The 142,048-nt window shown below is 35.0% G+C and overlaps 11 protein-coding genes and 2 pseudogenes across 18 annotated transcripts; 3 read left to right on the top strand and 10 right to left on the bottom strand.

The window, feature by feature from the left end:
- The first annotated feature begins 8,293 nt into the window (after window positions 1–8,293).
- On the top strand, window positions 8,294–10,678 carry LOC147403499 (thaumatin-like protein 1). The gene is made up of 3 exons (XM_086439093.1): window positions 8,294–8,657; window positions 8,799–9,471; window positions 10,179–10,678. The coding sequence occupies exons 1-3, from the start codon at window positions 8,591–8,593 to the stop codon at window positions 10,381–10,383; spliced, it is 945 nt and encodes a 314-aa protein (XP_086295219.1). The 5' UTR covers window positions 8,294–8,590; the 3' UTR covers window positions 10,384–10,678.
- Window positions 10,679–13,026: 2,348 nt separating this feature from the next.
- LOC147403498 (oligopeptide transporter 7-like) lies at window positions 13,027–24,625 on the bottom strand. Its single transcript, XM_086439092.1, has 7 exons — window positions 24,436–24,625; window positions 23,836–24,326; window positions 23,662–23,759; window positions 16,648–17,217; window positions 14,618–14,870; window positions 13,804–13,986; window positions 13,027–13,686 (listed from the first exon to the last, which is right to left on the bottom strand). Exons 1-7 carry the CDS (start codon window positions 24,473–24,475, stop codon window positions 13,072–13,074), a joined length of 2,250 nt encoding a protein of 749 aa, XP_086295218.1. The 5' UTR covers window positions 24,476–24,625; the 3' UTR covers window positions 13,027–13,071.
- Window positions 24,626–34,568: 9,943 nt separating this feature from the next.
- LOC147403497 (small ribosomal subunit protein uS8 pseudogene) lies at window positions 34,569–35,048 on the bottom strand (annotated as a pseudogene).
- Window positions 35,049–36,245: 1,197 nt separating this feature from the next.
- Window positions 36,246–37,467, bottom strand: LOC147403496 (uncharacterized). Its single transcript, XM_086437661.1, has 2 exons — window positions 36,708–37,467; window positions 36,246–36,590 (listed from the first exon to the last, which is right to left on the bottom strand). Exons 1-2 carry the CDS (start codon window positions 37,361–37,363, stop codon window positions 36,386–36,388), a joined length of 861 nt encoding a protein of 286 aa, XP_086293787.1. The 5' UTR covers window positions 37,364–37,467; the 3' UTR covers window positions 36,246–36,385.
- A 10,403-nt stretch (window positions 37,468–47,870) lies between these two features.
- Window positions 47,871–49,055, bottom strand: LOC147403495 (uncharacterized). Its single transcript, XM_086437660.1, has 2 exons — window positions 48,380–49,055; window positions 47,871–48,268 (listed from the first exon to the last, which is right to left on the bottom strand). Exons 1-2 carry the CDS (start codon window positions 48,991–48,993, stop codon window positions 48,064–48,066), a joined length of 819 nt encoding a protein of 272 aa, XP_086293786.1. The 5' UTR covers window positions 48,994–49,055; the 3' UTR covers window positions 47,871–48,063.
- Window positions 49,056–56,804: 7,749 nt separating this feature from the next.
- Window positions 56,805–74,065, bottom strand: LOC147403494 (uncharacterized). Of its 4 annotated transcripts, none has more exons than XM_086439089.1 (3): window positions 73,858–74,065; window positions 73,255–73,356; window positions 56,805–58,932 (listed from the first exon to the last, which is right to left on the bottom strand). In XM_086439089.1, the coding sequence occupies exon 3, from the start codon at window positions 58,791–58,793 to the stop codon at window positions 56,805–56,807; it is 1,989 nt and encodes a 662-aa protein (XP_086295215.1). In that variant the 5' UTR covers window positions 58,794–58,932; window positions 73,255–73,356; window positions 73,858–74,065. The 4 variants fall into 4 exon arrangements, with proteins under 4 accessions (XP_086295215.1, XP_086295214.1, XP_086295216.1 ...); XM_086439088.1 differs by having other exon boundaries at window positions 73,255–73,320; XM_086439090.1 differs by lacking the exon at window positions 73,858–74,065 and adding an exon at window positions 73,407–73,492 and having other exon boundaries at window positions 73,255–73,320.
- Window positions 74,066–80,015: 5,950 nt separating this feature from the next.
- On the top strand, window positions 80,016–83,764 carry LOC147403493 (proteasome subunit alpha type-7-like; annotated as a pseudogene). Its single transcript, XR_015177516.1, has 3 exons — window positions 80,016–80,194; window positions 80,281–80,696; window positions 83,439–83,764. The product of XR_015177516.1 is annotated as a proteasome subunit alpha type-7-like (transcript).
- A 12,301-nt stretch (window positions 83,765–96,065) lies between these two features.
- On the bottom strand, window positions 96,066–97,266 carry LOC147403492 (myb-related protein 308-like). The gene is made up of 2 exons (XM_086439087.1): window positions 96,928–97,266; window positions 96,066–96,671 (listed from the first exon to the last, which is right to left on the bottom strand). The coding sequence occupies exons 1-2, from the start codon at window positions 97,188–97,190 to the stop codon at window positions 96,215–96,217; spliced, it is 720 nt and encodes a 239-aa protein (XP_086295213.1). The 5' UTR covers window positions 97,191–97,266; the 3' UTR covers window positions 96,066–96,214.
- Window positions 97,267–102,159: 4,893 nt separating this feature from the next.
- LOC147403491 (protein POLLENLESS 3-LIKE 2-like) lies at window positions 102,160–104,499 on the top strand. The gene is made up of 4 exons (XM_086439084.1): window positions 102,160–102,600; window positions 102,748–102,960; window positions 103,054–103,209; window positions 103,305–104,499. The coding sequence occupies exons 1-4, from the start codon at window positions 102,433–102,435 to the stop codon at window positions 104,217–104,219; spliced, it is 1,452 nt and encodes a 483-aa protein (XP_086295210.1). The 5' UTR covers window positions 102,160–102,432; the 3' UTR covers window positions 104,220–104,499.
- Window positions 104,500–104,833: 334 nt separating this feature from the next.
- Window positions 104,834–110,893, bottom strand: LOC147403490 (L-ascorbate peroxidase 3-like). Of its 2 annotated transcripts, none has more exons than XM_086439085.1 (9): window positions 110,606–110,893; window positions 109,341–109,465; window positions 107,880–107,932; window positions 106,793–106,858; window positions 106,668–106,716; window positions 106,370–106,452; window positions 106,199–106,278; window positions 105,983–106,085; window positions 104,834–105,167 (listed from the first exon to the last, which is right to left on the bottom strand). In XM_086439085.1, the coding sequence occupies exons 1-9, from the start codon at window positions 110,716–110,718 to the stop codon at window positions 104,967–104,969; spliced, it is 873 nt and encodes a 290-aa protein (XP_086295211.1). In that variant the 5' UTR covers window positions 110,719–110,893; the 3' UTR covers window positions 104,834–104,966. The 2 variants fall into 2 exon arrangements, with proteins under 2 accessions (XP_086295211.1, XP_086295212.1); XM_086439086.1 differs by having other exon boundaries at window positions 107,880–107,929; window positions 110,606–110,890.
- A 1,446-nt stretch (window positions 110,894–112,339) lies between these two features.
- Window positions 112,340–126,254, bottom strand: ATRAD17 (RADIATION SENSITIVE 17). The gene is made up of 13 exons (XM_086437565.1): window positions 126,063–126,254; window positions 125,586–125,649; window positions 124,806–124,952; window positions 124,642–124,715; window positions 122,951–122,998; window positions 119,802–119,858; window positions 118,890–118,992; window positions 116,719–117,032; window positions 116,270–116,624; window positions 114,866–114,991; window positions 114,190–114,406; window positions 114,040–114,100; window positions 112,340–113,139 (listed from the first exon to the last, which is right to left on the bottom strand). The coding sequence occupies exons 1-13, from the start codon at window positions 126,252–126,254 to the stop codon at window positions 112,891–112,893; spliced, it is 2,007 nt and encodes a 668-aa protein (XP_086293691.1). The 3' UTR covers window positions 112,340–112,890.
- Window positions 126,255–129,510: 3,256 nt separating this feature from the next.
- LOC147403488 (uncharacterized) lies at window positions 129,511–133,080 on the bottom strand. Of its 2 annotated transcripts, XM_086439083.1 has the most exons (5): window positions 132,958–133,080; window positions 132,747–132,855; window positions 131,592–131,697; window positions 129,971–130,119; window positions 129,511–129,878 (listed from the first exon to the last, which is right to left on the bottom strand). In XM_086439083.1, exons 2-5 carry the CDS (start codon window positions 132,843–132,845, stop codon window positions 129,783–129,785), a joined length of 450 nt encoding a protein of 149 aa, XP_086295209.1. In that variant the 5' UTR covers window positions 132,846–132,855; window positions 132,958–133,080; the 3' UTR covers window positions 129,511–129,782. The 2 variants fall into 2 exon arrangements, with proteins under 2 accessions (XP_086295209.1, XP_086295208.1); XM_086439082.1 differs by lacking the exon at window positions 132,958–133,080 and having other exon boundaries at window positions 132,747–132,951.
- Window positions 133,081–134,658: 1,578 nt separating this feature from the next.
- On the bottom strand, window positions 134,659–138,430 carry LOC147403487 (uncharacterized). Of its 2 annotated transcripts, none has more exons than XM_086439080.1 (3): window positions 138,029–138,430; window positions 135,893–136,232; window positions 134,659–135,795 (listed from the first exon to the last, which is right to left on the bottom strand). In XM_086439080.1, the coding sequence occupies exons 1-3, from the start codon at window positions 138,110–138,112 to the stop codon at window positions 135,302–135,304; spliced, it is 918 nt and encodes a 305-aa protein (XP_086295206.1). In that variant the 5' UTR covers window positions 138,113–138,430; the 3' UTR covers window positions 134,659–135,301. The 2 variants fall into 2 exon arrangements, with proteins under 2 accessions (XP_086295206.1, XP_086295207.1); XM_086439081.1 differs by having other exon boundaries at window positions 135,893–136,226.
- Between the last annotated feature and the right edge of the window lie 3,618 nt (window positions 138,431–142,048).

Genomic DNA, 142,048 nt, shown 5'->3' with positions numbered 1-142,048 from the left:
ATTCCAATATCAAATATAAAAGTTAGTCACTCACCGGTGTTTAATAATTGGGTGGTGAGGCTAATAGGTTTATTAAACCTTTGGATGTTCCTTGAGATTCACAGCTTTCTTCTATCTAGTGGCTCATTGATGCATCGATAATCTTCAATCAAATTGTGATTTAAATTGGAGACTAAGGCCCAGTACTATCCAATAAGTTCAAAGTCAACCCAATCGATGTTGAGGAGATGATATTAGTGCTATAAAGTGTAAACAGGTCACATCTTTAGAGATATCGAATTTATCAATAATCAGATCTAATGATGTAACTTATATTGTACATATCCATTAAAAATTGTTATATATATATATATTATATATATATATATATGTTGTCCAAGAATTACGACACATTAGTGCTGTCGGCGGGGTGATTATGCAATTGAAGTTGCCCATCCATTGGAGGCCTCATACACGATCAACAGTACAAAACTATCAAATTTTATCAAGGGAGACGTATGAAATCAGGATTTATTATTCTATTACTGTAATTTCATGATTCTTGAACTTAAGTCATAGACTTCTTGTAGAAATCAAAATTGCAAAATGACCTCTACATTCCCTCATAAACTATAAAATAAAAAATATTACAAATTCTTAAAATTTATAAATGGATCCCAAGCATTCAAGTTAGGCCAATTGATTGGGAATGACACATCAAAGCAAGAATATAGATTTCTCGAGTAAAACCCATGGTCTACATTTATTAAATTGGTTTATTATTAGACATTGGACCACAAATCCATCAAAATAGACACCCCATGATTGATTTATTAAGCCTATCAACGTGGATTGGCCCTATACCTAAATAGTCTAGTAACGGGCCTTACACCTACGGGGGTGTCTATTTAATAAAATGGGATGAATTTGAGCATTAAAGCATTTAACAAACGCCACTAAGTGAATCAAATAATTAGAAACATATTCTCATCATAGATCTATCAATGCCAAAGCCAATGCTGTTAGGGATTTTAGATAATTTCTTTCATAAAATCTAAGCTCACAATCCATCATCTAGGAAAGAACCAAATTTTGGAAGACATTTCCAATCAGAAAAAAAAAAAAAAAACAAAGGTTTTTATGGATTCCCATGTTTTAGAAAAAATTTGCTTAGCTCACAGAAATCTGGGATCCACCAATCACATGTAACCACGTGTATTGCATGGCATTCCTGATTTATACAAATACCCTTATTAATTACAAAACCACCCTTGCATGGTTGACGTGGCAAGCACTGAGGATTCTATGAGCACTGTGAGCGGAAAAAAAAAAAAAAATGACTCCCATGTTTTATGTAGCTACGTATAGTTCTCTAATAGTTAAGCCCAGCCCACATCTTTATTGTGCTGAAAAGGCTTGAGATTAGCCCATTACGATGTCAAGAATGGTTATTACTAGGGTTGGCAATGGGTTGGATAATATCCACTTACCCAACTCATCCTACCCGAGTTATTCGGGTATCGGTATAATTTTTTTATATGATTAAGAATTTGGATAAATTTATTCGTAATTATTTTTATCTGAATATTTTTAAGGTTGGATATGGATATGCGTCCTATCCAATCCGAATATCCATGAACTCCATCCATAGAAATATATCCTTTCTTTAAATACAAGACCATCCGGGCTATAGTCCGTGAACTCCAAAAAATAATTTTGCTTTATATACAGAACATCTTACTTGGGCTATAGTCCATGTATTCTTGGGCATAGAGTTACTCAAGACATGCTCTTTGGGCCCTTATCACTAATTTTTTGACCCACATCTTGGCAAACCTTCAAAATAAAATCAGCTTGATTGATAATTTCTAGCAATTGGAGGCTTGGACCTTTTGGAGTACTTCCCACAAATACACAAAATCTAAATTGTTATAGATTATAATCAAAACAAGATCATCGTGGTCACCAAGGCCTTATCCCAAGGATTTGGTTTTGACTAAACAAATCACATTCCCCAATTGCACTATGTTGAAAGCCACATCTTCTATTATGAAGTGTGTTCACATCTGTCATCATTAATTATCTCAATCTATGTACTTTGGATATTCCTCTTATTGTTTTAGAACCTTCAAATTAAATCTATCTTCTAATTGAGGTAATTGTAATTGTCCTTCACCGCACCTTTAGTTCAAACCATCTTCAACATATTCAAACCATCTCATTTGTAATTTTCTCTTAGTCTATCTCTTATTTGAAGGTGTTCTTTCAATTTGTCCAACATTCAGTTTCATAAAACATAGTTGGTTTTACTGATAAGTTATGAAAGTTTTTTATTTGATATATCGATGAAGTAAAACTCTAGAAGTGCATTCTCACTTATAAAACATTTTTTTGCGATCTCTCCATTGTTTATAATAGACACAATGTAAAGACTTGAACAATGGAAATACAGGGTTCAAGTTGGTAAAACGTCATAGCATGACATGAAGCCATGAACTAAGTAAATTAAGAGTGGATTCATATTACGAGTAGACAAAATTTTTACACCAAATTGCCAACTTGGCGTTATCTTCATATTTCATGGATTAGGTATAAAAACCAGAAGCAACTTAGTATCCCAAAAAAAATTTTGCTCGCAGAGCTCCCAGAAATTTGGGATCCACCAATGTAATCACGTGTATTGAATGACATTCCTAATTTACAAAAATACCCTTGTTAGTTACAAAATTACCTTTGTATGCTTGACATGGCAAGCTCTAAGGAATCTGTGAGCACTGTGAGCAAAAAATGACTCCCATATTAGCATCCACGTCACATATATACTTCATCTTTGACCTCTTTTTCAACTCGTTTCTACTTTCAAATTCTATTTAGCTCGTGAAGTAATAGCGAAGAAGCCTTTATGGGCTTTGATGTAAGGATATAGATACCTTATTTGATCTTTATCACAATTGGTTTTCTTTTTTTTGTATCAAATTTGGTAATTAAGAATGTAAAAAGTGGGAAGAAATTGAAGGAGAAGCAGACCCTTCTTTCTAAATTAGAAGGGTGTGTTAAAATCAAACAGTGGGGGTGATGCAAATCTTTTGATAAAGGGGAGAAGATATATAAAAGGGGATGATGGTTTCTACAAAGCAAAGTGGAAAGATCTTATCCTTATAAAACTTTATACACTACATATAGACGCACACATCATGCATGGTCATCCAAATGTGCGGTTTAAACTTTAAAGGACCATTGATTCTTAAAAGTGGTCAAAAGGAAACCCTATTTATAATTTGATACTTGCAATCGTATCCACGAAGAAATGATAGTATCTTCCCTTGGAAGAACCATAGCAACGTAGTCCCAAGGACGAGATCATTGGATGGTACGGTCCTCAATATTTTGTAGAGTCGTGATGATATAACTCCTCATGTGGCATACTCAAAATACTCTCCTGACGTGGCATGTGTTAGAACTATATTTTTTTTTGCGTTGAGACACACATTTGCACATCCCTATAATTTTGTGCAGTTGTGTATCCCAAGGAAAAAAGATCTATGGTTCTAACACATGCCACATAAGGAGAGTATTTTGAGTATGCCTAGTGAGGGAGGCAGAAAATCATTACTCTATTTCATAAAGTGTGAATATCAAGGATTTCAGAAGTTTCGATCATATTTTCAAAACTTGTCGAGTCAACTCGAAATTCAGTTGGGTTGAGTCAATTGTACTTCGAGGTGACTTGGCTCCAAAATTTTGATGGACCAACTCGAAGCTAGGTCAGAAACTTAGATAGGTTATTAGGCTATGTAGTGTGTATAACATTTTTGTAAGTGCTGATTTTGTAACTCAACTTGATGGGGTAATTCAAAAACTCATTGACATGGCAGGTGCAAGAACTGTATAATTTTCCTTGGGATACACAACTGTAATCACCGTAAAACATGTGCAATTGTGTATCTTGAAGGAAAAAATCTATGATTTTTACAGGGTACACGTCGGTTGAGTTACAAAATCATTACACTATTTTCGTAGAGAACAAATAATAAATATTTTTGCACCATGCGACAAGATTAGTCACCCAAATTGAGTACACCACAAACTGGTGGTTGCATGCCTATCCAAGCAAAGGCCTGTATTAGGTGATCTTGTAGCATAGTCAAATTCTGTGGAAGTGATGTACAACAACCTCAATTTGATGAGAAAAAAGTGATTCGAACAAGACAAGGACCAATATAAATATTAACGCTGTGTTTGGATTGAGAGAAATGGAAAGAAGAGAATAAATGAATTTTTTTCAATTTCTCTTGTTTGGATTGTTAAGTGGGGAGAAGAGAAAATAATTAGAGAGAAAAAAAGATGAGTTTTTTTTCTCTCCAAAAGGGGAGAGAAGAAGAGAGAAACATTTTTAAAATATTTTATAATTTCAATTTTGTCCCTAGATCACTTTTAAGATATTTTAAAATTTTAAAGTTCTTTCTTGTCAATCCAAACACGGTGGAGAGAAATTAAGTTTTTCTTCTCTTCTCTTCTCTTTACTTCTCTCATTCCAAACATAGCTTAAATGATGATCGGTACATAAATGAAGAACTTTAAAGACAAAGGCATGGAATTCACTAGCTAAATTATGTTACTATGTCGAATTTGTTACTAACTTGATCATGAGAACGTTATAAAATGATATTTTGGAGGAGAGGTGAATGTACGTAATTAAGGTGGAGGAAGGAGATGCTGTATTTGGTGGAAGATGGAGAGGGAAAGACGACACCCATATGACTAATGAGCTAAGAATATGCCACATTGCAGAACCATGGAAAAGTTATTTGTGACATATTTCATTGTTAGTTTACAATGGTGGCGTAAGTTAACTAAAGTGTTCGACTGGTGCATTTTAGAGGGACCACGAGATTCCCCCGGCAACTTCGCGAGGTTCAAGATGTGAAAAAGAAGAATGAGGGCATATGTTTTATATCATAAAAAAGTAGGGGCAAAAAGAAGAATCCTATGCTTTGGGCATGTGAGGCCATAATTAGGGTACTAATGAGATCACAGTGCGCCCCCACACTTCTATCCATGTTACACTGCACCCAACTCTCTATCCAACTATGACGTGGACTTTCCACAATGGGTCCGACTTTGTAATCAATGTACACGTCAACATGACCCCATTTGACGTGGATCACCATCAGCATTTTCTGTGGTCAGTGTAATGGATGTTAAAAGCAATTGACTATGGTCCCATCTTTTTTTTTTTTTTTTTGATATAAAGGGTCCATGATGGGTCGGATCCACTTTTTTTCTTTTGAACATTTAAGGCATACGGGTCACATGATATACTATAACATGTGTAGGTCTCCATCATAACTATTGTGGGTATAAAATTTTCATCTTTTCCATTAGAGCAACTCCACTGAAAATAGACATAATTGCTAGACATTCTATTGTAGAGAGCAATTTTAATGTTTTTTAGATTTTCAAAAAATTCAACTTCACTAAAGTGGCCTGCCAATAAGTAGATAGAGAAAGTCACTCTTTCTTTATCTTTCATACTTTCTCTACAAAAATTTGAAGTAACGAGCTAGAGCCAAAGTGTATTGGAGTCCCTCCTTAAAGATCTGACTCTACAAAAAGGCAGTTGAGAGAGGATGCCTCTCGCAAGCCCTTATGTGTAAGAGTTGCTATGTGTCTCTCTCCATTAGTCAATTAAGATTATTTGTGGATCTTTCCTCTTTTTCTTGAAAAGAAGGGGATTTGAAAAAAACTCCAACGATCAAATCAAATAATAGATTAGATGTTTAAATAAGAGAAAATTGCAGTATAGAATGTGTCCGTGAGAACTCTAATATATTATTAGATTTTTGAGAGTTGACACATGATCAAATGTACACAGCTTGACATCTAATTGATTTCATACTAAAATGATGTGATCGATCATCTAACACTCTTTACTATACTCTACATATGGTCATGCCCATGGGTCCTATCTTTTTTCTTAAGTCTTCTCTTGACCAGGGGCGGAGTCAGAATTTAACTCATGTGGGAGCAATGTAAGAGTGAAAGTTTTTTTGTGAGGGCAATGAAGATTGTAATTTTTTTTGTGGGGGCAACATAACAATGGAAACTGTTTTGTGGGGGCAATTAAGAGTGTAAAACAAATTAGGATGTAATAGTTCATTACTCCAAAGAAGGTTTGAAAATTCTTATGGGGGCAAGTGCTCCCACTCTAAATCCGCCCCTGCTCTTGACGTATGATACTTGGTGATGGTGGCATAGTTTTCCTACTCTAATCATCCTTTAAATAATTGGTTCAACGACTTATCAATTGTGTTCACAAGATTTAGGATTGATCAATCACATGAGTCCATGTGTATTGAATAACATTTTCTTTTACAAAATTATCAAAAAAGTTTCCTCAACCGTTATTTAACTTTACAACATTGCATGTGCCGCGCCTTCCATCAAAATTTGACTTTCATCTCCAAAATCAGCTTGATTGGCTAATAGAGTGTAACGTTACCAACTCGTGTAGTGGTAGGATGAACCAATGGCATGATGCCACATGTATTAAAAAAATAAAAGGGATTGATTAATGAAGAGAAAATTTCGGAACAATTTATTTACTTATTATTTTCAATACATGTGACGTCATGCCAGAGTCATTTTTCCTCAGACTCCTTAGTCAATGCTTACCACCTTAATCATAGAAGGGTAGTTTGGTAACTAAAAAGGGCATTGTGGTAAATTAAAAATGCCATTCAATACACGTGGGTAAATTTGATTGGTTGGTATCAAATTTCTGTGAGAAAAAAAAATCTATCATGTTTTGGTTGAATTCATTAATTAATTATTATTGACATAATGGGGAAGAAGAAAATTAAGCGGTAGGGCACATGCTCAATTTCATTAAAAAAGCCAAACGAAATTGGGATATTAATTAACGTAATCTAACACTTTAGTGATGAGACATTCAATTGTATTTCCCCAAGTACCCTAGAGTTTATTTGTGGATCTCAACTCTCAAGTGGGTAATATATATATACATACGATCCCGAGTCTTACATTAAATTTGATCAAATGATTAAAACAATTTGTTGAGCTTGATTAGTAAAATATTGGATAAATCATTTGTATAGTTTGGCCCACAACAAGGGAAATTAATTACATCCTAACATAGATCCCTATGTAACATGTGTAAGGTTAAGAAGTAATGCATATTTTTACTCATATAACTGCTACTTTCAAGTTGGCGAAAGATTTTTGGGACCATGATAATCTCTTGCTACATGTGTTAATCTAATTATTCTTTAGTTTTTTTAACTTTAGTCTTTATATATGATTTTGGCTAAAATTTTATTTGTAAATCTAAGTGACGGTGTATTTTTTGGCAGGCAAGACTTGGATACTATAGAAAAGAAAATTTAGTTAGATTCTATTGGCACATTAATTTTTTACTTACAACACATCAATCCTTTTGGAATTATCCAATAATTATCTACATATGATTTAGTGTGCTATATGTAAAAAATGGTGTGCTAATAAAATCTCTAAAAAACATTAAGGGATTGGTGTTTGATACATAACTTCATGAATTAGAATGTTACAAAAATAAAATATTGATTTACTATAGATGTTCTCTAATTTATTTTGTAGTAATGATTTTTGGCATCCCCTCTCTCAAACACACCCCCATATGCCCTCTGATGTGGCATGTGTTAGAATCGTAGATTCTCTTTCCCAGGAAACACAACTACACATATTTATAAGGATGGTTGTGTATCCCAAGGAAAATTTATAATTCTAGCCCATGTCACGTTACGCATGTCACGTTAGGGGATGTAAAAAAATCACTACTCTTTATTTTGTATAATTATAAGTTAATTTCTAAGTCTACTTCAAACAATCCAGATTAAAGTTTCTATGACGAGTCCTTCGTCCCAAAGAGTTTACTTTGCCCTACTCTTTCAAGACTTATGGAAGATTAGATACTCTGTTTGACTCGACTGTGCTATACTTGTAAGAGTTGCTTCATGTCTGAGGTACCATTGTTTGGGCCAGCAATGTTGAAAGCTACCCAACTCAATCATGAAATCCTTCTGTGTAGGGTCCAAATTCAATCCAACTTCTTCCGAGTACAACAACAACTTAGTTTGTTAAGGGCAATTTAGTACTTTAATGTCATTAACCCATTGTTAAGTAACAAATATATTGCAGATGATAAAAACGTTGGACCTTGGGTAGGTTAGTGATTTGAACATGACCATAGGAGAAAGAGAAAAAGGGACTTTACAGATTGCTTTATAAATAGAGATGCGGAGCAGCTTATATGATTTCTCTCCCACTCAGGCTCTCTCTCTCTCTCTCTCTCTCTCTCTCTCTCGCTGAGGTACCACCTCAACCTCTTCTTCATTCGTCTTCTCTCGCTGTCATCTATCAAGGCAAAAATCCCAATCTTGACTACCTCCCATTCCTACCTTCTCTACCAACCCTCCAATGCAACAACTTTTCTTCACTTAGAAGAACAAGAAGAAATAATCCAAAACAGAACCTACCCATTTCACCAAACCTTCTTGACCTTCTCTCAGAACCCACCAAAAGTAAAAAAAGGAAACAAAGAAAATAAAGCCATATGGATCTGTTCTCCCCTTGGTATTCTTATCTGTTCTTCAGCATTGTTTTATCAGTAACCCTTAAAGGTAAAATCTTATTATTATTTTTTAATCTAAACTTTTATTTTTTTGAATTGTAGGTTTTCGATTCTGAGAGATCTGGGTATCTCTCATATTCTTTCTAAATTTTAATCTGATAAATCTCTGTATTTCTCTTGGGTTTCTCAGGTGCTTCAGGAGCTTCATTTACATTTGTAAACAAATGCGATTACACAGTTTGGCCTGGAATCCTTCCTAATGCTGGAACCCCAAGCCTAGGAAGCACTGGATTCGAGCTCCAGAAGGGCAGTTATACTTCCTTCCAAGCCCCAACAGGCTGGTCGGGTCGGTTCTGGGGCAGAACCGGTTGCAACTTCGACGGATCAGGTCAAGGAAGCTGCAATACAGGCGACTGTGGTTCGGGTCAGGTCGAGTGTAATGGTGCGGGAGCAGCCCCACCCGCAACGCTCGCGGAGTTTACACTCGGATCAGGTAGTCAGGATTTCTACGATGTTAGCCTCGTTGATGGGTACAATCTACCAATGGTAGTTGAAGGAACGGGTGGGTTAGGTACTTGCGTGTCGACTGGGTGCGTAACCGACTTGAATCGGCTTTGTCCGGCTGAGTTGAGGGTTGGGGAGGGCGAGGCGTGTAAGAGTGCGTGTGAGGCATTTGGTAGTCCGGAGTACTGTTGCAGTGGTGCGTATAATACGCCTACCACGTGTAAGCCTTCTGTGTACTCAGCAATGTTTAAATCAGCTTGTCCAAGATCGTATAGCTACGCCTATGATGATGCTACGAGTACGTTTACGTGTACTGGAGCGGATTATACGATCACTTTCTGCCCTTCTTATTCAAATGGGTAAGCGGGTCGGGTTCTTGGGTTGGTTTTCTTTGTCTAATTATCTTAGACATATCCAATCGAGGTTTTGGTAAATATTTGAAGATTTTGTTAACATGAACTGAGGACACGAGTTAAGATGCATTAATACATCTAGGCATTTGAGGGCATTTTAGATAATAAAAATATCTTTGAAGGTGTATTTAATGCATTTTAACATGTGCCCTCAGGGGGACATGTTAACAGCACAGCACCCACATGTTCCCCTACTATATTTTCAAATTGGTGACATGTCCATTTGAGATTTTTTTTTTAAGATTAACTAAAATGATTCAAATGCCCTCATTTTCAATCTTAGGTTTTATTAACAAGATTGTTCACTTCTTTTTTTTCTTATGGTTTGATTAATTATTTGATTTATTGTACTATTTCATTTCTAAAAATAGTACACATAGAATGATTTTGCCAAAACAAGTAGAGGTTTTAAAAAAGAAATCAAGAATTTATGATCGACTTTTTGGCCAAAAGGTAAAATATAGGGGTATTTGGGTCATTTTCATTAATACATAAGGGGTATGTCATCACTTCAAAAACACGGGGGTATCTCAAATAATCACAAAAATCTGGAGTGGAGTGACTAAATTACCCACCACCCTCCATTTATTTATTTATTTTTGTTCCACCAAATAATGTGAAATAATTGTAACTCCTCCTGTATTGATCTACAGTCAGAAATCTTCAAGAGATTCGACACCAAAAACAACAGGGACCGGATCCGGATCCGGATCAGAAGGGGTGATGCTGGCTGATGGGTCATGGTTAGAAGGTCTGGCCACTGGAGACACAACAAGGACTCTTTCTACTTCTGTTCTTCTGTCCTCACTCATTGCTGTTTCAATCACCAATTTCATCCTCTTCAATCTGTACTTGTAGTCTTAGTCTCTTTTGAGTTTTGACTATATTAGTCTAGTCTAGGACAGTTGAAAAAAAAATCTAGATTGTAAAACAACCCATTTCAAGATTCCCCGAATATTTAATGTGGTTTATGTATAAATACAGTATAAAAAGTATTTTATTTGAGGAAATACAATGTGTTGAGTTGAGGAAGTATAAATGTATAATGTGTCCTCTTTTTTTGTTGTTGTAACTTTTAAGGCTCTGTAGCTGAGATGCTAAAGCAAAGAAAATGAATAAAAGAACTCTTTCGGGATTAGAGAAAGTGTTTGCTTTAATGTGGATCTGAGTGAGATGATTGTTGGGTATATAAAGATGATAACTTTGCTGGAATTGCAAGCCTGGTGTGGTTTGTCTAATATGGGGAGGTGATGATGGATTTACAGCAAGGTGAAGGTCCATGCAATCATTTTAGTCTTAATTTTAAAAGAGGGTTACTATTACCACACCAACATTTACTAACGCCACACCAACTGTGTTCAGTTCTTTGGTGATTTATATAGGAATTGGTGTGGCATTAGTAAAAGTTGGTGAGGCAATAGCAGCTCTCTTTAAAATATATATATATATATTAAAAAATTTTTGTTGGAAGTTCAAATGATGTCAAACTATTGAAGTGGTTGGTTGAATTTCAAAAAGCAGGATTTTGTGTTTTTGTTAAAATGACCTATAAGTTAAATTCAAGTATCCATGAAAATGTGAAAATTTACTTTGCAATATGGGAAGTGGGCTGTGATTGGCCCCAATACACGGTCTTGATCGTCTGGTCTGGTCGATCCTTATGTCTATTTGGGATAAATTGCTTTTTAAATGATCCAAGAATGCAATTGGTTGAATGATTATCTTAGTCTGTCTCAGCTCTTTTCAGATATGTCTAAGATGAAATCTATGATATTTTAATCTAAATTCAAATCTTAAAAATCATAAAATCTCATATCATACTAAGTTGTTCAATGTGGGATATTGAGGATGGAAGATATTAATGAATAAAAGCCAACTCTTCAATAGAAGATACGTTTGAATGCTGTATGGGTGTGTTCTGAAGGAAAATTACAGGACACAACAAAGAGGGGAAAGAAAAGCAAAATTTTATTATGGAACTTGCAAGTTGCCTTCAAAAGCATGTAGAAGAGAATCTAGTTTGGCGGATTTCAATCACCCTTTAACTTATAAGATGGCACCAGACAGATTATAAAGGAAAAACAAAATCTCCTTTTCCTTGAAGATAAAAAGAATTTGCAACACAACAGTATTCTACCCTTTAACTTTTAAAATTAAATGACAGAGTTATAACTTTAAATTAACAAAAGAAATAAAATGCAGAGATGGACTCTCTCCATAGGCTCCTATGCTTTATCCAAGACTAAAGTTGTGCTTTGGGATGGCTTGGAATCACTATTTGAAGTACTTGGTCTGATTAGACTCATTTCCACTTATCCCAGTTGAATTGCACTCTGACTGATCCATCCGTTTCAACACATTGTTTTATGCTTTTTGAATTCCCTCTCTCAAACCCTCTTTAAACAACAGTTGTAGAAGCAACAAGAACTAAGGAATGGTTAAAAAAACATCTTCACATAGATTAGACTAAGTTCAAAACATACCCATTTCGTGAAACTTGTTGAGTAGTTAATACGAAGGTGACAAGATGCAAGACACAAAATAGTGATGGGTTTGCTCACTCTGGTCAAGTGTTCGAAACTTGGTGGCCTCTTGACTTACCTTGTTGCATGTTGGGAAATTTTTTTGGGGTTGGGACGTGTGACCAAAGGGACTACTCCCATCCCAAAAGGGTGTGGGGGAAACTCTACAATATCCAAAAAACAAAAATACGAGAAACAAAGGTGCGAACGGAGGGGCATTTTTTTGAGAGTTGTTAGCTAAGGATTTTGCCCATGGCATATTCCTGAGAAGCACTCAACATAAAAAATAAAAAGCAAACTGCACATCTCTCACATCTTTAAAGAAACACTATTTTACTTGATCAATAGAGCATCAAATTGCTTCTTTTTGACATTCCCTACACTATTCACTTGGTGGACGGCTCGACTGGTACACTTTAATTATGTTGATTTCACAAACATATGAAGATAAAGAGATTCCTGCTGTGCGAAAGTTTCAATGCACTCATTACTATTAATAAACAAAAGTCAATCATACTCAAATAAGATTAATCAAAGACAGTATCATCATTACAATCAAAGTCTTTCTAAAAAATTTGGGACCGGCCAAACGAACCTAGGTATATGTGTCGTTCTTGAGAGGCAGGTACCTAAGGTTAAGAATGTGATTCTGACCAGAAATGGTAGCAGTGATCCTTTAAATATGTTATCATTCTCAATTAGGGATAAGGCTTTGATACTGATGACGATGATGATGTATTCTTGGACCTAATTGTGTAATAGTTGGGATCAATGGTCCATCAATTATTTTGTAGAATTCTCAAATAACAGCAACAAAGCATTATATTAAAGATTTGGGATCAACTATACAAATCTTTTTCCTCCTTTCCAATTTATCCAGAGCCAATTCTTATTTTATTAAAAGATCTATTTTCACTATCTCTATTCATTCTGCTTTGTGGAATTCTTAAATAGTAACTTATAATGAAACAAACAAAGAAATTTACAAGTAAGATACAACAACATTTCATTATTCAATGTCGACTCAAAGAACAGAACAACTATCAACAAAAATCCCATTGGTGGTGGGGCAAGAGGCTAAGGGGCACCCATCCAAGTTGCTACCCCACCAATCCAAGCTAATATGTTCCATTCCCAAGCATAAATATAACAATACCCCCATGAATGCAAGACCAGCGTCAAGAGCCCCAGACAACACATAGTTATGGCGCTTCCACCAGTCACGTCGATACCTATAAGTAACGAAGCCAGATATGAATCCAACAATGACCCAACTTGTGTAATTGACAACGGTGGCTGGGGGCATATTTACTATGCCGCCTAGAAGAACAGGCATGGTAATGAGGCGAATCCACTGTTTGTCTGGGAAGGCCTTGTGTGCTAGCCACACTAGAAGTGGAGCAATGACCCCAAATAAAAAGAACCAGTTGATGGCTGAATAGTATCCCAAATCACCAAATATCCGACGGGGACCAATCAAGCCCCAAATGACAGAGGCGTCATAGAACACATGGTCGCTTGGGCAAGTCCATGGGCTGCCGACAGGGAGTAAATCTGTGTCACAAATGTCTAGGATAGTATCCATGAGCCACCATGCCGTTGTTAAGTGAACCAGTGCCGCTACGAGTGTCCCGACCACCTAACATACAAATTACATACCTTAGCTATTAAAATTATTAATATGAAAATTTTAAGATCCCTTTAGCTTGTCAAAATTTATGAGAAGGTCAAAAGCAAACAATGATGTAAAACTAACCTGTGTCATGAACATTGTCCTAGGAGGGATCTTCATGTAGTGACCAAGTTTGAAGTCTTGCAGAAAGGCGAGACCTTGTTTCATACTAATGTACCCATACACCTTGAAGCATATGTTAGCAACAGGGCGCCCTGGGTATATATAGCCGATGATATACTCCGTGATGACATTCAAGGCTGGTGTCTGTTCACCAAGAAGATTAACTACGTTTGCACTTGATAATATATTCAATCAAGCATATACAATAAATACAATTATTACTTCTAAATAACCAAAGTAATTTTAACCAACTTTGGAATATGTAGTTATAGCATCACAACCTATTGTGATAGACATCTTGAATTTAGCTCGTGATTGATCACCAGTGATGTACTGTCATACCATCGATTTATTTCAAATCCAAATGAGTCACAATTTTGATATTTCAAGTTTTTGATATTGCAAGGTTTCAGAATTCCAGAGACCTGAGAGAGGTATAGAGAGAAATTCTGGATTCTAATTTCATTTTTAGAATTGGTGAATTTCCCTCTTCTCATCCGCAAATGTTGGAACACTACTGAAATATGTAAATCTGTGTGCTTTTGTACGTTCTTTTATTTTTATTGCCATTGCAGTTTTATCTGAAGTTTGTTGCTAGTAGTATTGACACCTTCAGAAGTTCACACGCTACACAAATGCGTATCATGTATGCCATTGCGAGCTATGTGCTCCTCAAGTACATTTTTTACTATCCACATTTGGAAAAATATATAAAGGAGTATTTATAAATATATAAAGGAGTGAAAAATAAATTCACAAGTGAGTGAAATGATACCTGATTTGTTGTTGCGGTGATAATTCCGACAGGAAGAGTAAAGAAAATTGCGAGGCCACATGCTAAAAACACAGCCCACCATGGCAATTGGAGTTGGTCACGGTAATACTCACATGCAAAGATGGTGGCACCAATGTTTAGTAGGAGAATGCACAAGAACCACCACTCTGGAACTTGTTTGTATCTGCTCATGAGTCTCGTGTGCACATCCACCTTCTCTTGGAAGGCTGACCTGGTCAGCTCCCATATTTCTCTACATCCATGTAAAAAGTGAGTTTATTATTTCCCACTCTGGAACTTGCCCAATTTGCCATGTTTTCTTTCGAGTAAAGATAAAAGAGTAGTCTTTTTTCTTATTTCCCACTCTTGTTTCAGTTGAATTGAATCACACAAATTTTGTTGTCCCAAACATCGAAAGGTAGTTCGTGAATTGAGTCTCCACCTGTATATGGGGAGTGGGGTTCACGTTGTTTGACAAGGAGAATATTCGAAAAAAGGTTCTATAGGTAATCAATCTTCTTGTATTGGCGGTAGACCCTTAGTTTGCTAGACACTCTCATGTTTTCACAATGTAGATATATAATTCCGACTATCTATAGAATTTGATAAATCATATTACAATTATAAATGAATAGAATAAATCATATTACATGTATCAATGAATAGAAAAAGCATATATAATGATGAATGATTATCTTACCTTAGTTTTCTCCAACATCTCAGTCTTATTTTTAATCTTTCAAAGGATAGTCTTAAATCACAAAATTAGTTATAAATGAGTCATTCTAATTTCTCCTCCAACAACTCTTTAAAAAAAAAATGCTTAACATGATAAAATTAAACGAATTTCATAAAATATTTCTATTAAAATAAAAATGATAGTTTTAAAATTAATAAGTTGAATGATTACCATGACAAGGATACAAAAATCACAAGAACTTTCTACATGTGCAAGTTGGCTGAACAAATCTTACTTTTCAATGCTTGAAATTAAATATGAAAAATAAAGCCAAACAACTATTTTCCTAAAGGAACATGACTATGATATTGAAGTGATGATTGGTTAAACATTAATAACCCAATTGTTGGTAGTAGTTCCATCCTCATATCAAAGGCATTTGGTCACACATTAACTGCTGTGGTACCTTGAAGGCAATGTATGTGTGATCCATGGAGGACCCCCATAGACATGTCATGGTTACACATTAAGGTCCATTAAGGTCAGTTGTGGATTTAGTTATCATTTTTTAGTTGAAACCAATACCTCATGGTTGTAGAACATAAACTATGAACCAAAGGTGCCAACTTAGCTATATTGGTAAAGGCGTGTCGAGTGTTGATCCCATGACCTATAGGTTCAAAACTTGTTGAACCACCTTCACATGGACCACTAACCACCCTTGCTTGCCCCAGAAAAAGAAAATACCATAAACTATGAATCAGTTAAGGAAATCAAGCAACACCATAAATAAGTATACAGATACTTGCATGCATATGTCTGATATTTTATTTTTGTCCAAAACATGTGAATGGTGTTCAAATTCCTGAATCACCACTCAGTTTCTAAAATTAGAATTACTTTATATGCAAAACACCTTTAGTTATAAAAATTTAAAGTCTGCAAAACTTGAATTGGAGAAAAAGGAATGTAGAATTATAAAGGCCATTAGATCACATGAAAATCAAATTCCCTCGAACTAAAAAAAAATTACAAAATATCAAATTCAAAGATAAATAAGCAGTTTGCCCGTTTTAGATTGTAAGAGTGAGCTAGCTCAAGGCAAACTAAAGATCAATTCACCTTGAGGAATTTAATGAAAATAAGTAAAGTGAAGGGTAAAAAATGTAAAAATAAATAAAAATTGTTTGAAGTTTTCAGAGTCTAATAGTATAGATTTGTATGTGCCGACTCATCCCAATCCATGTAAGTTTGGTACATGCTTTTCAAGGTAGTTTTTCTTATCTGATATGACATTCAAATCTTTTTCAAGGCATTACTCACTAGCATTTCTACAAAAAGCAGAATTTACCTTCCATGAAAGAGGGCGACATGGACAATGGTGGAAGTTAGGCAGGCGAAGCCTACACCATAAGACATAGCAAAGAAGATGCTGAGGTAGAGAGGTCCTTCACGCTGGTACGCCTCAACGTCTAGCTGGAAATTGGAGTTTATTATGGTCGAAATGTTGTATTTTTGGCCCATAGAAGTAAAGAGGCCATCGGAAAATATGGGGAAGGTCTTGGCCTGGTAGATATTCAGCCAGTAAGCAATTGGAGTTATGATGTATGTGATGAGAACAAATCCAACAGCAACATTGGCAGTAGCAAACCATGGGCTAGCAAGCGGGCTCCCTAAGTAAGAGGATATAGAGGACCAATCTAGTCCGATGGCTCCAAGTCCAAGACCATGGAGTCCTGAACCTAGTTGTTGAGCTAGAATTGAAGTGGGAAATATCCAACAGACCCAGGAGAGGGAGGTTAGCATTGGTATGAGGTAGCCTGGAAAGACGTAGTAAGAGAAGCTGCACATGAAGGCTATCAAGAAGAACTGGTTTCGCGTCAATGTACCCTTGGGTCTCTTCTCTTTCTCATGCAATGCCCTGTGATTATCATATCATTTGTAACAATGAATATTACATAACAACAATGCTGATTATTTTGCTAAATTTTAACTAGATAAGAGAACTGAGGAGCGTTTAGCGCCAAGAGATGAGAGATATTTCAAAGAATTGGGACTTTGATTCCAAAGGAAATAGGGAAACTAGTCCATGACATTATTAGAAAATGTCTATATTGTAATAATGTGTATTTGATGTACATTTTCATTGCAACGGTACATCTCCTCACATATATTTAAAAACAGAGGTTGCTAATATCCCAACGAAGTCTTGGACATTAACATTCTCTATATATAATCTTTAAGATATGTGATGAAATACACCATTTGAACGAACGATAGAATACACCCAATGTACATTATTACAATGAAGACATGCATAGATGTAACATATGAAGATGCCAGCTTGCTATATGTTGGTTAAAGTGTGAGTGTTGACCCCACAACCTGGGTTCAAAACCAGCCTTCACCATCTAATTATTAACCAATAACTTTGCTTGCCTAGGTAATATATCACCCAAAAATAAATCACTGTTTGTTTGTATAAATGCGCACAAAAAAGAAATAGTCGTCACCCATTCGTAAGCGATCTGTGGATTGGACAAAGGATCTGTCAAGTATAATAAAAATCAACAATTTGATGCCCACATCTATCTCATAATTGATTTTGATAGTATGTCCTAAAAGCCAAAGCTAAGACACCCCCTCCCCCCCTCCCTAATGAATTTATTCGGTACACACTCATGGAAAAAGGTTACATGGACAATGTAGAGCCTTGACGTCCTCATTTGGGTCATGTAGACTGCCACCTAGATTAGGTTTAACATTTTTTTTTTCTTGAACAAAGATTTTGAAATGGACGGTCACCAAACTCAAAAATTTATAACTCAAATTCAATGGTCAAATATGAAAAATGGTTGGATGGACCGAAGGATCATGTAGAGAGTTTGGACCAAGATCCTCATTTGGGCATGTGGAATACAATGTTGGCCTAAATGACACCTCAGTCCCTAGGATTCATGGTTTGGATGAAGTCAAAAACAATTAAATTGTTGTAGCAAATCCTTGAATTTTCCACCCAAAATTCCAATACTTCTAATTCACACCAATATCATTTTCAACTTCCCCAAAAATTCCTGTCTTGTTTTTGAGATTTGAAAGTTGTAAGAGAGAATCTTAGGGCAATTTTTTTCTATATTGACTAGTCATTTTATGTTGGCCTCTTAAAGAAGACTGACGTCAAAAAGGGGTATGTTGGCCTCTTAAAGAAGACTGACGTCAAAAAGGGGTATGTTGTCAGTTTAAAAACATAGGAAGGGGTAGGGGTATCTCAAATATTTACAAAATTCATGGGTAAAAGTTGAAAACAAGGGCATTTAGAAGCTTCAAGACTGAGGGTAATTTTTTTTTACCTTGACTAGTCATTTTATGTTGGCCTCTTAAAGAAGACTGAGTTCAAAAGAGGTATTTAATCAGTTTAAAGAGAAAGGGCAGGGGTATCTCAAATATTTATAGAAGTTATGGATAAAAGTAGGGGTGGCAATCTCAACATGGCCCGTGAACACGACTCGGAAACGACACAAAGTTAGTGGATTTGGGTCAAGCCTAATTGGGTTTGGGTCATAATAGTGTCAACTTATCTAACACGACTATTAAATGGGTCGGGTTTGGATTTTGGTCGTCAACCCACTTAATCTGTTTTGACACGTTTAATTATTCAGTCATTAACGCGCAATTTTAAATATATCAACAATTATTTAAGAATTTTTTAAATTACTCTTTTTTCTAGAATTTTCTAGTACTTTTTCATGATACAATTATTTTTTTCAACTTCTATAAAATATAAAGGGTATTTTAAGATATTTTTGAAGTAATAGATGATTTAAAGTTTGGGAAAGAAAAAAACACTCTGCTTATTAAGTTATTAATTTATATTTATAGTTTTTTACTCTATTTTTTTCATTGAGCTCTAGAGGTTTGTGGTGTTTGATTCCTAATATGGGCAAAATGACCGTCTTACTTAGTATAAGGCCAATATGTCTAATGTGATAATGAAATACACTTTGCTTAGCCAAAATAACATAATAATAATATTGAAAAAGTTTTCTGACTACATCACTTTATGGCATCCAAAAATAGATTTTTGAAAATAAAATTCAAAAGAAAATTATTTTTTACCATTGAACTTAATGTACAGTTGTGTGACATTATTTTTAGTACTTGCATTTTTGTGTGATGGAAATAGAACTTATTTTTCTCAATAAAAATAAAAATTTATTAAATAGGTTACATATAGGTTGGGTCATGTATATCTATTTATAAATGGGTTGAATTTGGATTTAAGTGTTAGAAATCATTACTAGATGGGTTTGGTAAATTTTCACTCCACCTCTCGATAAAAGTTGAAAACGGGGGCATTACGAATTGAATAGTGTCTAAGGGTGGGTTAATTCAATCATTTTTGGTATCACTGTCACAAGAAACTTTTGGTTATGTCATCAGTTTGAAAATTTGGGATGCTACAAAGAATTTCACCAAATATTATTTTAATAAGATTGTATGCACCGGGAGAGGATTGAAAACCTCCTCCCACACTCTAATACACGTCACACGTAAGTCATAATCTAAGGAATTAGCCTTAAATTATCTTCTTTTAAAAAATTTTCTTGAATTATGACTTACGTGGCGTGCATTGGAGTGTGGAAGGATGTTTTCAACCCTCCACCCTGCGTGCATACGATCTGCACTATAGTTGGAAACAGAAAAGTTGACCAAGCTAAAGCAGCCGACAGATAGTCGTTAAGATTTGTCGTTTATTTTTAGAAAAGCATCCAACGGTGTAAACAGTGGGATGACGTAGCATCGAAGAGGACCACTAAAATATAGTAGACCGAGATCTATCCTATTAGGCACATTTATTACATAACGACAAAGTTACTGAGATGCGGACCCCACAAATTAAAAGGTTATTTACACCTACTCCACGTCTTATGTGAACGTTGGAGATACCCCAAATTTTTTTTAAAATCAATGACTTACCCTTGACGTTGTTCTGGTCTAGAAGTCAAAATAGTAAATGACCTAAATCATTTCCGTAAAGTCTAAAAAATAAAACAAACCCTTGATTTTTCTTCTCCTTATTTGTATAAACTGAATTACTTCTTCCACTCATCTTCATTTTGAAGATTTTATATTCTTCAACACTCCAATGTCAAGAGGGTTTAGACTCATAGCTCAATTGGTTTGACACATTGCAAAGCAACTTTGAGGTTGTGGATTCAAGTCTTGCTTACTTAATATTAAAAAAAAAATTCTAACGTCAAGAACAATTTAAGATTTTTAAGAAGTAGAAGATAATGGATTTTTGGATAGAAAAATCAAGAGTTTTATAGAAAAGGATTAGCGATGTAAAGTAAAAATACTTGCTCAACTTGAACAAAATTTTCGGACTCAAGCTTGATCAGAGCTAAATTTGAAGCCCGACGTAACATGGCGATATAAAAAAAAGGTAAGGGCTTCGATTTTTCAAGCCTAGCCCAAACCAATTTGATTAGGCTTTTGTTGGTCCTTGACCCCCTCCCAACAGTTCATTCTTTTAAAAGAAAAGAACGATCATGTTAATCCCTCTATACCATAGAATGATTATTGTATGGTTGGCACAAACCAAACCTTATTATAGTAGGGGTCATGAGTTGGGTTTGTGATTGGGACTCGGTTCTTGCTCAATTGAGGCTGCATTTGTTCAATATAGGCCAACTCATGTTCAGACCAACCCAATATACATTCTAAAAGACCATGAATATGGCAAGGTTGAATATAGGCTAAAAATAATTTATTTGTTCAAGAGCAAGAAAATTAGGGCTGCAACTTGGCCGGGTTGGGCGGTAAACCCAGGCTCAACTTGAGTTTGAGCTTCTGATTATTAAACTCATGTTAGCTTGAGTTAGGTAATTTTGGGTTTGGATGGACTGAGCTCGTTTAAGAACCTTAATTTCATTTTGATCAACAAATAAATTGTCTATTTTAAACAAGAAATAAAAAATAAAAAATAAAACCACTAATAAATAAATTTGCATACAACCTTCAAATCCATCATTGAAAAAACATTTAGACAACTCATACTAAAACTAAACCAATGCCCACATTAGTAATATCAAATTGTCTAAACTCCATAATAATAAGATGAATATATAAAAAAAAAAATCTCGATAATGCTTCCTTACACGCCTTACTCTTTATTATCAATTAGGGTTGTAACTTGGGCAGGCAAAACCTGAACCCCCTGGGTTGAACTTGACTTTGGGTCATGTCTGAGCATAGTTAGCTTAGCTTGGGTTCGACCTTGGGTATGGGCAACCAATAAATAAATAAATAAAATGCTCTACTCAAATCGCGTTGGGCACTGGCATAGGTATCGGCCAACTCGATTTGCCTGAACTTTATAGGATTATATTTAAAAAAAAAAAAATTTATCTTGGTTTCTTTCACACTAAATTCATATTTCAATATGTATGCTTTTATTTATCTATATATCAAAATTAATGTATGATTTACACGTGCCTTAAGACTAATCCTTGGATAAGACCATGGTCTATAGACTGTGCAAAGCCCAGATATGGGCCCTGTTCGTTGTCTACAACGATTCCCGATTATCAAAAAAAAATGTATGATTATTTTTATTAAATAAATAATTGCTTTGTTATTAATACTTTGTTTTAAGTATGATTCTTTATTGTCATACAAATATTACAACTATAAACATTTTTTCGTTTCTTGAAAATTACGATTATTAATAAAAAATAATTATTTTAGTTAATTTTATTATTTTTCTTCTCTCTATAGATTTGCTTATAATTTTACACATATAAACTTTTGAAATCTGTTTAGGAAAAATAATGGTAAATTTTAACTTCTTTAACACACCACTTATCTTTATAATTTTTTTTACCAATAATAAATTACCTAGTATTAATGAGGAATGAATTAACCCAACCAACCCGACTTGACTAGGGTTTGGGTTGAACATTTCATGCCTGAGGTCGGATTAGACAAGGGTGTGGGTTAGTGTTTGGGTTGGGCCTGCCCGAGTTACAGTCCTAATAACAATATCATTAATAAAATGACTCTTCATCTTCAAGAAATCTATACAAATTAATATATAAACATAAATAGCAATGGATTCAAATAGAAAGAAAATTAAAAAAGAAAAAAAATCTTTAGTTACTACAATATTTATATAAGACTCTGAAAATAAATAAGGCCATAATTAATATGAATGTTTTTAGAGTTACCATTGCCACACCACCTTTTACTAATGCCACACCAATTCTTATATAAATCACCAAAGAATTGCACACATTTGGTGTTGTGATAACAACTCTTTTTTTTCTTTATATATTAGTATGTAGCATCAGGTTCGGATTGGTTTGATTGTTAGAACCCAACTCAAGCGCACTCCATCTTGTACATAACTCAGCTCAGGCTCATACGTCAATCAGATTGATTTTGGGACAGCCTGCCCATGTTGCAGACCTAAAGAAAATTGTTGACTTAAGAAAAATATAAGGGTATGTTTGATTGCATGGAAAGTGACTTTTCATGTAAAAATAATGGTGGAAAATAGGTATGGTTGGAAAATTAAATTTCATTGTTTAATTTTACTTGGAAAAAAATATCTGAGGAAGATGAAGAAGAAGAAGGAGAGGAGGAGGAGGAGAAAGATGATGATAGGAAAGAGAGAGGCTTGGGAAATGATAAGAGGGAGGGGGGGATGTGGTGGTGGTGGTGGCGATGGAGGTAAGTGAGGAAGAAGAGGGGAGAACATGGTGGTGATGACGATGAAGGTAAGAAAAGAAGAAGGAGAAAAAAAAAAAAAAGACGAAGAAAGAGGGAGGGTGGTCAGAGATGATGATGATGGTGATGACGGCGAGATTGACATGATGGTGGTGGTAGTAGGGAAGAAGAAGATATGAATAGAGAAGAAGAATATGATATTTTGGGGATGAAAAATATGGGTGAGAAAGTGAAATTCATATTTTGGTGAACTTTTTGATTAGAGTGGAAAATCAATTTATATGAAAAAAATACAATCAAACACAAGAAAAATGTCATTTTTTATGAAAATTAATTTTTCACTCTATTCATGTGCAATCAAACAATACCCTAAGGGCTTTTTGGTTAGAAGGTTCAAGGTAAGGGCCTTTTGATCAATATTTATTAGTCTTCAGTGTAGACCTAGGTCAAGGGACTTAGAATTTGAAAAAACAAAGGATAAGAAAAAAGCATGGAGAGGTTGACTGACATGACACACTCAAAGAGGAATGGGATGAGAAGATCTCAACTGTCAACTCACTCCAGCTAAATAAATCATAACCATTGAATTTATCCCAAAACATTGGAGGAGAGAGAGAGAGAGGGTGACGCATACCTAAAGAGCGAGACCTGAACCAGATTCTGCGGCCACCACATCGCTGCAGGTTCCACCAAGTATCGTCGAAACATCCCCGCCCATCCAAAACCCAAAACCTAATCACAAATTCCACAATTAACAATTTCACTCTAATTATTTCCAATTTTAGGAAAAAAAAAATTCTTGATTTACCTGTGTGGTTATAACAACAATCAAGGAGACGAAGAAGGTAAGATTCTTCTTGTAGAATATTTTTACAGCACTAACGATGTGGATAGCGTACACGTTACCCGCACCAGAGTTGGCGAAGATTGTGATCAAGACGTGCTCTTTAATGTTGAAGGGTCCTGGATTTAGGGTGAACTCCCATCGAGTATCCTTGAAGAACACCCGATCTGTGATGGTCGAAGCCATCAAATGCCCTAAAGGGACTACTGCAATCTGTGCAGATATCGATGTGATTGATAATGGCTCCTTTCGATACCAAAAGAATTGATTGAGAAAAGAGAGGAGTGCGCAAGCTAGTGTTCCCAGAATCCACATCCGAAAGGTTAGAACAGGTAGGGTGGGGTCATCTGTTATCGGTACCGTTAGTGCTACTTGTTCGATTGGAGAATTTTCGAGATGAGACGACTCTGCGATGTTTGAAGATGACGCACGTGGGGCTTCTACCTGTTTTTGAACTGCACGTGTGTAGAAGGGGATCCGTACGTGTTAGAACTTAGAACCAGAGAAGAGAGGAGAGTAATTAATAAACAAGAGTAAGGAAGAAGCAAAAAAAAAAAATCTTACTTAGTGGAACTGTGATTTCTTGATCATGAGGAGATTCCATTTCTATCTATTTTGAATCTTGATGGATTCTCGAGTTATTAGAGAAGACTTGTTTTCAGATCTCTCAGACAACAGACAACTGAGAGCGAAAAGACCTAATGGCCCATGGACCTAGCATAGAATATTAGCTGGACTTGGGCCATTTGATGGACTATCGTTTGGTAAAATGGATTGAGTGAATCTAGGAAACGTGCCATTAGTATCATTAATTAATAAAATATATTTGGCATATTCTTTGTTGGTATTCAAAATAACAATATAAAAAAAATGGATGAGATTCCTAGGAAAAAGGGTAGTTTAGACTTTAGACATTAGAAATACCACATCAGGTTATGGTGAATATTTGAGATTTTCAAACTGATGGCATATCCTTAATCAGGGTCTTCTCTCAAAGTCTAATTGAAATGACCAAGATGGCATTGCCTTCAACCTTTAATTAAAAAAAAATTCTCTCAAATTCAACTCTTAAGATAAAAGTTTTTAGCTCAGAGAAATAGAGTCCTACCCTTTTCTAGAGCCCGACTGACTGATGAAGAATTTTCGTCATTGATCCCTGATGAATGTTTCAAGATCGTGCCAAGAAATGGAGCATTCCATTAAGAAACCAAAAATGATGGTTACATACATCTCAACCAAACGACTTGTAGAGATGAAAGTCGACAACACATGCTTGAGAAGTCTGACAGAATGGACTGCAACACGTGTCTAGACATGCACAACACAAACCCAATGGCTATAATCTCAAATCGTGCAAAACGGCCTTGTATAATTTCTATTTGACAATAAAATTGATTCTACCAAGATAAAAAGGAAGGGATTCATATATAGCGCATGAATGCATGCAATTTTTATTATCATTTTAACTCCACCAAAATTATAACTGATTAGATCCTTTGTCACACCCCACACTTCAGGATTTGAAAACCAATCCATGATCCATGACTCAACCCGCAATTGCAACTCAAAGTGTGAAATAAGTTCTAACAATGCATTTAGATACCTTAATAATCGCCCACTATTCAGAAACAGTTATGAACTTGCATTATAACCAACAAAAAATATTGTTTTTGTTTTGGTCTTTCTTTACAGATTGGAGTTAATTGTCCACTTGCATCATAGATAATAGCTATCCGCGTATCACACCCTTGGAGTGTGATCACAGGATCCACAAGGAGGATATATAATTGGCGAAGAGGAATGGAGAAAGGTAGGAGATTGCTCAGTCAACTAAATTACTAATTTTAGGCACGTACAAGACGGATTTTCCAAGAAAATTTATAATTTTGATTTTGATAAATAAAGTTTTATTTTGCTCCCCCCTCCCTCCCTCCCCTCTCAAACCCTAGCTTCAAATTATCATTTTTACGATGAATTACTGAATCATGCAATGGAATGATATTTTTTTTTTATACTCTGGGACAGCATACATTCCAAACAATTTACAAAATCGGGAAAATTGTGGGTAATTATTTAAAAGTTGGTGTACATCCAAAATTCCATTGACTTCTACTTCTTGAAAAATTTATCTTATTCTTGAGGCTTTAGGTTTAAGTAGATAAAATCTTAATTAGTTTGTATCCAACCAGTTGCAATTTATTTAGTACAAAAACAATCTTTTTCTTGTGGAGTTCGATCTCATCTTCTTCGTAGGATATACATCCTTGCCCATAAATGTTTCCCATTCATAAGGAATTTGGTCTTTGGTTGCCCTTTAAGATTATTGGATGATCAATTTCATGTTGAAGATTACTTGTGTGACTTGAGGAGGTGTGCCTTGTGGTGTATGCTTGGTAATTATGTCTACCAAAATTTGACCCCATCTCCTGTGCAACATGTGGAAAAAAAAATTAAAGAGGGAGAAAAAGGGAAAGGAAATAATTATTTTAAGAGAAAAAAATCATGTGACTTATATAATATATATATATGGATGGCATTATTACGACCCCCTTTGCGACACACCATTTTGTCTTATATGGGCAAAAATGTTTGGAATGGGCTGATTTTTTGTGAGGGTGATCTCTGTGATGAGGGGATCATCCTGGAAAAAAATCATCCCATTCCAAAACTTCTAACCCCATCAAATTGATTTACAAAAATTGGACGGCCTACAATTTTTCAACTTGAAAATATGGGGCTAGAAATTTCATAATGAGCTGATTTTTAGCAAGGATGATCTCCTCACCATAGAGATCATCCTCACAAAAAATCAGCCAATTCCAAACATTTTTGCCCATATAAGACAAAATGGTGTGTCGCAAAGGGAGTCGTAATAACCCGACCCTCTATATATATATATATATATGGGAAATGTTCAGCAACAAACATTTTGACAAACATTTTGGCAAAACATTTTTCAAAATATGGGTTAGAGGTTTTGGAATGGGCTGATTCTTGGTGAGGATGATCTCCTCACCGTAGAGATCATCCTCACCAAAAATCAGCCCATTCTAAGACCTCTAACCCATGTTTTGAAAAATGTTTTGCCAAAATGTTTGTCAAAATGTTTGTTGCTGAACGGGACCCTATATATATATATATATATGGGAAATGTTCAGCACCCTAAGTTTTACCACACACTTTAACAAACGTTTTTTGTCCTACATGGGTTAGAAATTTTGGAATGGGCTGATTTTTGGTGAGGATGATCTCTATGATTAGAAGATCATCCTCCCCAAAAATCAGCCCATTCCGAAATGTTTAGCCCCATGTTTACAAGTTGAAACATTATGGACCGTCCATTTTTTGTAAATCATTTTTGATGGGGTTAGAAGTTTTGGAATGAGCTGATTTTTGGTGAGGATGATCTCCTCACCATAGAGATCATCCTCACCAAAAATCAGCTCATTCCGAAACTTCTAACCCATGTAGGACAAAACGCGTTTGTTAAAGTGTGTGGTAAAACTTAGGGTGCCGAACGGGACCCTATATATATATATGAGAGAGAGAGAGATATTATTTAAAATGGAGTACTTGTCATATACTTAAGATGTGAAGAATTCTAAAATACTTACTCCGTGAGAGAAGGTGAAGAACATTAATCTTTCCCCAGGAGGCGGTTGTTCACCCAAGCTTGTAGAAACCAAACTCTTCTAGCCATTGCCATACTTAAGCTACAGCTCTCTTGGATAAGTTAGGATGCTTACTCATTGAACGTACAAGCCTATTGAAAATAATTCTTTCCAACTCCCAATGTTTTCCATAGGGAACGATTGAACAGAGCGTACTTGCAAGGGAGAGAAGCTATATATGTTACAATTGCAAGAACTCAAATGCAAAGAAACTGAACTCATTTTTGGTGGGTGTGCTGAACGTTGGTATTGTATTTATAGAAGGATTATGGATAATCATGTCCTTTGGCACATTAAATTCACAACATGGTGCCAATACAAATACATATCTATCATGGGTCCCACACAATATTTTAGTTGGAAACCTGAGGATGCAACCACCTACCAAAAACAAGAAAAAATGATAAATTTTTTTTAGGAAAATGCTGAAATAACATTGAAATTGATATCATTTGAGACATTGCTGACGTTGATGTGTCTATAAAACCATAGATGCTTTTCATGGAGATACGAGTGACAAGCATCTATGGTTCTGTGCACACCAATGTCCCAAACGATGTCAATTTCAATGTTTTGAAAACTTTTTCCTAGTTAATGCCCAATATTAATATTTGTGAATTTTTTATAGAATCATGATCAATATTGCCTAAAATGAAGTCTCTTACCATTTTTGAAAAGTATTAGATAGATATCGAAATCTTGTAAAGGATTGTTTAATTTTATATGTAAAGATTTTCATTTAAATATTAGACTTATTAAGAACTATCATTTAATGTTACCTTCCAAAAAAAAACAAAAAAAAAACTATCATTTAATGTACAAAGATGTCTTTAACTGTGGACAACAAAGTTCTTTTAGTAGAATCTAAATGTCATCTTTAAAATAGTGAGAGTAAAAATCTTAAGAGATACTAAAATCTAATAAAGAGTCCTTTAATTGAATGTAAATATTTCAATTAGATACTAGAAACTTTGATGCAATAAAAAATTACCCACAACATCAAATTGCCTATCAAAAGATAAAAAATGTTTGATCATCTCTAAACGCCAAAGATGAAGTAAAGCTGGATGAGATCAGTTAGGCAAGAAAGTGGACACTGTGAAAACTCTGAATTTTGATAAGAATGGCTGTTGAAATTTTTATGTTCCCCAATTCAAAGGCTTAGAGCCATTAAATTTCTCTCATCCTCCATTAATTTTATGGTTTTGATCCATCGAAAAAAAAATTGTCAATAAAAATTTTGATGCCTTAGTCTGTCTAATTTTATGAACTTCAATGGTCATGTGCTGTCAAATATATGCTTTTTTCACGTTGTGGGACAATGCATGATTAAAGTGGCAGTGCACAAAAAAATGCAAAGGAGATGAGAGAAAAAGTCAAAGCCCAAATAAGTTAGATTTAATATTTTTCGAAGAAATCTTCTATAATATATAATTGTAATAGAAAATCTCTTACTCTATTTTATGAGAAATTTTGTCCAAGCATTTCTTTGATTTTTTTTATTAGTTTTTGGTTTTATGTGTCTAAGATCAAGTATTATAAGTCAAATTTCTCATAAAATTGGCCCTACTTCGTTTGATTATGTAGATTAATTGATCTAAATATTTTTTGTCAAAAAGATGTTTGAGTGGTATTGCAAAAATCTAGTTCTACACCTCGTCAATTTGTGGTGAAAAATGTACAAAAGAAAAGTTTTATTAAAATTCCCTATTTTAAAATTTTGAAAAGTTAACTGCTTAAGCTTTCTATTCGTATGTGTTTATAGGATTACACCAACAAATGAGCGTTTTAAAAATCCAAAAAGCTTAAGTTGAGACGGAGTGATCTGTTGAAAGTAGGGAAAAAAATCATTCAAAGAAATTCATAATATTTATAAGTAGAAAATTGTGTGCTGAATCCATAGGAAAAAAGAAATACTCGTTAGACATAAAATCCGCAAGTTATGAATTTTTAAGGTCGATTGGTCAAACTGTGAAAATACAACAGTATGGAATAAAGGGTGTTAAACCTATAAAAAAATTACAATATCATTAAATAATACTTCTATGGAACTCTCAACCATATTAACTTATTTCAAAATAAATCCTTAACTAGGGGTTTGGATCATGGGTTAGTCAGCTAAAGTCCATTAGAACCAAGCTTGATCGCGCGGTAGGGGTATATGATTGGTCAAGGCACAACCTGCCTCTTTAGGACAGAATTAGGACTGCACCAGGACCGGCTCGAACCTGTCCATTGAGTCTTACACCCAATTCAACTCAAATGAATGGTGGAAACTCTAAACCAAGTGGTAATGTGATTCCACATAAAAAATTATGTCACAAAAACACTGAAGATATTGAAGTACATATACCAAGATGGATGATTCGACTGTCACAACAAGTTTTGTGTGATATTAAATAACCTAAATGAGTTATTGAAAAGGACAGATGAAAGAAGACACTAATAAATCCAAACCTTTGCTTCCTTTGATCAATTGACTTGAGAGTTCAAAAATGGTAATTGGTTTGTAAAGGACATGGAAGGAGGTGTAACAGAGCTTCCCTCTAGATCATGCCAAAGAATTCATAAACCTCAGGGAGAAGGGCGTACAAGGCTTTTCACAGCTTGGATCTGGGATTAAATTTGGGTGTTTTTCTTGTATTGTTTTCCTTTAATTGACTCTCATAATAGAAAGATTGAATTATGAAAATTTGAAGATGTACTGGCTACTATATCTAAAGATGTTCATGGGTTATTTGGTATTGTGGGGTGCACTAAAAATCTGAGCCTATGCATGCTGAAAGTCCCAAGTAGTTGGGCTGTGTGGGAATTAATTGCGAAGAGACTGGTACATTTTTTATGGAGGCCTAGTACTGTCAAAATGAATTCAGATAGTTCATTTTGGAAAAAAGTACTTATTTATTATTCACCGAATCCGTGAGATCCAGTTTGTGTTGCTCCTTGAAGTTTTAATAGAGGACCGAGCTGCTTATTTTTTCACTAAGTCGGGTGTGGGCTATAGTGAGTTTTTGTTGTTTCTCGATCCAATTGGTTTTTTATCAGTAAGCTGGGGATTAAAGGGAACCCATCCTTTTATTAAAACTATCGAATATAATTTCAAAGATAAATCATGAATCAAAATATTCGATAATTTTTTAGGAAGAAACCTTTCTTCCACAATAATAAAGAAAAGTCTCCCATATCTTCTTAACCATCCAATCGTACTTCCAAGAACACGAGATTTCACCCAAGATGCTTTTTATAGCATAATTAGAATATGAGCTTATCAACCACTGCTCTACCAGCTTATCAATCATTCAAGTAAAGAGGCATATATAGAGAATATTATGTGGAAGGTGATATGGAAATTTTTGAAGAGGTTTGGAAAATTTTCAGCCCGAATTTGTTGGATTCAGGAAGCTTGATGAGCAGAAGAAGGCTTTGCGTGTGGTACTGCCCAAATGATGAGTACTCAGTTTGATGCCATATTGAACATGGTTCCATGCATTATCTTTTGGTACCTTCATAATTAAAATCAGAAGATTAATTGCTTCTTATATACATGCATGCGAGTACTGAGCATCACTCACGTTTGGAGGGAGCAGAACACTGTAGCTGATGCATCCATCGCAGTCCACTCAAAAACATCTGCTTAGATTTGAGAGTAGGGAGAGTCTCCCATTGATTGTAATGAAGTGCCTGAAGGCCGAAAGGCTCCAACTTACTAGAATCAGATTTGTAAACTAAGGGGTCTCCTGCCCACGTACAATTTTTAGTTATCAATATACTTTGCTTACTTAGCAATATATATATAAAATCTCTGTTCAACATAGAAATTTTAATTCTTTGTTTTTTTTTTTTTTTTTTTGTTGCTAAGCAAGCAAGTAAATTATATTAAGATTGTAAAAAGTGTACAATAGTGAGGTCCCTAGCGAATTACAGAGCGAAATTGAGGAAGATCAAGCTTATCACCAAAATAAGCATTTTTGACAATTAGAGGCAAATCTGAAACTTGTTTGAAGATCAACGATGAAACGTTGTGAACTGCAGCAACAGCAAGGGCGTCTGCAGTTGCATTCACCTCCCTCCATACATGATTAACTCGTACCTCAAGATTAGCCATGAGCCTCCTTACTTGATGCACCCATTGATCTAGCTTCGAAGAGACTTTTTGATCGATGAGACCATTAACTATGATTGCTGAATCCAACTCATTGATCTAGTTTATGCAATTGCATGGTAAAGTGGATACATGCACTATTTAACACGATGTACATGGTTGCAGGCAAGCCAACCCAATCACCTATTCTCATCATGTGCAAGAAATTGGATGAGTCAGATTCATATATAATTAACATCTATCTGACACATATTCATACAACATGATCCATGCATAATTGCATATCCGAATCTCATTGGTCATGTGGATAACATGTAGTTTTTGTTAATCAACCTTTAGTCTTTATAAATGGCAAAGCTAATTAACAATCCCCTTTAATGTTAAAAAAAACAAGTAAAGAGAGAAACAACACCCTAGCAATAAATTGATGTAGGATGAGCCACCAAAGACTATATGGAGCGACTAGATTGAAAGAAGATGGGTTAAAGGTCTAGAGAGGCACCTTAGCTTCAAATGGGTATAACTTCACGACCGTAAAAATATAACAAATATTATTATTCCTGCTTTTAGGATTACATTTACTATTTATAATCACTATTTTTTTTCTTTTACATGTTTTAGGGTATTTTGAGTCCTAATTTATATTACGAAGTCATTATTACATGTATCTAAGGTTAATAGAGTAGTTTGAACTGAATTATAACTTTTTTACTATCTTGAGTAGAGTTTTCTACTTCAAGTACATTTTACTACTTTGGGTAAGTACAATAGGAGTACCATGATCTTGTTCCTTGTTTCATATATAAATAGAGTCCGGATCGTATGCACCCAGGGTGGAGGATTGAAACCACACCCCAATACATGCCACATAAGCCATAATCCAAGGAATTAGTGCCTAAAATATCTCATTTTAAAATTTTCATTAGATTACGGCTTCATTTGAGGATGGACTGATCATGATTTATCTCTTCGCTCGCTTCTCAGCATTATACATGCTTCGAAGAGCATTATTCAAGACAATGATTACGAGAACTAGAAACTCGAAATGCTCATCCTCGGCCGCAGAATGCCTTCTTTGAACACATGAGATATTAACTAAGTCGAGTTTTTTAACTTATCTTAAGTCCTGACTAACAACATAGAGATCAATTCAATAATCACATTTGGTCTTGTAAATTAAAATTAGTAGCTAACCCTCTCTGCTAAAGCTCAAAACTCTGCAACGTTTTTGTATATTTAAGATGGGGAATAATAGGTGCCACCCTTCATTAAAATATCATAAGGGGACTAATTTCTCACATGATTATAAGATCATAGATATAAGTAGGGGGAGATGGGGCATTGATAGCTTCAAATACAGCCTAGCCAAATGCCATCCATGATGATATCCCGAGCCTCTAGTACCCCTTAAAGATTTACTCGATACGCATCAATTAAGTACTGCTTCTTTAATAATTCCCTTTGTATAATTATAGCCAATGGGAAGATATTTCGATATTTTCAATAAGAAGAATGCTAGCTAGTAAACATTGCTCATTTTTTTCTTTTTTTAAATCGGCAAGTTGGCATTTTAATGGGACCCCATATTTTCACTAAAGAACAAAGCCATTACACATGCATGTTGTTGCAATATACATCATGGCTAAGGCAGGATGAACTGATTATCCACAATAACTGACTAATCTCTAAAAATAACTCCAAGCTTTGCCAACATTGCCAAATTGAATAATAATGAAAGCACGCGGTTTTAGGTACATGGCTGATGTGGCAAGGGCACAAAACCGCAAATCTTTTTCCTGTGTATCCCAAAGAAAAAGATCTATGATTCTGTGCCCTTGCCATGTCATCCTCGTACCAACCACATACTCAAAACCATGTGCATTCATCACGACTAATGCACACAATTCTTTGGAGAAGAAAGGCATTACTTCAGTTTTAAAATAGAATAAATATTGCAAATATTAAGGGATATTTGGTGGGAAGAGTTGGTAGGATGAAAGGGTCTTGTTAGGGCACATGTTAAAGTGCAATAAAATATACTTTGAGCCTTGGTAAGGTCCTCAAGAAGGGTAGGTCAAGTGTTCAAAACCCCACGAAGCTATGAATTCCTTGGGGCCACCATCCAAGGTCCGGTTGACTCTCGACTCAACCAGTTGCACCTAGGACTTTCCGAGGGGGGTGGTGCATGTGACCGTGGGATTAGTCTCACTTGAAGGGTAGGGATACCCACGATAAGTATATAAAAAAAGTCAATGTGCAAGAAATTGGCTGGGTCAGATTCATATATAATTAACATCTATCTGACACGTATTCATACAACATGATCCATGCATAATTCCAAATCTCATTGGTCTTGTGAATAACAAGTAGTTTTTGTCAATCAACCTTTAGTCTTCTAAATGGGAAAGCTAATTAACAATCCCCCTTAATGTTAAAAAAATAAAATAAAATAAATAAAGAGAGAAACAACACCCTAGCAATAAATTTATGTAGGATGAGCTACAGAAGACTATATGGAGCGACTGGATCGAAAGAAGATGGTCAAAGGTCTAAAGACACACCTTAGCTTCAAATGGGTATAACTTTACGACAGTAAAACATAGCAACTATAATTATTCCTACTTTTAGGTGGATCCCAGATTTCTGTGAGCAAAATTCTTTTAGCCAAAAAAATTTCGGATTACATTTACCATTTATAAATAGTTTTTTTTCTTTTACATGTTTTAGGGTATTTTGAGTCCAGATTTATATTAGAATCGAATATTTTAGTGTAGTTTGAATCAAACTAGAACATTTTACTATCTTGAGCAAAGTTTTCTATTTCGAGTGCGTTTTAATTTTTTGGGTAAGTACAATAGGAGTACAGTGATCTTCTCCTTACTTGTTTCCTTCATATATAAATACATCTTCAAGGAAAACAATGCCTAATAGACGAAATTAAGTACTTTCCTACCAACGTCCTTTCTGCTCGCCTCTTTGTGATTCATGATGCCCATGGATATTGTCAGCACAATATACCCAAATTCTCTCAATGGAGTCCAAGGCTCGATCTCTTTGCCGACAATGTCAAAATGAGGCTAACAACTCCAGACTTGTTTGCTGTACAAATTTTGCCTGCCCTGCTGTAATCACCACGCTCTAACTCGACAATATAACCATGCTTTCTGCATGACCAGGAGGATTTGTATAATCACGTTTTAGGATGGACTGGTTGATCATAATTTATCTCTTGGCTCACTTCTGAGCATTATACATGCTTCGAAGAGCATCATTTAAGATGATGATTATAAGAACTAGAAACTCTAGATGCTCATCAAATCACTTGGCAAAGCTACTACCTTATATAAGAGCGAGATTCAATAGAGGCTAAATTGTTTGCCATAAAATGCCTTCTTTGAACACATGATATGATCAGATATTAACTAATTTGAGCTTTTTAACTTATCTTAAGTCCTGATTAGCAATATAGACTATAGAGTCCAACTTAATAATCACATTTGGTCTTGTAAATTAAAAGTCGTAGGTAACCCTCTCCGCTAAAGCTTGAAACTCTGCAACTTTTTTTTTTAATATGTACGATGGGGAATAATAGGTGCCACCCTTCATTAAAATATCATAAGGGGACTAATTCCTAACATAAGTATAAGATCATCGATAGAAGAAGTAGGGGGAGATGGGGCATTCGGTCAGCCAAGCCAAATGCCATCCATGATGATATCCCGAGCATCTGTATTCCATAATGATTTGCTTGATACACATCAATTAGCTCTCTACAATACTGAATCATGAATCGGTAGATGGTCCCTTGGGCGAATTAGTGACGCTAAGTAGCAATATTCTTTAGAAAAGAAAGGCGTTACTTCAGTTTTAAAATAGAAAAAACTTTGCAAATATTAAGAGATTTTTGGTAACTTCCTCTTTGCGGAAGAGTGTGGCCCACGGCTGTGAGTAAGCATTGAATATTTGTGCAGACTCCGCTTATGTGATTAAGTGCATCAAGGGATAAGTTGAATTAATGTGGCCATATCTATCTCTAATTTGTCAAATTCAGAGGTCATTCACCAGATGCATGTTTGATTTTGACTGGAGGGAAGCAAATCGAGCTATTGAGCTTGTGGCCAAATCAGATGCTGCTTCCAGTAGTCAATTGACTTTGGTAGACACCCAGTAATTGGATCCTAAACGGGTTGTTTACCAACCTGCAGCTTTTTGGGGATCTTTAATTCTAGTAATCACACTAGATTGTAGATCCTTTTTTTTGTGATTAATTGAGGGGTGGAGTCCCAGAAAGCCCTGGTTTATTGATAAATTTTTTTTTTATAATAATCACTCTTTAGCTAAATTTTCAATCCTCCTTTTCTTCCGAACAAAGGGAGGAGGAAGGTTTTTTCCGGTGGATCCTTCTTGTTCCTGTTTAGTCCCCTTAGTTTTGGAAGTTGTTTCTATTTTCAAAAAATAAATTCTTAAAAATTTATTTTAAAAATCAATCTTAGCACAACTAAATTAACCATTCATGAGCAATATAGATTAAATTCGTTTTCTTGTTACTTGTCAATTGTATGTTCTGTCTAGTAAACAAGTACTACATAAAAAAGGTAACATCATATTCATTTAGGAATAAAAATTTATTTGGCTCAAACGCTGGGAGAAGAGCACCTCACAACATCAAGCTGATGCCTACAATGCGTAACTATACGTTATGATAGTTTCGCAATATATTTAAAACTCAATAAATATTGGTTTATTCAGTCTGATCTCCTCTTCTTCGAGGCACGAACACCCGTGCCCATAAAAATTTTCTATTAACAACAAATTTGGCCCTTGGTTGTCCATTAAGAATCATTGGGATAATCGATGCATCTCGTAAGACCATTCGAGCAAATAGAGGATCAGTCCCTGGTGGGGTTTTCTCCATCAGTAGGTCTTCCACTACTGGACCAAATGTCCTACACCATACGATTGCCAAATAAAAGGAAAAAATGGGAATATTAGAAAGACAGCAAGATATATAAGGAATATAATTGGGAAAAAAAAAAAAAAAAGAGTAATTGTAGTATACTTACGACGTAAAAAAATCCAGAATTTCATCTGGACGTAGAGGATAGCCATTAGAGAAAGTAAGAAACAATGATCTTTCCACCGGAGGTATGATTGGGACTGGTAATAATGAACTCGTTGATGCATGATCTCTCCCGATGGAGGTCTGACCAGTCATACTGCCCACCGCACGAAGGACAGAATCCTGTATGTTAGACCCCTCAGTGAAGGGTCTAACAACTTGATGAAGTGTTATGTCCTCAACTTCTCTTGAGGCATTCTCTCCAAAAATAACATTGCAAATCGTATTCATTGTATGGTTGACACGAGCGTACAATAGATCCTTATTGTAATGAAAGAATCTTGTATTAATAGGTTCTTCAAAGATTGCAGCTATATTTGGAGTATCGTCGACATTGTTTGGCTGTGGAGCATGGGGTTCAATGAAGCGCAGACAAGTAAGAGTTTCCATATAGATGGCCTCAACTAGTACATCGTCATAACTGAATAGTGTTTGGACCAGTTCATAATATCCGAACTCCTCCAGACATAGCCATAAGGCTATTATCATCTTGGCCTGGTTTGGATGCTTGCCCAGTGAGCGAACAAGCCTATTAAAGAATTGCCGCTCAATTGTATGGAATAATAGGAGAGCGATGAGTGATCCTGCAGGGTTTTCCATTGCAAGCTAGGGTTGGAGTAATAATGAGAATGGGAAACTAAGAAAATTGTATAGCTAAAAACTGAAAGGCAAAGAAGTAGAAACCAGTTTAGGTTCCCCTCTGATCCCAGCTGAGCTCCCCTGAATGAAGGATGTATTGTACTGAATTTATAGAGAGAGTTACAGCTATCACCTTTGCCACATTAAATTAGTGAATAAATTAAGTTCACTGTCAGGTGCCACCATTTGTTCATTTGCGACCACTCTAACGTCTAAATGAGAAAAGAGTTGTGCTAGAGTGACCTCAAGCTGGAATCTCATATCGCACTTCTTGACGTGAAAGTGGATATGAATCATAGATGATTTTTCACTCGTATCTCGATGAAAGCATCTATGGTTCCCATACACCTTCCTGTTAAGAAGTACGATAGGAGGTTCTGACTGAGGTCCACTTTAGCATTATTCATGAGAAAAAACTGTGCATTTTTTGGTTTCAGTAAAATTTCCATTTGTAGTGTGAATTTAGAAGGAAATTTAATGATGAGGGAAGAAATTAATGTAACTCTTTCTTTTGGTTTAATGAAGGGTGGAGTTCATTTAATTGCTAGCTGATCACTAATAATAATAATAATAAAGAGTGCGGATTTTGTTACTCAATCTGACAAAATAACTCAAAAACGGATGTGCAAAGAACCGTAGATTTTTTGCCTCGGGATATACAACTGCACATGTTTATGGAGATTGCAGTTGTGTATCCCGAGGTAAAAATATACGGTTCTTTGCACATGCCACATTGGTGAGTTTTTGAATTGTTCTATCAGGTAGAGATAGAAAGGATTTACTGGGACTTTTCATATACGGAAAATGCAGAAAGGATATTTTATTATTTGCATATAATACAGAATAGGAAACTTTGTTATTAACGCATAATACAGAAAAGGAAACTTTATTATTAGCCAAAAAAGCTAATAGAATAAGGAAGATAAGAAAATGGTTACATATGGTAAGAGAAGGAGAGAAAATGCCTAAAGTTAAATTTTAGTGGATGATTAAAAAATTGTATTACCAGTTAAGTAGAGAAAACACGCAAGGATTTTGATCTATTATTAACCAGATCTATAATTTAAAAATAAAAAATAAAAATTGCATTTATATTGATAAAAAATTTATGTATATGATACTCTCAACAATTTGACTTTACCATTGAGTGGCAAAACTTGTTTTATCCTAGTAGAACATTTTGTTTTTTCAAGGAAATGGCATTAAAGAAACTTATAAATAAATCTCGGGTCCTAATGGATTTGGAGTTGAATTCATTATTTCTTATTAGGATATTATGGGAGAAGATGTTACCAATGAGATAATGGATTTTTTTCAACAATGGAAAAATGTTGAAAGAGTTAAACTCTACCCTTTTAAGCATAATTCTTAAGGAAAAGCACCAAGAAAAATTTAGACCTATTGCTTTATGTAATTTCCTTTACAAAATCATTTCTAAACTTCTTCCTAATAGGTTGTCTGTCTACCTTCCTTCTTTAGTAATTTTCCTGCTCAATTTGCTTTTATTAAGGGCCTGTTTGGCCGTCACAAAAATCGTTTTACATATCTTGAATTGAATTTTCTTTGACCCTGTGGTGGTAAACCCAAGCTAGATTAGTTTACATGTTGTTTATCCAACATTGATCCTAATATGACTTAGTCTACTTGTTATTTATTTGACACTAGTGCAAGTCTATCTTGATGTAGTAAATCTTTCAAATTTGATTCTATGATAATTATTTTGGATTATAATGTTAACATTATTATCAGAAAATAAAATCTTAACACAATTAAAAAGGAGAATTAAAATTCTTTTCGAAATATCACATTGGATCATATCACTGCTAATGTATGTTTCTAAATTAAAATGTTTTTAATGAAATTATAACTAAAATATGTATAAATTTAAAATGAATTTCAAAGGTAAAGGAAGCTCAAATGACCAATATTTTACAAATCATACCAATTGATGGCGTCACTAGGTTCGATCGGATGTTATAATAAAAACGGTTCAGCTAATGAACCATGAATTTTCTTATTATTATTATTATTATTATTATTATTATTATCTTTTCATGAATATAAATATAGGTATTTTGGGAAAATGTATACATATTTCAAAATTTTCAATAAATATACGTAAAATCCAACAGATGTGGACCAAGGTCCAATCGTTGATCAACTAATTTGACAAACTTTTGATCCGATTATATGTTCTATTTTTAAAACATTGCTAGTGGTCTTGTTTGAGACAAAAACAAAATTAATAATTTAGATGAATTATTCTAGAAAAACTAAAATTAATATGGTAGAGAGAGATGGAGTAGTAGATGTTAGGGGGGGTGACACTTACATGGGAAAAGGGAATCCCATGTATCTAGTAGGATTCCACTTTTTATGTTACGTAAAACTCATTCGGAAGTGTCTTCCATTTTATATTTTAAAAACAGTAAGACAAAAACAACAAAAAGGTGGATTTGCAAATCCAACCCTTGGGTAGTATAAGATAAATTGTGTAACAAACACAGTCTTAAGGAAGAAAGACCCACGATAATATAATCCTAACTCATGAAATGATTCATAATTTCCATCTTCATATGACTTTTTGTGGGAAGTCAAAAACGTAAAACAGTTCAAGTGTAGTTACCAAAATACCATTCATCTTTAATCAAATTTTCTACCAAACTTAACTTTAAAAAATGAAATGAGATTACTAAAATACTCTTCATCTTTATCAAAATACCTTCATCTTCCAAAATGTCCTTTTTTTTTACCAAAATACCCTTCATCTTTAATCAAAATTTCAACCAAACTTAATCTTAAAAAATAAAAGGGAACTACCAAAATATCTTTCATCTTTACCAATTATCAAAATACCCTTCATCTTTACCAAAATAGTATTTATCTTTAATCAAATTTTCAACCAAACTTAATCTTAAAAAATAAAAGAAAATTATCAAAATACCATTTATCTTTAATCAAATTTAACCTTAAAAAATATAAAAGAATTATCAAAATACCCTTTATTTTTAATCAAAATTTCAACCAAACTTAACCATAAAAAATAAAAGAGAATTACCAAAATACCTTTCATCTTTAATCAAATTTTCAATCAAATTTAACCTTAAAAGATAAAAAAATTATCAAAATATCATTTATCCTTACTATCTAGACCAAAAGCAATTCGTCATCAATACTTTATTACAAAACACCCTTCATCATTATGTGGGTGTTGGATTGTGTATTATGTAGATATTTTATTTATCATACATTTTTTTAAGAGGAGATGCTGTCGAAATTTCGATAGAATTATAAAATTTATAAATTTATTTAAATTAAAAATAATTATTTTTATAATTTTTTAATACAAATTTATTATATATATATATATATTATATATATATATATATATATATATATAGTGTAATTATATATTTATTAAGGTATTCTGCTCAATTTTTTATACATTCTAGGTACATTATCAACATTAAGGGTATTCTGACCATTTTACCAGAATTCAGCAATAAAAATTTGTCAAACGAACATCAATTTCTGGCTTATGTGCTTCTGTAACGAACAAGCTTCTGCTGGATGTGACTTTTCAGGCTCTAGACTTCTGCTTCTTCAAAAAGCCAACTTCTGGAGCTGGTTTATGTAAAGAACAAACCCTTAGAGTCTATTTTGTATCAATTGGACTTTCTAGTTTCTTGGATTAATTTTGTAATGGAATGAGTTAAAACATCAAGATTCTCCATTACCCTTTCCTATGTTGGAAGACCAGAATTTATTGAATCAGTGCTTTCTTCATTCCAAATCTATTTGCTTACATCTAATCTCTAGTTAGAGTCCTCAAAAAAATTCAATCTATTCTGAACAATTTTCTTTGGAATGGTCTTTCTTTGGAAAAATCTTCTCATTTAGTCCAATGGAATAAAGGGTTGTACTCCTATTATTTTTGGAGGCCTTGACATTCGAAATCTTATGATAGGGAATAAAGTGGAAATGGAAAAACTATGATGGAATTTGGTTGAAAATAATTCCATGTGTGTACTCATTGGATGAGAAAGAGATATGTAAATTTTGGGCATATTTGGTATTGCCAACCTACCCAAAACACTTCATGGGTGTGGATGAGGATCTTAAAACCTCGAGAATTTGTCTTGAAATTTGCTCATTTTGTTGTTGGTAATGGAGAAAATATCTACATATGGAGAGATCCTTGGTTGAATAGAGAAAGTTTTATTCGTAAATTTGGCCATACGCTTCTCATTTTACAGTAATGTGGATGCAAAACTGTCAGACTTCATAGATGAAAATAATTGATTTTTAAAAGAACCTTATGCAAATTGCATGAGGGAAGTTGTAGATTTGGTAAAGGCTCAACCTTTCTGAAAGAAAATATTGGAGGAGGGAGTGGTTTGGTCTTGTACGGGTAATGGGAAAATTTTCACAAAATCTTATGTAAAGTCCATTTCTGTCATGCCTTGAGATAAGGACACGCGTCCTCCATAACCTAGCAGACCCGACCCTAACATCAAACACCCCCAATATAATATTAGCCAAGAAATCAAGTCACCAAGGCAGAACGGTAAGATAAGCCTCAGAAGTAAGCCCAGTCAAACGAAAGGGAGCTTTTGAAAGTGAGGATTCGTTTAGTTCAAGTATAATAAGACAAAAACTTTATACCAGTCAAAGCTTGATCGTACATCAAATATGTAATACACTGAAAAATGATTAAGTGTATAAATATAATATTATACATATAAATGCATGTTTGGTAAAACATAGTTCATAACATATCGACATAAACTTTATTTCTATCATTTTTTGCACTTATAATTTTTTTTCTCTTTAGGATAAAAATGTAATTTCACCCAAAGATAGTTTAGTCACTTTGAAAATATCATTATGAAAAAAAAAATATTTATCCTTTTACATGAGTTTGATAAACCATTAAATCCCTAAAATCATAATTTAATCCTAAAATAAGAATTTCTTTATATTAAGGATGTGACCCGTCATTTTTATGAGTAATTTGTATATTTGGATACCTAAATGTCAAAATATCACTTTGGCCAAAACATAAAATATGCTTATAATGTAATTTTACAAAAAATATCAGATTTTCTAAATTTTAAGAGAAAAGATTTTTGGATTATTTTACCCTTCACGTATTTTTTATGACTTTTTTGTTTTCTACATGATTTATCTTGTTATAATATTATATTTTATCATGATATATTATATAATAAAGTTTTAAAAATAATATGATGATATTGATGGTCTTATTTGCTAAAAGTAATAATTTTTTTAAAAAAAATGATATTCTGATCTTTTTACACGAGGTCTAATGGGAGGGATTTTCTGAATTTTTTTAAAGTCAAAAGGTGTCCCAAAATATATGTTTTTTATTTTAAATTTTTGTTGGATTGTTGGAGAGAAAATGGGATGGTTAATTGATGTTTATCCCATAAATTTGAGAATTTTGAATTTGTAAAACTTTCTAATGCCACTTGTTGCTTCCCTATTGCACAGAATCCTACTTCTTTTAATCTGAAATGTAACATGTTTTTTAATCATATTGTTTAATTACATTAAACTCTAAGATGTTTTCACATAACTCAAAAATCAATAATCAATTGTTATGATGAGATAGAAAGTATTTTAGCCTAAATGGGTGTAAACTGTAGGATCAAGACCACACCAATTTGTTAAAAATCTAGGCTACTATTGTGGATGAGAAAAACAAACTTTTGAAGTTTTAAAAACCCAAAAAGTCTTTACAAATTCTTGCTCACCTCACACCAGTCCAAAATACTTAGAGAAACATCATTATTTGTTAGAAAAATACCATTTAAAAAACTCTTAGAACTTCTATCTGTTAAAGTCTTTTGCTCTCGGGTAAAACACGAAAATTCTTTATATAATCAAGGTCTAAAACATACTTAATTTCTAGATAAAAATATAAGATATGTGCGCACATATACTTTTTCTTGAAATTTTCGTTATAATGATAGTATCTTTTTTTTTAAAGGTTTTTGTGCATCTTTTCTTGATGTAAGAAAAATTATGTGTTTATTTTTATATATTATTTATGGGAGAATAATTTGTTAATATAAATAGATCATAATATTAAGGTTTGAAAAATGATATCTTTGTATTTAACATAACAGATTGGTAAAGACTCTGATTGAGCAAGGAATTAGAGTGTCCTAAGGTGAAAGGCCACAAACGTCTTGCGGAGGACCCAGTGTTATGTAAGTGTATGACCTAATGCATGTATGCCCGTGTTATATGGGTGAGACATTTGCATGAATTATCATTGCATGACATATTTTATTTATTTATTTAAATTTTTATTTTACACAATAGAAGATTTATAATATTCTTCTTTTGCTCAATATAATTATTATTTCGATTAAATCATAGGTGAGTATAATAGTACTAATAGAAGATTTTTTCACGTTATTTATTCAATTCTTTTTAGATATTTTTCTCGAAGGGGTGTCTTAGTCGAATTACATAAAAAGTGCATTTTTATATTTCTTTTATTTTAGATTTGATTTGTCTCAAAATAAATTATGCAACACAATAATTCATGGGGGAATTTATTTTTTTTATTTTTTTTATGAACTTTATGTGATGAATCATACAAAAAGAATGTTAGGTTGATCTTATTAATTTCTTTAAATAATGAAATGAGATTATGTTTTATTGTTATTTATTTCTGACTTTAAAGTAGATTAGATATAAATTAAATTTTATTCAATAAATTATTAATTTTAGAATATTACACCATTGTGGCTTGATAGAGGTCGAAAATATATTATTAAAATGGGAAAAATCATTAAAATCGGATGAGTGTTAAATTTTATATGTTTTTTTTTTAAATAAATTATTGGAATCTAAATTTCTGTTGTCTTTGCAAATGGATTATGTTTCGACCCATTTTTCTCTTAGAAATATTCTTTTTTTTTAAATAGTCAAAAACATGAAATTTTTAAATTTATGTGTTAGCTTTACAATCCCAATGACCGATTATAAAAATACTGGGTGTGTAATCCGCAGTGATCATTTTTTTAAAATGGGTATGTTTTGTCCATATTAAGATAGCACACGTATGACTGTTATATTTTTTATGAAAAATGCATTGAGTTGAGAATCTAACGGTTTAGTAAATGCATCATTTCAAAGTGACTAAGTGAACAAAATATACATTTTGGATTGTCGAGATTTACTACTAGAATGGATTATTATATATAATTTTTTGAAGTGTTAAGTATGAAATACTTTAAAAAATACATATATTTTATATTGTAAAGGATTTATAATTTTATGACCTTCAATATTCGGATTTAAATCCTCACTCATGGGTTACGAGTCGGATCGTGGATCCAGATTTTGGGGCATCACAAAGATCTTCATTTAATGCAAAATTCATGGGTAATTATCAAAACAATATTGACAGGAACATTCTCTGACTCACCAACTCCTAAACAATAAAATCAAATTAACTCAGTAATTAATGCACAAAGATCCTTTGAATTAAACTCGAGTGTTAGCATTAATGACACATTGTTACAAAACCCAAAAGAAGAGTTAGCAATCACAATCAGTTCATGTCGTATTCAGCAATACACTTGGACAAACCGTGTGGTGACACCTATCCCAAACTCGGAACTATACTGCCTCCTCTCAAAGTTGGAGAATGGGTTCTAAAAAACTCTTTCTACACATGAATAAGGCATGAATATACTTGCAACTCATTGTTCATCATCTTCTTCATTCCTAACCATCATCATTCATTTCCTATTACTAACTTGATAAGCTGAAAACCCCTGGCAAGCACCACACCAAGGCTTCATCCTTCTTCCTTCAATCATCAAATAACCATAAGTCGGTCTTGTCAACAATAGTTGAAGGGAAAGGTTGGGAGATCCAAGGGTCTGGGAGCAAACTCAAGGAATCGTAGAACAACCAGGTTGTCCAAGAGTTTTGCATATCTCAAGGAGTAGAAGGTCCAAAAAACCCTCCACATCTGCTTGTGATAAACTCGCAGATAATTGCCGAGAAGTTGCTTGGGTGGGCATTGTTTGGAAGAATGCGAAAGTTCCTCATTTCTCCTTTATCTTGTGGTTGGCAACTCAAAACAAGCTTTCAATGAAAATCTTCAACGACAACCAAAAAAAAAAAAAAGGATATCAATTGCTCTCAAGATGTATTTTATGCTTGAAAGCTTTGGAGATGAACGATAATCTTTTCTTTGAATGCCCTTTTAGTTGATGGTTATGGATGTGCTGCTTAGTTGGGTGGATATTGTTTCATTAACACGAGATTCTTGTGTTGAATGTTTGATATTTCCATGCAAGACTATCTCTAAAATGTTGAGATTGTGTTTTAACACGTTATTTATTTGGTTTGAAAGGAAAGCAATAGGAGAATTTTTTTTAAAGGCTTACAACCTAAAGAATTCACCTTGGAGAGTGCAGTGGAAGTCATAGAAAGTTTCTTTGACGGTTGTGAAATTGATGATTATTCTACAGGAGAAAGTGAGAACTTTTTGAAAAATTGGAACTGCTCTTGTTGGTTGATTCAGCCTACGGTTAAATCTATCTTTTAGAAAAGTCCGGGTGAAGGAGTCATTAAAATTAACACGGGTTTTGTTAACGTGTGCATTAAATACACCTTGAAACTTGATTTTCCTACCAAAAAAATGCCCTAAATTTCTTTTCCTATAAAAAAATACTCTCAAATGCTTGTTTTCAAGATGTATTTCATGCACCTTAAGGGCACACGTTAACAAAACCCAATTAATACAGATGGTTCTCTAAATAAAGATAGCGGTGGCTGGGGTTTTATTGGCAAAGAGAGCAATGGAGTTTTTTGCTTCACAGGTTGGGCAAACTCTAAAGAAAATGATATTGTTCAAATTGAGCTGGATGCTATATGTGAAGCTCTAAAATATGCAAGAAGGTGCAATGTACCACAGGTGCTTATTAGTTCTGATTCTCTATTCTCCATAAAGAGTATAAAAAGAGAAATTGTTCCTCTTGGAAGTATGAGGAATTGGTGAAGGAAATACAACCGATTGATAATGATTTTGCTTCATGTGAGTTTGATGAGTTCTACTGGAGGGAGACAAATAGAGCAGCTGATTATTTAGCTCGTCTCGGTTGCCATGCAATTGGATGCTTTGTAATGGAGGAATTTGCTTCTATTCCTCAGGAATTGACAAGAATCTTAATTAGTTGATGATGTATGCTGTAATTACTCTCATTAGTCTCTATATAAAGGGAGGGGACCCTTAAAACCCAGCTGGTGATCAATCAAAAAAAAAATTGTGAAATTTTCGAGAGATACTACTAACGAATGTACTTGCAAGACAGATCACAACTCGGAATATTTTGAAGGTTACTCGGAAGCAAAGCCACATCTTCAAACAATGAGTTTACTCGTTGGAAGGACGGTCATTCTTGCCAAGAAATCTGCATCCTGGTTTTATTCTCTGCAAGAGAATTCGAAGGAAATAGGGTGAAAAGCTTGAGAGAGATTTTTCGATATTCTTTCTCTTGTTAGGGTTTGGAGAACTGTCCTTAGTCAGTTTGGAATCAATAAAACTAGTGTTCAATTGGTATCGAGGAAGTGTGGTTCGTTGCAAGCAAGACTATAATGCCAAACTCCATCATCCATGAGGTTCGTATTGTGGCCTTTCGACAACAATATACCAAGTATGGCTCAACAGAAAAGGATTTTTTAGGAATGAAAAGATAAAAAATAAGTTGTTTTACTGGAACAAGGTCGAGTAACAAAATACTGAACCATTGGGGCTACAAGGGACAAGTTATAATCCCATGTATATCAGTCTTTTGGACTGCTCCAGACATTGAGGCGGTGAAAATTAACAGATGGTTTGCTCTCAATATATGGTAGAAGGATTCTGGTTTATAGGGTGAGACCACAATGGTCAGTTCCTCTTTACATCTTTATCAACATCATCAGCATAGAGTTATCTGCAATCCTTGAAGCTCTCAAGTTTTCTAGGCACATTGCCCACAGTTGTGAGCATTTGAATATTCTCCACCTATGTGATAAGTGCATCAAGGGATAAATTGAATCATTGTGACCAGAACTATTTCTAATTTGTCAAATTCAGATATTCAGAGGCCATTCACAAGATTCATTTTTGAGTTTTACTGGAGCGAAAGCAAATCGAGCTATTGATCTTCTGGCTAAATCGGGTGCTGCTTCCATTAGTCAATCAACTTCGTTATTCCCTCATTGGATTCTAAACAAGTAATTTACCAACCTTTTTGGGGATCTTTTCCTGTAATGGCACTCGATTGTAGCCACTTTTTTGTGAACAATTGAGGGGTGGGTGCCAGAAAGCCCCAGCCTATCACTCGAAAAAAAAAAACAAATATATCTTAAAATCTTAGCATAACTAATGTAAGTATTCATGAGCCATATAGACTAAATTTGTTTTCTTGATTCTTGTTACTTGTCACTTGTATGTTCCAAGCAAAACCACTACGCAGAGTAAGTAACATCATATTTATTAAGGAATATAACTAGTAAACACTGGGAGAAGACTAAAGCACCTCACATCAAGTTGGTGCCTACAAAGAAACTATGCATCATTATAGTTTCGCAATTTATTTAAAACTAAATAAATATTGATTTATTCAGTTCACTCTCGCCGATCTTCTTCGCGGAACATACACCCGTGCCCATAAGTATTTTCTGTTGACCACGAATTTGGCCCTCTGTTCTCCGTTAAGAATTAGAGGGATGACCGATGGATCTCTTAAAACCATTCGAGCATATTGAGGATCTGTTCCTGGTGGGGTGTTCTCCATCACAAGGTCCTCCACTACTGGTCCCCATCTCCTACACAATAAGTTGCCAAAAAATAAAAAATGAAAATATTTGAAAGACATGTAAGATATATATCAGGAATACAAGTAAAAAAAAAAAAAAAAGTAATTGTAGTATACTTACGAAGTGAAAAAGTCCAATACTTCATCCCGGCTTAGAGCATAGCCGTTGGAGAACGTGAGGAACATTGATCTTTGGTCTGGAGGTGGGAGCAGGACTGGTAATGAACTTGTGGGAGCGGGACTGGTAAGGACTGAATCCTGTGTGTTAGATCCGTCCCGAAAGGATCTAACAACAGGATGAAGTAATACGTCCTCAATTTGTCTCGCCGCATTCTCCCCAAAAATTACGTTACAAACCGTGTTTATGATATGGTTGACACGGTTGTAGAATAGATCTCTATTGTAGTGAAAGAACCGGGAGTTGATAGGTTCGTTACAGATCGTAGCAAGATTTGGGATATCGTTGACATTGTTTGGCAGCGGAGCATTGGGTTCAATGTAGTTGAGACAAATAAGAGACTCCATATAGATAGCTTCAAGTAGTATATCATTGGAAGGGAAAATGTTTCGGATCAGTTCATAGTATCCGAATTCCTCCATACTTAACCAGAGGCCCATGACCATCTTGACTTGGTTTGGATGCTTGCCCATGTCGTGGACTAGACGGTTGAAAAACAACCTCTCGAGAGTATGGAAGAGAAGAAGGTGTACCAAGCTTCCAACTTGATTGTCCATACTGCAGAAAGAGATTTGAGTACGTAATAGAAAGAATTGAAAACTAAGAAACCGAAATGCTAAGAAGCTGAAACTAGTGCTGGTGAGAATATAGGCTGCAATTGTATTGAATTTATAGAAAAAGTTGACAACCATCTTAAATTTGTGAATTAAATGCACAGCTTGGCGCCTCCTCTTGTACACGTTGGATCGGCCCACACTATCATTTTTATTACGTTGATGCCACCACCTAGTCTACTACAACTGCGAAGATTCTGATGTCTATAAATGAGAAAAAAAAACTAGTAAATTTTTTGGCTCAAGTAAAATTTTCATTTGTTTGTGAATATAGAAGGAAATGAAAAAGGGAAAAGAAATAATGCAACTCTTTTTTTTTTTTTTTTCTTTTAATTTAATGAAGGGCGGAGTCCTTGTTACTGCCAGCTTATTGATAAAAAATGATGACGACGACGACGACGATGATGATAATAATAATAATAATGGGAAGACTGACATTATTTGAGCATGTTAATTTTTTAAAGAAAAAAAAATGATTATCAAACTTAAATACGAGTGTGGTAATATTTTTAAATAACGGCCCTATTTACTTGCACTGCATGAAAGCTGGAAAAGTCGACATGAAAATTCAATGGGTCAAGGCCCATGAATTTTAGAAATTGAATTTTGATGATGCAAGACTATTGAAATATTTTTTTGTTCCCTAGATTCGACGGTTTAGAACTGTCGAATTTCTCCCATCCTCCATTAATTTGAAGGTTTCGGCCATTTAAAAAAAATCCACAATAAAAAATTTGACGCCTTGGTCCATCGAAATTGACGGCTTTGGACCATCGAATATGAGTTATTTTCACATTGTGCTGCTTATTTAATTTTATGTTTTAAATTTTGAAAAAAATAATTTTAAATTTCCATTTTAAAATCTTCCATTTTGAAACACATTATTTCTCCTATTGGGCGCCTCACTTACTATCATTATCCAATGCTTGTCTGGTGTAAGAGTTTTCACTTAATTTATAAACATTCCAAATATAGCATAGCTCACAGATAATAAATCTCCAGAGCAATTAATCAGTGGGTATTTTTTGCATAGGACATTACCCAAATACCATACTAACTACAAGTTTTAAACATCTATAGCCTTGGCATTATAATAATATATGCTATATGGTCGTGAAAAGTTCATAAAAGAAAATATTTTAAGGATTTGTTTAATAAATGTATAGAGATTTCATCCATTATGCTTATTAGGAATGTTATTTAGTGTAAGACAATGCATTTAACTTAGAGAAATATTATGCTTTGTCATTTTATTTATTGAACAATTAAACAATGAAGTTATGGATATGTATGAATTTAATTTATAAGAAACCGAAAAATTAAATGGAAAAGATTTGTTTACATATTAGATTGTTAGTAGTTGTCACGTGAGCATGGGCAGATGAAACTCACTTCATTTATTAAAATAGCGTTATGGAAATAGATTTGATCAAAATATTATAATGAGTTAGTCAATTAAATGTAGGAGATTTTATTTAATAGTAAAGATTTACTTATAAGGAAATTTTGTTATTATCATATAATATAGAAAAGGAAACTTTATAAATATACCTTTCAAAAAAAAACAAATTTTATAAATGTTATAAATGCCACATTTAGTAAAGTCGAACGTTGTATTTAATAGAGTCGTGATGAATGCACGCGATTTTGGTATGCAGTTGGATACACGGCTGATGTGGCAAGGACACAGAATCATAGATCATTTTCATCGAGATACATAGGAAAAGGATGTGCAGTTTTGTGCCCTTGCCACATCAGCTGCGTACCAACACCGCGTGCATTCATCATTATTCTATTTAATATGATCACACATGGAAAGAAAAGAAGAGAAAATGCCTAAGTTTATTAAAGTTAAAATTTTAATGGATATTAAAATTTAAGTAGAGAAAACAAGGAATTTGATCTCTATGTGCTATTATCATTGATATTTTATCAACTGGCTAAGCTGCCACTCTCATTAACTTGGGATCTTGCTATGAAAGTGTCTTTTTTCTCTCTCTTAGATATGTTAAAAGCTTTGATAATAATTATTGTAGGAAAACTATATGCATTAGTAGGGATGTACATTTTACCCGAAACTCGGATCGAACCCATTCGGGTTAAGATCGGACCAAACCTAAAATAAGGATCGAAAATTGAACCAAAATCCGATCTATTATAATATCTTTATTTTTAATAGTTCTAACAGAAATTAACACTTGGCGAGTCGGTAAGACTTAGGGGATTTGCCAAATCCAAGGTTCGACTTTGCTAGAATCCATTTTGTATAAAAATATTTCAATCAAATATGTTGAAATTTCGATTTTACGAACATTAAAAATGCCTAAAAATTTCGGATTGGTCAGGGTTCGGTTTAGACCTTTGGAACTTCAACCCGGACTGAACTCAAACCCAAGATTTTCGGGTTGGTCTCGATTTTAACCAGACCCAAACCAAACCTGAAAATTCGATTCGGTCCGGTTCGGATTTACCTGAATGTACATCCATATGCATTAGTAAGCTCTTGTCCAGAATTCAAGATCTTTCCAATGACGCCCATTATCAACTAGATATATCATTAAGGAAATTTTTGTATTCATGTTATTTAAATTTCGTATGATACCCTTAACAATTTGACTTATTATTGTGCATGTGGCAAGAAATTATACTAGAAAAAAGACTTTAGACATCATTTTTAATGATGTCTATATGAAAAAAAGTGATGTCTATTCGTTGGATGAAAAAATGTGTGTAAAATGCAATTCTAAGAAACCGGTTTTTTCAAAAACAATGTTTAAAGATCAAACATAAACCAATATCTAAAGTTCTGCACTTTTTTGCGCAATCCCTCCACCAGTGAAAATTGCATTTTAGATTTAAAATTTGATGTTTACTTTAAAAAGGTGATGTCTAAAGTCTTTTTTCTAGTAATTAAATGTTTTATGGTAGGTTTTTTTTTTTTTTTTTTGGCCAGTCAAGCAAATGGCACTAATTAAAGAAACTAAAACAATGCATGTACAAAGGAGCATGACCCCAGATTTTTTTGGATTAAAGCATGACCATCGTGGTCTCCTTTAGTCTGCTTATTTTATTTCAATGGATAACGATTCGATAGTGGCAACCCTCAATGTTTTTCGGCAAGAAGCATAAGCAACCAATTATGTGTCAGCAACATTATTTTTCTCACGAAAAACATGTTTTGTAATCCATTCACACATTAGCTAGAGATTCCTTGAAAAAAAATTATCCACTCGTCAATAATTTCTTGAATTCAAATTCTATAATTACTTTCTTCTGTTAAGAAAAATCACAAAAAATGGAGAACAAAAATGAAAGAAACAAGATGTTGTCAAATATAGAAACACTAGGAGTTTACGTGATTTCCTCAAGATTGAGGTGCGTCCACAGATCACATCAATTCTAAAACTCTCAATTACAAATTACACCCTTTCACCGAAAAAAGAAATATATATACCCTAGAAAAAATAACTAGGATTTTACTACTAAAATTACAAAAATACCCTTGAAAAATTTTCTCAACCAATGCTCGATTGAAAAATACTGTGTTAAATGATGAACAATACTCCTGTTTGAATAGTACCATCAGGCTCCACAAACCATAACATCTTCCTGCTTAAATTACACATTTGCGAACCTTAGGCGAGAACTCTTGTTTATGCAACACTGTTTGAAGCAATTCCAAAATATCCTAGTAGAACATGTGCCACCTTGATTGATTTATGCATAAATCAAGATCCTGGCCTGATATGATTGGATAAAACAAAATTCGAGATCTCGAAACCAGTTCATATGATAAGTTTAACCCAAAAATAGATTTAGAAGGAATTTGTGCATATCCACATCAAGAGACCTATTTTTGAAAGGGAAAAAATTCCAAATCCAAACAAATTAAAAGGGATCAATCTAATTCAAAATATGTATATATATAGATAGGGAAATATTCAGCACCCAACAATTTGCCCAACATGTTTTGTCCTACATGGGTTAGAAGTTTTGGAATGAGCTGATTTTTGATGAGGATGATCTTCTAACCGTAGAGATCATCCTCACCAAAAATCAGCCCATTCCAAAACTTCTAACCCCATGTTTACAAGTTGAAAAATCGTGGACTGTCCATTTTTTGTAAACCATTTGTGATGGGGTAAGAAGCTTTGGAATAGGCTGATTTTTTGTGATCATCCTCACAAAAAATCAGCCTATTCCAAAACTTCTAACCCATGTTGGACAAATTGTTGGTTAAATGGTTGGGTGCGGAACGGGACCCAATGCATTAAATAGAAAGAACTCTTAAAAGAAACTTGTCAAAGTTCATTATTAAAATCTCCAGGGTAACAACCATCCTGAAAACTATATAAATATGGGGACACAGGTTGATCATCATTGAATACAAGTGCCATGCCGCTATAAGGTCTATGGAAGAAATTTGGATTTCAATCTCGTATAGTTTGTTATCCTAATATTGAGGTTTTCGATTTCCCCACCCACACTCATGGTTAACGTGAAGGAATTTTTTTTTTTCCAATCAGCACACTCAAGATTTCCACTTCTTCTCCATCTCTGGACATGGGTGTTGTACCTGCTAAACATGATCTTTGACATAGATAATTAGATTCACATAAAAGAGCAAGCCTTTGATTAACACATTGAAAGGATCTCTATTTCAGAATCTTATATAAAAGGTCTATAGAAATCTCCGCGTTGTAGCTTTATATGTATGCCACATGTCTATATTAGTTCTCAAGAGCTGCTATTGCTTTAATCTCTCCTAATTGCTGTGCCAGGGCCTGAATTCGTTGGAGGTGGTGGGACATCTTCTCGTCTCGTATTTTATGATGCAATTGATTTTCCAATATATAGCTTTGTTGGTAAAGTAGATGGATTTTGATCTCTTTACCCTCCATGAGTTTCAACAAGATGAAAGATTTCTTAAGATACTCTTTCAGTTTATCAGAGACTTCCTCACATTCCTCTCATCTACCTCAAGTCGTTATTTTTCTTTGGCAACTAATTAGCTATTTGAATCAATAAAACACTATAAAAATGAAATGATTGAGGGATGCAATTCTTTCAGCCAACTACTACACTTCTTTCTTCTATCTTGGTTGTACCATCTCGATCAAGGCTCTGGTTTGATCAATGTTAGCGTCTATATCACGTACCCATTACCATCCATGACTTCGTGAACAAATTCAATGGACTTTGACATTGAATTTACCCCTTCTTTCATGTAGTATCAAGTACCCAACAAATTTGTTGAAACTTACCAAAAAAATTTTAATTCTCGGGATTGAGCTTCATGTGGTAGTCACGCAATTACTCACCTTCGCATCAAGTATTGTGGGATAGAACTCAACGAATCTAAATAAGCAAATTTCACCTTTATTTATAAGTTTGATCATCACCTTCATTTTGGAAAGTTCTCTTATCATATTGTGATCCATTATTATCGTAGTCCTTAGGGATTGGGATTATACTCTTCCATAGATATACTTTCTGTTGTGCACTAACGAGCTCTCTACTCATGACTAACACCATAGAGAGATCATGTCATAGACATAGGACAATTTTATGCTTCATTTGCGGCACTAGCCACTGAGTGGTTACTCCATTTCTGGGTGAGAAGTAAAGTCATTCTATAATAAACCAGTTCTCGAGATTCAAGCTATTCACGACTCGACTCCCAAAAGATGGTACCTTTGACATGAATCGATAGGTGGTAGGTGAACCTGAAATGACTCCATGTTTCTACCCATACAAATTAATAATGTTATAGAAAAGAGGAGATAGCACACACGTTTTACGACATGGTCATATTTGTTAGCAATGCTTAGGCATTAACTTACAACTTTGTTCACAAAAACAGCAAGGTTCCTTAAGAGTCCACACCACCTTACAAAATGGGACCTTTTATAATTAAAATTGTCTTGGCTCCATGGGATTTCAACCCAAGATTTGAGGTGTCCAAGGCGCCAACTCAATCAACATTGCATCGTCCAACCAGTTTTATTGCCAAGACCAAAAATAAATAAATAAATAAAAATAGTCAAACTACTATGGTGCTTGAGAACAGTTTTTAAAATGAGAAGTTCAAATAAGACAGCTTTATGTTTCATAGCCTACTAGGGGCACCATTAGGGCTTTTACCAAGTCAATCAATGAGCAAGTACCATTTCTGTGATGCTTAGAAACTCCATACTTCCAGTGTAATCATTTATACAGAGAAGAAATTGAGCCAATTTTCATTTTGCAGACCACCATGACACCAAACACAATGCAAAGAGACCCAATTTTTTCATTTTTTTTTTTTTCTCTAGAAATTTTATGATAGAAACAGATACATGGGACTCTACCTTTCTCTGGCTGCAATGGCCATCCATTAAACAAGAAATAAAACAAGAAAAAGAACAATCAAAACCTAAACTTTTCTTTTCTCCGGCCATCAATCTGATGATTCATATTGCATCCATCAAACAACCATCACCGGTTTTATTCAATTCAGCTAGCTCCTCTCACATAAGCCAATTGGCTCATCTTTCTTTTGTTAACTTAAGCACCATTGTCACCTTCCTCTTTTTACCCTCTAAACCAACAGATGCCTTTCTTTCAACGCCTAGGCGACTTCTGTTTGTAAATGTCCGGCTGGTGCAGGTCCCACCCAACATCAGGTTCCTTGCGTTTCATCGATCTCATTTGCTCCTCTGTCATCACAGCCTGCCCTGGGTTAAATAGCTGCCTCCAGCCACCGGCTTCCCTGCTCTCAGATTCTGACACAGTCGAACCCGAATTCAAATCAAGGTTGGGCAGTTTGGGCCCAGCCACATTGAAACCAGATGGTGGAACAGTCATGCTCATAGGAAATGGTGGTCGAAAAAAGGATGGAACAGCAACTTGTGAGCCAACAATCTGAGATGCCACAGGAACTCCTCTTGAATCTACCATATAAGGGACACAGGCAGATCCATACATTGCTGGAGAGAGAGACATGGAAGGCCCCATAGAGAGGCCAGGAGGAGGGGACGGATAATAAGCCATTGCAGGATGATGTTCCCCCACCCCACCAACTGATTTTGCAAAGTTGGCAACCACTGAGGACTCACCAACCTGCCTATCTGGGAGGAAGGACCAAGTTTGGGGAACACTCTCTTTTCTAGTGACTGCCACTCTTGTACCCATGATAGAAATAACTGGATCATCCAGTTGAAACCCCCCTCCATAAGCATTCCTGTCTTGGGAGGAGGAGGAAGACTTACCGGGATCCGGTCGTTGATCATACGAATCCAAGAGAGATGGATTGTCATTTAAATCGATGTTCTTCATGGAAGGATGCTTCGATGATGATGAAGAGGTCGGAGATGGGCTGCGGAACCCATTTCGATGGTTGAAATGCAATCGGCTCTCCATCCTCCAATCTGATGATGGTGGAGCATCCTCATTGTCACCAGTACAATTGAGATCCAACTTGAGCTTATCCCCTCTTCTTGAACTCACTTCCATGGAACATTCCCCAGAAGTCAGACCTGATGATACTGGGATCTGTTTTGCAGCCAACATCAGATCAGTACCTCCATCACCGTTTCCCCCAGCTACATTCAGATCAATATTGAGGCAATCCTGCCTCTGTTTTGAACTATAGCCACTGCCATCAACAGAGAGTACCTTCTCACCATCTGAAATCCTGCGATTAGATGCAGGACGGAAGGCACTAGTTGCAGCAGAACCCTTCCATCCAAGCTCTCCCTCGAAATGAGGAGGAGCTACAGGGAATTCTGGAGCTGCTGCTCTTGAAGCAGAAACAACAGTGATGGGCACAGAAACTGAAACCTTGGCTGGTCCATTTCCTCCAAGTGAACCACTTCATTCAGATCGAAATCACGCACACCCATCTTGGTGTCATCGGCTGATTCTTGAACAGCAGCTCCAATGACCTGGGATGAGTCCTGGTCCTGCACAAAATCTTCAGCTTTGTCCATGCTCATTGGGTCCATTAAAAGTTCCTCTCCCTTTGATGAAGGGGACCCACAAAGAAGATTTTGTCCGGTTGGCATTTCATTATCTGGCCCCGCCAGGGGTCGGTCCTGCTTTCCATTTATAGAATCAGGGCTTTCAGGCTGCACAACCCCAGCTTCTGAATTTTTCTCAGGAGAAGAACTGCACAAAGGTTCTCTGTAGTCAACAACCGCTTGCTCCACTTCTTTGGCAACTTGCCGAGCAACTTCTAGGGCATCTTCTACGACAAAATCCAGTTCCATGTCCACTCTTCTCGTGTCAATCTTATCAAAGACTTTCATTTCCATTCTTGGGTTTGAGACATCACCACTAATCGCAGAATCCACTCCTGCTACCACCTTCAAAATTGACTCACTAGCAAGCTCCTTTGCATCATTAACTGCTCCAATATCCTCCTCCATAGGAAAAGAACTCTCTGAATCCTCCGGTTTTCTCAAGATGCAACCATTAATGGTTAATTCCTGTGATGTATACAAAACACCAGCTTGATCTGTAGTCTTGTCCACTTTGCTTCTTGAATATTTAGGCACCCAACAATCAACTGCCTTACTACTATTTAGCTCAGAGGCCAGTGTATTCGAATCACTGTCGAAACCCGCAGGCATAGTCTTTTTTGGGCAGAGCTCGCTCTCCTTGGCTTCAACATCGTTTGGTACAGCAGGCTCCATCACAGACAGCTGAGAATTTGCAGGATCGGCTGAAAACACCTGTTCACGTACAGATGAAATAGAAACAGAACAAATTTCCTTGTTACCAAACTTATCTCGGCTACACTTCATCATATGTCTCTCAGCTGCATCATTGGTGAAATCTTTCAACTCTGGAAGAGGATCTAAGGGCCCGGGCTTAGCAGAATTTTCCATTGTAACAGGAGAACTGCAAATCCCAACGGAGCTTGTTCTTTCTGCTGGGTGTGTAGAAGATTCTTCCCTAATAATAGAAAAATTTTCTTGACAAGAGGTTGTCATAGACTGGTCCTGAGTATGTCTTCCAAACCCATCCTTATCAACTACCTCGCTCAAAGCTGCGGTATCAGAGACATCACGATTACTAGAAATAGGGATCTTGACACCTTTGACACTCTCCAACTGGGAAACATCTAAGCTTCTCGACTGTTGCAATTCCCTCTCAGCTGGCTTTATTACGTGACTATCTTCTTTGGCAATTGCTTCGACAACCGAATCTCCTGGGTATCCACTCTCCACAGTTAATGTTGCATTGGCTGGCTCAACCACACCCTTGGATCCATCATCTTTCTCAACATCCCGGTGATCTGAATCATTCTCTTTTCCCTGGTTCCAACTATCAAACAGAGCCTTCGCCCCTTCCTGAACCCTAATGCTCTTGTGTCCAAAAAGATTCCGTATAGTTACCTTGATTCCAGAAGAAACAGACATATCATATTCTATGGGAAGCTTCTTAAGTGCCCCTAACAGAGCACTTATCGATTCTTCCACAGAGAGGTCTCTTGCGTCATTGCCACACTTTAGAGCTTCCTGAAGCCACTGATCAAGGAAGTAGAGTCCATCTAACCGAATAAAATGATCAAGACTGTCCTTACTCTCTGTGGCAGCCAAGGTACTTGCAACAGTAGACCATTGCCTGGCTGCCTCACCAACATTCTTCACAACAGAATCTTTCTCCTTCTGCATCATAGAGACCAATTCTTCAACTCTAGCAAGGGCCGTAAGCCCATCCTTCATCTCAGTCAGGGTAAAGAAGTCGTCTAGCGTCATACCGGTTTCACACACCTGCTCGGTATTTCCAAGCTTCAAGGAGGTCCTTGTAACATGCTAATACTTCTTTCATCTACTTTTGCTAGCAATGAAGGAGAAGAGAATTATGGCTTAAACAATACCGAGTATACGTGGTTCTCTGCATCACATAACATAATACTTGTAAGCTGGCTATTAAGTTAATTGTATATGATAATCATGTCATCAACATAATAGTTTGTAAAGCAAGGAAATGCTACGTGATGAGCTTATGAAGGGTGTGTATTTGCACCTATAAAAGATGCACAATCATGAACTCTTGGTAATGTTGTTCATGAGGAATACTTTGGATTTTAATGGGAAGAGGCTATCCTCCTTTTTCTGTGCCAAAATGTGGCATGTGTACAAGTTGAAAGTGAATCACACCAATTAATGGGTCCCACCTAGGAATTTCCTCACCCAATATTGACCGAATCTAACGACATCAACCACTGGATCCATCTCTCTTTATATAGTAAGAAAAATTATGGAAAAACATCCAATAAGATCTATAGATCCACTGTTTAAGAACATGTAGTCGGGCTAATGTGGAACCCATAAAGGCATTTCTCAAACTCTGTGCAAGTTTGCCAGGTTTGTCATGCGAACTACACAAGCAAGGAAGAAGGCTTTTTCCATTTGCGGTTATTACATTTCATAAGAAGCTCCTCTTGTGTTGTGGGTGAAGAGTTATTTATACCTAATTACAGAGAATAGATTTTGAGCATATCAAATTACAGATACCAAACTCAATCTAGCAGACGAACAGAGAAGAGTATCCAGAATTAAAAGACAACCAGATTAAATGTATGAGAACATCAAATCCACTACATGAAGGTAAATACTATTCTATTTCTGGACTTCACTAGGCATTCAATTTTATGGACTTGATCACCAAAAACCACATGAAGACATACAGCTTTAAAAAAAAAAAGACATAAATACCAGAAATGCAGATGAAGATGCAACTTGAGCCACATTCATGAACAGATAAGAAATTCATTCTCCAAATTCACTAAATCAGTGAATGGGATCAGCAGTCATAGTGGAAGGTGAATGACGGTAAAAGGTGGTATGCCCGAATATTCAAGAAGCTTCAATGACATACCAATTCATTAGGCCGCAATGTGGTCAGTTCCATGGAAGTGCTACTCTAGAAGCAATTCAGTTGGATGCCTTCCAGGGTAAGCGTGGTTGCAAAATTGGTTGTTTGGCAATTGTGTTTCAGAGGTGCATTTTGGGAAACAACTTTTTGGACATTTTGGTAATTATATTAGAAGTTTTGGTCTTTTGATGATTCATTTAATATCTTAGAAATATTATGGATGGCATTTTAGTCACTAACAAAAAAACAAGGGCATCATGTCTGAAAATCCATAAATTAAAGTTCAGTTAGATCCCCGCAAATGCAAAACTTGGAAGCCGATCTAGGAAGCCTCTCACTTCTGCCCATTTTTAACTTTTGCATTTGGTGGGAACCGGGAAGTTGATACCTTAAGTTCAAACCCTAAGGTTCTATTGGGAGCCAAAAGTATGGGAAGCGGGCCTCCAAACGCTACTTAAAGATTTCAAATCATGTGTTGCAATTGCATGGAAAGGGAAGTTCCCAAGGACCTTTGAATGGCAAAAATTTTACTACAAACATGATCTTGACCATTATCAACTTTCCAAACAAGAGATGGAATGTTCATTTTGTACACAACATAACATGTTATGGAAAAGGTCTCTCCCATTAGCATCTTGGTACAAAGTGTTGCAGCAGTTTATACCACTTTCTCTTTCAAAACAACCCCACACCACCCAACAACCACGTGATTATGCCTTTCGGAAGAAAAAAAAAAATCATTTGATGAGAAGTTGATCAGACCCATTGCTCCCTGCATTTTTATACTTTTATTTACTTCCACTCTCAAAAATAAACATATGGAACATCCAGTCCCAAGGATTCCTAGATAATCCTTCAAAAGGATATAGCTTTTATGATTTAAATAGAAGATTGTCACTAGTCACACTCATCTGAGACAGTATGATATTTATAAACACAAGTCCACAGATGGGATGATCTCCTCCTATGGTCCTACCCATTCAACAGTATGACTCAAGAAAGTCATCTCCTCTAAAGCTCCTCAAGATATTGGGCATCAGAATTTTCCCATCCAAATCTTTTTCAGTTTCTTTTTATTATTATGTTTTAGTAGTTAAGTATCTTCCTTCAACATCTGCTGTATGTTGTTTTTGCAGCAGCCACAACCAACCTATCCCTTCATACAGTTTGCTGAAACTGTTTTAAGGACCTAGCCCGTCCTCTTACCTCGCTTTCCTACGGAAAAGGCAGCCCAACTGAACTCCATACAGACCCTTACACACCCAACCGAACCAAACCCTAATCTGAAACAATCATTATATTTCTGCCGCACCCTCACAGCAACATTAAAACCTGCTGTCCCTCCCCCCTCCAAAGCCCTTAAAACTTGTACATCCCCAAACAGCAACCCTAGCCCAAATTGCACCACTCCCTAGACCTTATACCCTAACCCAAACCTATCTTAGACCAAACCACACTCTTCAAGTAGCCCTAAACCAAATATCTCCCTAATCCTATCTTCTACCCAAATAGCCCATCCATACTATTATTTTTTTTTTTGATAACTATAAATTTTATAAATGAGGAAAAGGAGTAAAGGAGACTGAGATAGCCCCCAAACATCCAAGCACCAGTAACAACAAAGAAAGAAATAAACACCAACAACAAAAACAAACACTACCGACACACAGCTAGGAGTCACAAATGATTTCCCAATTAAATACAAAATCTTGAAAGCACACTCCCTCAAAGTCCTTACTCATCTTCGACCAAAGGAAAAGAAGCCCCAAAATCTCTAAGATCACTTGTTGAGATGTGTTCTCCTTGCTGTGGAATATCCTGTTGTTGCGTTCTCTCCAGAGACCCCATGCAATGGTGGACGGGAGGATAGCCTAGAGATATTTCTTTCTAGCAGAGAAGATATTGAAACTCCAAACCTTTAAAATGTCAAAAAACGATAAAGGAACAACCCATTCTACTTGGAACCGAGATAAGAAGAACATCCAAATAACACGAGAAAAAGAACAATGAATAAGAATGTGATTGACAGACTCCCCATCCCTCAAGCAAAGATAGCAAAAATTAGGGATAATCCACCCCCGACGAATCAAATTATCCAAAGTAAGGATTCTACCCGAAGAAGCAAGCCATATAAAGAAAGAAACCTTAGAAGGAACGAGAGTGGACCAAATGACAGATGGAGAGAAGGATACCTCACCCACAGGAAACAAGCAATAATAGAAGGACTTGACAGAGAACTTCTTATCCTTAGCCTTGAACCATTCCCTTCTATCTTGCACGTTCTCTCTGAATTGGATTTGATTCAGGAGATCTAGAAGAGATGTAACCTCCATCAATTCCTAATCATTGAAATTCCTCCTAAATCCCACATCCCAAGAATCTGTGTTCCAGTCCCGAATCAAACACTGCCTTATCGAGTTATTCTTTTTCAAAGAGCAAGTGTACAGGGATGGGAATTGGGTAGACAGATATGAAGTTCCGCACCAAATATCCTCCCAAAATCTAACCTTATCCTCCAACCCAACTTTGAATCTAACCTCCCTATCAAACTTATCAACACCCTTCATAATACATCTCCACACGCTACATCCATAAGTGCCTTTATGCTCCTCAACCAAATCTCTTTTCTCCATATTTAGCCTGAATCACTCTCCTCCACAAGTTTTCTCTTTCTTCCCCAAATCTCCAAAGCCACTTGGCCAGGAGAGCTTTATTAGTTAGCCTTAGCCCTATAATCCCCAATCCTCCATTCTTCTTTGGAGTGCAAACCATCTTCCACTTCACCAAGTGATATTTTCTACCACCATTATTATCATTCCACAGAAACTTCTTCATGAGTCTTTCAATCTTAACTTCCACCGATTTAGGCAACGAGAACAAAGATAAGAAGTAAATCAGAATACTGGTTAAAATACTCTTAATCAACGTAACCTTACCCCCTTTGGAAAGATATTTTGCCTTCCAAGTACTCAATTTCTTTTCCATTTTCTCGATAACTCCCTCCCAAATGTTCTTGCTACAATACGGTGCCCCTAATGGTAGGCCTAAATAAGAAGAAGGGAGTGTATCACTGTGGCACCCCAAAGTAGCTGCTATTATAACCTTTCTTTTTCTCGTTTTTCATGAAATTGTTATTTGGAAAGTTGCCGGAATTTTGTTTGAATATCCTTATTTGTGCGCTCATTAAATTCCCATATTATTATCATAAGTTAGATAACTTTTGATCCTAGACCTATCTTGAACTCATCAATTGGATCAAGACTCAAGAGAACTCATATTGGTTAATGAATTGAGACCCCAAGCTATTGGAAGGCCAATCTTCCATTAGTATTCCTTACTTCAAGCACTTGAAGGATTTGTACTGTGGGACTGTCACTGCCTACTATATTTTCTATCGTTTTATGGTTGAAAGAGAACTAATTCATGGCTTTAATTGCTTTTAGTGGTTTATTCTTGATCTCAAAACCATCATTTAGATTAGGCATCACCATCCTGCATCACCTTGGGTAATTGGGTCATCCTAGAAGAATGATCTTAGAAAACCTCTACGATTGCTATTAACCATAGTCATCAAAGGAAGCTGTAGAAAAAGATGGGTCCTTAGGTGTATCCTTGTACCCAGAAGATCACCATTCTTTCTTATAGATAAAGGCCCCAGGTAACCAAGGACATCCTAGAGGCACTGTCTCCTAACACCTCTAGAATCAGTCTAACCACAAACATCACGAGTAATCGTGCAAAGAAAGATTCATGGTGCTGAATATTCAGATAACTCGATATTAGAACATCTCCAAACAAAAAAGCAGATCCAAGTTAGATAACCAATCCTACCTGAAAAACAGAATTTCCTAAACATCCTTCAGCCTGCAATTAAGAGGTCTTGCACAAGAAGGTCCAAAATGAATTCGATGAATGCAAAATTATACAGAGATGACCAAAACTACCTTAAATGCAATTTAGGCCTTTTGAAACAAATTCTATCAACCTGATAAAGGCTTCTTCCTATACAGACAAGATGAGCAAAGAGATTAGAAGTTGAAATACACGCCTTCCTACACAAGCAATCAACTTGTAAAAATGATACATGTTCAAAACTTCTTGAGAAATTTCACCACAAAGAAACCAATGGGTATAGTGTCTGACCAAGGAGGCAATAGATACCTCAAACTTAGAATTCTTGGGACCCCAAAGGCACCTCTAAGGAATCAAAAGGAGACAATTGTCGGGTTAAGAAATTTGTATTTAATCCTGACAGGACATGGCATTTTTGAGATATGCATATACCTAGGAATTATGCTATGGCCGATAATAAAAAAAAGAAGGAATTATGCCATCAAGACAACCAACACCTACCCTAAGGTAAGGTGTCATGTATCCGAAGCCAAATGGGAGTTGCAAATCAACGAAGAGTTACCAATCCCATCAATCAAGTAGGAGTTGCAAATCCCCCCAATCGAATGGTACTAATGAATCACCTCAATCGAGGGGAGTTATGAAATCCTTTTAACAGGGAAAATTATAAAATAGGGTACTTTTCAAAAAAAAAAAAATTATTATAAAATAGGGTCCTCTCATACATGGAAAATGGAGGAAAAAATGACAAAAAAGATGAAACACATAAATATAACAAGACATTTGTTGCATATGCTCAAATGTAGCCAAAACATAATCCACCTCCACTATGTTCATTTTATGTACTTGGTTACTTGATCGTCCAACATGCTGCTGCATAAAGTAATGATGATGTTATCATCATTTTATCAAATTTTCCCTTTAGCCTTATTTCTACATGTTGTACCCTTAACACTATAATCATATGTCCACTTCAGACCACTCAGATTCCATGGGACACATCCCCAAATTCTCCATCCTTATGGGCAATCAACCCAAGGTGATGGCATTGCTTGGCTTATCACCTCGCAAATGGGGTACCAACCACCTCATTCACATGCCTACTGTTGCACTCATAGTGTCCACTTAATTTAAATCCCTTGGATTCCTACGCATTTTCCCATAACATTAGTTTGCATTCACCTCCCATTTAGACTCCTCACATTTTACTTTTAACATGGATTCAAAAAATCCCAGTATAAGCGTGGCCATCTAAGAGGATGCAACTAAATAACCAAGCTATAAACCATGAGAGAGATTTAGGATTTGAGTTAGGAAAGACTATCCCAAGTCTTAAAAGTCTCAACCCAGTCTTTTAACTCAACAATAATTCGATTCGGCTTTGACAATCTTGGCAGAATCAATTAATTAAAACACTAAAAAAAATTGTTTAGCTATGAGAACATACACTAAATCAAAAAAGTCAGGACAAGGTTAAGATGGTTACGAATGAATCTTCCAAAAAGATTCACGGAACTCATAAAAAAGACATGGAAAAGGGATTGCTAACTCTCATCATCATCCAAGCATTGTCCCAATTATTTGGGGCCCCCTCTATTGTATCAAAAGCCAAGAAAGTTGAGTAAACCATTGCCTGTATAATTAAATCAAATCACTAAAAACATTCAAGGATTAACAGCCTCCAATAAATAAATAATGGCAGACAGCACAGGTTAGCTGAGTAAAGCCAAGCTTGGGTGTGTTTGGATCAATTGTTAACTACAATCAATGTCCCACATTGAACTCAAGCCATTTAAAATTGAGGTTAAGTCTCCTAACCAATGTTCAAAAACTGGCCAGCTGCTCAAACTAGAGAGACCACAAATTGGATAAGACAGGTCAGTGAATCAAACAAGGTTGCCTCAATGATTTCAGCAGCATCGTGAATACAATAATATAAGTAAATTTTTGAATTTTTTTATAAAATATTGAAAATTTAGGAAAAATAGAAATATTTAGAAAATGCATCCTACCCCGCCACACCATTCAAGTGGGTCCTATTTGATTGGTTTGAGAAGAAGTGAAGCTGATCTAGGCCTAATTAGAGGTATCATAATATTCGTTGAAAGAGGAAAATTGTTTTTTAAGTTGGCTTTTGAAACATGTGGGCTTCACTTGGCTCTTTCAATTGTTTTAAGATCACTTTATTTACTCTGATTTGATACATGATCAATAGCCCATGCATAGAGGAAAGGGGAAAATGATAACTTTGCCCATCCCAATTTGTTTTCTACATGACAAGATGTCCCCGCCCCCTTTGGATGTGGGGCTAATCCCTGCGGATTCAACCAACCACCACAAACAGGAGTATCATGTAGGGAGACTTGATCTCACAACTCTGGGAGCACAACCAGGTCTTTGAACCACAGCTCCCCAATCAGGTGGTGCCAACCCCAAATAATTGGGACAAAATGAGGATGATTTTCATTGATCATTAAATATGGTATAGTCCAATTCAGTTAATAACTTTCAATCCAGGAGTCTATTAGATAGACTCATGATTCACGTGTGTAACAAATAAGTTGGTATCATTCTAATATGAATATATGATAAAAGCATAGACACAAGGGCATTATATTACTATAAATTAAGTACATATGAGGCAAGTTAAAGGATTTTGGAAAAGTATATTACGTCTACTTGGATTAATGAGAATTGAAGTGGGGTTAATTTTTAAGCCTTGCACGTATGTGATGGTTAAATATTGAGTAAGAATAACATTTCATAGCCTAATAGTTATTCTTTTAGGACAGTAAATTTAAGTAACTATAGGGTGAATCTAAAAAAACAAAAGAAACAAAAAAGAAAGAAAGATATCCCCCAAATTCCAGAAATTGGTACGTCGGAGAAGTAGGAATATTCGTCCGATGACGTACCATATCACAAACCTATACGAATAGAACCCAGTCATGGTTTAAATTGGGTGAGGATCAAACCCGGTCCATTTTGCTAAAAATAAAGATGCTCCATTCTTGGATTGTTTTACAGTTCATTTTCATAGCATAAAAGATTTGTTAAGCATTTCATTTTGTACCCAAAAAAAAATTTTAAAACTTTTCAAACTTAAGTAGCTGTCATTATTCAAAAATTCAAATTCCCCACAGAATTTTTTGTTTAAGAAAAAACAGTTTTAGCATTATTTGTAGTGGAGTCCACTATAACACCATTCCATTAAAGTCATTTTCAAAATAACAGCAATGGCCCCAGCCCGTACACAAACCCTATAACGTCATTTAAAACCTTGGTTTTATATAACTAGGTAACTATGGTACATCGTGTTGCGTGTGAGATTCGCCTATTCATAGATGTTACATATTATCGTACCACTATTTAGCTTGTGACCCCTATATATTCATTGTTCACCCCCTTCCTAACAGGTTGACCATTTGCGACAGATTGTTGGTCAACATGGTATCAAAGCGGGAAGTCCATATGGGTCACAGGTTTGATTCTTTCCACCCTTTGAGTGAGGGGGAGTGTTGAATGTGGCATTTTCTTGCTCCCGGGTTTTGCGTATTACCATACCCCTATTTAGCTTGTGACCCTCTTATATTCATTGTTCGCCTCCTTCCTAACAGGTTGACCTTTCGCGACAGATGGTTGGTCAATAAATCAAATGTCTGAGAACTTATTGTTTGGAATGCAGTAATGAATCTATAGGGTAACATTATAAATTTACGCGACTGTTATGATATGCCATAACATGCTTTTTAAAAGAAAAACTGCCTCATGTATTCAAAAATAGTAATGATAAGTGCACAAATTAACAATATGTATCCCCAGTTTATGTTCATCATGCAATATTAATGTATTTACAAGGTACTAATTGTTTTAACTTTTATTTTGTAGGTGTTCAAGGCCTATGTTGTGAAAAGAGCCAATTAAAGCCCAATGCTAAGAAGAAAAATGTCATTCTTGGAAAGAAAACAAAAGTTGAATAGATGCATAATTAAAGGAAGCAAACATAGGCATTTTTGGAAGGAAACAAAAAAAAAAAAATTAAGGGCTGAAAAGAATGAGAAAAAGAAGGAAGGGTAAAGAAAAAAGAGAAAATCCTATCTCAGCTCACTTTACTCTCTCCTCCTTTTTCCCATATATTTTCACTCTTTTTCTAATTTCTTTCTCTCACCCACTTTTTCTCTAGATACTATTTCTCTTAATGTCATTCTTAAATTGGCGCCCTTTCTTTTCTTTTTAAATCTATTTCTTCTACTTCTTCTCATCCCCTAATTTTTTTTCTTCTTGAATTCCTCTTTTCTCTAGTTTTTATTTTATTCTAATTTTCTAGGATTTGTTTAATTAATTATTTTCATGGATTCTATGGAGATGATTGGTTAAGGTTAAGAGGGAAAGTCATTAAGAATGTGAGTTTGATTTTATTTGAATAAAAACATGGAGTTAAGATTGTTTGGATTTGTTTAATTGAATGAATATTTTAATTAAAATTATTGTTGCTTAAATATACAATTCTTTGATTTGGTGTGTCCAAATACATCAAATGCTTAGAAGTCCTTGTGTTAATTTAGCATGCGCTACATGCAATCTTCAATTAATCAAACACATATTTTTGGATTATTGTGTATGAATTTCATTGCTAAATATTCTGATTAAAATTAATCCTTATTTGATTCTACTAGTTAAGATAAAAATTGATCAAATAAATCAACATTGTAATTATTCCATAGTGTATCTCCAATACCTTAACCCTTCTTTGATTATTGTTCCCAGTTTTAAAATTATTCTCACTTTATTTTCAAAATTCAAATTTTATTTTCCCCTTTCATTTCCATTAGTTTTTGGTTTGCACTTCAATCCTATTGATCGACCATAGATTCTTGAGTCTTTTTTACTTGGTTACGCACCTTGCACTTGGGGTTTTGAATCTCCACTATTTAAAATGTAGCAGTAATAATGGCCCGAGGTAGAGAAACAAACAGGTTTAAGAAAATGATGACAAAGCAAGTCAACCCAAGGAAATTTGTGATCACGGGCTTACACTCATAGCTCAGGCTCGGTTGGTTTTGACACATTGCAAAGAAATTTTGAGGTCGTGGGTTCAAGTCCAACTTATCTATCTTGATGGGGACATCAAAGCTTGAAGAGTAGATTTTATGCTTTTATAGTTTTTTCTATTTTGGGTTGTTATTTTTATATTTTATTAGGTCATGGTCTTAATATAATGTTTAGGAGTAGTTTGGTAACTTTAAGATGTTTTTTATTTAAGTTTATAATGTTCAAAAATTTAGGAGAGATTTAATTACGAAAAATAGAGTTTTATTAGTTTCTTTGTTTGGTATTTGAGTTTATTAGGATTCTTAGAGATTTTCTATATCTATAGATTGTATTAGGATTTATTAACAGAGAGTTATAAACAGAATATATATATATATACAGAAAATATTTGTTTTTGGTGCATTCAACGTGATGATACCATGGAAATCACTAGGGTGATTTCAAGGTAAATCTACCATATTTCCTCTTTAATCTTCGTTTACCTCTATCTTCTTCTTCAATCTATTTTTTTTTTTTTATGAGAAATCAACCCATCCAAACCCTTTTTTTAAATCTCGTTAGAATTCTTGAATTTTAAATTTTGAATATTAAATTTTTGAACCCCTTCCTTATTCCTTAATCATTTTCCCATTCTCTTAACCATTAATCCTCACCCTACAAACCTTAACCCCTTCTTCTACCCTATTAAAAATATCGTAATTGTAAAATTTTGCATTTTTACTTTTCCACATATAGCCATTAGGATTGTGATTGTAATCACAAAACGTCAAAATAAAATCCCACATATAACCAAATACTTAATCCAATCCCAAACTAAGAATCCCTAACCCCTATTTCTCATATTCTTCCCTCATCATCCTGCATCAAATTGGCATTAGAGCCTAGGTTCAAGCAACAAAAATTAGCAAATCAAATTGAAGGGACATGAACTCAACAGAGATGTTCTCAGAGGAACTAACAAATATGTACTCAAATTTACGTCGAATGTGCCTCTTGAGTATATTTTCACTATGACCATGACCATATTATACAGGAAGATGAAGAACACAAACAACTATGTGAACAACGGGATGAAGAGTTCGGACAACAGAACTTATGTTGCAAGTGTAATCGTCTTGGACACTATAAATGGGAATACTCAAATTGGGATAATGAAGCATATGTGATTAGTCCATGAGCCTAAACTCAGGCAAGTAATAAAGAAATCGAGGAAGAAATTTATGAACATGATTTCAGTGAGAGTGGAATTAATGAGTCGTAATTATTGGATCTTGAAGAAGAATCTATGTCTGAAAAATCTAAACAACTAGAAAAGGAAATTGTTGAGTCGTGACATCCTTTACCTCTTATACAGATTTTATCCAATGGAAAAGAAAAGATAGATAATATTTTGAATGACCCAATGAGTTATATTGTACATGGAGCATTTCAGAGTACCAACTTTAATTCTTACTAGAAAATTATTTATTTGGTTTGATGATTTTTATTGGAGTGTGGAGAGTGCATTGGTTGAGAAGCAAATCTGAACCATGTTGCATGTTGCATGTGAATTATAAGGACCTGATCTGCCGGGGTATTATAACCATTTTATTTCACCACTGGCGAAATCTTCTTAGCCAAGGAGAATTGATGGGGGCATCAAAGCTTGAAGATTAGATTTTATGTTTTTTTTTTTTTTTTTCCTGTTTTGGGTTGTTATTTTCATGTTTTTTGGGCTTATTTTCATGTTTGATTAGCCATGGTCTTAGTATAATGTTTAGGGGTAGTTTTGTAACTTTAAGATGTTTTTTATTTAAGTTTATAAGGGTTGAAAATTTATGAGAGATTTAATAACGAAAATTAGAATTCTATTAGTTTCATTATTTGGTATTTTAGTTTTATTAGGATTCTTAGAGATTTTCTTTATTTTAGATTATTAACAGATAGTTATAAATGGGAAAAATATATATACAGAAAATTTATGTTTTTTTATTATTTGAATGTTGGAACATTCAACATGGTGATACCATGGAAATCATTGAGGTGATTGCAAGGTAAATCAACCATATTTTCTCTTTAATCATCTTTTACCTCTTATCTTCTTCTTCAATTTATTCTTTTTGCTTATTTACCAGAAATTAAACCATCCAAACCCTTTTCTTGAATCTCGTTAGAATTCTTGAATTTTGAATCTTAAATTCTCGAAACCCTTTTCCTTAACCCTCAATCTTTTCCCCGTTCTCTTAACCTTTAATCATTTTCCCCATTTTGTTAACCATTAATCTTCACCCTACAAATCTTAACCCTTTAACGTCAAAATAAAATCCCACAACCCAATTCTTCTGGGTTTACCCTATCATAGCCCAAATCCTTAACCCAGTCCCGAACCAAGAATCCCTCACCCCTATTTTTCATCTTCTTCCCTCATCGTCCTACATCATATCTATATCTATTAAATAAAATTCTGATCTCATTTTGTTAAACATGTCATTTCAAATCAAAATATAAGCATCATTCATACCATAATCAATATGATAAGCATGATGGACTTGCATAAGACAAGAGGATACACTCAGATCAGTTGGTGCATCAAACCATGGTTTGAAATAAAAATAACAGAATGGGAATAGTAACCCTTATAAAAATAATGTTAGGGATCCATTCTGACTTTCTGAAAATAACATTGTCCTGTTATAAGACTGTTCAGTTATTTATAATAGCTGTTATTTACATAAATAACAATCATTACAACGTGTGTAAAGATGTCATTTTTTTTTTTTTTTTTTGGGGGGGGGGAGAGAGAGAGAGAACGTTTTCAGACTTATATATGCTAGTAATTTCAACACAATAGGGCTAAGACCCATTGCTCAATTTGTTTGACACATTGCAAAGCAACATTGAGGTTGTGGGTTCAAGTCCAGCTTATCCATCAAAAAAAGTAATAGCACTCAGTTCCACTATTTAAGTTCAAATTTTGAAGAAAAGGATATCTTGATGATGATAATGAAATTCAAATATCATGTTGAATGACGTTATTTCCATTTTTTTTTATAATGTTTGTGGGCCCTGCCACCATTACATAACGTTGTTACATTACCATCGGTAATATTGGCATCTAGTCATTGCATCATTAGAACTGTCCACTTTAAACCTTATATCAAATATTTCCTTTTTTTTAATTATTTCTTTCTAGGCTAGCCAAACTCACTAACACAAGTTATAATGCTAGCATGAGAACTAAAATTTTCTCCTTGGTTTGGTTGGTGAATGTTAGGAAAATAATACTCCAAAAGCATGTCTTCACTTTAGCCATCTATCACTAATTCTATAGGTCACTAGTCATATCCTCCCTAACCTCCGCATTTTTATGAAAAATAGTAACCAAGGGTTAGCAAAATATAATTCGTTAAGAAATCTTTCAATCAGAAGATTGATTTTTCCAAGAAAATTACTCAACCACATCTTTAGAGTAGCCTATATGTTTGAACCTAAATAAGCTAACTATATCGTTAAAAGAAAAATCTAGTGTTTGTTGTGGAGAAACGACAACAAAACAAAAAAAAAAAACCTTATCCAAATGATTTGGGGTCGGGTAAACAAATCTTGTTCCTCCATTCCACTTTGTCCAAAGTCAAGTCTTCTACTACGCAATACACTCCAACTACCCTAAATTAATATGACCTATCATATAAAATAGCCAACAACTAATTTTGGGGATAAAGCTTCAATGACGATTATGATGATGACATTAGAACATAACATATAAATTTCAATAGCCTACAACATACATTCCATATAACATCAAAGCCCACATACTAGCTTATTGCTTAGTGTATGCCTCATTGACCATAAACTTAGGGTACTTCTATTGGTCATACAACTAATTACGGGGTCCCCACCCAATTAACAAGTCTGAGAAATCCAATTTTCCATTAAATGGCATAATAAATTAAAAAAATAGATAATAGGATCGTGAAATTAATATAAATATAAAGTGGAATAAAAACGAAATAAGATAGGGAAAGAAATGGAGGATAAAGATGATGGAGAACTTATCAAGTAACTACGACTCCACAACATATTAGCTTAAGAAAATGGCTATCAGGTATTCAACCCAGAAATGGCGTGATCGTGTTCTTTTAAAAATAGGCATCCCAATAAATCAACCAATCTAGTTATCATAAGAGCTACCACGACTAGTAACTATCAAGTGCCACATATGATAGAAGTTTCCATTTATGCTGTCATTCATAATGAAATCTATGAATATAATTTCACAAAACTTTCCAAATATAGATACACGGATGTTGAAATTAAAATGCCGATCATCAGACGCAGATTTCATTGGGATAAAGTACAAGTATCATGCAAGGTCATAAACCACAGAAATAAATCAATAAAGCACATGAGCAATGAGACAAAAGAATCTGATGCCGTTGCTAGTGTTAAAATTACCATAAGAATTCAATGTTGAATCCTTCAAAGAAGCTGACAAATTGATGGGTAAAGCGAGATTCGAATCTGTCAACAGATACAATTGAATTAAGAACAATGATTCTGAAAACAGCAAAGGAGGAAAGAAAGGATTAAGCACATTTGACCATTACCCATTACCAAAACTTCAAATAGATACCATAATTGCAGGAACCAGCCTAAATAATTGGGGAAATTATTAAACTGAATATAATCCACCCCCCCCCCTTCAAAAAAAAAAAAAACCCGCAGGCCCCAAAGACCAATAATTGATTGATCCTTGATCCGAAAAACAAAATCAACATAACGAAACAGAGCAAAGAGAAAATCAAATTCAAAAAACCCTAGAATTCACAGAGTGATGGCTACAAGGAGGGATTCTACGAAGAAACCCTAGCTAATAGTTCTACCTTGGAAGGTGAAGTGGGTTTATAAAGAGCGAAGAGAACTAAAGTTGAGTGAAAATCAAAAATGCAGTAGAGCTAAGAAAAGGAACACGCGTCGTCGAGTAAAGTTCTAAAAATGACGAAATTAAAACTAAAGAACAAAAAATAGGGAATAAATTCGCTTAGAGACGAAATTTACCGAGTTTAGTGGATTGAAACCCTAACTCGTGGTAGAGGTCCGAGTGAGGGCTTAACCTGCACACCCCCAAGGCGCCAATCTCTCTCTCTCTCTCTCTCTCTTCTGTGTGCTTTGTTGGATCTCTCACAACTTTCTCTCTCTTCACAAAACCCTCGCACCTGCGACAACCTGTTCGAGCCAGAGGAAATGTTTCTTCTTCGCAATTCGTACCGATTTTTTTCATTTAAAAGATTTTAAGATTTTCATTTACCTCCCTTAATAACGAGGCATAATTGAAATGCCACCGCAAATGAAAAAGGATAAATTACTTAAAAAACCCTGACGAGGGGATTTCTTTCTAATTAATTCCTGACCTGAACTTTTTGCGGCTCCTTGATAGTTCATTTAGGATATATTTGACTGCACAAGAAAAATAGAGTGAAAAATCAATTTCACTTTCCCATAAATAGAGTGAAAAATCAATTTTCATAAAAAATGACATTTTTCAAGTGTTTGATTATACATGGAAATAAAAATTTATTTTCCACCCCAATCAAAAAGTCCACCAAAACATGGATTTCACTTTCCTACTCATGGAAAAGTGAAATGCACCCATATTTTCCATCATCAATTCTTCCCCACTCATATCTTCTTCTTTCCTACCACCACCATCACTAATACACTAATCTCGTCGTCATCGTCATCACTATCGCCGCCATCTCCGTCTCTATCATCACCATCTCCGCCCACTTTTTCTTTCTCTCTCTCTCTCTTCTTCTCCATCCTTCACCTCCTCTGCCGCCACTACCACCACCATCTCCGTCATTGTCGATGTCATCGTCGCCACATCCTCCCCTCTCGCTCTTCCTCCTCATTTTCTCTTTTTCTTTTTTCTCATATTTTTTCCATGATTTTATCCAAGTAAAATCAAACAATGGAATTTGATTTTTCAACCCTACCTATTTTCCACAACTATTTTTTCATGGATTTTAAATTTCATGAAAAGTCACTTTCTATGCAATCAAACATACCCTTAGTAAAACCTTATTTCCTTAATGTTCCCTCAACCTCATCAGAGGTTATAATATTTTTTAAATACCTAGACTATCATTTTTTTCATTTTCTTCACGTACTTAGGTTTTTCAATCGTGATTCAAACAATTTTTTATCATGAATGACAAATGAAAATGATATATATTTAATTTTGAACATTTAAATCTATTTTTTATATATATTTAAATGATTTAAAACAAAAAAAATGAAGAACGAATTTGAGATTCAAAAAATATATATATAAATACAGTTTAAAGCTCACCACATTTTTTTTTTATTGAGATCAACATTTTTATCGTCGAAATTCAATGTTTTAAAAATTGGACAAGTCATTGACCCATATGACTGGACAGGTCAATCTAAAGCAGTCTGACCAATGGGTCTAATCGGTTTGACCCAAACATGAAAAATTCAAAAAATATTTTAGATTTCTTCCTAAAATTAGGTGATTTTTACTTCAAAAACACAATCCAGTGTCACATGGTGTAGATTGCAAGGTTTGAAGAGCTTTTACAAAACAAAAATTCCTCGTAGGTTAGAATTTGAAATTTAAATTTAAATTTCAGAATTTAGTGGATGTTCATTTTCAAATAACGGATAAAGCCCGAAAAATAATACATATATAATTATAAATCCTGGTCTAGACAAATAATTTTAGGGGTTGTCTTACTATGCATGTTGACCCAAGAATTAAAAACTTACTAAGTTCGATAATTTTCCATTAGTTTGTAAGAGAATACTTAAGGTCAAGGGGGGCAAGTCATCAATTTTAAAACGTACGAGGTATCTCAAATAATCATCAAATTATAGAGGGGTATGTGAAAATTCATCAAAAGTTGGATCGGTCCCTTTACAACCCTGGTCAAGTCATTGATCATACCGATTGAATCAGATGGGTCAATTAATTTTTTCAAAATTGGGTTTTTTTGGTTGGCTCAACCTTTAAAAACAAATGGATTTAGTTCAACCTGATCAGACCATCTGATTTTTAAAACACCTCGAACTCACCAATTTTTATTTATTGTTGAGCTTACCAATTTTTATTTATTGTCGAACTCATCATTTTATTTATTGTTGAGCTCACCACTTTTTATTGTCGACCTCACCAATTTTATTGTTGAAATGTCGAACTCGAAAATAAAAATATTGAACTCAAAAATAAAAAGTGGTGAGCTCGACGTTGGTAAAACCAACTTGTTTTAATTTTTTGACTAACATACATAAAAAGATCAACTAATTTTTTTGACATAATGACTTGTGTAGATGATTTCAAACCAAAATAGTCATCTTTGATCGATTTTCATTAAAAAAAAATGAAGTAAAAATTTTGAAAAAGAAAAAAAACAACTAATTTTTTACATATATTTTCAAAATGCTTGAAAATGTTTCTTCTTCCTTCTCAAATTCTTTCCATCGGAATGGAGTATCTGAAACTTAACTAAGATGAAATTTTTTGGACGAAAATAATGAGTTCAAATGGTAAGGGCAATTTCGATATGTCAATCAGAAGAGATGTGTTGGATAGGATTTAGGGACTAATTAGAAATAAATTTTTTACTAAATAGACTATTAAGAGATATCCTAAAACTTAGGTACTAACTTGAAAAAATCCATCCACTAGGGTCCTTTAAATAATTTTCCCATGAAAAATTGACATTACCACCTTACATCTTGGACTTGAGTTTTGAATCATGTACACCAGGGAGCTAGGTAGCGATTTTAATCTGTGTTGTTATAAGCCACTCTTCCAATCCAACTAATTGATTTCTGTTTGGCACACTCCTCATTAGACCTATTAGAACTTCATTTTATTATCTCGTGTAGGCCCCATGTATATCAAGCTGACTCTTAGAGTTATTTTATCTTGAACAATATAAATTATTTAAATTAATTTAAAATTATTTATTAATATAATTTTATATTTATTATAATTACTTTTATTATAGGATCTATTAACAAATACTCATGCTCAAAAAATCTATTAGTTTACATTGCAAAATACTAAACTTGATTGACTCAACTTAATTTTGTTAAACTCGATCTATATTTTCAAATATCATACAAGCTATCTTAAATGAGGCAATGTGATGGAAAATTCAAGCGGACTATTTCACCCAAAGAAAATTTTTTTGCTCACATTTGTTTTCATCACAGACCTCGCAAGATCTAGGATCGACCAATCACGTTACCCTATGTGTGTTAAGGGTATCCCTAATTTACAAAACTACCCTCATTAGGTTTGACATGTCATGTATGGAGAGCCCTGCAAGACCTACGACGAAGAAGCTAGAGCCAACAAAAAAAAAAAAAATCTTCACCCTATATCACAATTGGATGAATGCGTAAATCATGACTTGAAGAATCATCTAAATGGTGATGCTTTGTTGTTGAAAAAAAAAATTGTTCAAATCTAATAATTAGAGGTCACCAAGGTCCACAATGGTATGATGGGAAATTATACTAATGTAAAAGAATATGGGATTGACATCCATGACCCACCCAACGACCAGGTGTTCGGGATCCATACTATTTCATTGAATGGGTCAACGTAATAGGGTTTTAAGGAGGCAACTCAATTTTAAAAACTGAAAAGGCGTCTACAAATTATGTCATTGTTTAGGGAGGTAAGTAGAAATATCCACTTTTCCTTGTCGTGCGGTTTTAGTTAAGAAAGGGAAGGGGGAGGGGAGTGATGACGCTAGTTGGCTGAGGGTGGAAGTTTGGTGGTCGTAACGAGAGCGACCAGAAGGTTGAATCACCTTCGTCCATTGGGCCATAGAAAAATCAATTACATTAAATTAAATAAAGGGTTTGCACTAAAGTTTGTGTAGTCCCTATCGTTTGAATAATAACTTCAAGAAGTTTCAAAGGTAATGAATGATGGTGCTCTTTGAAGAGGACCTCAACTTTGTCTTACTATTGCACGTACAAAGCTATAATCCATACGTGTAGGTGATGCAAATTTTGAGAATTTTATTTTCCTAAAAAAAGAAATATTTATTGGATGTTAACTTGTCAAATTTCAAGTTCTCTCATTGACCACCTACAATCCCTGTTTACCCGACAAGTGTGGTTTGTGAGGTATTGTATGTATCTGAAGGATTTGGATGGGATATGATATTCTAAGAGGTCAGTTGCCTCACTCCTGCTAGTCTGACCTATTGATCTGAAACCCTATAAAAAAAATACTTGCCAAATTATGTGATGCAAATGATTGATGTGTTGTTACAGAGTTAATGGTATTGTGGAAAAATATAAAAACTGTATATTGCCAACCCCAAATCCCAATAATAGGGGTAAGACATGGATGATGATAAGTTTACTCAGGTGGTCAGGAGCATTACCATCGCTAATGAGGATGTTAACTTTGAGAACATGCTATGTTGTCGATCAGTTAGAATGTTTCTTAACAAATTGATTAATCGATTATCCACAAATGAAAATTATACAATGCCAACTAAATACTTTTTCTATTTTTAGAAGTTAATTTATTATAAAACTATACTTAAAATCCTTGTTACATGTATAGTTAGGATATTGGGAAAATTTTTGTCGCCCATGGTTTGGTAGAGAAATATTCCAAAAACCAGGTTGACTCATGCCTCTACGTATGGGTGGCTAATTAACTTGTGAAACACATTTTCATTGTCGCTTTGTCATAGAAGTCATTGAAAATTATCCTATCATGTGAAAAACAATTAATTTGGTATCTTAGAGAGATCAAAATCCATTAAGGATGAAATATATATCACTCTTACTATTCATATTGGTCTTTTTTTTTTTTTTTCTTGTGTGTGTTTATGTGTGTTTTTCCTTCTTTTGCCCTAGAAATATGACTCTTACTATTCATATCGATCTTTTTTTTTTTTTGACATTGTAGGTATCCCTATCCTTCAAGTAAGACTAATCTCGCAGTCACATGCACCAACCCCCTCAGAAAGTCTTATGTGCAACATGTTGAGTCAACGATTCACTCGACCCTACTAATCAGCTAAGGTTGAAAACTATGGGTACTAGTAAATGGGATCAGACAAAAGTTCTAACTTTAGGCTAAGATATATATGTCTAGACCAAATACCATATGGGTTCCACTAATAATTTGATTTCTTCATGTTAACGTCAATGGTGGCTACTGTTGGTGACAAATCTTCTTGTGCTGATGTTGTGTTCTGAGAATTTAATTCAAGGAGCTGCACTTTTACATTTGCGTATAAGCTAACAAGTCAACACAACCATCACACTACGGTTGAAAAGAAGGGACATTAATGAGCAAGGTTTGGACAAAGGTTCAAGTTAGACTAAGAGAAAATCTTCATAAAATAAATTTTTTTAAAACAACATAGTTGTGTTGTGTGTTTCCCTCTTGGCCAACAAGTCATACTACTATCAAACTAAGTATGGCTTAAAATGGGTTTATATATCCATATTTATGTTCTTTTTCTTTTGGGATCCAAATCTGACTCTGATCCTACTAGATAAAATTCTAAAGGATACGACTGGAATTACTTAATTTGGGTTAGGTCAGGTTGGATTCTATTCGCCCGTCCAACATTTTTCTGCTATACTTCTTACTAATTGTTATACTATTATATTTTACTATTAAGATCCTTTACTTTTATAATAATACATGTTGTAATAATGTAGTAGAAAATGATATTGAAAATACTAAAAATATCATTTAAAAAAATATATATATCATTTGAATCTAGACGGATATAGGGATAGATCTGGATCCAGTCTGGATCTGATTCGAATCAATAGACATTAAATAATATTTGACCCATTCTTTTATTCGGATCTACTCCGAAGGTCCAAACCCTCTTGGATTTCGGATAAAATCAGTCCCATTATGCCCTAAAGCTAAGGTTGAAAAGTAGAGGTATTAGAGCGTATTAGAAAGCGAGATCCGGGCAAAGATTTAAGTTAGTCTAAGATATGCATGGATCCAATCCAGAATATAAGCCCAAACTATTGGTTACAGAATAACCATCAATCTGATTTTGGTGTGTAGCCCATGAATTTGAGCCAACTGTTTATGGGTCAGGGAGCCCAAGAAATGGTGCACAAGCCCACTTTTAGTGATGGTCAAGACTCGTGAAGCATACCGCATGTAGAGTTGCTTCGTCGATAAAGCTCCAATCGCTTACACAGAAATGATCGTGCCATCACCAGATGGTCATCTCTTTCAAGTCGAATACGCACTCGAGGCCGTACCGAAGGGCAACGCAGCCGTCGGTATCAGAGGCTCTGACACTATCGTACTAGGAGTCGAGAAGAAGTCCACCGCCAAACTCCAAGACTCCAGGTCTCTCTTTCGATTTCTTGTTGGGGATTTGATTTCCACATTGCTTAAAAATTTTCACGAAATTCGATTTTCTTTTGAAATTACAGATCGGCTGGGAAAATAACGAACCTGGACGATCACATAGCATTGGCATGTACAGGCCTAAAAGCAGACACGCGTGTCTTGATACACAAGGAGCGTGTAGAATGTCAAGAGTCACAGGCTTACAGTAGAAGATCCTGTAACAGTTGAATATATAACACGTTACATAGCTGGTCTTCACCAGAAGTATACACAAAGTGGGGGTGTGAGACCATTTGGTCTTTCAACGTTGATTGTGGGGTTTGACCCATATACTGATGTTCCATCACTTTATCAGACAGACCCATCAGGGACATTTTCAGCTTGGAAAGCTAATGCAACTGGGAGAAATTCAAACTCTATGAGAGAGTTTTTGGAGAAAAATTACAAGGAAACTTCTGGGCAAGAAACTATAAAGTTAGCAATTCGAGCTTTGCTTGAGGTAAAATGCTGAATTTGGGTGTAGTATGTAATTGTTATTGATGTTTGATGTTTGATGTCTAGACTCTAGTGGTAAGCTTACTTTTTTTTATAGGTAAAACAAATTCAATTAATAAAAGGCGAGTAGACCAGCCAAAAGTACAAAACACCACCTAACCAAGTCTATTGTTGAGCTTTATTCTTATATGGGTGGTCCAAAGCCTGGATGAAATGTAATTCATCAAGTTGGCAACCGGCCCCAAACTTTCAAAATTCATTTTTTGGATTACAATAGTTTTTTTTTTTTTTTGATAAAATAATTGGGGAGAAGAATTAAGATGAATGACGATTATATTTGATGTGGATACTGGTCTTACCAACATGATGCTTCTTGATTGCTCAACATTCTGCTCCATAAAGCATAGCTATTGTTATTACGGTTTTATAAAATTGCCCTTCTTATTTGATTTGTTTGTATGTGAATGTCACGTAGCACTCCACAAGCACACCTTCACTTTAACCATCCAACTTTGTTTTATGGACAACATCTTCCACTCTCTCTCTATGTTAAATTATAATAGACCCGATATGATGAAAGTGGTCTCTTCGGGATATTTAGACTATCAATTCTGTAATTGACCTTCCTCCTTGGGTGTCTCCCATCATCCCTTCTAAAATATCTTTTTTTCTTTGGCTCACCTTCTTAGGGAGGATCCTCATTTTGGATAATTTGATTTCTCGTGGATGGATCACTCCCAAATTTTGTCCTCTTTGTATGAGTGACGGTGAATCTATGGATCACACTCTTATTCATTACTCTTCTCTCGACGTATTTGGTCTTCTTTCCTTTCTTTGTTTCATATGAATTGGGTTTTCCCTAATAGTTTTCTCTCGACGGTAGAAGGATGGGCTTATAACAACTTCTCTTATAGAAAAAGGCATTTGTGTGCCATCCTTCCTGCGGCCATAGCTTGGGACCTTTGGAAAGAGCGTAACAACAGGGTGTTCCAAAGGAAGGAAAACAATTTGGAGATGGTGCATATGGAGATTTTAGGGCTGCTGTTTTTGTGGGCTAAGCTAAGCAAGAATTTCTCCGGGGTTTCATTCGCAGATTTCGTGTTTAGATGGGAGAGTTTTCGTAACTCGTAGATTTGCTTTGATTGTTTCTTGTTCTTTCTTCTCTTTTTATGGGTTTATCCTTGGGGGCTATCTCGGCTTCCTTTGTATTTTCCTTTTGATATTTATACAATCATTATACTTATATATATAAAAAGTACTAAATTTATACTCCAAATGCTTGTTCTTGTTTCTACTTATTTTAAAGCCCTCGGACTCTTACATTTGTCTCTCTATAATTCTAGTTTAGTTTTGTTTTGTCTTGATTCTCTCTCTAGTTTCATCAGTTAATAATCCATAAATAACGTACAACAAGGTAAGTGCTCTTGAATGTGAGCAGTTACTCCATGTATAATTAGACCAAACAAATACGTACTCAAAGCCAGTCCTTGAGGTAAACTAATTGTAACTGGGAACTCATTCGTTTCCTCTCCATACCCATAATCTTTTGTCTTCCTTCAAGATAGAGATGACTATAATTTCTTGATTTGAAAATGAATCAGCAATCGTAACAATCATAAGATTTTTATTGAAGTCAAAATTCCATGATAAATATTCCATCACCAAGATCATAAATACTCTGATAAGACAATCTTTATCAGAAGAAAGAGATAAAAGCACTGAAAAATCCTCTTTAAGGAAGAATTCCTACACCACTCCCAAATGCTATCCGCAATCTCCCCTACCAACCTTAAAAGCCACTTTGTCCAACCTATATTGCTACAACCATATTTAGATACAATGACATTTCTCCATAAACTAGAGGGTTCATCTCCAAACCTCTAGAGCCCCTTCCCAAGGAGCGTTATATTCTTATTGTTTAAATATTTTTATCCCAAACCTTTCCTTTACTTGAGAGCACAAACAGTATCATAGTTGACCAGTTTCAATCTCACCCTTAACCTTATATTTTCAGGTTTTAAACGGTTGTAAAAAGCCTGCTTGCATTTAATTTTACTCTCTTAACCTTAGTTTGTCAGGTTTAAGGTTTTAATCATCCTGGTTTAGTTTCACATGGACAACTTTACACGTGGAGTTCTAAAACATACTGCCTATTTGCGTTGTGTACTATTGATAGGCTTGTGTACTCTTCAGAGTACTCACATAGTCACATGTGATCTGAATTTTGGTGTGCAATGAATCCTCATGTTGACCTAACGTTGGACAATTTGAATTATAGATCATGCATCATTCACATCATCCACTTCAATGATAGCCAGAATACTTTATTATTTAAATTTATGCGACCAAGTGCATTAACTTATACAATGCACCTTGCCACCTTATACGGTTTAGCAGCTTGTTTATCCTGATTCTTGACTGTTTGATCGGTGGTCCACCTCTTGGATGGTCCATAGACCAAAACATCAAATTGTAATGTCTACAGTAACTTGTGTGCCTACAAAGGACACAGCTAACTTTTACAAAGAAAATACATTGGAAAGTAATGATTGACACTTATAATGGTTCTTTACTGGGGCTCTTGGCCTGCTATGTGATGAGTTGGTGAGCTTTGTTTTTCATATATGGTGGTTGGCTGCATTGTATATTTTTCTTCTTATATACATCATCCCTTAGCATGTGTACGCACATGTGTTTACAGTGTTGTGTAAAATATTACTTTTGAATGGTATCTCTTCATGCTTAGGTTGTTGAGAGTGGGGGGAAGAACATAGAGATCACGGTGATGACTAGAGAGCATGGGCTGCGTCAACTTGATGAATCTGAAATTGATGGCATTGTTGCTGAGATTGAAGCAGAGAAAGCAGCAGCAGAGGCTGCAAAGAAGGCATCTCCTAAAGAAACCTAATTCTTGTTCAGGTCTTTTACTGAGATTTCTTGACATTCTGTTTTAATTTAGTTTTCTTTTTATGCTCTCTCTTCTTTTTTGACTTTAATAAATTTAATTACTTTTTCAAGCTGGATGGTGATTTAAGTAATTCACTTTGGGAATATATTGTAGCCGACCCCAAATTTTATTGGTAGTACCTTGATGATTATGATGATTTTATGAAGGTATTGTCTATTCGTATTCTCTATGGCTTATGTTTTTGTTTGGTTAATGACTACAAGTGAATTGTTGCAACTCCAGCTTTCTCATCTTGCATGTTATAGTCTAATTTTGCAAGCTAGTTCAGTCATATCATTATCGCTTTGACATTTGTGTTCCTTATGTATTTCTCTTCTTGCTAAAGATTTTTTTGATAACTTTAAATTTTTTTAGTAAAAAGGAGAAGTGGGGTTGAGAAGACCCCTACAAAACAAAAACTTTAACACCAGGAGAAGAAAGAAAAGGAGCTCTTAGGTTGCCTCCAAATTAGAAATAACATCTCAACAATCAACAAAATCTTTGAAAAAAGTCCCCTTGAACTCCTTCAAAGCTTCCCCCCCAAAAAACATCAAACCAAGGATGGAAAATATAATTTCCTGCAAATGAAGCTCCCTCCCTTTGAAAGTACGTCCATTCCTTTCCTTCCACAACCCCCCTACAAATAGCAAAGGAAGAAAACTCCACAAGATACGTTTTGATGCCTGGAACGCAGACCCCAAACACAACCAAGTACCAAACAGCTCCTTGATAGACCTAGGAAAACACCCAACTAACCCAAAAAGACCAAGGAAATGACACCAAACTTCATGGGTTAAAGCACAATGCAAAAGAAGGTGATCTGCCGTCTCAACACTCCTCAAGCAAAAATAAACGACAGTTAGGAGTTCATGATCAACTGGTCCATAGTAGATAGCCTCCCCAGTGTCGTTAACCAAACAAAAATGTCGACTCTAGAAGGGACTTTGACACCCCAAATGAAAGACGCCGGGAAAAGTGGGTATGATGTCTCCAAACCAGTCTCTTACATTATTGTACCCTCAATTACCTCCAAAAGATGCTCCACATTGCTTGGCTCTCAGTCATTGAAGTTTCTTCTGAAACCAAACTGATCAATGAAAAAGAAAAAAAAATTGGGAAATGAGATTTTTTTTTTCATTTTGTATTTTTGTTTCTTAGGAAAGTGATGCAGAATCTGTAAACCAATTTTCTCCATTTTTCTATAATCCATAGCATTTGGTGTTCACTAGGTGTTATCCAATTCTACCGGAATGTATGCTTTAGTTGGCATATTCCAGTTTTTTCTTCAAGGGGTTGTATCTTTTCATGATTACTCTTATTTCTTGTTTCTTGGTGCATTTGGAAGGAAAGAATTGCCTAGTTGTTTGACAGTAAAGAAGAGATCATCTACAACATTTTTTTTCTTTCTAAATTAATGTCTTGGTTTTCCATTGGTCTAAGTATTCAAGGAGTGCAGGGGGATAGCTTTTCGAAGATTCGGTTTTCAATTGGGGTTTGATTGAAACTTTGTTGTCATGTTTACGTTTGATTTAGCCTGTTCTTGATTGTGTGTTGTATAGGAGAGAAGTCATACTAAGTCCCGGCCCTACACATGGCATGATCTAAGAGGTATTGGAACGATAAGAAGGATTTTATTCCAATGCAATTCAACCTCGAGGCAACTGCGATGCTAATCAGTTCAGCTTGGCTGAGTCAAGCTGGTTACTTATCAAAGTATTGGAGTTGATGGTTGGGTAACTTGGATTGGGAGACTATCCCAAGATTATAGGATTGGTTGACCATGTTAATCACGTTCTTTCCTAAATGAGTAACTCCCTATCTTGCGAAAGCTTTCCTTTAACTAACCTGAAGATGCAGAAGAGGATCATCTAGAATCCCCTTGAATAAGGAAAGGGGTGACGTGTCTATGAGGATGGTTAAAGAAAGGGACTAGCCTATAAATAGAGGAGGATGCCATAAAGGAGAGGAACTTTTGGAGAGTGTTTCAATTCTTTTAGCCATTACTTCTTGCGACTTTTGTTCTAACTGAACATTGGAGGGTGTTTGGTAGGTACCACACCAGTGTCCTGGCTCGGTAGAGGACGGCAGATTCACCATCAAAGTTACCATTGAGGTGTTCGAGGTAAATTTAGGAAAAGACCTTTACATGTATCCTTTGTTAGTCTTCTCAACTTCTGAGGTGTCTTTGTACTCTATTTTCACTTTGTAAAATTTTCTCATTCTGAATTTTTTTTCCTTGGCTTTAAATGTAGTCTTCCATACATCTCCTAGTTTAATTTGCACGAGGATAGCCAGCTCCAGAGGTTGCTATATAATATATATATTTTTTTCTTATAGAAAATTTCATTTAAAGGGAAGGAAAAATACGGAAAAAAAAGAAGAAGAAAGAGGTTGGTCAAGGAAACCAACCTAACCTTAAAAAGACCAAAACACCCAGACAATGGCTTTATAGCATATCCAACATAACATCAAGTGGAAGAATGCTTAATCAATATTTGATGATTGTTGATACACATTCTCCATTTTTCTACGTTGAGCATTAATAAAAGGTTGAACCATGCAAGGAGTAATGCTCTAACGTACTAGTCCCTCATTGCTCAACTGTTTGACCTGTCTGGGCAAGTTCCTTGTGCAATATTCAACCGAGCTATGTATCCAAGCCATGAATGAGGTTGATGTGGTGTTGGATATTGTTAATAGGTGGGAGGTCATCCTTAATAATGGTGGAGGCAATCTGTTGCCTCAGGAAGTAGACGTCATGAGAAAATGTTGTTCCAACCAAGAGAAGAGGGAGCTGTGTCGAAATTGGTTTTTTTGGTATAGGGTCCTAACTCTTCTTTCTGATTTCATTGAGTCTCTCCTTAGGTTACAAGAGGGGCAAAAGAGATCCACGAAGATAGTTTTTTGGGCTATGGATGGCTGTGTCCAGTGAGACTATTTGTCAGTATTATTACAATGTGTGTGCGTTGAACATGGGGGCAATTTGTTGGTATCAAAAGTGTAACCTATTTTACTTGTAAAAGTAGGCACTATGAGCATCAATTTGGTTCAAGCAAAGTGATGACTTGCATGTATCTACTAGAACACAAATACCTATCTATCTATATAGCTTTCTTCAGAACAAAACATGCTCTCATATTTTCGCCCTTAATATTTAGAATTAAGTGTTCGTGCTTGAATAGCTAATCCTATCTTTGACTCAGCCTTTTTTACAAATAGAAAGAAAAGAATTCGTGACTGCTGTTAGGATTACTCACTGCCCCTAAGCATGTTACTTCGCCCCTGAAACCGTAATGATAGGTCTTTTTTTGTTTTTTTTTTCTTTCCCCAAAGTCAATAACAATTGCATCGGATCGGATGATCTGAATCTAACCTAAGAAGGTCCACATCAAAGCTCGATATGATATGTCGCACTTCTTCCACACTGACGCATTGCCCACATGCCACACTCACTTGGGGTGAAATCAAAGTAAAAATAAAATAAAAGATGAGGAAGTTTGAGGTGTTGCTCACAAACACTTGTCTCTGGTGTTAGTCATGTCAAATGCTGTAATTTGGCATTCTCATTCAGCAATTATCCATGACATTTAGGCCCACGTCTTAATGGACATTCACAACCCAAAAATTGGTCTGATTGAAGATTTGTAACCATTAAATCTGAGTTTATGAATTTGAACCCGTTGGTATAAAAAACATTAGGGCTTCAAACTAACTATTGATCAAAATTACTTAAAAGACATAGTGGTTAAAATAATTAATTTTGATGTGAGGGTCACTAACATGGGAGAAAGGTATTTTTGTTCAGCACTCAAGTTTTCTCGTATTTCGGTGTGTGGACGGACTGTGGACCATTCTATGGCGTCCGTAGGTAACAGGACCGTTCGTATCTTATCTTTGTTAATTATATTTTTTATTAAATAAAATGGTTTAAGATATATACATATACAGATGAGGTCAGAATACAGAGAATCTGAAGAGGTTGTTGATATTGACCGTCACAACTGGTGATCAGCTCTTCATTGGGACATATATATAATCTTAAAAAAGTAGCGGGCTATTGACACCCACTTTTTTACTTGTTACACCCACCAATTTATTTTAAAATTAATAGTAATTTATTGAACTTATCAATAATTTTTAATGAATACATACCGACCATTTCAAAAAGGTTCACTAACAACGTATTGAACACTTTTTACATGGGATCTCATGTAAAGAACTGTTTGGTATATAACTATTGATCTCAAAACGATAAATTCGATATAAATATATTGAAAAAAATACATTATCACTCAGTAGGTACATACCAAACAGTTCTTTACATGAAGATCTTATGTGACAAAAATGCATTTGGTACGTAACTATCAAAATAGTGTTGATAAGTTCGATCATGACTTACCAAACGTATTGAAAATTTGATGCAAACGATAAAGATAAAATCGATTTTTAACATGATTCATTTGAAAAATGATTAAAAACACCTCTAAGAACAAAATATTTAATTATACCAAATAATGGTACAAAAAATAGATTTGAATGATTAATAACCCCACAAATGGGTTAAAACACCATCATTTGATATGCTCCAAATCAGTAGGAAGGAAAAGGAAAATGAGATTTAAGCATATCAAATGATCGTGTTTGATGAAAAAGAAGATTTTAATCAGTAGGAGGGAAAATGAGTTTTTAATGAAAAACTGAAAATGATATTTTTATAATTTTAGAAATCTAAAAACTGAGGTAGTTGAAAGAGGCCGCGGATTGAAATTATATTCCTTTGGATCAAATTGAACTTCAACATATGGGGGTATTTTTGTCTTTTAAAATTTGGTGTAAACAAACACGTGTTTGACCTTCTCTCATTACAAGGAAAAGACATATTGATCTTGAAAAACTAATTTGAACCAATTATCCTAATCATCGACCCATAGATCATTAGGTGATTTGAGTGGCATCATCATCCTCGTAGCCTTAACCCAAAGATCTTTTGGGTTGCATCTCAGTGTCCTTTTCTCTACTCCAATTAATCTCTTAATATTTAGCTCTATAAAATATAATTGATCTTACTGCTACTTTATAATTTTGTTTTTAATTTACTTATTTTAAAGATCGTGAATTCCGACACCTCTCTTCGTAATTTTAGTTTTAGGCTTTATTTTTTTCTATATAAACCATCAAATGATTTTCCTACAATTAGATGTATTACACAACAAAAGACGGAAGGAAAGGATGAAGGTAGGTAAAGGACTACACGCCATACACGGACATATATAGATCGTGGGATGGATTCGAAAGGATGATGTTTGACTAATCCTTGAATCCGAATGTAAGATCTTTGGAATGAGTTTAGAGAGAGAACGTTCTTTGTAACTCAATTGATTTTAACATAAATTATTTTCCTTAAAGGAAGCAACCGATTTCAAATGGAAATCCTTTTATTAATAATAAATGGTATTGTAAGGTTTTTATTAAGAGTCTTTGATAATATGATTCGTCACGTGGCATACTCAATCGACTCCTTGACATGAATAAGTTCAGAAACTATAAATCTCTATGCCTTGGGATACATGGCTCCCTCAGGAAACACTTTTTAAAAAAAAAAAATTTGGGGAAGTGCAATCGTGTATTTCGAGATATACAGATCTATGATTTTCGAGCTTGTCGTGTCAAGAAATCAATTGAGTATGCCACTTGACGAGTCATATTATCACGACTCTTTTATTAATATAAGAGTTATGATAAAAGTATGATATATGCAATTGACCTGGTAGAGGCACAAAATTATAGATCTTTTTTTTTTAGGATACACAAGGAAAAAAGATTTATGATTCTATGCCCTTGCCACATTAATTGCGTATAGATGACGTATGTGTCAGTGCATTGTTTTATCATTAATCTTAATATGAATTTATAATCAATTTAGAAAAAGTAAGAATAAAGTCTTAAGGGAGAAAATGTGAATAATATAGATTTGGATTTTTAAAAAATTACAATTTTTTCTAGAGTTGTTTTAAATTGACTACCCTACATATTGCACTTGACATTTAGATGATGTGGCATTGATTATTTTCTAAAGATAAAATGGAAAATTAATGTTCAATGCACATTTCCATGTCAGTTGTAAGGACTTTTTATTTTATTTTAAAATTATCAGGGTTAAGGAATCTTTTTAGAGAGCTGTAATTGGCACCCTAACTTTTACTTATTACACCCCTTTTTCTTAAATTATTTATCACACCCCAATTAAAGATTAAAACACACACTTCAACATTACCATGACTTGGTTAAAATTATAATCTTAACATTAAAAAATATTATGCCACTTGTTCAAATCATGTAAGTAGTTGTTTACAATTATGATTAGGCTAATATAAAATCTTAAACCCAAAAAAGTTAAAATTTAGCAAAAACAAATTGAAGAGCTTCTATTGGCACTCCAACTTTAACTTATTCTCAATTATTTGCTTATTTTCTTTATTTTTAATGGGTGAATCTCAATTTGGTATGTTGAATATGACAAAATTCCAATTTCAACATGCTATACATTTTAATTCCCAAAACATGTTTTCACAGTAAATTCATTATTTTTATAATTTATGGATTTATTAATAAAATATTAATAATTTTACCTTATCAACAATCTCACTGATAATTTATCAATGAATTCGTTGATAATTGACGAGTTTACTGAAGAAACATGTTTTAGGAATTAAAATGAACACTATATCGATTTAATTTGGAAATAAGTTGTACATATTTTTAGGAAAAAAAAACTCATTTTTAAATGAGATGTAATAAGAAAAAGTTTGGGTGCCAATAATTACTCTTTCTCTCTTTCTTTTATTTTTTATTTTTTATATATAGTTGGGGTAATACAAAGATTTCAAGTATCTGACTTGTAAATATCAAACAACATAATTTTCTAATTAAGATAAAATAAAAAATAAAAATATTCATGAAAGAGTGATGGCATTGACGGAAACAGCTGTGAGTGCACCGGCTTGCCTAGCCCACATAGTAAGGAGTTGTCACAGGGGCCCACCACAGTTGTAACTAGTGGGGGTTTTGTGGGATCCACCGCCGCAACCACACACATGCCCACATGACGGTTGCGGGCGCCTACCAACCACCGCCCAAAAAGAGAGAAGTTGGTAAGGTGTGGGGTACTAGTTGAAAAGGATGGTTAAGGAGAATACTCACCATTTAACTCTGAAATTACATTCTTACCCTTTGCAACCTTACTTTAATTTTTGTTTTCAAGTTTTATTTCTAAAAACAAATTAGAGATAAAAATCATCATCAAACTCTATTTCATTTTGTAAAACTATAATTACTTTTATTAAAGTGTTAATAACTAATTTAACCGTCTTCGACTTCACCCACTCTTTTGACTTTCTTTACTCTTTTAAAATTTCTAATTTAACTATGAGTAGTGATAATATGACTCCCTCATGTGACATACTATTCGACTCCCCTGACATAGGGTGTGTCAGAATCATAATTTTTATGTCTCGAGATATATAATTACATGTCCTCATAAATATGTGCAGTTGTGTATCTCAATTAAAGGAAATCGATGGTTCTGACACACTCTACATTAGGGATGTGGATCGAGTATGCCACTTAGAGGAATTAGATTACCACGACTCTTTAACTAGTTCTTATGAGTGGATTTGGAGTCAAGTTTCATTCAACATGCTCAAATGATCGTAAGGACTTTTTTAAAGATTATCTCCTATTACAAATGTTCTTGCATTTTCTTGAATGCATTCCTAATCTTTTTGCTCAACAATCTAAACATCATCATCTCTATTATGCTTAATATACTAATACAATGTTTATTAGCCATACAACATTCAATTAAACTTTATAAAGGATAGTTGGTGATCTTATTACTTCTTTTTAACTTGAATGCCATGTGTTGATCGTATAGCACTCTTGAAGTACACATCCACTCAACCATTCAACTTCGATCTTATGAGCAATATCTTTTATAATCTATCCATCCTTCTATATAATAGATTTGAAATCATAAAAATGATCACGTCGAACTCTCCTGGACCATCAATTTTTACTGGGATTACTCTTTTTGGATGCCAATACCAAATTTATACTTCATATGTCTGAGTTTGATTTTACTTATTTTAAAGCGTTTAGAATTTAACTAACAACTCTTTATAATTCTACTTTCATAATTACTTTATATCTAGTTTCATAAATTAATATTGTATTATTTGCAAATAACATACACTAAAGCACATATTCTCAAATACAAACGGGTATTTCGTCAATAACTAGAGTAAACAAATATTAACTCAAAATCGATCCTTGATGTAGGTCAATTGTAGCTTGAACCTAATTCACATTCTCTCAATTTATCCTTATAATAGTTATAATCCTTGTATGTACATGTCATTAATATTCTCATTTTTAATGGTGATAGAAATTTTAGTTGTTCAACTAAATAAAAAACAACAATAAAAAAATGAGTATATTTATTGACTCAAGAACACATCTTTGATTAAATAAGCATAACCAACGGTTGGGATTTTATGTGTATCCAAATGACAAATATCTAGATGATACTTCTCTCAAGGATAATTCTCAACCATTGGATTTTATGTTTAGATGGTCAAGATTGTGTGTTGTTTATTGGGTCAACTGTTTGTATTATAATCATGTTTATATTCTTTTTAAAGGATTGGAGCTAGCAAACAACCAAAACCACATTAGTGTGTCCTAAAACTATAACCAAAAAAAGGGGTAATGTCAAGAAAACATTTCCGTAAAATAATGAGCTGTTTGATGTCATTTGGATAAGTAGGTCCTCACAGGGGAACCAAGAGGACCCACCACAGGTGTCAGTCATGTGTTGGGTGGGATTGAATTAGAACAATAATTAAGGTATTACTAGAAGAGAAGCAAAGTAACAATAATTTATAATAACAAGCCTTCTTATATAAATCTCCTTTCAAGGCTAAGCTATAAAAATGCTCATGGAAGCTTCTAATGTCTCTACCTAACATCTTTGAAGTAGGCAAAAGTTGGTGAAATGTTGAAAAGGAACCCTTTTTTTATTAGCAGGCTCACTGCTTTTTGAGATTTTTTTTTTTTTTTGTTCTAATCAGCTTCTATCTATTTGTCCTTTTGTTCATGGTCACTCACCACCAAATACCTTAATTGCGGTTTAGATTTTTCTTTTTTGGGATGATGTGGCTCTAGTCTTCTCTCTATATCATTATTTGCTTAAAATATTATTTTATTTTTAAAATTTTATTATTTAAATTTTATTTTCGTAATGAAGAATGATAACCTATTGATCGTTCGGTGTATAACGCTATTTTGGTGGTTACAATTTGGACCCCAGTATCAACAAAGGTATTGATGTCGATGCCTTGCCATTTGTTAGTGGGCCTGATATAGCATCGATCGATCAATCGCATCACTTGACTTATTGTAGCTCTATCTTAGCAACAATAACCAGTATGGATGATCATTTCTTGATGCTTGTCATTACAAGTGTATAAAAATCAGCTTCTTCTACAACAACAAAAAAAAAATTTATTCCTAACAAATGTGACAGTCAAGTTAATGATGAAAATGGACATGATAGTACATATTTTCATATCATAGTCTACTAGTTAGGAGTACTTTTAATATTTTATGAAAAAATTTAACTGTTAGGTAGTGTTCTTAGCAATTAATTTATCATATATATATATTATATATATATATATATGGGTCCCGTTCGGCACCCTAAGTTTTACCACACACTTTAACAAACGCGTTTTGTCCTACATGGCTTAGAAGTTTCGGAATGAGCTGATTTTTGGTGAGGATGATCTCTATGGTGAGGAGATCATCCTCACCAAAAATCAGCTCATTCCAAAACTTCTAACCCCATCAAAAATGATTTACAAAAAATGGACGGTCCACAATTTTTCAACTTGTAAACATGGGGCTAAACATTTCGGAATGGGCTGATTTTTGGGGTGGATGATCTTCTAATCATAGAGATCATCCTCACCAAAAATCAGCCCATTCCAAAACTTCTAACCCATGTAAGACAAAAAACGTTTGTTAAAGTGTGTGGTAAAACTTAGGGTGCTGAACATTTCCCTATATATATATATATATATATATGGGAAATGTTCAGCACCCTAAGTTTTACCACACACTTTAACAAACGTTTTTTGTCCTACATGGGTTAGAAGTTTTGGAATGAGCTGATTTTTGGTGAGGATGATCTCTATGATTAGAAGATCATCCTCCCCAAAAATCAGCCCATTCCGAAATGTTTAGCCCCATGTTTACACGTTGAAAAATCGTGGACCGTCCATTTTTTGTAAATCAATTTTGATGGGGTTAGAAGTTTTGGAGTGAGCTGATTTTTGGTGAGGATGATCTCCTCACCATAGAGATCATCATCACCAAAAATCAGCTCATTCCGAAACTTATAACCCATGTAAGACAAAACGCGTTTGTTAAAGTGTGTGGTAAAACTAAGGGTGGCGAACGGGACCCTATATATATATATATATTGGGGGGCGTTCAATGGCCAACTTTTTAGCAAACTTTTTGGCAAAACATTTTTCAAAACATGAGTTAGAGGTTTTGGAATGGGCTGATTTTTGGTGAGGATGATCTCTACAGTGAGGAGATCATCATCACCAAAAATCAGCCCATTCCAAAACTTCTAACCCCATCAAAAACAGTTTACAAAAAATGGACGGTCCACGATTTTTCAACTGGTAAACATGGGTTAGAAGTTTTGGAATGGGCTGATTTTTCGTGAGGATGATCTACTCACCATAGAGATCATCCTCACCAAAAATCAGCCCATTCCAAAACCTCTAACCCATGTTTTGAAAAATATTTTGCCAAAAAGTTTGCTAAAAAGTTTGCCCTTGAACGCTACCCATATATATTATTATTAGTTGGGAAGGGACATGTGCTATGCACATGCTGATTGTCAATTCTTGTAAGAATTTTTTTCTTGCTAAGCAATTCTTGAAAGAATTTGAAAAAAATTAAAATTTTGTATTTTATCTTATCATATATAGATTATTTCTAAATAAATGCATAATGAGTCTTTCTAAATTACTTTAATTAATATGTCAATTAGTAAAGATATAATGAATCTTACATATAAATCGTGAGAGTACACTGTTGACATCTCTTAATTTCTTGCTCAATTGGCACAACATCAACCATGCATGTCTCAAATATGTCATATTTTGATTACAAAAATTGATTATCATGTAATTTCTTTCAAAATAAGTATCAATTCTTTCTTTTTTTTCTTTTTTGTTTTCTTTGCTATGTAGTCTAATAAATCTGTGATGAAAAAACATTAAATTAATTCACTCAATGAACTGTATTAGAAAACAAAATGACACGTACACTGCAAGAGATATATGATCAAATCAGCAAATCTTTCTATTTCACTTATTTGTTTTGGTAATCTACAGTATATATATTATCTTGTTGGTAAAGACCAGATAACGTTGTATGACCTCTATTGCTATATATATAATTATTAAAAGAAATTATATAAATTTATATGGATTGTATTTATTTATTTATTTTTCATTTTATGATAAGGATGGGTTACCTACCCTCCCAGATATCCTATCTTCTTCTTCGCTTCTCCTCTTATATCCAATATTCTATCTAAAGTCATGTTTAAATTTATTATTAATTTTTTTTTTTTTATAACAATTAGGTGAAGTGCACGGTTTCGATAACTTTCTTAAATCTTCATTTAAGAATTTTGATAAAAATACAACTATTATACAAGTAATATACCTAAGTACTATAATACAAAAAGTTAAGTCTTTATCTCTTTGAGGCACCACCACAACTGGTAATCTTCATCATTAGTGGTCCTTTCTGTGATGGCTTTCACGTTGATACCCTTCTGTGGTTTCATATGATCCTTTTCCTAGGTCAGTACCCTTTCCACTGACACCCTTATCTGGTTAGATATGCCTTTTGTTTTAAGGAGTTGTGATAATCTAACACTTTTTTTCTACGCCCCATGTACGTTTCTATCACAGAACCATAGATCCTATGCTCCGGGATACACAATAAAAAAAAATTATGGCTGTATAACTATTAGGTTAGGGGACGTATGGTGGGGAGTATGAAAAAAGAGTGTTAGATTATCATTAGTCTATTTTTTAGAGAGAAAAATTCGAGTAAAAAAATGAAAATTTCCATAATTAGATAAACAAAAACTGCCTATATCCTTGAGCTCAAAATTAAATATCAAGATGAATAAGAATCTTTTGGAGTAAGCAAACTCCATTATTAGCCCTAAAAATGGACAAATGATCTCATTTCATCGATCTCCATTTTCTGTAAAAGATTGACTAATAATAAGAAAGGTAATTTGCAAGATCCAGAGGAGGAGAAGAAAACCCATTATATATCCTCAAATTTCTCAAACGAACTTTTATAATATTCTATTATGCGCTGATAATTATACAAATTAGAACAACAGAAAACTAGAGAGATTTAAACATAATCGATTATAAGCTATCCCTTTTAATTTCTATTTATCGTAATCATTCTTACTTCATCTCAAGGCTTCTGTAATCCAAATGCCCAGACTTCAAGCCTAAGAAATCACTACTACTACTACTACTACTACAACTACAGTCCTTACTATTTTGTAAGCCCAAGCTGCAAGAGAAACAAAGAGTACTTCTGCTCCCTCCACTCTTCAATGGCTCAGTTGGGTGTTGATAAGGAGGGCTAATTCGAAGCTCAAGATTTAAGTCCGGACAGCGTTCTTCACTTTGGCTCTTTTCTTCTTCGCATCCAAACCCATCAACAATAATCTTCTCTTCTTCTTTAGTGACAGCAGCAAAAGAGATCGTCGTGGCGTTCGATACGGACTCATTTAGTTGTTGATGTGTTGCTGGGTCAACTCCTCTGCTCAATAATTTCCTCCTAATATGGGTGTTCCAGTAGTTCTTTATCTCATTATCAGTTCTTCCAGGTAATCTCCCGGCTATAAGGGACCACCTAAAAAAACAACAACAACAAAGAATACTTCCATCAAATCTCTAATGCATCAACTTTTCAAGTATAATTGGAATATTGAGAGATAATTTGGTCCTTTTAGAAGGGATGAGCGAGAGGAAGATCCAAAAGAACGTGGATCAAGGTAATGAAAGTGGATATAAATAACAAAAGACGTGACTTTGAACAAAATTGAATAAGAGAACCTCATCCCATCCCATCCCAAATTTTTCGATGATGACATCAAGAATAAACTTACTTGTTACCAACTAGGCTATGTAACTTGATGATTAACTCATCTTCTTCATCGGTGAAATTGCCGCGTTTGAGGTCGGGCCGTAAGTAATTGATCCATCGAAGCCTACAACTCTTTCCACAGCGGAGAAGGCCAGCCGCCTTGGGAAGGGACCGCCAACACCCTTCACCATGGGCTCGGATATGAGCAATAAGCCTATCATCTTCTTCTTTAGTCCAAGCTCCCTTGTTAGTGTGAGCTTTCTCACAACAAGGAGATCTACCCATGAAGTATCACTGTACTAGTAGTTGTAGTTAGTGGTGCAATAAGACTGGACCTTGTGAGGTCTTGATATATATGGGGCTTTTATAGGATTTTGACTAGAGGGAGAGAGAGAGAGAGAGAGAGAGAGAGAGGGAGGGAGGGGTTGTGAGTTGTGACCTTCTAGAAGTTAGTTGGTAAGAAAGCCTTCCTTTTTTTTTTTTTTTTTTTTTTTTAAAGTGCACAAGTATAAGTAAGAAGTTAGTTGGTAAGAAAGTTTTCTTTTCTTTTTTTTATTTAAAGGGCACAAGTATAAGTAACCTTCAGGTAGGTGTACTAGGGGTTAAAGGTATGGTAGGACAAGGAGTGAAACCGGCCTCTCTGTCCAAGCTCTATAATAAACTTATTTTTTATGAAGAAATAAATATGGGTCTAGCACACTTCCCCTTGAAATCACTTATTATAAGAATTGCAGTTGAAAAAGTCGTTGTGAGGTGACTTATTGGTCATTAATATAACTTATTGTCTTAAAAAATCTTTAAGAGGTATTTCAGTGGATTAACTAAATATTAAGGTTTCTTCTCCGAAAAATATGTATCTTTAAGTTTAATCTAATTCCTACAAAAACTAAAAATGAGAAGTTGATTGGGGCAACTTTTGCTTCTGATCCATTTTCACGTTCTGACTCTAGTCAAAAAAGAAAATCCGAGCTGCCACCAAATGATAATTTCACACCCTATAATGATTTTGGGGGGTGAGAAGTGCCGGAAGCAGCCCCCAAACACTACCATAAATTGTCCCTTCGTTTAAGGGCCGGACAAAAAAGAAAATACTTGTATTGTCAACCCAAACAACTACGGATTACTTTGACCTTAGATCCTCATCACGCATCTTCCTTATCAGAAACAATCATAGCTCCATCACCTTACTTTTCCACACCAACTGTTTCACCCGTGTAGTGTGGCCCACCATCATCTGTACTGGAATCATTCTTCACTCCATCAATGGTGCCCACTTGTGGGAAGACACATTTTTTTAAAAGACTAAGGTTGTATATTCTTACATATGACTGTATCCTGGTGGTATCAGGTATTTTGATTTCAGTTTTTCCTTTCAAAGAGGTGAAAATAGAATAATTTGCTTTAACCATGGTTGTATGGAAAAAAAAATCTCTAGTTATTTATTTTTAAATAGGTTGTAATGGGCTTTGGGAGAATTTTTTTTCTCTTAGTTTTGGACCATGTTATGTGAAAAAAAGCATGGGAGAAGGGCTTATGGAAAAAGGGGTTGGGGGGGTTAGTCAAAATATATATAAAAAAAAGAATGGACTAGGATTAAAGATAGGTAGAAGAAAAGGAAGATAGAAAGAGATATGGTTGTGGTTGTGTGTGGGCTTTGGTTCACCTTCCACTTTTCCTTTTTTCCCCCCCTAACCTTGTGGTGCAAGTTTAGGCAACAAGAGTGGGGTTAGGGATGGGAGGTTGGTTCACCTTTTTGTGTTACCCACCACACATGGGGTAGATCGATTTCTCTCTCTCTCTTAATTTCTTGTGACCACTCTTCATTGAAAACAACTAGCCCCAAGAACTCTCAACTTCTTCAATCAATTCATGCTATTTTTGTACTTTTCCTAAATTAAAGAGGAAAATTAGAAACAGACTAAAAGGTTCTCTTGACCATTCACCAACTTTTCAACTTGTGTAGACTTCTTTTGTTGGTTAAACCTACTTTCTCATCACCAAGTCTATCCCAGGCTGTGTTTCCTTTGTCCAATTTTGGTTATTTTCTCTTATCCACGGATCTTACCCACTAACCTATCCAAGTTTCTTATGTAGGAAACATAACCTAATTTAAGGGTGTTTTAGTCATTGTCTTTATGCATATTTTTGGAAGTATCAATAAGACTTTTAGAAGCATCTAGTACCTAAATTGTTACACAGAAAATGTGTAATCAATACGTTTGAGTTCCAATGTTTGAAGTCTAGTTCCTGTAATTTCTAAAGGTTTAGTCAGTCCTAGTGAAGTCTAAAATTATCCTCAAATGGTCAAAAATGTCCTCACATCAAAATATATGCATGAGGCAGCATTTTTTTTAAATGTAAAACTGCAAAAAAATAATAAATTTGTTGTACTTTTCATACCTTAAAGTAAACAATTTTCCATGGCTTCCTCGTATTTTTTTAAAACCACAAGTTTCGTAATTGACAAAGGGTAACTAGGACAATTGGTATAGTGATACAAAAAACAGCAAATAAATTGGTGTACTAAAACGAATGTTTTGCTGGACTCTCAGGATGTTTCGGAGCTGGATGATAAGGGGTAAATGAAACCCCAAACTCCACAAGGAGCAGTTACTCTACCACAAAATCTAAAAGAATAATGATAAACTAACACCCCTGTACACCTCTAACGTGGCATGTGTTGGAATCATAGATTTTTTTGCTTGGGATACACAACTGGACGTATTTATGGGGATGTGCTGTTGTATATCCCGAGAAAAAATCTATGATTCTACACATACCACATGAGGAGTGTCTCTCATAGGGGGAGTCAGAACATCACGACACAATCTAATAAGAGAGGCTTAGTGATCAACGATGAAGGTGGGTTCAACAAGGTTTGAACCTAGGTCTCAACACTCTACACCACACCCTCCTAAGAAGGTGGTGTTAAAGAAATATTTGTACTAGTCGTGACAACAACTTACAAGTGAGCATGAGAGTCTCTTCAAAATGCATTCAAAGGAATTACGAAGATAAAGAAGATGCCAACTTAGCACGTTGGTAAGACGTGTGGAACGTGTTCCCATGTCTTAGGTTCAACTCCCATAGAAGTTAGAACCCAACTTCACGATTACGTTCCAAAAGATAAAAAATGATTAGTCCCCAAACCTTAAGAGCAAAGTTTGAAGCATTGTAAGTGAGGAACTTGAATTGACTTCAGAAATATTACTCAAAAGTAGTGGTATAGTAACAAATCAATCTCGGGACATTACTAGTAAATTTTGCTAAGAAAAACGAAGCAGATTTGTCTATAGTATTACTTATTAGCATACAAGTGGAGATTGAGAATATGCATGGTCCTAAATCCTATCCCATAATTGTTTTTGGAATGGGAGCAGATCGTCTGTAATAATTTTTTTCCTAAAGTTCCTTGTAATGATTTTGGAAGGTAGATTTACACCGTTTAAATCTTGTAGTTTAGTGACCGTCGATTTTCAAAACCATTGGTCATGGTTAAAAAAAAGTTTTTTCTAGATTTTTTTTCTTCTAAATCTTACCTATACTGTAAAAACTAGATGACTGAAGTGTTTTTTGTTTTTAAAATGACCCTTTCTTGACCTGGAAAATTTACTACAGGGAACTTAAGGAAAGTAGTACTACAGAGGATCCATGCCCTTTTGGACTCTACGTGAGCAATCAGTGGTGTATTCTTCATTTATTCAAAGAAATGATTTGGATTGGTTGGTTAGAGTCTTCCAATTTGATTGATTTCTACCCCAAGAAATTACCTTGTCAATCAATAAATAAATAAAGTGAAGCCCTAAGACCTATGGTGGGCCTAACTGAATGAGTAGGAGATTTAGAGCAACACAATTGATCTAAAATATTCAATTGTGGGCTACACTTTGACACAAAAATGCCCAAACGCAATGATCGGCCTTTGTCTTTTAATGTACGGACCTCAATTTTGGGTTATAACTATCAATCTATCATTCTTCACGAGTTCTTCAAAAAGGATAATTTTGAAAGCAATGAGGCATGCATTGAAAGAAAGAGTTAGGTTATTGAGAGAATTAGAGTTGTTAGTATAGGTAAAAAAGGTTTACCTCACCTCAGAGTCCAATCTCGATGAAGATTTTTCTCTTGTTTCTTGTATAAGATTTTAAAGTTGAGATGGATTCATAGATCAAGACTTTCCGACAATCAAATTAGCAAGATATCAAAGAGGATTGGGTTAAAGAACGAGTCAAAAAACTTTTACCTATGTGTTTATTCTCTTATTAATTATATATTCATAGAATCCTTATCCTTTTGGCAACCTTCTTGACAAAGATCTTGCCTATCTTTCCTTAATTTTAGTGTTCTTTTATGTTAGGAAGCCCTCTAATATTATCTTTTACCTTACGGATTGATCCATGACTCTTTCTAACTTAATCTCATTTTTTGTCATGTTTCCCTATAATTAGAATCATGAAGAATTGGGATATTTTCTATTATGATCTGTAAAAATTCTCTCTATTTTTGTGCGATCTTTCCTAACAGAATGATTACTTGGTTACGTTCAATCAAGTGTTTTGTTCCAACCACGTGTTGTTTTAACTGAATCCTTTCAGACACTCAAAGGAGTTGTTACGTGGGGGTCTCAACTTAAATTACTCGTCAACCAAGTCAGATCTTTAACAAGGACAAGGTAATACATGTCTATCCTAATTCGTATTCTTCATGCAATAATGACCACATGCCACTCTCACTAAATCCTCTTGGGGACTTAGAGGAGTGGCCATGTGGGGGGTCTCAATTTAAACCACTAGTCAGCTGAGTTAGTTCTTTAATAAGGACATGGCAACACGTGCTTGTCCTAATTCATCTTGCTTATGCAATAATGGGCACGTTGAAGCTGCCAATTGGTCCATGTCAACAGGTGTGATTATGTTACTGGTCGTATCCATTTAGAAATTATTGCAGGTAAATAGACACCAAGAATCAGCCTTGATCACAATTTGGCCAAGAACGTTTTATTTTGACTTGCTATGGAGGATTAAGTTTATTATTTAGGCCCATTAAAGGTATTTATTTATCAATAAGGCTAAGCAAATCCTGATCCCTGATTTGGTCTGGAAATCCAGACCACTCAATCGGTGGACCACCTTGATCAATGTCATGGATGATGGTTACACACATACTCTGTGATATCCCCATTAGAAGGGCTACAACCGAGATTAGTTAGTAAAACGACACGTGTAATGCATATAGAGTATAAGGTTGACTCAGAATGATGAACCTTACTGTGTTATGTTGCATATGGACAGACTCATGTTTTCGTTTAGAGAGACACAACGGCTAGTTTTTGAAACGGTAACTCCTCAAACGGTCGAGTAATTCAAAAATCCTTCTCTTATCAACCCCTCCCTTGATCAGAAATACGAATTCCTCTCTCTCTCTCTCTCTCTCCATTTTCAATTATAAACAGAGAGCCTTCTTCTTCTTCTTCTTCTTCCATAGATCTGCTTCGTCTGTACGGGTCGCCCAAACAAAAGACGTAAAGATGATGCAAGATCTATGGAACGCTCCACCTGGTTTCAGACCTTCAAAATCCGCTCCTAGTTCACCGGCAAAGCCTCTAGGTCTCGTCAGAGCTCGCTCAGACACATTCCATGCCACCCAGAAAGTCCCCGTCGGCGATACCCCTTACGTGAAGGCCAAAAATGTTCAGGCAAGCATCTGGGTTCTTTTTAAAATGATCGAATTTTCATTTCAGATCCAAAAAACTTGTTAAAAAACCATGTTCTTTCTTTCCTGTTTCTCAAATCAATTTTATCTGATGTTTGGTTATCTTTGTTCTGTCCCCTCTTTCAATCAGTTGGTGGATAAGGACCCCGACAAGGCGATTCCCCTGTTCTGGGCTGCTATTAATGCTGGAGATCGGGTTGATAGTGCTTTGAAAGATATGGCCATTGTAATGAAACAGCAGAATCGAGCTGAAGAAGCCATAGAAGCCATTAAGTCACTGAGAAGCCGATGTTCAGATCAAGCCCAAGAGTCTCTGGATAATATTCTCTTAGATCTTTACAAGGTTTAAAAAAAATAAAACTTTTTCCTCTTATTTTCTGCCTCTTGTTTGTGGGAAGTTAAGTAGAGCTCACTGGAGATTTTTCATTTTAAACAGAGGTGTGGAAGATTAGAGGATCAAATTGCACTTTTGAAGCATAAATTGTACTTGATTCAACAAGGGATGGCCTTCAATGGAAAACGAACCAAGACTGCCCGATCCCAAGGGAAGAAATTTCAGGTCTCCCTAGAGCAAGAAGCCACTCGGTTACTGGTAAGTAGGAGTTCTAATTACAGTTCTACTCTCTTTCTAGTTGTAATCACTTAGTCTCAAAGGTGTTTAAATTGTTGGGCAATAAATCATTGCAGGGGAATTTGGGATGGGCATTCATGCAGCAAAACAACTACATTGAAGCTGAAGATGCTTATAGGCGTGCCCTTTCAATCGCACCGGATAATAACAAAATGTGCAATCTGGGTATCTGTTTGATGAAACAGGGGAGGATTGCAGAGGCCAAAGAAACTCTTCGGCTAGTGAGACCAGCAATGGTTGATGGCCCAAGAGGTGTAGATTCGCATCTGAAAGCTTTTGAAAGGGCTCAAGAGATGCTCCGGGATCTTGAATCCGAAATGATGAATAAAGTAGTAGATCGAGTTGAACAGAGTCGGCTCTTTGATGCCTTCTTGGGTTCTTCATCTATTTGGCAACCTCAGCCTTGTAGGGAACCTACCGTGCCATCCATCCCCAACATGGTGAAGAAACACCAAGAAGATTTTGCTGACGAGAATGTTGAGTCCGCAAGAATAACTAATCGGCTTGTTGTGCCATCACAGGGAAGCATGAAACCTATAATTGGTCCATCAAGGAATTCTTTCAATGTCGACGCGGCACCATTCTATTTGTCAAAGTTAAATGACCCATCTGGAACTCAATTTCATGATCATCTAGGCGCACTTAAGAGAACCAGATCATCAAACTATGCAGGACACCCTGTAAAGGAGGAATTCAGGAAACCCACTACAATTGTTTGGGAACAACCTGAACAAAACAAGAGTCGGCGACGATCTCCTCCTCCTGTTGAAGATGATAACAAGTGGACTGGTTTGTTGCCAGATAGTAAAGCCTTTGAAGAGGCTATTATTGCAGCAGTTATTGGTCCCACTAATGGGATGTCAGCGAAGACTGTTGATGGTAGTACTAATCCTGTAATATTACAGAGAAAGATCGATAAGAGGCTGAGAGTTTTTGAGGATATTACACTCTCCTTGAGCCCAAAAGCCTGACTTAAATCAGTCAGTCTATTCTTCCAGAGCTACTCTTCAACTTTTTTTTTTTCTAAGTTATGTTTTTAGGATGGAGATGAACTTGTTCTCCTCAGCTTCCTTCCTGTAGGGGAGGGGAAGGGAGTCTGCCGACTCCCGTCTGCAGTGCAGTCAGTAGAGTAGTAGGTAGTAGTAATCTATGTAGTCTGCACGCCCATTTATCAAGTTGATTGTAATAATGTTAACCTTTACTTTTCCGTGTAACGCAGCTATAATTTATCTATTGTCAATCTTATTAACATGAGTTAATTTTAATTCCACACATTAGTACCAATGTTTGAAAATTCGAAGGCTGTGATTATTATCAAGTTGTTGATTGTAATAATGTGTGTTCCTTTACTTTTCCACATAACGCAGCTATAGTAAGGAATTTTAATTCCACAATATTGATGTTTGAAAATTCGAAGGCTGCGATTTTAAACCTGCAATTAACATCCTCCACAAGGATGCAGATGGGGTCAGTAGTATAAATAAATTTAGACAAGATGGGTCGGTTATAAATCAATTTAGACAAGATGGATAATAACATAGGCCAATTTAGACAAGATGGGTGTATGAATCAATTAGACAAGATGGAGCATAACATAGGCCAAGCAGACTCCTTTTATTTTTCAGTACGAAGTACCAGTTCTAATTTGTAAAATGTGCGGAAACAACCCTGAACAATTTATGTCATGAAAAAAAAACAGTCCAGACCGGTTATAATATTTATTTTTTGATTCTTCTGTGAACCTCATAGAAGTAGCTCAGGATCACAACAGTTGCAGCAACTGCAACTCCCACGGCGCTTTGTGCCAGTATGACACTGCTTTTTGTCTCTACCTTGGAACCGGAGGAACTAGGCTTAAATCCCAGCTCAGAAAGTTTCTTGTGTGATACTGCATAATCTCTGAAAAATGCATCCTCGTCCTGTCATAGCTCAAGAAACCATTTAAAACTCAACACTAGAAGCACATATTTACGTGGAAAAATATAGACTCTGTCGACGCAGTTACTGGTCCTAATGAATTTAACTACAATTTTTTTTTTTTTCATCCCTTTGGGTGAGACTAATCCCACAGTCACACGCACCACCCCTCAAAAAGTCCTACGTGCAACTGGTTGAGTCAAGGGTCAACTAGACCCTGGAGGGGGGTGGCCCCATGGAATTCATTGCTTCATGGGGTTTCAAACACTTGACCTACCCTTCCTGAGAAGCTTATCAAGGCTCACTTCCAAATTTGACTACATATTTATGTGCAAAAATCTATTTATGTTAAAATATAACATCTTGTGGGTCCTTCATTTGAACCGTTCAATTGACTGAATTTGACTGCATCTCAAAACCATGATGAACAGGCCACGCAATATATGCAGTTACCCCGAATGGTAAACCATTTATTTTCCAGTCGTCTTAGTGTCCTAGATCTTCTAATAGGTCTAGGATTTTAGATAGGCCACGGGCACAGCCTCTAACAAGCCAAACATTTACTCTCATCTAAGGTCTAAACTTGGGAAGAGTTCATTTCAGCAAAGCTAGAAAGACTTTTAGGGGGGTGAGTTATTTTAACCCTTTTGATTTGTAAAACAAAAACCACAAGAATGGTATTCAACTATCTAGGAAGTGACAGAGAATGGCAATTTGAAGATCATAGTCAAAACATAAGGTTAATTATGATAATTTTGACAGATGTAAGTGTAGGTACTTCTCAAAAGCTTGCTAAAAAAGACCAGGTCAACATTACCTTGGCATACAGTTCAACATAACAACGAAATTCAGGATCCTCCAATAGAGCCTTGTCTGTGGGAAGTTTCAGTAAGCCCTCTGTTTCTTCTGTCAGCAGCTCCCTGATATAATATTGGTAGTAAAATAAATGATACAGGATAATCACATCGTCATCATTCCATGCAAAGATTTAAAAAGAAAGGCAAATAAAATAATCAAGTTCTTAATGTCTTACACATAGTAGGAGTTGTCAAACTTCAGAGGTTCATTAGTCCAAGGGCCATCGAAGCCTGATCTCTCAGGATGTGCCCTCCCCTACAATACAAAAGCAACCAAACTGTCAAGATGCATGTATTTACAGTAAAAAAAGGCATAAACGTTGCTTCAATGCCATGGAGATCATTACCAGTGTGTGGGCCCCAGATAATGCCACTATATCTTTGTCTGAGAGACCCATTCGATAAAAGATGTCCCTCAAATGTTTTACACCTGTAACCAATATTGCTAGATTGTGTCAGGTTCAACTTTTTCAAAGATCCAGCTCTAGACAAAAAATTCTTTGCACGGGGACATATCACTGAAAATGAATAACTGAAGACAAGCACATGCATATGCACAAATACCCATATTTCTTAATCTTAACAGACCCCTTTTGAAGCGAAAGAATTTGACAAGTAACACCATAAAAAAACAGCATTATTTACCTTGTTTAGCATCAGGAAGTCGTCCTTCTTTAGGAGAAACCAATGAATCCTGATTGAAAAACAACAAATAGTTATTGAAGAGCAATGACTCGGTGATCCGATCGAAAAAGGGAAACTGAACATACCTTCCTGCCCGGAACAAAGTCAATGGTGGGTCCACCAGTGACCTCCACTGCAACAACCCCAGCAAGCTGAAAATTCAAGTTTAAAATGAGTTGATCCATGATTAAGTTGTATATAGCTCACCAATTGGCACTTGGAAAATTCAACTACTAGCATTACCGTCCTTAAATATTGACTACCAGCATGGCTCAAAATGTACTCATTTATCACTGATTGTACTTCCAAATAAACAATAGGCATGCATATGCTTAGCAGAAGAAAAAAAAAACAAAAAACAGACCAATAGGCATGCATATGAGATATCATAAGGAGATTGGCTACAAGAATAAAAGTTTGTTTACTTATTTGTTATTTATGCTTAATTTCTGAGGTTCTCACTTTTCTTGAATTTCTATACATCCCGGGATTCATATTTCTATATCAATTTTCATTGGATTTGTCGAGGTGCCAACTTCAGACAGCTCCTTCATATCTAAAACTACCGTACATTACCATGCTCAAAGGCAGAGACAAAATTTGTCCAAATTTTGTATAGAACACTAGACTCTCAAAATATCAATTTCCCATGCAATGCTTCGCATGAGTCCAAATTTTGTATAGAACACTAGACTCTCAAAATATCAATTTCCCATGCAATGCTTCACATGAATTGTTGTACGACTATCACATTCATATAGAATATCACAAAATAAAGGCTTTGAATGGAGAAGAAGATACAGATTTATATGGCATAAATCAACGTAGATAAAGAAACAGGATCTCTTGGTTATGTTGATGTTAGTTAGATTCATTGTTATGATTTATAGTATCGATCTCGAGGTACATCTCAGTTACAAAATGATGGAATGAAAAAACCAAACCCCTCTTTCCCAAAAACTTGTTCTGCCCACTTTCTAGATGGAGACAACTTTGCCAGAACATTCCAATATATTCAGTGTTGTAATTCATGCCTCATAATTTGTTGCCTTCTTTTATTATGCATTGCTGGCCAGTAAAATATACCATTAATATAATTAATAAATTGTGAAGCATATTCCTTTAAAACTAATTCCTGGAGATAGATGCAAAAAATGTTCCCACTATCACCACCTGGTAAAGGTCTGCATATGTGATCCTTGGATGCTTTTTCTTCACTTCTTCTGCTACCAGGAAGAAGAGAACAAACCGTTACAAAAGAAATCAATATTTCAATTTCACATAAATTCATTAAGATGAAAACTCATATGATAGATATCGAAGCTGATGCAAACTCCCATATTCATCTCATTATAATGATGAAGTGGTACAATAATCAACTCTAGATCAATTATTCCAAATATTTCTATACATAAATAATCATTTCCTTGAATGGAAATAATGAGACAGCCATGCATAAGAAATTCAGAATCCACAATTCATAACCCACCGAAAGGATCAATGATGCCAAAAATCAACCAGATTAGATAATCATAACCACTGTTAAGAGACTAAACGCATCCAAGCATAACTAGGTCAGAAAAATCCCAATCTATGGCAGTCTATCTTGTAAATTATCCAAATCCATAAAATTTACTAGCATCCCTAATAGGCTTCAACATCACTATCATGAACATCTCATCCAACAAGTGTCTCAGTTTTAAGTTGGTTTTCTCCACCTGTTTACTAGACCACTTCACAATATGAATAATTTCCTAGTAACGTGTTTTTCCTTCATTAGTCCCTGCAAAGAGAGATAAAAGCATTACTAAAGAGCACTGATCCTTCATGTCAATGGGTTCAGGCTTTCTCAGCCGTTCTCATAGTTAACGAATGTCTTAAAGAAGATTTTAGGCACTTCTAAGGCCAAAAACCCATTCTACTAATGCTTCATTTTCTATGGATAAATATTGCTTACACCATTAAAGCACCACTTATGTTTTTCCACATTGCAAACTACTTAGATGTTAGTCTTTTTTTTTTCTTTCCTTTTTTCATTTTTTCTCTTTTAATCCATTGACCTAAAAGTGGGAATTGTGATATTTTCCTTTATAATCAGCATGTGTTGATATATGGCTGATTAAGAACAAAAGAAACATGGCTTTCTAATTCTGAGGATCGAACTGAGCACAATATCAGAACTGGTTTAGTATCCAAAGAAACATAAACGAGATCTGGAGCCTTCCTCTTCCCAAAAGTGCAGAGAAAATTATCATCCTCTCTAGGATTGTCCTATAAATAAAGGAAGAAATAGGTTGTGATGTCCTGGGGATTGTGGGATCCTTTTGAGTACATGAATAACAAAAAAAAGTAGAAGTTATTTCTAATAATAAAAGGTAAACGGCTTTGCATGAGCACAATTTCCACCAATAGAAACAGTAATCATAATAAGACCTTGTCCCAACTCTGTAAATAAACGGTGAAGCAGTAATGGTAATACACCACCCCTGCTTTTGTCAACTCTAAAAATTTGAATTCATGAAGATGGTTTGGACTACCAAATGATCAAGAAGCATGCATCACTACCAAATTCTTCAAAGAAATATATATATATATATATATATAAACATACAGATAATTAAAGTAAAAGCTCACCGCAAAATTCAAGAGCTATTTTCAAGCCATTATTTGCACTATGTTTCAACTCCTCATCATTCCTGATTGATCCATTAGGACCACCAGTCTTTGTGTTAACATCATAAGTGCCTGCATCATGCCACCTGCAATAAAAATGAAAGCATAGGCTACTAAATATTTGTCGTCGGACATCTGAGGTGACATAAAAATATTTTTGTAGTTTAAAGGATTTTCTTTTATATGTAGAAATTGAATTGAAGAAAGAACCCAGTGCCGAGACTCGGTAAAATGAAATCAACATCCAATGGGCGAATATATGACCTATAGACTGATAATCTATACCATCTAAAGAGAAAATCATCAAAAAAAAAAAAAAAAAACCTTAATTTCCTTATAGATTTGCTCAAAAAGAAAAGGAGTCAAGTATAGATATGATGATATCTTGTAGAGAATGATCTCTCACTAAAAAACTCAATTGTTTCTCTCTTTCCAAATTCCCCAACAAACGGCAAAGTGAACTATGGCTCATAAAATCCTCTCTCAGATGCCACAAAAGGGCCAGCTCGCTGCCAACCATCAGACAACAAAATGTGGAGCTAGGAAAGCAAAAGAAGATTTTTAAAAGAGAGAGAAAATGAGTCCAAGCAAAAGAAGATTTTCTGCAATGAAGTATCGGAAAATTATATTTAAAAAAAAAATAAAAAAAACTTACCAATACAATCAGAATTGATTCCAGAAAGTTCATATTTATAATGATTACGACTTTTACAGAACAAATTTAGACATTTATAGGCCAAGACGGCATATAATCTTGTCAGATAAGGTAAAATTCATCAATTTCCCAAACTGAATCAACACCAAAAAAAAAAACACTTGGTAGATTTGTCAAAAGGATACAAAACCCACTAAAACCGCCAAAAATTGTTAAATTATAAATTAAAAAAAGGAAACGCACTTGAGAACAAATAAATGAAGCATAAGCCCAAATTACTTTTTAAAACGAAGGACAAATGATGAAAGAGAAACAAGAAAAATTATCAAAACATCACAAAGAAAAAGGCAGAAAATCAAAGAAGAGAAAATGAAAGGATCTTTAATCTGATGAAACAAGCTACATCAAGAAACTAAAACTTGAAAAATTCGAATACCGAATTGAGAAAACTAAAAATCAAAGAGAATCCACAATCTTAATCAGATAAATAATACAGATATAAAAGCAATAACAAGAAGGAAACAAAATGATCAAACAAAGAAAGAAATGAAAAAAAAATAGAGCAAATTACGCCAAACGAAGCATGATGGGTGCACAGTTCTTGTTAGCAATGAAAGCACGAAGATCTCGACGAGCCTTGTCGATCTCCTTAGTGTACGCTGCATCAACAATAGGTGCCGCCATTAGAGCTACCTAAAACTGCAACACTCACTGAGAGCTTCAAGAAGAATAAGAGATGGGGGTTTCTTTGTTAATTTATAGGTTCAAAGACAAACAAGATTTTGTGATTGGGTTTATAATTTGAGTGAGAGAAATTCTAACTCCTGGGCTTTTTTTTTTATTGGGTTTCGGACCTCTGGTTTTGTTGGTTCGTTGGTCGTCACCCACGTCCTTACCTATCAAATTATCGTCATTTATCCATTCAAGATTAAAATATTTTTCAGAAATTATTAGACACGTGGCATCCACGTAGTTTCGTCATCCTCCATCTGGTTTGATAATGTCCACGACTCTGACTTAGCCATTGTTTTTGGGAAAAAGTGAGTTGAGTTTTACCTACGAAACAAGTTTTAAATCTAACAATCAATTCAAGTATTCTCAATGGGATTTCATAACAAATTATGTAAAGTTCATTTTAATCGGGATTACATAATAAATTTAAGGAAAACTTACACGCACATTCATATTATTTTTCTTGATTTCTAGGGTGGCGTTAAGTAACCACATTTTACTCCTAAAATGTTCTATGTATCAATTAAAGTAATTTTACCTTATTCTCTCTGCACTCACCCTTTAAGGCTGTCAAACTTTTCTTCTTCTTTTAACTTCTCTCATTCATTCTTTGCACTCACCCTAGAGTCTATCAGACTTCTCTCTCTCACTCTCACATACACACATATTCCTTCTTTTTCTTTGTATGTACAAAGGTTTCAATAAGATTATTAAACTTTGATCGTACTTGTTTTTCTATCTTAACACTTCAAAAATATAATTGAATTGAAGCAATTCATATGAAAAATAATGTAAAATTTTATATTCAGCTAGGTAACTACTGAATTATTTTTGCCATATTCAATAGGTATCTATTGATGCTATACATAGAGATTTGATACTGACATATTGAACACAAAGATTTAATGAGAAAGTTATATTTGGTAGGTACAATAAGTACCTATCAAATCAATTGTAATAAGTTTGATTTGAACCTATTAAATAAGATCTATCAAAAATCATCAAGTTTTTTGATCCAAATCTTCATTTTAGAAATTTAAATGGTGATTTTTCAATCTTTCTTATCGATCAAATTTTTTTTTTGTCCAGTCTTTCTCAATGATTAAATGAAAAAAAGTAAAAGAACTTGATAGGAAAAAAAACCCTATAAAACTAATATCTATTGATTCAACTTCTTAAAAAATTCAAAAGGAGATGAATGTTAACAAAGGAGGAGAAGAAGAATTGAGTTTGAAGAAGAGGTAGGTTATCAATCGGTGAGTTTAGATACAAACATTGAATGGGTTATGGAGGTGTACAGAGTACATTATAAGGATAAAATTATAAATTGCATTTATTTTACCATAAATGGGTACAATGAACATTGTAGGGGTGTACAAATGGCACCACCCTTCAAGCAATCATCATCATCTCTCACCAACGGTTACTTGTGATGCTCATGGACATTATGTTTTCCTGTTCTTATTCATTCACTGAGAATTTAGTCATCTAAGATCCAGAATTTGTAGTCATCTAGGACCTTCAGACTCTTGTTCACTCTCACACTCCTCAGGATTTATGCTTACGTCAACATTAACACTCTTGGCATGATCTTCAAGACGATGCATGTAAGGTTATACATATGAACATGCTTAAATTGTTCAATGTAGGAGATGACCCCAGAAGTTCGTCAAGAGGATATTAGGTGTACTGACTGCTCTACTCCTATAAGGCCACACCTGCAGTGCCGCCAACATTGCATTACAACAACAGAACCTTATTCCAACATTTTATATTAGTAACAAGCAAACTAAGAGGATCAGTCCTTCATTGGTGGTGGATGTGGCACCCTGACATGTACACATAATTGAGCTATGCTCGACAGTGAAATCTGCAGCTCATATTCCCCACTTCTATCGAAGTTCCCTAGATTTCCGAACATCAAATAAATCTGATAACCGTCTGTTTCAACAAAAATGCTTTACAAACCTGAGATTCAATGATACAACTTTAATTCTAAAATGTGGGTAAGTGCATCAGGATGTTACAAAATCTGATAGGCCTCCCGTGCTTACAGTTTCTTTACATACAAGGGATCCATCCGAGACTCACTTGGCTCCCTTGTCATTCCCATACAGCACATACTTACCAATCTTCAATTTCATCACTTTCACTTCCCCCTGACGGCTGGCCTTCTTGGTCATCCACATCTGTCAAGTAAGAGTGGTCCTCTTCCACCTTGTCACAAGACAACTTCTCCTGGTGAACATGAACAGCCTCTGCCACTCTAGTTCCAAGCCATTTAAGAACGGGCGTATACTCAGTAGCCATGGTGGAGATGTCTGATGAGCTCAAATTGTTGTAAGCTTCAACCTTCTGTCGTAGCATACCACTCTGCATTCTCACATTGAAATCAAGAAAATAAAATCACATATATGGTGAGGAAAATAAATTCCCAAGTTGCAGAATCATGACTGTACATTTGAGTAATTCACACAGGCCCACTCATTTCTCTAATGGAAATGAATCAACCACTCAACTGAGTCTCAGAACTTGCCCCAGCTAAAGTCGGTTCAGGAGCTGGGGCACGTCAAATGAGTTAATGGTAGGAGAGTCTGAAGATCTAAAACCAGAACATGAATAATTAGTCCAAGTTCGGAAATTTGTACCATCTTTTTTCATGTCAATGACGCCATTTTTTGCATCCTTGCCACCGAGCGACTCTTAGATAGGGCCCAGCCAAAACTATATACCAAAAAACAACTGGTGTGGATTCACCCCACCCCCCTCTCTCTCCTGATTGTCAACCACACTAACACCAGATCTTTGGGATAAAGCCCTCTTGTTGTAATTGTTGCTAACCACACCAAATGGGTGTCTTAAACCATCATTTAATGATTAAGATATTTTGTCCCAACAAGGTGTGGTCCAACAATTGCGGTCTTAATTGATTCATAAGTTAGTCTCGTGCACAGTACAAAGTTATGGGATATAAAATTCTAAAGTGTATACAATTGCATGCGCACGCATGCACACACACACATGCATGCATACACATTCTTTTCACCAGAAAAAATCCTTAACTAAATAAACTACTGATATCCTTTAAACCAGAGATTCTGTAGAAAGAAGTAGCTAGCACAAATAAACTCTCGAGTGAGAACTCACATCATGAACAAGTCCAGAATGTGATATAATTAGATATCAGTGCACGATCTACCAGAACAAATAAATATATCATAATGCAATTGGATTCTTGCCAAGAAAAATTTTAGAGAGCTAGTTCTCACTCACCTTATTGCGCCTTGATGACAGCTCAACCTGCCAAATTTTTGGGCTACGGATAGCATGCCATCTGCACAATGGCAACTGGTGATAATAAACTCAATTTTACAAGTCATAGCTAACATGGTGCAAAAAAGAAAGCAGCACAGAAGAGCAAACCTGGGAGGTGAGGGATGTGAATTCCCAAATAACACGCCACGTATGGCTACTGAAGCGGCACTTGATTGTGCAATATTGTCTAGCTCATATTTGCTAGATATTGTCTGAGGCCATGTGGGACCACGAAATGAAGTAGCAAGAAGGTTGTCGGCATCACTGAGATAGGAAGCCACAGCCCATGCATCATCCATTGCTTCATCACTTAAAAAATCTAGAGCTGCAAACAAAGATAACACAAGACTTATGGAATCTGCATGGTATGGTACGACCCCAAAGCTAGAGAAACACGAACTTGAAACTTATTTGTTTAATCCCCAAGAACGCACTAGGAAAGTTTTGTTTTATTATATTACAGATACAACTACACCCATCATGTGCATTACACAGCATTGCTGGTCCCAAGCGGTCAGCTTGGCAGCAGCCAGCAGGTATAAAAGATTTGCCATCCCTAAATACATCCCTTTTTTTTTTTTTCCTTTCAAGACAGACTCACCAGCCAAATCAAAACATAATTGTTTCATAGGCAGGACATGAAAATAAGAATCACAAGAGTCTTGTTAGCTCTTACACATAACAAAACTGACAAAATAAGACCACAGCGCAGCATTCTTTAAACAACGATAATAACAATACCATTGCACTAAATGAGTAAATTTAATAGATATACAATGATCACCATTTTCATATAGAAAATCTGCAATAGGTCTTGCTTGTCCATGTGCTTGACGAAGAACTTCTTCTGGAGCATCCATTTTTAGTGGCAACCTTGCAAATCTCTCACTTAGAAGAAATACATCCTGTCCTACAATATTGGTAATTTAATAGATATTTTCATCAAGATTGTCAATATCGATATAATCAGCTCTGAAAGTGTTTAATGCAAGGTAATCACCAAAAATTTGGTCAACCAAAAATATCTCAATGTAAAATATTAAAATGAAGAGCATATATGAGTTCAAATGACAAAAAAAGTTCCACGATTTTCTCAATCTGGACCACCATTCAATGCAACTCTGTTCAACTACCTTGCATTCTTTATGGACCACATATAAGTTGGATATCTTTTTTTCAGTGTACCAATTCTACTAATTTAAGTTTTAAAACTCTATGTGTTCAACTATTAAAAGGAAACAGACGTCTCTTCAATAATTCATACTGGGAATCTGGATCTCTTTCCTCCTCACCCATTTCCAATAAAGCGCAAAAAAAATTCGAGGATAGTTTATGAAAAATTAAAGCCCTACTCTACGTAATAATGTCAGAGAAGTTATAGTTTATAAACTGCATTAGAAATTGCATACTGATGCCAATAACATCATATTTCGCCTTCTTAACAACGATAACAAACAGAAGTATTAATATTTATATCCTTTATAATATCTATTTAGATCTAACATCTATATAGAAAGCATGCTTTGAAAATCCTTGTACATTCCTAAGATTATTTAACACTGAAATTGGTTGCATAAACTCTGATGAAGTAAATACGACATGATTGACAAATAAATAAGCTAATGAATCCCCTAGACTGTTTGCACGAAAAGAATGTCTAAACCATAACAGTTTTGTGTGATTCTCATGCATCTTTTAGAAATTAAAGTTTGATATGTTGGATAAGATTTAAAATTCTTTATTGTGAGCTTGTAAAAAGTAACGACAGTCAGAACTAAGGATCCCTCTCTCTTTCAAATCATTATTACCAACTTCAGCAGACCATTTGGTACAACTGAAATTTATGGTAACCTGGTGACAGACCAAAAGGACAATATAGGAGCAGGATCTACCAATAAAAGTATCAACACCTGCCATATCTCCTAAGCCAAAAAAGTAGACCCACCATGAATTTTCTAACATGCCAAGCAATCAATAAATCAGATAGTCTCAATCATCCAATCAAGTAAATTTGTGGCATCAATCTCTGGGGTGGGAGCATCAAATGGTGGTCCACAGCCCCAGTATATCAACCACATGGTCAACCATGTTCAACGACCTAAGAATTGTAACTTTGGAATTCCATTTTTCTACATTTAAAAATAGTTTTAAGAGCTCAGGAGCATCAGTAACTTAGATCATCAAATACCAAATCCAGAGGCAGCTACCGTCTCTCTTTTGTTGTGCAGAAACTTTCCCAAGGCATGAAATAGAGAAAGTGTCTCATCTCTGCCAAATAGTAAAGAAAGTCCATCAGCTGATGGATTTAACTCATCTGATTCGCCTTTTGAATGAATCCGACTTGGAGGAGTTAAAGATGGAGAAGTAATCTGGCCAGGTCTCAGACAGAAGTACTGCAATGATGTAATTGCATGCCTGATATCACCTCCACTGGCCTTCGCTATCTGATCAAGCTGCTCAGCAGTCACATTGTATTGCTCTTCTCTGCATATTCTAGCAAGTGTCTTCTTGATCGAATTAGCCGTAAGAGGATTAAAAGCCATCTGAAGAAAAGTTACCAAAACACAATTTCAAGTGGGCAGTCGGTAGACAACAAAGACTTCAAATTTGAAGCAGAATTGGTCCAAAGAACACTACCTTACAAGCCCCAGCACTCTCAAGAGATGATTGAAGATCTTCCGAGTTGCGTGTTGTATTGTCAGCAGAGTCAGCTTTACTATACTCAGTGATTAATATTATTGTTGGAATCCGAGTTGATCGAGCAAGAATATGCAAGCAGTGGAAGAGTCTCATATAAGCACCTTTTCCGTTTGTGTGAGGAAGATCATCAATTAAGAGTATGGATGGTTTTATTTTTGATCCACCAGTGGAGGACAATGGAAGCAATGGATACTTTCTTATCCTCTCAACAAAGGTTTCAAACTCATCCAACTTTGACATGTAATTTGTCCCTAACAACACATCAGTATCAGTTACAAATTCAACAACAGAACACCATGAGAAAATAAACTCTCCTCGACAATTATTCTTAAATGTAAAATTTAATGCTGTAATTATGCTATCCATCTAAGAGGCAGTGGCAGGTCTGCTGACATGCAATTTGATGCATGCGTTCCAACAACAACAACCAGTAACAATTTTAAGATTAATTGATTTGAACTAGAAAACTAACATTTAACCACAAGTAATTAGGTGAGGATGGACAGGTGGCCAACAGCTACATTGGATGTGTGGCAACCAATGCTTTTAAAACTGGACCAGTCATCAACCCATTAATGAACTGGACCTGGTCAAATTGGATCAGCCAGTCGGGTCAAATAGTTGATCCATGTATAAAGCATAATGCTGAAAATTTAAACTTTTGACAATATTTAACCAAATTTGTCTCACTGCACATGAGGGTCACTCCATCACAAACTACTTCACCAGCTAGTTGAAAAGAAAACTAAGTCTATACAAATAAATTAAAGAAAACTGGACCAAGAAACAATAGAAAATACTGAAAAGGGTACAATCAAGTTATTTTCACCATATCACAATCAAGGATTTCTTTGCACATGCCACTTGAGAGTATCGAAACCTCTTCAAAGGCAATGGTTCAATCAAAATCCCATGCCCTCAAATTCTTCAGCACGAAAAGAACATCACAATCTAAGAACTGAAAGAAAGAAAAAAAAAAAGGTATAAAAATGGAGAACAAAAAAAAAAAGTGGAAAGAAAAAGAGGGGAATAAAGTGATGAATGTTGAGATGGGATGATTCTCTGAATTTCTAAGAAGAAGGAAAGAAGGAAAAAATAGAAAAAAAATAAAATTGAGAAGACAAAAGAAAAACCAGATAAAATGACGGGAATAAAAAGACGAGTAAAGAAGATATGTACCCAGAATGCCAGGAAAAAAACAAAGAAGAAAAAGGAAAGAGTGTAAGATAGAGATAAGAAGAAAATAAAAGTGAAAAAGATTTAGACATACCAATATGTGAAACAAAGATGCTAGCCCTAAAATTGGGCTTTGTCTTCAAGCTTCTAGCATAAAGAGAGAAGATGAAAACACCTAAGTCTTACAAACCCAGCCAGATTAGTTTCAAGGATTGAACACTCCGAAAAAGAGGGTTTAACCAAAGAGGCCAGTTTTTCAGATACGCAACTGGGTTTATGTTCAGCCAGAAAGGTCAAGGATTTGATTTAACAATTCAACAAGCCAGTCCGTTCCAAGTCAAAAATAAGACAGGTGGAAACAGACATCCAGACATCCCTCATTTAAGGGAAGACACAGATCCAGACCCCCACAGATCATCGTCGCCACCACCATGATCATCATCATTTGCGCCTTATCCCAAATATTGAGGTTGGCAAGATCAATCCTTTATTGCCACAACATATATGAAGAAACATGTTTAGGTTGCCAGAAGAAGAAGAAGAAATGAAGAAAGTTGAACTGCACAGTTTAACTTGTACTGTACATATGTACATGAAGAGAGGTCAAAACTCACTGTTTGATGGATCCTGCAGAGAGTATCCCTTAAACCAGAATCAAGCCCATCGAATAATCTTAACCATCCAATCAACACTTTCAATTGATAGAGAAATATAGAAAATTTTATAGATCAAAAAGGTCAAAATCTCAGGATCATATGATGGGTAGATCTATGGTCTAAGAGATTTACTGTGTGGGACCCATCAGTTAGTCCTTTCCATGCATATCATGTACAAGGCACAAGATGGTCTGACAAACTACAGCTGAATTTCCATCCTGACCTTGGGTTCCTCTGCTTCTATTTTGTTGGTGACAGTTGTTTAATCAAAAATACCTGAATTGGAGTTGTGTATATGTTCTTGCCAAAGTGTTGGTGTGGGGGTGTTCCATTCATACAATCTGGCTCCAAGATGGGATGCTATAACATGGACAGTTGCCTGCAAGACAGATGATGCATGATTTCCAGAAGATAGATGGGTCATAGTTTGAAACGAAACAGCTAAAACAAAGTCAATAATGGTAATAGGTGCTTTACTGATGACATCATTTCTTCTGTTCGCATATTCAAGCTCTATAAAGTTGGAAAATTATCCTAAGCAATAGCATGAATCTGCTAATCAGAAATACCATTTATGAACATAAGTAATGGCACATAAGCATGCTTATAGAAAAGAACTATGAGTATCCATGTACCATGGAAAAGAAATCACGAAACCGAACCTATAAGGCCAGTATCTTGTGTCCACATATAAAGATTAAACTCTAAAAGGAGCCTTGCAGGCCAAATCACTCGTTGTCCATGAGTCCAACAAGTTTCTCTAACTGATTTGTGTTTAAGAAGTCCTCCCACCACTAATGAGGTTGAGGAATCCCATGTTTATCACCATCACCTCCATTTTCAACTCATCAATGAATCTTCAATTTATCCAACTTTCAGATTGATCATTCAATGGGATCTCTATGATGTAGCAAGGGCCGATGAGTTTGACTCTCCATATCAGTTTGACAAGCTCATGCTTCACAGGCTTCCCATCCTGCGTCGGGCTTTAAATATAATCACCTCATATCTGACCTCCATAATTGAATTTTTTGAACGCACTAACTCGGGAAGTTGAAGGCAAGAACTAAATTACCATTTCATATCAAAGGCAATAGTTGTATTCTAAGCATAATGAAGAATCATCCCTGACAATATTATGAACATGCTGAAAGCACTAAAACGTGAAAGAACAGAGGAAAAACATACCGATTTTCCAGCTCCAGCTTGGCCAGTGATAACAAGAGCATGACTACAAAACTCTTCCTGTAAACAATGAAAAAATATTTTGAGGTTTCACCAGATTTGCTACTACAGGAAAAAGATACTGAAACACAAGAAATGTAAAGAACTTAAAAGAGATTAACTCAAAATAATCATAGCTAAAGTAGAATTAATAAAAAATAAAAAAATTATTAAAAAAATATCCTGACATCTAAAGAAATTTGAATTAGATAAATAAATGATAAAAGTATCTGAACCTGAACATCAAATCATGAAAGGCTACAAGGAACATTCTATAAACTGGGCATTCCAAAATAAACTTTGCTTATCACCATCAACATATTATCATTGAAAAATCAAACAAGCTATTAAAACTCAAGGGCAGAAAAACTGAAATGTTGACCGTGAGGTTCTATTCTTATTTTGCAAAAATAAGGAGTTCTAAAATAAAAAGGGGAAATGAATACCGCACACCATGACTTTCAGCACCGTCAATATTTGACACTACCACAATATAATCGAATGTACAAGTCAAGACACGGAGAAAGACACAGCATACAAGCCCATTTGAGTCCCTTACAAGAAGATATTTAAAATCTTTTTTCTAACACAAAGGATTTGTATCCAAGCAACTTGGTTTGACGCACAAACGTAACAGTCCAGTAAAAAGAAGAACAAAAAAAATTATACACAACAATGGTGAAGGAAATAGCATTTCGACACAGCCCCATTTAAGTTCCCTTGAAGAAGATATTTGGTCATTTTCTTGTAAGAGCATGATGACTGTTCCTAGGAAATTTTGATTTATCCACCTCAAAAGTTGGTGGATAGCAACATAATGTTAGCTAATTAGCTTAGTGTATTATTTAATGGGCTACCATGAGTTTAATTCATACCACATGAAGACACTCGGTGTTTTATGTAATTGGTATTATTATAGATTACCATTACATAGGAAAGCTGGCTATTTCAGATTCTATTTTTTCTTCTGGGTAAGTTAGACTTGAACCCATGACTTCAAAGTTGCTTTGCAATGTGTCAAACCAACTAAGCTACGGGTCTAAGCCCGGCTATGTCAGATTATCATAGGGGGCGTGCATTCAAAATGACCGTAGAGGTACAAAATGATGAATTCATTCCCAAGTGATCCTGGGTAGATTATAACCTAGTGAGGTTGTGATGCACGACGATGAAAGGAGATAAGAAAATGTGGGGGTCTAGGGAATTTGGTTTAGGATTGGGTTAAGGATTTGAGAAGGATAGGGTAATTTAATTATGAGCTTGTGCAAGTATGACCACAATCCCAATAAAAATGGTTGAAGGTTTGTAGGGTAAGAAAATCAAGAACAAATAACTAAAAGAAAATGAAGAAAAACAAAAGAATAGAAAATATATATATATATTAGAAGAAAAAAAGAGAAAGAAATAGAAAGATAGAACTTTAGAATCACACCAAGGGTTTCTTCAAATCACACCAAGAATGGTGGAGAATTCACTTCACTTCATGAAAGAAACACATTCTTTATTCATCAAAATCTTCGTTATCATTAATAAAAAATCATAATACAACTTATATAAAATAAATAAATCAAGAATCCTAGTTAAACTAAAATACTAAATAAATAAACCTAATTTTCGTAATTTTCTCTCTCCTAATTTTCAAACTCTATTAAACTTAAATAAAAAACAAAATAAAGTTATTAATCTACCCCTAAATATTATAGTAATATCATGGGCCAATAAAACATCAAAATAAGCCCAAAAAACATGAAAATAAAGTCCTAAATAGAAATCTAAATAAAAACTAAAATCTACTCTTTAAGTTTGATGTCCCCATCAATTCTCCTCAACTCGGAAGATTTCACCACTGGCGATATAAAATTATAGTAATTCTCATCATCGGTTGCGTTTCGCATTAGGTTGCCATCTTTCACTTTTCATACCTAACATATTTGTTATCGTAGCAGCTGCCCAAGACCTTGGAGAGCCAGTAACATGGACCATATAATGCTGATAAATGTTCTTATATTGTACTTTATACTAATAAGCAAAAGACATCAACAGTGAATCTAAGAAAATTCAAAATAACATTTTACAATTTGAAGTGTCTTCGGAGCTGTGGATAGTGATGCAAGAATGACACCTCAAGAAGAAGATTAATGCAAAAAAATGGTCTTAAAGACGTTTCAACTTTAGTCCTGGTTTTGCTTTCTTTTATTCATCTACTCTCATTAAATTTGGAATGTGACCATTGAACTGTTACTAGCATTAAAGCTCATGGAACCCAAATGTCAGCACTAGGTACTAGCCCGGGCATGGGAGAATGGGATATTATGAACAAGCTTTGTTACCAAACATTAATCTTTTTTTGTTGTTCAACACCCACACTGAGATTTGAAGTGAACACACTTCAAAATCACTTGCACTAGATGGAGAAAACCGAAATCGTCATAATCAACCAATATGATGCTATACAACCCCAACACTCATCAACATCATCATCTCCTCCATTCAATTCTATCGAAACGCATGTTTTTTGTCAACAACCAAGATGATGCTTACAAACCCCCACACTCGTCAACATCATCATCAATGCCTTACCCAAAAAATATGGGGTCAGCTGAACGAATCTTATTCCTCCATTCAATTTTATCCAAACACACATTTTTTGTCAATTTAAGATTTTCCGTATCTGCTCTCATTACCTCAATTGACTTCCGCTTACTTAATCACATAAATTTTATTGAATCCGCTCGGCAATTAGTCCATGTATTAAATACCATCTGTGCAAGCAGGAGTTTGATTTTGCTACTTGACTATTTAATGCTTTACTGGGACAGTCAAAATGGTACTCTCAAATCCTAGTTAACTGATGTTGATTGAGAGCAAATATAATCCAGGTTGGCTGCTTTTTTTGTAACTGATCAGAAAAGTTCTTTTATGTCAAATAGATAAGCTTCTTCATTACCTCAACTGTAAGATGAGATAGTGCATTCAATTCATCAACTATTGGGTGAGGCATGGAATGTAACACAACACATTCATAGCATTGCATATAAAGGCAAAACATGATGCACATGTAACATTATAGAGTTTTTCAAGGAGGTAGTTATATTGGCATAGAAAAAAATCACCTTTGAGGGTCCCAACCTTTCTTTCAACCATATTTTGACTTCTTCAACCTGCAGAGACAGGAAAAATCCTCACATCCACAAATTTAAACATATAAGTCTGTTAAAAATTACTCTTCCAAAGTTAAAACAGCAAGAAGGCAAAGTGGGGTGGGGAGAACACCCACGGCCACAAGTAATGAAAGGTGAAAATGTACAATCTGAAAGATAAACAAAAACAATTAATGTTGGTCCTACTGTATAAGCCAAACTTACAGTTCAAACTTTTGTGCCATCCGGGAATGTTTTGGCAAACATTCCAGTTTCAGTAGAAACAAGAACAAAAGATTGACTCCAAACCAATGAATGTTTCAGGAATGTTTGCAATTGTCTTGGAATGTTTCAGTCTATCCAATTTCTATTGCAAACACTTCAGCAGGCTCATGTGCACACACAAACCCACCCACCCATGCCCACACTCACCCAGCCACCCATGACCCACCCAAAAATAAATAAAAAACCTCCAGAATTACTTTACTAGAAACATATTTCTCTCTTTTCTTCTTTGGAACAAGTGACCTGCCTTTTGAAATTCACAAACAAGAACACTAAATTGCTTCCACCAGCAGACTTTTGAAATCATGGAACCTTGCAACCAACAGAAAGGCTTTGGGTTTCTCTGTTTTTAAGTTTTAACTTCTTTCCTTGCCTTTCAAAGTACATGTGCTTTCGAACATGGCTCCCTTGCTTATACTTCGATTACCTAAGCCCCTTTTTTTTCCAAAATACAATCAAATGTCACGTCCTGGCTGAAAGATAACTGTCTAAGACTTCTCACCACATGGGTTCACAATTACAAAAGTAATTTTATATAGTACCACATACCTAAGGGCACGACCTAGAATTATTTTCAGTTTGAACATTAAACACCATGTAAAACTTCAACTTATTCAGCTTACCTAGCAATATCAATATTTTAGTGGTCAGCAAGTAGGATATTTGTACCACATAGGTTCCTACAATCAAGGCTACCTTCAGTTTTTGTTTGTTTTTTTTTTTTTTTTTTTTTGAGTGGATAATTGTAAAGCATTGAAAGCCTGCAACATTCTAAAAGCGGGTATCAATAATATCCCTCAATGTTCCAAAGGTATCTCTAGCACCATTGTCCTGTATTTGCTCCATTCTACAGTGTATTGAACCCATTTTGCAATTCTTCAACAATCAATGGTACTTTGAAAGACCAATGGGACGGGCCAGATAATTAACATCTGATGATGCGCATTGGCTGAAGGTAAAATTCTAGATAGAGTAAAATGACAAAATAAGATCCATAATTAGAATAAGACTTATTCATGGACAAAATAGCATAAGTGCAAGCTCTTGCATGTGGAGCAATTTGATTCAGGATTTTAACCAAATTACTGTAAAGCTAATATATTATCCATGGTTGGACAAAAATCCCATTAGTGATCATTGATAAACTACGATGGTCCTTGAAAACACACACATACACACAAAACAGTGTTGTAACCATGGTCTAAAGTTTCCTATATCTCAGAATGTTTCAACCAAGACATTCCAGTTTCGGCCAAGATCAGAATGAAACATTGAATGTCATGGGAATGTTCAGATTGACTCAGAATATTTTATAATGTTTCAAGGCAGTCTTGATTTTTCTAATGACTGAAACATTGCCTTGAAACAAGATTTCAAACCTTGGTTGTAACTATTGCCGAGCAAATCCGAAATCTTTGGGATAAGGCTTTGTTGTTGGTTGCAACTATTGCCACTAAAACATAAATATCCAAGACAAAAAAAATTATACAGACCTTGGACAAATGAAAAGAAATACATATAAGCCAAACGATAAACAACATACTCATAAACGGAGAGATAACAAGCACACAGTAAGTAAACTCGAGATCCATAACGCACAGAACCTTCTTTTTGTGCACAGCAAGCTCCTCAAAGGATCGAGGTTTATATTTGTCAATCCATAATTCCCTCTTGTCGCTCCGCTCACAACCTGTTTCATGATGATTCTATGCTCTCTAAGCTCCAAAAGGAAAGAGGATACATGATAAACATAACCAAGAAAAGAATTAAGTGAAAAACCATACTAGTAGCAAGCATAACCCCCCCCCCCCCCCGGGGGGGACTACACTACACTAGAAAAAAGTAAACTGACAAGCCATAGATTTGATTATTTCAATCAAGTCCTTACATATTTCTCTGAAAAATATCACTCTACATCACAATTTCCGTTATTTTGTAATTTTGATAGCTTGATTTGCATGTGGCTGTAAATTTCAGCTATGAAATATTTGAATAGGGTAGATAGAATATGTCAGAAATTGCAATATATGGAACTGTATACAATAATATACAAGTACTATAAATCATTACTAAATCACTTTTATCAAATACAAGAACATTTTAATCTCACTACTTCAAGAACTTGGGAAATATATTAGGCCATAGTTATCCCTTGTTAAAATTCTGGAGAAGGTCCAACCAATCCCCAATTTTTCCCACACAAAAATATATATGTGTGTGTGTGTGTGTGTGTGACTCACACACTAGTGTCCAGAGCCGATGAGGAAAATGCTGAATATAAACTCAACCTATTTAAAAAGCATAAATATTAATAAAAGCATACCAGGGAAACCTCTGAAAACTTGAAAACCTTCATCAAAATCATCGCTGAGTGCATCAAAATTTACCTGCATTACAAGCAAATACAGGGAAAAACAATTAAGTTAGCAACACATGAAAACACAGCTTCTAGGATTAAATACCCAAAACTGTACATAGAGCAAATATTCATTTAAGTAATCTAAGTAACATCATAGTAAGCTAAAGAATTAAGAAACAATGGTTCTGCTCCCCTGCATCTAGTCTGGACAATATGTTCTGAACTAAAGACTTAAATCATGGTTTGAAAATTTGCAAAATGTTGCAATGGCTTTTAACAGAAAAACCCAAAGTCTTTACCTTGTTTAACATGACATGATGGTCATTTGTTTCTAAATCCTTCAACGTTAAGAAATAAATTTCCATTTTAAAATCATTTCTGAAAAATGTTTTATTATAGTTTTTGTAAAATAAACTGTGGGGAATAATACCTCTTCTCTACAGATTCTCTACATAATTGAGAATGAGAATCGGAATGGCGACGATGACGAGCCCTTTTCGAACCACTGGAATTACTACGAGAAATAGATGGTGTTAATTTTGACTTTGATAATCTGCGATTCGCACTTGTTGATCGAACTCCATCCTCATCATCATCAGATGAAGTTACCACAATCACATTCCTCTTCCCCATCAACCTCAAGAACAAACCCTAATTATTCGAGGCGAGTACCATCGAACCAACCCGATAACAGTCTCATAGTTTGAAAATCTGGGATGAATAAGCCCCTAGAATCCATAATTTCCCTTAACATTAACAACCAATAATCCAACCCAGAGAAACCATAAAATCAAATACTCAAATCCGTAGTCGACCAGAATCGGTTGCACAAAAAAAAAAAAAAAAATAGCAAAAAACGAAGAAGAAATTAGTTAAAGATGAACTGAATCCTTTCAGCTTAATTTAACATATAAATGAGGATTGAAATTATATATAATAAAAAAAGACGAAAACGAAAACCCGTAATCCAACAGCACCAAATTACGTTACTGCAGCGGAAGTGTGTGCGCGCGCGCGAGAGAGAGAGAGAGAGAGACGTAAGAGAGTCGAAAAAACGCGGGCTTTTGTATAGAGCCGGAGTAGCGTAATCGGGAAGCCTAACCGGGAAAATATTACGTTATTGTGCATCGGCATACCATAGAGGTTGGTGGTACTCCATAATTAGATTAGAAGAAATGAATAAATCTTCTTGGGCGGGCCATGATTTCCCATATTCCCGCGAATCGAGCTGGCTCGTTCATCTCTAAGTCCATAAAAAAAAAAAAAAAAAAAAAGGGAAAAATTACTTAAAGCACCCTGGTGGAGGGATTTTTTTATAAATAGTTCCTAAATTTTGGACAGTCTCTTAATAGCTCATTTAATATATTTTTATTTTTCTTATCATCTCCCACATTTCTCACGATTGAATGTCCTAACTGTTCAAATTCATCATTTTCATCCAAAAAAATTTAATTTTTTACATCTCAATCAAGTTTTGGAGACTCCATTATGTCGTAAAGAATCTACAAAGGAAAAAGTAATTTTCAAATATTTTGAAAATGTATTTTTTTACTTTTTTTCTTAGTTTTTGGATGAAAATCAATCAAGAATGATTTTTTTTCAGTTGAAATCACCTAAAGAAATCGTTATCTCAAGTTTTTGGTTGATCTTTCCATGTATTTTAGTCGAAAAAACTCGAAAATTGAAAATGGGTGGGTTTTACCAAAGTAGAATTCACTACTTTTTATTTAAAAATTTTTGAACTCGACAATAAATAAAAAGCGTCAAGTTCGAAAAAAAATAAAAAACATTAAACTCAACAATAAATAATAGTGAATTCGACAATAAAAATTGTGAATTCAACACTAAATAAAAAAAGCGTCGAGTTCAACAATAAATAAAAAGTAGTAAACTCAACGATAAAGAAAAAAATGGTGAGTTCGCCAATAAAAGAGGACCATTAAGAAATAAAAAATTTACTAAATGTCCTATCAAGCTATCGTGCAAAACCTTAGAAATAAATCCCTCCACCAAGGTCCTTCAGTATGAGAAGCTATTGATACATGCTTGTGCCTTCCCTTTGTGCGTATGTGTGTATGATGTGTATTTTACCTTGAAAAATGAAAGTTAGCACCCACTTACAACTTGCAAGTTTTATTCGCAGTTCCGTTATTATAGTTATTAGTTAGTTGGTTCTTATATTTCTCATTCCCTGAAAGATGACCCAACAGAATGGACGTGGTCTTGGGTTCTATACTGTATGAAAGAACCCCTAATTTGTTTTTGTCTCCCAATGTTTCTGCTTGCAGACCTCTGGGATGATAAACAATTCTTCATAGACTACCCTGGTGTGGTTCCCATTACCACGGCTCAGGTAAGTGCTACTGCCTTCATGTGTTAAACACTAAAGATCTTTCCATTAGTTTCATTTCCCATGTTTCAAGAATGATCGGATGCAATTTCTATTTTCTGAAAGGGTGTTGAGCTGAAGAAGCTGATTGGAGCTCCTTACTACACCAAGTGTAGCTCAAAAACACAGCAGGTATCTACGATCTATGTATCTCCTCGTGTTCTTTTACGGAAAGTTGTGATGCAACCTCTTTTTACAGATGGGGCTTATGAAACCTCATGTCATTGCAGAATATGAAAGCAGTATTTGATGCAGCCATAAAAGTGGTGCTGCAACCGCCCTAGCTAAAGAAGAAGAAGAAGAGAAAAGGGCTGCTCCATTTTGTGATGAAGGAAGGAAAAGATGTGAACAGAAAACATGATCTACCAGCTATTTGCATTGTGTCCCTCCTTGCTCCTCTCGAGGAAGCAATGGGCCTTGGTTTAGTCTCAAACTGCATAAGGGAGTTCCGCGAAATCATCAGGTGGCTTGTGCCTCGTTTTCTGTCTTATTGAGATCTGTAATTCATGACTTAGTAACATGAATGCCGCCTTTTTTTTTTTTTTTAAGCTTTAGATTTGGTTGTTGTACCAACTGATGTATGTTGGATTTATGATTTTTCTTATGTATCAACCAGATTAACATTACTTGCAATGACATGGTGACATTCATATTTTGGGTGCTTATGTGGAGATACAACTGTTTAAGCCTGGAGATGTGGTATTTTTGCAATGTACACTGCCCATTCCTATTGCTAGATTCTAGACCATCTGGTTTCCAATTTTTTGGAACAGCAAATTTGTTGATCAAATTGGTTGTGTTTAAAATGATGCCTTTCTGGTCTTAGTTTTTGCTAAATAGCATGAACTTTGATCATTATTTATTCAATGTGAACACTGCTAAACAATCCAATTTTATCTTTGAGTCATCTCAATCCTAAAGGATTTGAATATATTGATGGTAGATCATCCTTGAATATTTCCAAAATTGGTGGTTCAAGGGGGTGAGACTTTTATTTATTTACTTTTTAAATCCAAGGTAGCATGTCAAATACACTACATTTGCCAAGGAAATAGGTTAAAAAAACATAAATAATTGGACTTAAGCCCTTGCCCATTAGCTAGTCAGCCATTCAAAACAAAAACAAGTTCAAGGTCACCTTGATAACTTCACATGTCTCAAGTAATTTTACTCTTATCTGGGTCCAAAAGCAAAGGGTTCAAAGGAGTATTTGAAAGCTCTAACATCAATTAAGCGATCCACGAGATGAGAAGGTGGTGGTCGCCTCATATTTGTTAATTCGTCTATGATAACTTGTGAGACTGGGAGAGGGCAGGTTCAGATCTAAATATGATGGGATGAAAAAGGCCATTATGGAGCTTCCATTATCCACTAAAGCAATCAAATCCCAACCAAGAACCTTTTCTTAGTTTTATCAATACAAAGTAATCAGTATTTGCAAGAATGTACAGAGGAGACCCTCAAAGTTGCATTCAAGGCATATATTTGGAGCTCTGGGGATGCTGCAAATCTAAGACACCACATTACTATGTGAAGAAGCTATAACAGGATACACAGGATCCCTCCTTGGGTCATGAAGCATTCAACATAGACCTTAGTCTATATTAAGTCCCAAATCAACACGTTTTAGTCCCAAAATGCATATGGTACAAAGATCTACAAGTTTTAGCAGACAGGGAGAACATAAACTGAAGATACTCAAAAAAAAAAAAAGGGGCCTAGGTTCTAGACCATAAAACTGTCTGTAGTTGGTGAAAAGGCAACACAGGAAATCACTCCTGCTTGTTACGAGAAAGCCATGCCTGATGCCTGAGCTCAGCTCTTTTCCATTCGACGATTAGTTCGCATAAAGAAAAGAGGGTGTTTATCTGTTAAAAAGGAATAAGGACGATTTACATGGAGAAGGTAACATGGAAGAATGAAAAAAGGACTCAAATAATAAGTGGTTATGATCACTGACCAGGATTAAGATTGAGATGATCAGAAGCGGCCCAGACCAGAGTACCAAGAGAAAAACGCCATGTGGGCCAAAATAATTTTGGCTCGCAAAGCTTTTCCAGTTTTCACCAAGAAATGCATTGATCTTCTCAGCAAAATATACACCCACCACTGCACATCACCACCAGAGTTAAATCGGATATCCAAGCATCACAAACTCCAGTTCGTTATATTTTAAATTGAAGGATTTAATTCTCAAGAACTTGTCTCCTTCAAGACTTTTAAGCAAGTAAACGCTGATGAGGAAGGGTTTAGCACATCAAAGGAAGGGGCCTACAGTTTCAGGGGGGGTGGGAATAAAAAACAAAGATAAAACAAAAAAGGAAGGATCATATTGCATGTTTATAGTAGGTACACTATTCAGATAAACAATCAAATGTTGATCTTTCTTTCCATAGTATATAAAATGTGTCGAGGTGCACCGATCTTTGTCAAGATAGACTGAATACCAAAAATAATGACCAGGCCACATGAAGCCATTGATTGAATGGCTCATTATGCCATTGTAGTTGTCAATGCCCTAATCAATTCATGGGGATGATATCCCAGATTCTTCATCCACTGATTCGAAGTTCCTTGTTTGATACATAATTATTTCATCACTATCCAAGACACCTCATCATTTTGAAGCTCTCCAAGTTTGGCAACGTAACTAAACTGGGCCTTAATGTGCATTTCTTTACCTTGGATTTCTGGACTATGTTGTCTCCACCAATCAAATAAATTTAATAATTATTATTATTTTATGTGGAGGAAAAGTTTGGTCAAGCAGATCCACCAACTTAACTAAAGGTGCTGAGAGTGAGGAGCAACCAATCCTAGAGCAAATGATTACGAGGAATGAGAGATGAAGTGACACTTGTCATGGACTAGCAACATTCACTAGGTGACCAAAGAAATATTTCCCCATCCTCATCCGACTCGTGACTTGAAGACATTCCTCTTCAGTGAACTAATGAATAATGGTCACGAAAAGAAATGCTAGAAGATCGTGTACTCACAAAATCAGACTTCAACAATAGATTTTGATGTATTGATGTTTTACACATTAGCATGTGTGCCTCTCTCATGTCAAGAAGGGCCAATTTCACTGTCTGTTTCCGTGATGTTGATTAATATAATTTTTCAATCACAAAGGCATTGAGAGATCATATCGAGAATATTAATTATATCCTTTTGATAGGTAATATTAATTACATCTTTGCAAAAGAAATCCTCCACAAAATCAGAAACATTTGTCATGTTTCAACTCTCAAGAGAATGAAGTTAGTATTTGGTGAATAGGCAAGCAGTAAATCTTATAAGCACCAAATTATCATCGCTGAGTTAAAGGGAACCTAGAAATATTATCACAGTCAAATAGAAGTAGGATACACAGGCAATGAAGTTGAGATCCATGTTAAGTGTTTAATAATATTTTACGTTTTTTTGTCAATTTGATGCAACCCTTCATCGAGGCTTGTGAGCGGCAATGCAGGCCTAATGATACTGAATACTCACACAGGTGGATCATTAGATATTTCGATGATGATGATAACAACGATAAGCAAGCAATAGAGGTGATGAAAGTAATAGAAACTTACATGTCATAAGGAACAAGCACATCTGAAAGTTAACGTTCCTCCTTGAAACGATAATTATTAGCAGCAAAGAAACATAGAATGCTATTAAGCATATTATCCATGGTTCCTACACAGGCAATAGAAAAGATGAGGAAAAAAAATTTAGAAACAATATGACTCTCTTAATTCCAAAGATAAGTTATGATCAGATAAGGACGTCAATAACAAAAATGAAAAAGTCAAACAATAAAAACAGGCATCTGACAAGAAATATATAACCACAGAGAATTAACCAGAATTTTTTTTTATAGCAAAAAACGAAAAAAGATGGAAAAAAGAACATATCAATCAATGTGTTAAATCGATTCCCTGAGATGTGAATTGTTCACTTCAAATCATTTTACTTACATCAACTGGTTTCTTAATTGTTAATATAATTAAGTCGTTTCTTTATTGGGACTAAAAACTCGTCTGTCATTTACAACCACATAAAGATCCCATTCTTTTTAAGGGGAAGAAACTTCAGAATGCTTTCATACAATATACATATTTATTGAGAAACCAGTTGTTTGGCATAAAAATCCAACTATTTTCTTCCTTCAATTGACTTTTCTTTGGGTTCTCTTAGTCTCATTTATAGGACTTGTTTTGTGAGACATTGACTTGCCAACATTGAATCCTAAAGAAATTCTAAACCAATTCCGCCAATCAATAAAGGTCATGTCATAGACACTGCAAGTAGATGGAAAGATGAGAATTTAGTCGAAGCTTAGTTTAGTTGAATTCCATTCCAGGGATGGAATTGTATGTCATCCGTTGCATATTTTGGAAGGCTTAGATTACCTTCAAGAATGTTATAAAATGCCACTAAATCAAACTTGATTAATTTCAAATTAATTGATCTAGGAAGTTCACAAATTTCTTTTTTGAATAGATAAATAACTAAAAAGAGGGAGAATTTCACAAATTCCATCTCACTCCTAAGACTGCTACTTATAATGACTCATTTCATACAGAGACACTCGCTTTGATTTTCAAAGCATCTCACTTATCGATTGCAAGTAAGTGTGATGGTAGATGTTCTAAGTCTATATATATATATATATATAAACAAATGAAATTTCAAACAAAAGAAAGAAAGGTAGAGATATAGAAATGGAAATGTAAGGATGGTACCTTCCAATCGATGGCGTGAAAGAAGCCAATGAAATTGTCAGCAGTGAATTTCTCAATTAGATCTGCCATTTGGTCCATGTGTTCATTGACTTCGTTCATCGAGAAACACCTATAGAGAAAACAAGAGACAGATCTGAGAGAGGGAGAGAAAGAAAGATTGATCTATTCTAACTTCTAAGAGAGAGAGAGAGAGAGGAGGTCGAGAGCGAACCTGGTTTGAGACTGAACTTAATGCCCTAATAGCCAAATGTTGAATCACTTATTTTAGAAAAGATTTTTTTTTAATATATATAGTTAAAATAATAGTTTTAATAAAAGACCAAAACTTTGAATATTTTGAACCCAAAAAAAAAAAAAAATCTAAAATTGCATATTCAAGTGGTGTTTTAATCAAATTACCAAAATATATTGAACACATAGGTTGAAGTAGCCTTTTTTCCAATTTTGAGTAGCTCAATTAGATCCAATTTTTTTTTTTTTTAATAGTTTAGATATGCCCATATTTTTAAGTTGCTTAATCTTCCTCACCTCAGTCTTCTTTCATAGATTAATCAATAATGACCCAAAACTGATGATTTTTTTTTCCAAATATCAATGATTCAACCTCTTAAGTCTTGAATTAGACGATGTGATAGAGATGCCACACCGACGATGACCATACCATTGACCTAGGTTCAATTTTCGTCAACTTCTAATTACTTATCTCACTAACATTAGGGTTATTTGATTTTAATACCAAAATTTTAACATTGAATAAAAATGATGAGGTTCCTTGATTCTAGTAATAACCATTAAGTTAGAAATCTTGTTGAGTCCACATGGATTATCACATTGGAAATCTGACACCATGAGCTTCTAGATTTCATGAAAAAACTCATAGTTAAAAAAAAAAAAATTTGACAAAATATTCCTTTTTTACTTGATCCAAGGTGTTGAAAATGGATAGTTCCAATCTCCAAAATTTAAAATCAAAGTGAAGGTACATATCATAAGGGCCTATTTGTAATTTAAAATATTAATTAAAGATATATATATATATATATATATATATATATATATATATATATATATTTAGAGTCCAACTAACTTTACTAAGTTAGTAAGGATTTCACCTTGACTAAGGTCCTTGTAGCATCCAAAAACATGATCCAGTGCTTTAGGATTGTAGAGGACAAAATCCTATGAACTTTGAAAAAAATTTATTTTTTACAATTGAATTTCAATTTTAAATTTGGGAGTATGTGAAAGTTTAATAACTATTCATTTTCGAAGCCTTGGATTAAGCTCAAAAGAAATTGTGTTTTGAAATTTTTTAGTTTTGTAATTATCCAAAGTTTGTTACTATTTTTAAAAGTATTATTTTAGAAAATTTTCCCTTAAAAAATGTAAAATTTGTATTCATGATGGGTTTTTCAGGGTTAGTTGAGTGATTCAAAACCTATCCAAAAAATTATTTGATCAACACTTTTCAATCCGAATCCGATCCAAAAATTCGATAGCCCTACACAGCGTTGACTTCTTTTGTTTTCACTAGCAATTTCATCTACATAGATGCAGAAAGTTTTGTCACGGAGACATTTTATACAAAATTCAATATTTGCTCTATTTGACGACTTCATTACTTGTTATGATTAGCAACCAAGTATCTATACTAATAAGTGTAGTAATACCGAATGTACTCAACAAATCACATGCAATACAATAAAATTGAGAAATAGAGATTAGAAACAATATTATTTTGGTTCACCAACTACATCTTGGAAGACTACCGATCCCAAACGTCCTCAATGTGCCTCCTTACATTATAAGACAAAATTGTCTGACCTTTTCATCATTCAACTCACTACCACTTTATTGATCATCCAACTAAAAAAATCCAAATTACTCAAAATGTAACTAGTAGAGTATGGAGTATCTAAAAACCTTTGTACAATTAAATGAGCCCAAGCAAAGCAGCACATACAAAATTTCAATTTCTTGCATTTACTTTTACCATTTATATTTCTGATCCAACTAGCCTAAATACAATGTAAAAGACCTTTCTCATCTCTCAACCTGATCAAAAGCCAAAATAGTGAACCTCCAACCAAATGACTGGATATATCAAATTTTATAAAAAAGAATTAAAAATGTGTTCTGCATGAATTGAATTGAATTTGCTCTTCAACACGTATGCACTTCCCAGTCCCTACCAATACCCAGCCACCCTCTCTCATCCAAAAGCAAATCACCTCACACGCATGAGCCCAAAGCATTGCGAAAATGCTGGCAACTTCTGCACGCACAAGGGGAAAGAAATTAGTTCTCTGAGAAGCCTCATGCCATGGGTATGCTGAGCCAAGCCATGCAGTTTCCACCTATAAAGGACAGTAGAGGATCCACAAACTCTAGTGAGCTTCACAAAAGTTTGCATAGTTGGCAGCTCCATATAGCTTACGAGACCTTCCTTGACGGAGCATTGCACCAGTGAAGTTTGTTTTTCCCATTATTCCAGCAATTTTTCTTTTTCTTTACTGCTCACACATCTTTAGGGCTTGCCCCCTTTCAACAGTTTTTCAGTAAGGAACTGTATATGGTAATGCATATACATCAGCCTCGGGCAAGTAACAAGCACGTGGCCAGAGACTCAAGTTTACATGGGAGGAAGCACCACTGTTAGCTTTAATATTTTTAGCTTCACCACTGTGAGGAGGCATGTCAAAGAGCCATTCCTGATCATCAAAATCGGCGTATTCAACCTGAATCGTAGGGGGTACCCAGTTCTCAATTAAATCTCTGAACTTCGAATCTACTACTTTAAAAGAACCACTTTCAAAGAAACTCGATCTAACAGCAGGTTCAACCCTATCTTGTACTGGGATCTCAATTCTGCCAGATGTAGTAGACAATGGTGGTTGTTCTTTGCTTGGTCGGGGAGCAATAGCAGGAGCCTTCATCTGGACAATAGTCTTGTTCCTTTCGAAAGTAGGACAGGGCCGTTGTTCTTCGCTGATTGGTACTTTCGAATCCTTGTGTTTTAGCAGCGGCAGCCGGATCCGTAGCATGGGCCCTTACATTATTAATAAAATTTGACATAAATTTCAGTGCCTGTGAAACTAACAAGAACAGTCTCCTCTTAACGATAAGAATAACAGATATACACTCACATTGGTTATGGACACCATCAGAGGGCAAACTGTGCTTCATCTTTTTACTGCTGTCAGAAGTGTCGTAGAGATTCATAGTGCCAGCAGGCTGCCCATCTTCTTCAGTAAGGCTGCTTTTCTCCAACTGTTCAGTTTCATCTTCTCTTATCTTTGGATGGTTTACTCCATTATGATCTACATTGCACCCCTCATCCTTGCGCCTCTTCTTGCGGCTGTGTTCTTTCTTTTCAACCTCCCCAACTGCCCTGGATTTTTCTTTGTTCTTTTCTTTTTTCTCTTTTTTCTCCCTCTTCTTTTCCTTCCTCCTTTCCTTCCTGGTCTTCTCACTTTCTCTCTGGAGCTTCAAAGCACCAGAGTGTCCATCAATTTAAGAACAAGTTGAAAGTGGGGACACCAACATGACAAGCAAAGACCAAGCCAAAGGCAGAAATGTGCAATTTTATAATGAAATACAAATTATCATCAGGTAACAATTAGTATGTATGTCATGGAAGTATTATTAGATTCAATGCTCAAAAAAGGTGGTGGGCGGGGTATGGGAACTTGTTTTTATTGCAGAAGTCTATTTTGCGCAAAGCAAAGAAAACTCTTAACATGTATCCACTGTGATTATTTGCAGAAGAAAATTGATTGCTGGTTACATACGCCATGATAAATATAATATACAAAATAAAAAATGAGACAGGTCTATCGAATAAAAACAATCTGCCAATCAGAGAAAAAAAAAACTATAAAGCCCAAGTAATTCATTGTTACAACTCCCACTGGTCATCCAGCTTGCTGTCTCTGCTTGTTTTCCCTTATCGCATTGTAAGTTGTAACAATGGAGTGCTAAGTATAATTCATTTCTAAAGATATATATAAGAACACATTACCATCGTCCTGTATTCGTGTGGGACTGAATGGATTCCCCAAATTAGAAGTTTGGTAAAAACAATCCCTACCAGCCATCACCCTTGATGACCTCGCAATCAAGTAATCAACTTTTCTTTCCAACCACTTGCTACATATACCATAGATCCATTTAAGTCTATCTACCTTTATACCTCAAACAACAAAAATAATGATTACATGGACATAGATATGTTTGATATCTAAAGCATTTAGATCCCTAACAATCAACAAAACAAATTCCATCTCAATTTTTTTTGGGGGATTGGTAAAGACTGAAGATAAATGAAGAGACTTTGCGAGAATCAAACTCACTATCTCTTGCACCCAAACGCCCACTAGACCATCCCACGTGAATTCTCCAACTCCAAACAGAAAAAAATAAAAATAAAAAATCTACATACTACACATCCCCCCAAGCAACCATGCCTCTGCAAACAAAGAGATGGAGAAAAATCCAAAATAAAGATCAGCCTTCCCTGTCCAACTCCATTTCTTGCATCAAGGCCCTGCCTTGGGTCCAACTTATTGAAAGGCTTCTAACCACTATTTTGTAATTCAAGCTGCCTAACGTACAATGTTCATTCACTCGGACATTGTCATGTAAGTGCCTCATGGCAAACGCAACCAGAAAATCTCCATAACAGTGTTAGCATTACCTTATAGAGGATGTATTTTTTTCTCACATTTTCATTCCAATCTAAGTTTTATCCTCCTAAAAAATTTTGTACCCACTATATTGTTGCTTCCAAATACTTGAATGACTAAGAAGCAACATTCCAACTCTCATCATTGCTTCATTACACCAAAATTCTCTCACATGGTATGAAAAATTCCACAAATCCACTAAACCCAAGCACTAATACTACGTTCTGTTTCTAAAAAGATACAATCAGAAAAATTACAAAAAAAAAAATACATATATATATGATAAAAAACTTGAGACACTCTTCAAACAACAATATCAGTAGATTCAGTCCAAGAAGATTTAACTTCATGGGACATGAATAATTAAACATGCTTTTAATCTTAATAATATATATAATCATCATACAACATTTTACTTTAACAGGGGAAATTTCCTACCCATCTTAACTAGATAATGGATTCCACCATTTTTATTTTTTTTTACAAAAAGAATCTAACCGATGTTACATAAAAAGAGCCCATGAATCGATTCCAATCAACGTTTGTGAACCGAAGAAAGCAGTCGAGCATAAACGCAAAATCAAATGCTCAACAAACCTTAATGGATTCGATCAGGGCCTCGTTGGGTGCACCATTCGACCTCTCGAACCCGGGAGGAGGGTATGGAAAACATCGAGACATCGTTGATAAATACTTCGGTCTCCCCAATAGTTTTTAAAAATCAACAAAGCCTTGCAACAAACACTCGATTTCCTGAAAATCGTCTGCAAATAGGCAAATTTAAACCGGAAATCTCCCCTAATAATCGCAAACCCTAAAAAAGGCGAGCTATAAATCACGAAACCAGGGATTGAATATCGTTCAAGAAATCGAATCAGATCGAAAATCTTCCAAAGAGCTCCAACAGGAGATCGGGATGGAACTTGGCCGGTATTAGGGTTAGGGCTTCCGCGGAGAGGAGAAAAGCCCTCGTTTATAAAACGTTCGGATCTCCTTCGGAGGTGTAGAGGGGTATTTATAGCGTGGGAATGTGGGATTCCTCTTGACTTTTTAGTCGGTCATCTACCCTTCCCTTTTTACCCCCATTCGCCCTAAAAAATTTACTATTTCCGTATTTGTCCGTATTGGGCTATGGCTGTCAATTGAGCCCGTTGAACCCTATAACCCGATCCGGACCGCCCCAAAAAAGGTGATCGTGGCTTTGATGTTCAACGCTTCAACCCACAAAGATAAGGCAATATCCAGTCCAACCCTATCAGGCCTGGCCTGGCCCGGCCCGTTAATATATTTTAAATTTATATATATTATGTATAAGTAGATGTATGATTTTGCATGTGCCACACCAATAAAAAAGAATGTGCACCCCATTTATTTAAAAAACAAATGTGCACATCATTTTTTTTTTACACACCATACTCTAGGACAAAAAAATCTGAGATGACGTGAAAATCTGTAAAAGTATTGCCTAGACGATGAAGTGAAAATTCGTTGTTAAATGACATCAAACCCCGTAAAGTCAACAAGCGGCTCTATAGTGAGACTCTCATCAATTTCATTCTTAACCAATAAAGCTATGAGAAACAGGGTAATGAAATAGAGATTTCATTGCATCCATTTTTCTCTTACATAATTCATCAAACACCTCTGATGCCATCTAAATCAACATATATTCAAGTAAAAAAAATTACCCGTATATTCAAGTTAAGTAACTACTTGAGTCTCTAGTGATTGGAATGAAAATTGAAAATGAAAAATGAAAATAAAAATAAAAATTTGTATAAATTGTTCTTGTAAAAGAACAAAAAAAAAAAAGATCTTTTTTATCCTAAAGTAACATAGTCCCCAAATCACGAGAGAGAGAGATATGGAAAGATCTTGCAAATCTAAACCCCAAACCTCACTCCCAAAATGCCCAAAATACAAGAAGACATCAATGCTAGGAAACTCCATCACCTCTTTCAAAGGCTCTCGCCATAGAAGGGCACACTTCGAGGTGAATTTTTGATTCCTTAGTGACCTAGATCTTCTTGCAAATCCCTTTGTTGCCTTCATAGCTAGTTTCGAAGAGATCATATCCAAGGACGATCTCTTCTACACTTATATGGACATTAAGAATCTCAGATATAGAATTAATGGTTCCTATACTAGAGAAAACATGACTGTAGATCCTTGGATCAATAATGGCAGTGGCATTGATGGGGGGAATGGTGGAGGTGTACCAAGAGAGAGAGTACCTCATTCAGCTTGTTTTTCTTTTGGTCAAAAGATGAGAAGATAACAAACAAAGAAACAATATTTTTTTTAATTTACTCCTCACACCCCATATTGTTTGTTGGAGATTTTAAATTGGTGTGGCAATAGTATATCTCAAAATTTAGAGTGTTGTTATTGCCACACCAACTTTTACTAATTCCATGCCAATTCCTATGTAAAAATCCTCGTAGAATTGCGCATATTTGGTATTGCGTTAGTAAAAGTTGGTGCGGCGATAGTAACTCTCAAATTTTATAAATCTCCTTCTTTCTAAATAGGGTGTATAAGCGCAAGGTTTTTTGGACATCCACCTACCATACAATCTGTTTTTTGTGACTCTCCTACTTACCTTGAGAAAAGGCAGAATTGAACTAGCTATCGTACACATGCTATTAGTAGATTTGTTCAGTATTCAATGACGGGGGGGGGGGAGACATGTATAATGCACCAATTCTAATTTGTAGTTAAATCACTCATTAACTTGCATTCAAATAGACATCTCCTTAATAAGGATAACTTAATCAAATAAAATGATGAGACTCGGTGAAAACCTCAAAGGGAGCAATATAGATTGTTCAAAAAAAAATGAGGATTGTGGCCTTGATTTCAACTTGCAAAAATAGGGTTGGACTCAAAAAATTTCAACCCTTTATGTCCAAGTTGGAGCAATATATACTTTTCAAATACAATACCCTTCATTAAAGACAATGTAAAGAAGGTAAGTGCTCGAAACTCTTGTAAACATATAAAAATACTAAAGGCATAGACTATTTTGCCCTCAAAAGGCAAAAGACACTGAAATACATATACTTTGTACTTTGTCCTTTCTGCCTCATGTCACTTGCTAAGAGGGCATATTTTAAAAATACACTTGTCTATGTTTTTTAATATATTTGTGTAAAAATCAATATCCACCTTTCCACATGTCTCTCTCATTTGTCCTCAAAAAAATCACTTTCACTTACCTTTCCACATGTTTTTCTCCTATTTATTATCTCAAAAATTACTTTTTAATTATCACTCAAATACCACCAAGATCAAGCCACATAGGCTTAGTCGAATGACCTAATCTTAGAGATCCTGTCAATTTCCTTACTTTACCCTCCAAAAGCTAAAAACTCAAGGAAATTTCATACAATTCTTGTGTGTTTTTTTTTTTAATATATTATTTTTAGAATTATACCATTGTATCCTAAAAAATGCTCTCAAATTAAGGTGGCTATCCTTTGAGTGGAGATATATACTCTTTGCCTCAAAGTTCTCCCCAAAACTTACTCTCCTAAGTCCATCATCCACTACTCTCCCTCTCTTCTCTTTCCCCCTTACAATCTTGCAAGTAACCCCAATTGAAAACTTACAAAAATGAGTAAGAAGAAAATTGTGAATAAGTTGGGCTTAAGCTGGGTTATATATATATATATATTTATATATTTTTCACATGCGCCCTATCCATCTTCTACCCACTTCAATCTCTCTTCTATTTTCTTTTTAGAAAAGCCCTACGGTATAAGTGATTTGACACTAAACTTTGGATCTCACAAGTGCCCCCACCTTTACTTATAAACTAAAGTAAGCTTATCATTACTAATTTAATAAGATTTGAAATCTAACCATGGGTTGTTGATGTCGCCTTGTGACATCCAAAACATGATCAAAATTTTAGGAATTTTAAAAGAAAAAATCATTTTCATCATTAAATTTGGGACTTTGTTATGTAGCCATCCATTTTCAAAATCTTGGATCAAGCCTAAAAAAAACATTCTTTGTGTATGAGTTTTTCTATTAAATCCCAAGTTATGTGGTGTTAGATTGCAAATTTGATAATTTATTTGAATTCAACGACCCTTTGTTAGATTTGAAAACTTACTAAGTTAATAAGAAAAGTGTTTCAAGGTCATATTGGTTAAAAATAAAAAAACTTGCAACTCCCGTGAGAGATAGGTGTTCATTAACATTACTTTAAATTATAAATAAACCATTTTACAATGTAATGAAGACAAACATTTATTAATAAATATTCATTTTTTTTTCTTTTGGAAACTCAAATGTGAGAGATATGCCAATAGATTTCTTCAGAAAAATCCCACCATGGAACTTGCCTTAGATTGAGTTGGCCCTAGTGACGATTCGTTCCAAACATTAGTGATAACAAGATTTTCATTAATCGAAAATTACATTGCTACAAAAATGATTCAGACGATATTTAAAACCATGCTAAATACATAATACATACACTCATTCTCTACCGACTCAAACTTTTTTCTTGGTAACTAATTTGGGTGTCAAAGGGTATGTTGCAAGCATGCGCAAGATCGATGAATTACGAATCTCAAGGAGCATCCAACAATATCAACGCTTCATAGT

This window comes from Akebia trifoliata, chromosome 4, assembly GCF_017979445.1.
Source record: "Akebia trifoliata isolate Shusen 1 chromosome 4, ASM1797944v1, whole genome shotgun sequence".
Classification (NCBI taxonomy): Eukaryota; Viridiplantae; Streptophyta; class Magnoliopsida; order Ranunculales; family Lardizabalaceae; genus Akebia; species Akebia trifoliata.
This window is presented reverse-complemented; position numbering and strand designations above follow the sequence as displayed.

What these genes read in the sequence shown, in the direction of transcription:
- LOC147403499 (XM_086439093.1), top strand. Translation starts at nt 8,591, where the DNA reads ATGGATCTGTTCTCCCCTTGGTATTCTTATCTGTTCTTCAGCATTGTT. An exon ending in TTTATCAGTAACCCTTAAAG is followed by an intron (nt 8,658 to 8,798) that starts GTAAAATCTTAT and finishes TGGGTTTCTCAG; the next exon opens with GTGCTTCAGGAGCTTCATTT. An exon ending in TGCCCTTCTTATTCAAATGG is followed by an intron (nt 9,472 to 10,178) that starts GTAAGCGGGTCG and finishes ATTGATCTACAG; the next exon opens with TCAGAAATCTTCAAGAGATT.
- LOC147403498 (XM_086439092.1), bottom strand. Translation starts at nt 24,475, where the DNA reads ATGGAATCTCCTCATGATCAAGAAATCACAGTTCCACTAA. An exon ending in GTCGCCCTCTTTCATGGAAG is followed by an intron (nt 14,871 to 16,647) that starts GTAAATTCTGCT and finishes ACATGGATGTAG; the next exon opens with AGAAATATGGGAGCTGACCA. An exon ending in GGACAATGTTCATGACACAG is followed by an intron (nt 13,687 to 13,803) that starts GTTAGTTTTACA and finishes TTTGTATGTTAG; the next exon opens with GTGGTCGGGACACTCGTAGC.
- LOC147403496 (XM_086437661.1), bottom strand. Translation starts at nt 37,363, where the DNA reads ATGGAAAACCCTGCAGGATCACTCATCGCTCTCCTATTATTCCATACA. An exon ending in ATTCTGGATTTTTTTACGTC is followed by an intron (nt 36,591 to 36,707) that starts GTAAGTATACTA and finishes CGTATGGTGTAG; the next exon opens with GACATTTGGTCCAGTAGTGG.
- LOC147403495 (XM_086437660.1), bottom strand. Translation starts at nt 48,993, where the DNA reads ATGGACAATCAAGTTGGAAGCTTGGTACACCTTCTTCTCTTCCATACT. An exon ending in GTATTGGACTTTTTCACTTC is followed by an intron (nt 48,269 to 48,379) that starts GTAAGTATACTA and finishes CTTATTGTGTAG; the next exon opens with GAGATGGGGACCAGTAGTGG.
- LOC147403494 (XM_086439089.1), bottom strand. Translation starts at nt 58,793, where the DNA reads ATGACGCTAGACGACTTCTTTACCCTGACTGAGATGAAGGATGGGCTT.
- LOC147403492 (XM_086439087.1), bottom strand. Translation starts at nt 97,190, where the DNA reads ATGGGTAGATCTCCTTGTTGTGAGAAAGCTCACACTAACAAGGGAGCT. An exon ending in CATAGCCTAGTTGGTAACAA is followed by an intron (nt 96,672 to 96,927) that starts GTAAGTTTATTC and finishes TTGTTTTTTTAG; the next exon opens with GTGGTCCCTTATAGCCGGGA.
- LOC147403491 (XM_086439084.1), top strand. Translation starts at nt 102,433, where the DNA reads ATGATGCAAGATCTATGGAACGCTCCACCTGGTTTCAGACCTTCAAAA. An exon ending in TGAAGGCCAAAAATGTTCAG is followed by an intron (nt 102,601 to 102,747) that starts GCAAGCATCTGG and finishes TCTTTCAATCAG; the next exon opens with TTGGTGGATAAGGACCCCGA. An exon ending in AAGAAGCCACTCGGTTACTG is followed by an intron (nt 103,210 to 103,304) that starts GTAAGTAGGAGT and finishes AAATCATTGCAG; the next exon opens with GGGAATTTGGGATGGGCATT.
- LOC147403490 (XM_086439085.1), bottom strand. Translation starts at nt 110,718, where the DNA reads ATGGCGGCACCTATTGTTGATGCAGCGTACACTAAGGAGATCGACAAG. An exon ending in ACTTTGTTCCGGGCAGGAAG is followed by an intron (nt 106,717 to 106,792) that starts GTATGTTCAGTT and finishes TTTTTCAATCAG; the next exon opens with GATTCATTGGTTTCTCCTAA. An exon ending in TATCTGGGGCCCACACACTG is followed by an intron (nt 106,279 to 106,369) that starts GTAATGATCTCC and finishes TTTGTATTGTAG; the next exon opens with GGGAGGGCACATCCTGAGAG.
- ATRAD17 (XM_086437565.1), bottom strand. Translation starts at nt 126,254, where the DNA reads ATGGGGAAGAGGAATGTGATTGTGGTAACTTCATCTGATGATGATGAG. An exon ending in GGTAGCTGCCTCTGGATTTG is followed by an intron (nt 114,992 to 116,269) that starts GTATTTGATGAT and finishes CCAATATTGTAG; the next exon opens with GACAGGATGTATTTCTTCTA. An exon ending in TGTCATCAAGGCGCAATAAG is followed by an intron (nt 113,140 to 114,039) that starts GTGAGTGAGAAC and finishes GTGAGAATGCAG; the next exon opens with AGTGGTATGCTACGACAGAA.
- LOC147403488 (XM_086439083.1), bottom strand. Translation starts at nt 132,845, where the DNA reads ATGAACGAAGTCAATGAACACATGGACCAAATGGCAGATCTAATTGAG. An exon ending in GTGCTTGTTCCTTATGACAT is followed by an intron (nt 130,120 to 131,591) that starts GTAAGTTTCTAT and finishes GGTGATGTGCAG; the next exon opens with TGGTGGGTGTATATTTTGCT. An exon ending in TCATCTCAATCTTAATCCTG is followed by an intron (nt 129,879 to 129,970) that starts GTCAGTGATCAT and finishes CCTTTTTAACAG; the next exon opens with ATAAACACCCTCTTTTCTTT.
- LOC147403487 (XM_086439080.1), bottom strand. Translation starts at nt 138,112, where the DNA reads ATGTCTCGATGTTTTCCATACCCTCCTCCCGGGTTCGAGAGGTCGAAT. An exon ending in CCCTGATCGAATCCATTAAG is followed by an intron (nt 136,233 to 138,028) that starts GTTTGTTGAGCA and finishes GGTGCTTTGAAG; the next exon opens with CTCCAGAGAGAAAGTGAGAA. An exon ending in TGATGGTGTCCATAACCAAT is followed by an intron (nt 135,796 to 135,892) that starts GTGAGTGTATAT and finishes TAATAATGTAAG; the next exon opens with GGCCCATGCTACGGATCCGG.